At 39.7% G+C, this 119,333-nt stretch overlaps 1 protein-coding gene and 1 pseudogene across 1 annotated transcript; both read right to left on the bottom strand.

Moving 5' to 3' along the window:
- Positions 1–3,920: 3,920 nt before the first annotated feature.
- LOC139455157 (uncharacterized) lies at positions 3,921–104,856 on the bottom strand (annotated as a pseudogene).
- A 6,457-nt stretch (positions 104,857–111,313) lies between these two features.
- Positions 111,314–114,587, bottom strand: LOC139456573 (uncharacterized). Its single transcript, XM_071238363.1, has 3 exons — positions 114,506–114,587; positions 112,927–114,038; positions 111,314–112,588 (listed from the first exon to the last, which is right to left on the bottom strand). Exons 1-3 carry the CDS (start codon positions 114,585–114,587, stop codon positions 111,314–111,316), a joined length of 2,469 nt encoding a protein of 822 aa, XP_071094464.1.
- Between the last annotated feature and the right edge of the window lie 4,746 nt (positions 114,588–119,333).

The following is a 119,333-nucleotide window of genomic DNA, read 5'->3' as shown; positions in this document are numbered from 1 at the left end:
TAGACTGTTTTGTTGAATCCGTCCTCATGATACATAACTTGTTTGTAAAAAGTACGGTTGTTTGAGGGTGCGAACCCCCTCCTCCCCCATATCCCCAATGCCATCTATCTTTCACTCGAGTCTCAATTGCTCACCCCGAATCCTAAATACTCATAAAACAAATTTCAGAAACATTGAGAAAAGTCCGATTTCATGTAAACCTATTCGAAAAATACCCCCCTCAATTTTTTTTATATATGCGTGTATGTAAAGGAAATGTTTGCGTCGTCCATTATTGATTTAAAAATGTTGAATCTGCGTACCAAATACGTAACACATCATGTCCCGAATATCTTCTAAATAGACCCCTGAATCCTGCTAACAGAAGGGGGATGGCAGCCTATTGTATGGTGTATTATGCGAAATGTCACTCAATAGTATGGTATAAGATGTGTTAAATCTCTCTGTGGTATGATATGATAGGTGATACTCATCGTGCAGTACATGATATATTACCCTCCATATTGTGTAATAACACGATAAACGCTGCTCAAAGTAAGGTATATGGATAGACGACACGTAATGGGTGCTAAAACTTGACACACTCTTCTCAAAGTAAGGTGTAGCAAGACAGACGACATGCAATGGGTCCTATAACTTGACTCTTCTCAAAGTAAGGTATCGCAAGATACGCGACGCTGAATTTGTGGTTTAACATGATTGCACTCCATGGTGTGGTATAACATGACGCACTCTACTCAAAGTAAGGTATAGCAAGATGCACGACACGCAATGATGCCCCAAATTTTGATTTATCATTTCAGAAAGAACTTTTCATTTCCATGACAATATGTTAACATATCAACAAGCTCAACCTCCCCGTTTACATGTGCATTATGTCCCTTTGTTTCTGTGTGGTACAATGTGTCGTAGGTGAAAGTATTTTTCATTTTTGTAATGCAACATTTCCTGTTTAACACGGAGAGTACAAAACGATAAGTGTCTGTTGTTTTTCACTTATAGGTAGGATGGGTGAGTGGGTGAGTGGGTGAGTGAGTGAGTGAGTGATTGAGCACTCAGCAATATTCCAGCTATATGTCGCGGGTCTGTAAATTGTCGAATCTGGACCAGACAACCCAGTGGCTGACATCATGAGCATCGATCAACGCAGTTGGGACACGATGACATGCATCAACCAAGTCAGTAAGTCACCTCTTACGACAAGCATAGTCGCCTTTTACCCCGGATCTTCACGTGTCGAGTGAGTGTATTACAATATTCTTTAATAGTATTTCTAAACTTATTGTAAGACTACTCACTGACTCAACGACAATGCAATCAAGGTTGTGCTATTTACAGTAATCGTTAATGTCACACAATCTATTTCAAACTTTTTCACGAGCCGAAATAACACAAAACTAAAAACCAACATTTTATATTTTATTTCACACAATTGAGAAGCAAAGATATATTGACTATAATAAAAGATGATAGTATGGATGTACATTGGTTGTTTATTTCATGTACTTTTCGTTTCAAAATGTAAATTCAACTAAGCAAATAGATGCTCATACAATACCATCAGCAAAATCCTTTCCTTTTGGCGAAATCTTTGAACAACCAAACAATGCTGGCTTGGTGTTCCATTGACAAAAGCTCAACATAGTTATGATTTCTTTGAACATTCCATGATATCATCTATCTATATCTGCAGAAGTGAAAAAAAACCACACCAAAATAATAAACTTAAGAACAAGTTGATCACTGTTGCATGTGTATATAAAATGGCACAATAAATATTTAACAGCCTATGGGTTATATACAGGAAATAAATCAAACCTTCAGTTCCACATGAGTCCGATTTGCTACCATGGAAACGCAAAACATTGTGAACTTATAAAAGTCCTGCATGGATAATTGCACTTTCAGCATTTTACCAGTGTGTATACAAAGCATCAGGGTTTACCCTTGAACTGCCTTTTAGAACAAATCCCGGTGATCACAGTGAATTGAAAAATGTCCGATTCAGAAAAGGTTTAAACGAGGATCCAAAATGCCGATGTGGCAGCCCCTGTGGAAATTCATATACTTTTTTCATTGAATGTCCTTTATTTAAATCAGATAGAAACGAATTGATGCACTCACTATTGTTAATTGTGAAAGATGCTTGTAATGTAAATATTGACCTGATGCTAGTTGGCAATGCAATTTTACCTTATTATGTGAACGAAAACATATTTAGGAATATACATACACATATAAAGTAAACAAAAAGGTTTGAGTTAGCAATTTGATTATACACACGTTTCTCTATTAATAAGCATACATGTAAATAAATGGGACAGGGCGTTCTAAGTTATGATATCTTGTGCCCAATCCTTTTTAGTGAGAATAAAATATGTTTAAAATTAAACTAAACAAATGCCGGTGAAACCGAAGCAACGAAGAAAAACCTGGAAGAGATAAATTTCAAACTATATTTAAAAAAAATGATGCACAGCAACGCCGGGTCAAAGACCTTCCAAAATAAAAACAAGCCGACATTTATTCGAGGATTCAAGCCCTGTGTGCTGTCTTGAAAAGGCAAACAAACACATCAACACCGCGTCAAAACACCGTGAAATAAACATAACTAACAAAACTTCTATAATCACACTTTAAAAATTGATGTCCAATCTATAAATCTACTGTAAACGTTAAAAGAATGCATGTCAACATTAAGAATAATACATATGATGATACTACCACACATGTTGAAATAGCGATAAATATTGTAGGGTTCAAGTTTGTATTGCTTCAATCGTCATTAAAGCGTACGTACAATATCTTCCGAAATTATCTCGCAAGAAATATCGCCATCATTATTGTAGCCATTTTGTTAATAGAAATAGTGGAATATGTGGCGCCTTAAAAATATACTTAATACTTTTCATAAAGAGTCTGAATGTATACAACACATGTCGATTTATACCAAAAGAAAACTTTGAACACATTTGCAGCGTTTGTATTTGTCCAAAATTATCATAGCCAGATACTTGTGACATCAGTTTCACATGCTGCAAGATGGACACTGTAAACTAACAATGGAATTACTTTACAAGCAGTCAACACTATGAAAAAAACCAACATGGGCTGAACATTTGTGAACTCCCAAAACTTGTGTGTTTGTTGTTTAACGCCGCACTTAGCAATATTCCTGGTATATAATCGAGTGTGGACCAGACAGACCAGTGGTTGATATTATGAGCAACAATCCACGGCGGCGGGGTACGTGACATGCCATCAACCAAGTCACCGAGCCTGACATCCCGATCCATTAAATCGCTTGTTACGACCAGCATAGGTCGCAAGAGACCAAATCTAACCTGGAACCCCATAAAAAGACAATAAGTGTTTCAACATCAAATAATGCACTCACTATTGGGCGCTAACGTACCGCTATTCACTGACAACTGAAACCATATCAGAAGTTGTGACGTTTTATATTTACTCGTTTCCTATAATGGCTACATCAATGACGAAATGATTGATCATCTTATTGATGTCCAAATTTGTTCATGAGCTTACCGGACTCAAGACAGTGATTTGCATGAATGTACAGCTATATATACAACCTTGTTTACGTGGACACCATTATGGCTTACAAAGTAGACCCAATTTAGGGATAACAATTTCTTTAATACTGTAAAGGCGACGTTTCAGTACAAATCCTTATACCGGATCTATACCGAATCGTCGCCTTTACAGTATTCAAGAAGTTGTTATTAATAAATTGTGTCTACTTTGTCATCCGTCAACTTCCATGTAATGCCTATCAAACAATTCATTATGGTTTAATTGGCATACAATGGTCACATTCATGACGAATCGTTATTTCTCTTTCTCTTATTTCTCTTGTGGATCAAGCGTTCGATTGCGTCGTGCATGTTTCTTCCTTTCGGTCATGATAATTCACAGGTTAAGTCGGTGTTAGGATAAGATCCAAAATTAATCATGACCCAGAGAGGTTTATCAAACGGGAAGGGAGTTACAGGTGTGACGAGTTTCTGTTGATGAAGGTCAAGGACATGGACTGTATGTGTTTCCTTTTCAAGAACGAATCCCAAACCCAGGCTGTAAGTTGTACCACTCTCGTTCAGTGTCAGGTTGTCATGGGACAGACATTGTCCGTTGTACCACACCTGTAGACATATTCCATTATGATCCTCGCATGTTACCAAACATGCACTCAATCCATTTATCTGTGGCTTGTTAGCATCAACAGGGCTGTCAGTCAAAGCTGCTTCGAAGATAATTTTATTGTTATCCTCTGGTGTTGTGACAGAGTATGTGACCTCCATGCCATACATGATGGTCTGTCCTGGCCTGATGACCAGAGGTGTTGATGTCAGGACAGTGCGATATGAAAGTAGTCGGCATCCTGTCCTTGGTGGAAGATGTTTTTGTTTGCCATTGGTGACAACTGGCCCCGAAACCCTCAGATCGTCACTTGCAATACTGGAGTCCCATTCCAGATCCGCACCTGGGCAGAAGACACATCGTTCGTATCAGGTGAATGCGTTACCGTGCATACAAACAAGTATGCTAAATATTATATTCGTGTGTAAATATGGTTTAACACCGTTTTAACGGTAGACCAGTCATATCACGGCGTATCAGCTTAAGGTGAGGTGAAATGGGATTTAACGTCGCGTTGAAGATTATTACACTTATATAGCGACTTGTCAGCTTAATATGGGATGAAAGTGTAATATATATATATGGTTGCTATCCGTGAATATTGAGGATAATACTATATGGATTAAAGTATAACATGTCGGTAAATCAGAAAAAAAAATAGTTTAATTAAACGAAAGTCTACCTGCCATACATATTTGGACAATTGAAGGACAACATTTAGTATCAGATAGACTGACTTCAGCAGGGTTGTAGTAATTAGTTTTGAATGTGAAGTCGGAACATACTACAAATTCCGATTACTAGAGACATATGCTTTGTAATGAAATGAGTCAGTGAGTGATTTGGGTTTTAATACGCTTTTAACAGTATTCTAGTTGTGGGAGGAAAGCCCGAATGGATGTAGGTCTCAGGGATGTTAGTAGCGTACACAAGGGACGCAACTCTGCAAAGGCGTCAGAGACGACTGCCAGCTGTTCATTTCGTTTCGCATGCGAGACACTAATCTACCCTCCAGTATACTGCGTCTGAGTTGGGTATTCATGTTAAACTGCGGCATGGTATCTCAGTGAGCTAGAACAATAAAACTGGCTGGAGTAGTACAATCAACCACACACACATACGTGCATGCATGTCGATAAATAGGTGCAATAATCTTGGCCGCGACGTTAACCTCATCTCCCATCTCACATAACCTCACCTCAGGATTTCAGCAAGGAAATGGCAGGTTTCTCTGGGGTAAGCCAACCTGGAAACCAATAGCCCTAACAATCATGGAACTGGCCGTCTCTCTGATGCACCCACGCCAACCACTCAATCTGAGGTACATTGTACGGATGTGTCCAGTCGGAGTTCTACGACAAAGCTCACTACTGAGGGGATTGCCCCTCGGGTCCTCCAAAGAGCTCAGATGAATATCCAGCAGAGACATGCTCTAATACCCAGGTATGGAGAACGGTTGGGGGCAGGCGAAACAACATCAGCCAATTCATGGTAACTCTGCCCAGGGGTTGGGTAAACATGTAAACTCACCCACCCGGGAGACCTTTGCATCAAGGTCTCTGTATTTGTCATCAGAAAAAGTTGGGCGGTCGGTGTTGCCTTGTGGTTAAAGCGTTCGCTCGTCACGTCGAAGACCCGGGTTCGATTGCCGACATGGGTACAATGTGTGAAGCCCATTTCTTGTGTCCCCCGCCGTGGTATTGCTGGAATATTGCTAAAAGCGGCATAAAATCAAACTCACTCATCAGAAAAGCCTTGTGCCTGGAGATGAACTGCTGGAGGATAATAAAATCTCTAGCATTGGGTCTGTTGTGGAGAACCTTCTTCTGTCCAGATGGAATCCAGATCCTATGATAATGGCAACACCATGTCGCTCACATACCCATGGGCACCAATAGAATGATAATACCAAAGAGGATCATCCTTGGAATGTCGAAGATGATGGTCATGCCTCTAATGCCTGTCAATGCGCTAGTGGATCTCTGGGGTACAAAGACTATTATGTATGAAGCCTTATGGATCAGTGCTCTAACAAACACAGGTGGATTATACACATCCTGTCTGCATTTCGGACAATTTTGGGGGATTTCAACCGTTGCTTGAGAAATCGTTTATCTTAATGAGGATCCAAAAGGCACAGACAAATGATTTGCAACACTTGTTTTCCGTGAAATTTCACTGCTTCAACCACTCCCAGCAATAGAATGAGGATATGCTGGATATGCTGTGTTACTGTCTCATGGGTGAAGCAGCTGACTTCTTCCCCTTGTTTCTAGTGAGTGAGTGAGTATGGTTTTACGCCGCTTTAAGCAACATTCCAGCAATATCACGGCGGGGTACGCCAGAAATGGGCTTCACACATTGTACCCAAGTCGGGAATCGAACCTGGGTCTTCGGTGTGACGAGCGAACGCTTAAACCACTAGGTTACTCGACCGTCCCTTGTTTCTAGAGAAGGATGAGTACGTCAGCTTCCATGAAACGATCCAGAAACACGAAAGGCGGTTTGGAAGATGATCTACTGCAGCTTTTCATCAGGCCTCGAATGAATCACTGGAAGAATGGTAGGAGAGGGTACAGCAAGGTGAAAATGCAGCCTTTACGGATTTGCCAGGAGACTTTATGGAGCAACAGGTTGGTGCGGAGATTCTGCCAAGGAAGTGCTAATTAAGAAGCTTCTCACTATGTCTCCAACGTAGGTCTGAGGACACTGGGACATGCTACTGATTCACAAGCAGTCTATGGCAGATCAACCATCCAAAGTGACGTGAAGCAGTTGCAGAAAGACTCTCCAAGGGACAGATAACCAATTAGCGTACAATGTTATCAAACAGATCTGGCTGGTCAACAGATGAGAAGAAGACTCAATGGACTGTATTTTGTATTATGGTTCTTTAGGGCTTTAAACTATTGAACTGTTGAAAAAAACATTGTGCGTTGTGGACAGTGATTAGTTGTCATGAATGTAGTACTATTTAATGTAAGAATCAGTGAGAAAGTTATTATATTTAGATGCTCACGTGATGTGTAAACTGCCGGAAAACCACGGATTGTGATAAAGTGTAAACATGTAGAATATTCTATGTTGTGATGACACGGTGTGGAATTTCCAGTAGCTAGTCAGGCGGGATATAAGGGGAAGAGCGTGCCTCTAGTATCTCTCACACATTTCATTACATCAAGTCCAGCTTTCGTGTGAAGATCACTCATCACCCCGGATTCCCTGCCTAGGCCATCCCAGAGGCTAGACCACTGTCGCCGATGGGTGATTATACTATTATCACTGACCTTTTGCTATCACCACAGTATTTTTGTATTTGATACTCACCACGGTCATCATTTTGTATACTGTCATTGAATATTGTACGACCACCATATTGTGTACTGTCATTGTAATTACTATGAAGTAATTTGTATTGATTTGTAAACCTAGTCAATGTTGTAAACATTTGTTGATTGCATACCATTTGTTGTTTGTTGGTTTGACACTGAGTTCATTTAAATACATATTCCTGGGTTAACACACTGTTTCAATTTGGGAATCGACAGGTAAAAATAGTGATTCATAAACACATGGTTGTGATATTGTCGGAATCGCATAACAGGTCTGCTTTTAGCAGAGGCGTCTTATGATCATGGAAATGGCGTTGTCGCTTTTATTTACAACTTCAGTGTACCATGACTTTTTGAAGACACCATTCAATGTTGTAAAATTGTGACAGGTTTTAGAAAGAAACATCTTTATACAGAATCATTTGACATTACAGTAACTATTCAAGTAACTTAAATTAGTGAGGAGAGAATTTCATTGCAGGGAACAGTTGTACTTCACTTCGTAATGCTCTCCACATCAATAAAGCAACCTGAGGGTGAACTCACATGCGAGCGATCCTTTTACTCCCAACGGCTCCTCGGTCATATATGCAGCTGTGGACACAAATGTGTTAGGGTGACATCAGTATCAATAGACATGACGTACCATTATTACCATGTGGTTCACAGTTATATGGGGATAGTTTATAACCGTCAGATGTCTGCACAGTTATGAAACAAAATGCACAAAAATATCAAAATAGAGGAAGTGTCTTTAAGAAAATACTTGAATTAAATTAAAGTACAGACTGATTACCTTGTGGCACATACTCGTATTCAATAGTCATTGCATCATTCAAGGATGTATTTCCATTTGGAGTCTCTATTGGTGAAAAGACAACTGATTTGACGAGGCCGGTCATCTTCAACAAGGGGGTAATTTTACTGAAGCAAGTTGAAGCAAAGCTGACACCAGCTCTTCTAAGTGACACCTTTGGTGACATCTCCAACATGGTGCTGAAGTTGGCAGCTGAAGACCCCATCATTTGTAGATCCTCTATCTTGTCAGCTTCACTGCGCATCTGTCGTGTGAACTCGGTAGATGATGTCACTTTTGCTAGAATATTACTGGTGGAATCCAGTTCCTCTATTGTAGGCTTCAGAATCTTGCTGGATCTCTCTTCAACATCTGACAACAGAATGCCTCTCCTCTGCTGTATTTCATTAATCAATTTGTCAAAGGCTTTGTTTATGTCAACCACGGCAGCCTGTTTTGACACCTGTATGTTTGAATGTCTTTCCTTGAGACCTTGTTTTATTTCCTCAAGTCTCTCTGCCTTCTCCCTCAGCTTGACTAAGGTATCGTCAATGGACTTTGCCTTTTCTTCGTGTGCTTCATCCACGGACACGACGTTGTGTCCCTTCCCTTCTTTGTGTTCTACTACAGTGCAGGACACACAGACGATCTTTTCACAAGTGTAGCAGTAGAACTGTAGGGGTTGGTGATGTTCTGCACACTTATGGAGACGATTGAAACTTTTACCTGGTTGTTCTTTCATTTCCTTAAAACTGACAGTTTGGTGATCTAGCATTGACTGAACTCTTTTGTGAGCATTTAGACATTCTTGGCACAGGAAGATGCCACAGTCATCACATCTGGACATGGCAGGGTTACCATCAGGACAATCTGTACATGGCAGATGGAGACCTTTCACAATCTTCAGATGATCCAGGATTCTTAGGATGATAAGCTCTTTGGGCAAAGACTTCACACCACGCGGCAGGTTATGTTGGTGTCGACACATTGGACATGATAACGTTGGGAGTCCTTGGCTGTACGCCTCTAGACATGTCTCACATATTGACTGTACACAGCAGGGCATACGACGAGGTGTCCGTCTGGCCTCATCAAAGTGTTCTGTACATATTGGGCACTCGGTGAGGAGGTCCTTGATGGCGGACGCTGATACATAGTCCGACATGGTTATCTGGAAATAAATTTGTAACATCTGAAGCATTTTCGGATTCCTTGTGTAATCGTCTTTGTGTCTCGACACAATTGGTACAAAGTCGTATGAGACACATCCATACTTGCATTGTATGTACACCACTCAAAACTGCAAGTAGCATTAAATTATGAGCTCGTTGTTTAATGGATTTTAAATGTTGCTTATTACCACAACTCTCCCAATGCATAATAGACTATAATATGCTATTGATTTAGGATTTATTTTCATATTATAAAATATAAGCTAGCTACACGATAAATCGCAAAGAACACTTGGAATGAAGCGTGGTTTATTTAACGATAAAATATTGTTATACCATGACGTCATTTCTGGAGATTCAAACATGCGCTCTTAATGAGGTCCTAAATTCGACGACGATATTTATTAATGGGAAGTGTTTTGTGAGTTGTTCCCAATAGATGTAGCAGATAACGCAATGGCCGAACGATCGCATCAAAACTTGGGAGAGATATGACAATCGGTATTTGGAGAAAAGGTACAGATAAAAGACGTGAAAATTGTGAAAATATCCCCTGTTAATAAAATAGACTTGTCCGACATTGCCGATTTCGGAGTGTATTCAGGGAGTCATCATTATTTACATAAGGGTAAACCAATTGAGCGCATGTACATTGTATTAAGATCCTTAAAGAGACTGTGCAAAAATGTTTGTATCTCATGTAAGAAATTAACGACTCTTGGTAATTGTTTATCGCACAGTAAAACACTGTGTCCCTTGTGGTTTATTCTCCCTGCAGTGTTTTCAAACAGAGAGAGAGCAACTCGCTCTTTTGATATGGCGAATTGAGTCATTGTCTGTTGATTAACGCCACCCACAAAGTCGGTTTAAAATGATGTAATGCACATCATCATATGTTCGTTTTATTGGTTTATTTTATAGAAACCTAGCTCATTATATGTAACGATTTCCTTTTTAACCTTAAGTAACCTTGACCTCTGATCAACGTCAAACGAAGCCTATTTAACAAGACCCTTGTCCATGAAATCATGTATGTCCAGGAGTATCCTGGTATATATAGAGGTTATCACGCGAGTGTGTTTGGGGATGGTAAATATCCTGCATTAGGAATAAACATTGTATTTAGCGAGCCTTAGCGAGCTATATACATAGTGTTCATTCCTAATGTAGGATATTTACCATCCCCAAACACACAAGCGTGATAACCTCTTTATCATATAATGTCATTCTTTAATTCTGTGCTTCAAAATCGCTTTCCCTCTCTTACAAACATTACCGAAACTTTGCGAGTTTTCCTGGAATGCGCGCATTAATATTTATTTAGTCACAGGGTAAGAGACGCGTCAGTCGGACAGTGACAGTAGCCAATATAGTTCCAACTGAAATCTCTTTCTTATACAGTGGCGAAGCAACATATACGCAAAACAACAATTGTTTTTCATAACGTGAAGAAGTGTAGTCAGATGTTCGCACAACGAGAAAACGAAACAAGGTAACAATTCAAACATATTTCGGCCAAATCCAACTATTTTAATTTGTGGAGGAGGTTTCAAGCCGCAGAGGTCTACAAGCACAGATTTGGCTACTGATCCCGCTTGGCTAGGCCTCGTGCCCTCGCAAAATTGTTTCCAAATTATATCTCTAAAGTTGCCGAAACGTATAAAATGCCTTAGCTACGTCACAGTTAGACACTGATTATCAGTATATTAGACTGTTCTTTTGATAATGACAGCAATTATCCCTGTAGTTTATCCAGATTCCCGATGGTTAATTCTGACTCGTTTGCCGAATGATGAGGGCGACGCCATGTTTGTTTATAAACAGTGAAAGTAGTCCCTACTTGACCTTTGATATTTGCATCTCTATCCGCATATGACCCCAACGGATATCGTTTTTATCCGTTTGCTTTATCCTGCCGAGAAACCTACCCATTATATGATAAAATGTTCTTCTGGTCATAAACTTCTGTCATGGGGACCTTGACTTAACAGTCGGCCAGTCATATGCCATAAAGATCACTGAAGTGCACACATTTAGATTGAAGTATTTAACTGATTAAAGTACCTACATTCTGACATCTGCAATAGCCATAGTCATTCCAAATCATGACTGGGCTATACTCATTATTAAACCAATCTACTTGTTAATAATATTAATATAAGTCATTCCAAGTTAGGATGGAGCCCTTTTCATTATCAAATTGCATGGTGAGTGTACTATTAGCCTGTTTGTCTGCACCGGGACTCCATGCAACCGAGGACGATTCACTACATGTAGCTACATGCATTGCGGAGAGCAGTCAGATGTAACGGCATAGACATAGACATATACAGTTATTGAAAGTAGGTCACTCTGCACTGGCTACAATATCAAACATTTTCAAGGATCAATAAATGTCGGATCGAAAGAAATGTGTGGTCCCAACATGCCTTTGTGGCCCGTTTGCTTTCTGATGGCAAGTTAAGGGCTCAGGACAAGGAAGTAGTTATTCCCTTGTCGATATAGTCATGGGGCAGGTAGCAGGCCTGTGACGTGTCTATTTTCGTTTTTATACAGATGTATATCACATTTGAATTCATGTTGTAGTGAATATAATTTTCACAGCTCTTTTATTAAGTATCGTATAAATGTACACTAAAACCAGTTTGTTCCGTTTTACCTCCGTTTGTTTAATTATTATTTGGAAGAAGTTGTTGTAAGGAATAGAGTAACAATTTATTGTACAAAGGCACCTGTGGGACAGACTACAATTTGTATCTACAATAAAATGGCAATACATATGATATAAACTAGCATGCACACATATTTACACCATTCGTTCAAACGTATGTCCAAAATGAATAGTTAGCTGGCAGTGGTGAAGAAAATGATTCTTTGTTTTGTGAAAATTAAATACCATAACATCACACATTTTGTGTCAAAAGTTAAAAAGAATATAGTAGTTGATGGCGCTCAGTAAACAAATACTTTGTTGGCAACAGTCAGGAAAATGATATATTCTTCTAAAAACAACTCCTCCCACAAATACAGAGCAAATGGAAGCACCCCTAGGATGGTTACTCACAATAGAGTCAGATCGAGGAATGCGACACGGAAAAGGAAAAAAAACCCACAAAGCTTACAAGGCTTGCTGCATGGCTAACTGCGTGACCCAAACTGTCGATCTACAGTCGTCACACTTCTGTCTTTAGACATGTTGACGTATGATGGACTATTCAATTAGCTCGTCATATCATGTCAATATGCTCTAATATCCACATAATCACCTCAAATATTCTGCTGTATGGTTGGACTTCCTGGATCAATAATACTGTTGTGTAACCCGCTAGGCCACCTGTGTATAAATTCTGTTTGGCAGCCACATATCTCACCTGTAGTGTACCTATACAGTGTTATTACCTGATGTACATACGTGTCGGTGTACCGGACATTAGATGAGGTCAGTGAAATTACTTACCTGTCGATGTTTGGCAAAAACCACAGTTTTCACACCCAGCCCAGGAACTGTACTGACAAAGACACCTGTTGACGCTATTATAGGCATGCGCAGCATCTATTTTCGATTTGAACTGACCTACACTAGTTTGTACTTTGGCCTTGGTAATGGTATCCTTGAAGGGACGAGCAAGACCCAACTAACACACTCAGACAATCGACGCTTAACCCACAGTCGTAGCCACGTAAGGGGGTATGCATGCTCATTTGTAACTGTGAATGGGTTCAATACCTGTACTCTTTCATCTATAATTATAGAACACGCTCGGTTAAAGTATTTTGAAATTAAGTACTAGCCATTAATGAAAGTACGACAATGCCACACCGATCACGCTAAGGATACAGGTTTGATTCTCAGGCTGGGTTCGCTGCAGGTCGTGACTACGTACTACTTTTTGACTGTCTGACATCAACGTGTCACTGTATTAGCTGTATCAGTGATTTCATGAAGTTTAAAAGCGGAGCGTCGTAAGAGGCGACTATGCTTGTCGTATGAGGCGACTAACGGGATCGGATGGTAAGTCTCGCTGACTTGGTTGATGCATGCATCGTATCTTGCCATTAGTTAATAGATACCCTGAACAAGCAGTGCAACTACAGTAAACTACGGTTATAACGAACTTAGATAGCCACTAAATTTAGTTCGTAATAACCGTAGTTCGTCAAGGCACATATACAGCATATATACAGCAAATGGACAGGGTGAAAAACTGTTCATTTTATCCGTCATTTCGTTATAAGTGTGTTCGTTATAAACGTAGTTTACTGTATATCAATCCTCATTAATTACTGTTGTTTTAATATATGACTTTACCCCTGTCAGTGACCTTGGCCATAGAAGCCTATAACTCTTCCTATATTAAACACCAAAACTCATATCAGCCTCGTCATAAAAGTAACACCTGTTATTCCCTTGCCACGAAGGGGATATTGGACGGGTACTGTCCGTCCTTCCTTCCGTCACCTTTTGTTCCCGGGGCACACCCACGGGGCATAATAATGCTAACCATTGGTCTTTTTGGTATTTAGGGGAAATTTATTGAAATTTGGTTTCCATGACGAGATGGTCAAAAGGTTGAATAGTATTTAATGGAGCATAACGCAAAGACCGTTCACTATTTCTTGATCAGGTTTTTCACTGATATCAATCTACACATGAACTGGTGCCTTCAGCTATATAGCAATTTAATGTTTTCTCCAATTTCCATGACAACACATTGGACTTATGCATTAAAATGGGTAGGGTTCGTTACGGAGGCGTACCTTATTATTTATTGGATCGTGGATGTATTGGTGCCATTTGCAAGACAGCAATTTTGGAATATATCATTTCTGGTTTCCATGAAAGTAAAGCTACAAAGTAATCAAGGATTCATTCAGTTCATATGTGACTATACAACCGTTTGTAGTTCCAAACTTATCAATTAAGTGGTCAATGGGTCCATTTTTGCTTTATATTTTTTATATTTTCTTTCACATATCTGTAATGTATGATCTGTAATGTTGCAAATGTTGTATGACAATCAAGTGAGCTACAGTGCCTCGCCGCGACGGCGATTCCAATTAAGGAAAGAACAATTTGATGTGGCTTTTCGGGATAGCAAATAGGTCTAGTTGATTGCATTTCAATCTCATTAAAATCATATCTTAGTTCTTGCTATCGCTAAACAAAGATCTTAGGACATCCCATTACGGGTCATGTCAGAACGCCCATTCATCCGAAAAATCAGAGCGTCGCTTACCAGATCATGAAACATTCGTCCCCACTCGCCCCTTTCCGTTACCTGCAAGAAGACTTGTCCCCCTATCGATTAATGTTATGTGCGAAAATACGACAAACCAATCAGAATGCGCGTATGATTTCAAGTTCTTCATCAAAGAATCCCTCGGAATTTTTATTTTAATTTTATATATGTCCTGCATCAAAAAATATACCCAAGGCACAGTTATAATTCCGCACGTCTCGATGTGCTTTAAATTGCATCTGAAATATATATAATATATGGGGAAATATGTGTGAACCATTACCAAACGAGTTGACAATTGTTTTAGGTATGCCCGTTTGCGCTAAGACGGAACCAGGTCGCAAAAATGGCCATGAGAGAGGCACGAGTCACTATTCGGCTTGTCCCGGAATAACACGAGTTGGTCATGAATGATCATGAAAGTGACAGTCGCAATGTGTTTTCTGATCATGCAACCTGGAAAACGTTAACACAGGTTATTCCGAATGACAGTTACAGCCCGCACGACTGATTCTGTCAAAATTATTATCTATCTCTCGCTTCTGTGGGATAAACATTTGAACAGAGGAGGCATTGCACAGTACGTGGGAAACACTGCCATACAATCTCAACCATATATTAGACATTCCGGAATGTTCGTTTGTTCAGTTTTCAAAATTTTAATCGAGAACTGTGTCAACATATTATTCAAGCGTAGTCTGAAAGGAAAGTCGCCAAGTTGAAACGAGTGCCGTTAAGATAGAGAAAGCTGCTTTCTAATTGGCTGATGTCGACTTCTTGTTTGTCACTTCAGTGATCGGTCAAAGTTCACGAAAGGTCGTTCTGACGTGACCCGTAATTGGATGTCCTCAGATCTTTGTTTAGCGGCAGCGAGAACCCAGATCTGATTTTAATGAGACTGATTGCATATGTTAATAGGCGTTTGTCGTATTTCAACCCTTCGGGAAAAAAACCCCATTGGGTATTTCAAAGTGACAAATATAATTGTAGAACGTCTTTGTCTGTTTTCTTCCCTGCAGAAGATAAGCCCGCAGACTTATCTCCCTTTTCGACTGAACATCACGTGACTTTGTTCCCGAGGGTGGCGCCACGATCTTCAACAGTTCAGAACAGGACAAAATGGGGCGATGAGCTGCATACATTGTCCGATGTGTAATGTACAGGATTAGGAATATTGAAACTGAATGTGCAAAAACAAAGACAATTTGAATCACGGCGGTGTCAGTGTCAGATCTCTTCGCATCTGTTGAACAGTTTGATAGAATGTATTTATCCAATTCAGTGAATCAGTTTTGACAGTTTTAGACTGTTTTGTTGAATCCGTCCTCATGATACATTACTTGTTTGTAAAGAGTATTGCTGTATGAGGGTGCCAACCCCCTCCTCCCCTGAATCGCGAATAACATCTATTTGTTCAGTCTGAGTCTCCTTTGCTCAGCCCCGATCCTGAATCCTACTAAAACAAATCTCAAAAACATTGAAAAAAGTCTGATTTTATGTAAATTTACTCGAATTTTGTTTATATATACATGTATGTAAAGAAAATGTTTGCGTCGTCCATTATTGATTTGAAAATGTTGAATACCATATACGATTTAACATGTCCCGCGAACTATACTGCTGAGTCCCGAATACCCTCTAAGTAGACCCCTGAATCCTGCCAACAGATGGGGGATGGCAGCCTCTTGTGGGGTACTAGTATATTATGCGAAATGACAATAGTATGGCATTATTTGATATGTTTCAATGCCTCTGCGACGCTGAATTTGTGGTTTAACATGATATATTACACTCCATAGTGTGGTATAACATGAACAAATTTGAAGAAGTTAGAGCAAGATCCATGACACTCAATTGTGGTTGAACATGATATATTACACTCCATAGCGTGGTATAACATGAGGCACTCTACTCAAAATAAGGTATAGCAAGATACACGACACTTAATTTGTGGTTTAACATGATATATTACACTCCCTAGTGTGGTATAACATGAATCACTTTACTCAAAGTAAGGTATAGCAAGATAGACGACACGTAATGAGTGCCATAACTTGACACACTCTACTCAAAGTAAGGTATAGATAGATACGCGACCCTCAATGATGCTCCAAATTTTGATTTATCGTTTCAGAAAGAACTTTTCATTTCCATGACAATATGTTAACATATCAACAAGCTCAACCTCCCCGTTTACATGTGCATTATGTCCCTTTGTTTCTGTGTGGTACAATGAGTCGTAGGTGAATGTATTTTTCATTTTTGTAATGGAACATTTCCAGTGCCCTAGTCTGCCTGCATAAACACGGAGAGTACATAACGACAAGTGTCTGTCTGTTGTTTTTCACTTACAGGTAGGGTGAGTGAGTGAGTGAGCACTCGGCAATATTCCATCTATATGTTGCGGGTTTGTAAATAATCGAATCTTAACAGACAATCCAGTGACTTACATCATGAGCATTGATCCATGCATCAACCAAGTCAGCGAGCCTGACCACCTGATCCCGTTAGTCGCCTCTTACGGCAAGCAAGGGTTGTTGAAGACCCTCACGGGTCGAGTGAGTGAGAGAGTGAGTGTGTGTATTACAATATTCTGTAATAGTATTTCTAAACTTATTGTAAGACTTGTCACTGACTCAACGACAATGCAATCAAGGTTGTGCTATTTACAGTAATCATTAATGTCCCACAAACTATTTCAAACTTTCCACGAGCCGAAATAACACAAAACTAAGAGCAAACATTTTATATTTTATTTCACACAATTGATAAGCATATATATATTGATTATAATATAAGATGATAGTATGGATGTACATTGTTTTTGTTTTTTCATGTACTTCTCTTTTCAAAATATAAAATCAACTAAGAAAAAAGATGCTCATACAATACCATCAACAAAACCCTTTCCTTTTGGCGAAATCTTTGAACAACCAATCTATGCTGGCTAGGTGTTTCATTGACAAAAGCTAAAAAATAGTTATGATTTCTTTCAAAATTCTATGGTATCCAAAATACCCACCAAAATAATAAACTTAAGAACAAGTTGATCACTTGTTGAATGTGTATACAAAATGGCACAATAAATATTTAACACCCTATGGGTTATATACTGGAAATGAATCCAACCTTAAATTCCACATGAGTGAGTGGGTGAGTTGGGTTTAACGCCGCTTTTAACAGTATTCCAGTTATATCACGGCGAGTCAGCTTAATGTGGGAGGAAAGCCTGAAGTGATGCAGGTCTCAGACGTTTACCACTTCGGTGAAACCCACGAGCACGGGTATGGTGCTGACAAACCTAGAAATATAATCGGGGCGAACCGGGATTCGAACCCACAATCATAGGTTTCTGGCGTGCCCAAGGGACGCACCTCTGCACAGCGAATCGCTGGGCCACTCCCAATTCCCCACGAGTCCGACTTGCTGCATTGGAAACACAAAGAATATAAACTTATAAAAGTCCTGCATGGAAAATTGCACTTTCAGCATTTTACTAGTGTGTATACAAAGCTTCAGTGTTTACTCAGAACATGCCTTTTAGAACAAATGTCGGTGATGACAGTGAATTAAAAAATGACTTATTTAGAAATAGGTTCAAACGAGGATAGAAAATGCCGATGTGGCAGCCCCTATGAAAATTCATATACTTTTTTCATTGAATTTCCTTTATTTAAATCAGATAGAAACGAATTGATGCACTCACTATTGTTAATTGTGAAAGATACTTGTGATGTAAATATTGACCTGATGCTAGTTGGCAATACAAGTTTACCCAATCATGTGAACGAAAACATTTTTAGGAATGTACAGACATATATATAGAAAACAAAAAGGTTTGAGTGGGCAATGTGAATATACATACGTTTCTCTATCTCTTTTCTTTCCTTTCTGTCATTTAATTTATTAATTTTAAATAAGCATCAATGTCAATCTATGGGAGAGGGCGTTCTAAGTGGTGATAACTTGTGCCAAATCCTTATCATGAGTAAAACATATGTTTAAACTTAAACTAAACAAATGCCAGTGAAACCGAAGCAACGAAAAAACCCCAGAAGAGAGGCATTTGAAGCTATATTTAAATAAAAAATGATGCAAAGCAACGCCGAGTCAACGAACTTCCAAAATAAAGAAGAGCCGACATTTTTTCGAGGATTATAGACCGGTATGCTGTCAGGTGAGTTTGTATTTCTTCAATCTTCAGAAATTATCTGCAAGAAATATCGCCCTCATTATTGTAGCAATTTGTCTTTTAGAAATGGTGGAATTCATGGCGCCTTAAAATATACTTCATACTTTTCATAGAGAGTTCAAACGTATATAACACATGCCAATTTAAACCAAAAGAAAACAATACACTTTGAATACATTGGCAGCGCTTGTATTTGTCCAAAACTATCATAGTCAGAAACTTGTGACAGAATAACACCTACAGTAAACTACGGTTAAAACGAAGTCAAAGGGATGACTAATTCAAGTTTGTTATTACCGTAGTTCGGTATAAGCACATATACAGGTTATATACAACAAAAGGCTGGGACTAAAAAAAAAGTTCGTTATATCGGTATTTTTGTTATAAGCGTGTTTGTTACAAACGTAGTTTACTGGATATAAATTACGTCGCTATTGAAACGGAAATTCACAGTATTAAAATTGATGTCCAATATATAAATGAACTCCAAACGTTAAAACAATACATGTCAACATTAAGAAATAACATGTAGAAATATATATAAAATGTTGTACATTTCAGGTAAGTTTGTATATCTTCAATCGCTATTAAAGCGTACGTACAATATCTTCAGAAATTATCTCGCAAGAAATATCACCCTCATTGATGTAGCGTAATGTTTTTAGAAATGGTGGAATTCATGGCGCCTTTAAAATATACTTCATACCTTTCATAAAGAGTCTGAATGTATACAACACATGCCAATTTAAACCAAAAGAAAACAATACACTTTGAAAACATTGTATTTGTCTCAAAGTCTAAAAATATCACCGCCAAATACGCGTATTAGAAAAACACTAACTTAAATTACGTCGCTAATGATACGAAGCATTACCAAACAACTACAAAACACGTGACACTAACCATGTACGACTACACAACGCATGCTGTACACTGTGCTGGCCTCATTCATAGAGAATATACAAAGCGATATCAGTTTCACATGCTGCAAGATGAATACTGTGAAACCAACAATGGAATTACTTCACAAGCAGTCAACGCTATGAAAAAACATGGGTGGAATATTTGTGAACTCCCAAAACTCTGCAATATTCCTGCTTCATAATCGAGTGTGGGCCAGACAGACCAGTGGTTGATATTATGAGCAACAATCCACGGCGGCGGGGTGCGTTGACATGCCATCAACCAAGTCACTGAGCCTGACAACCCGATCCATTAAGTCGCTTCTTACGACCAGCATAGGTTGCTAGTGATCAAATCTAACCCCGAATCCAATGAAAGGCAACAAGTGTTTAAACATATCAAATATGAACACACTAATGGGCGCTAACGTACCGCTATTCACTGACAACTGAAACCATGTCAGAAGTTGTGACGTTTCATATTTACTCGTCTCCTGGGCCTATAATGGCCACATCAATGATGAAATGATTGATCATTTTCTTGTTGTCCAAGTTTGTGCATGAACTTACCGGACTCAAGACAGTGATTTGCATGAATGTACAGATATATATATACAACCTTGTTTACGTGGACACCATTATGGCTTACAAAGTAGACACAATTTATGGATAACACTTTCTTTAATACTGTAAAGGCGACGTTTCGGTATACATCCTTCTACCGTTGTCAAGCAAGGATCTATACCGAAACGTCGCCTTTACCGTATTAAAGAAGTTGATATCAATACATTGTGTCTACCTTGTCATTCGTCAACTTCTAAGTAATGCCTATCAAACAATTCAATATGGTGTAATTGGCATACAATGGTCACATTAATGACGAAGTGTTATTTCTCTGTCTGCATCATCTGCATCGTCAGTATTACAGTTACTCGTGGATCAAGCATTCGATTTTGTCATGCATGTTTCTTCCTTTCTGTGATGATAATTCACAGGTTAAGTGGGTGTCAGGATAAGGTGCTTAATGAATCATGACCCAGAGAGGTTTATCAAACGGGAAGGGAGTAACAGATGAGACGAGTTTCTGTTGACAAAGATCCAGGACATGGACTGTATGTGTTTCCTCTTCAAGAACGAATCCCAAATCCAGGCTGTAAGTTGTACGACTCTCGTTCAGTGTAAGGTTGTCATCAGTCAGACTTTGGCCGTTGTAGCAAACCTTTAGACATATTCCATTATGATCCTCACATGTTACCAAATATGCACACAATCCAGTTGTCTGCAGCTTGTAAGCATCAACAGGGCTGTCAGTCAATGCTGCTTCGAATATAACTTTATTGTTATCCCTTGGTGTTGTGACTGAGTATGTGACCTCCATGCCGTACATGATGGTCTGTCCTGTCGTGATGACCAGAGGTGTATATGTCAGGACTCTATGATATGAAAGAAGTCGGCATCCTGTCCTTGGTGGAAGATGTTCTTGTTTGCCATTGGTGACAACAGGCCCCGAAACAGTCAGATCTTCACTTGCAATACTGGAGTCCCATTCCAGATCCGCACCTGGGGAGAAGACACATCGTTCGTATCAGGTGAATGCGTTTCCGTGTATACAAACAACTATACTAAATGTTATATTCGTGTGTGAATTGGGTTTAAAACCGTTTTAACGGTTGACCAGTCATATCACGGCGTTTCAGCTTAATGTGGGATGAAAGTGTAATATATATATATTGCTTTGGTTTCCGTGAATATTGATATTGGTTAAAGTATAACGTGTCGGTAAATCAGAAATAAATATTAGTTTAATAAAACGAAAGTCTACCTGCCATATTTAGACAATTGAAGGACAACATTTAGTATCAGACAGACTGACTTCAGCAGGGGTGTAGTAATTAGTTTTGAATGTGAAGTCGGAACATACTACAAATTCCGATTACTAGAATCATGCTTTGTAATGAAATGAGTCAGTGTGTGATTTATGTATTTATTTGCTTTTAACAGTATTTAGTTGTCGGAGGAAAGCCCGAAGGGATGTAGGTCTCAGGGATGTATGTAGCGTACACAAGGGACGCAACTCTGCAAAGGCGTCTTAGACGACTGGCAGCTGTTCATTTCGTTTCGCATGCGAGACACTAATCTACCCTTTCCAGATATACTGGTTTCAACAACATGTTTTATCATATGGAAATTGTATATTTCTAAGTGCGATTTCTAAGAAAATATTCTACCGACATAAAATAAGGGAACTGATGAAATGAAGGTGTAATGACGATACATGTCATGTATATCAATCTCTGTTGTGCCCATGTCGGGCGACCTATACACGATACCCCGCCATTCTGCTACCACAAGAGCTACCCCAAGCTGGGCTGCATCATACCAAAATACGTAAAAAGATGGTACTTGTTGTTATCCTGCCTGGCGCTCGGTATTATGGGGCTTAAACAAGGAGCGGTCAGCTCGGATCCAGTATACTGCATCTGGGTTGGGTATTCATGTTAAACTGCGGCATGGTATCTCAGTGGGCTAGAACAATAAAACTGGCCGGAGTAGTACAATCAACCACACACACACACACGTGCATGCATGTCGATAAATGGAAGTTTTTCCTGGGGTAAGCCAACCTGGAAACCAGTAGCCCTAACAATCCTCGAACTGGCCGTCCCTCTGATGCACCCATGCCAACCACTCAATCTGAGGTACATGTACGGAAGTGTCCAGTCGGAGTTCTTGGACAAAGCCCACTACTGAAGGAGTTCTTCCCCTTGTTGCCAGAGAAGGATGAGGACATCAGCTTTCATGAAACGGTAAAAAAAACACGAAAGGCGGTTTGGAAGATGATCTACTGCAGTTTTTCATCAGGTCTCGGATGAGTCATTGGAAGAATGGTTGGAGCGGGTACAGCAAGGAGAAATTGCAGCCTTTACGGATTTGCCAGAAGAGCAACAGATTGGTGCGGAGATTCTGCCAAGGAAGTGCTAATTAAGAAGCTTCCCACTATATCTCCAACGTAGGTCCGAAGACACTGGGACATGCTATTGATTCATAAGCAGTCTATGGTAGATCAACCATCCAAAGGGACGTGAAGCAGTTGCAGAATGACTCTCCAAGGGACAGATAACAAATTAACATATACAATGTTATCAAACAGTTCTGGCTGGTCAACAGAAGAGAAGAAGACTCAATGGACTGTATTTTGTATTAAAGTCCTTTGGGGCTTCAGACTATTGAACTGTTGTAAAAACCTCACAGTTTTAAGTAAAACATTGTGCATTGTGGACAGTGATTAGTTATCTTGAAAGTAGTGCTATTTAATGTAAGCAGTTGTGGGAAAGGTATTATATTTTGATGCAAGTGTGAGGTGTATTGAGGTGTAACAGAAACATGTAGAATATTCTGTGTTGTGATGGCACTGTGTGGAGATTTCTAGTAGCTGGTCAGACCGTATATAAGGGGAAAGAGACGTGCGTCTTGTATCTCTCACACATTTTTTCACACAACTACACATAAATATACCGCAGGTATCGAGGTACTAGTATCTGTCCAAATGTGGGTTTATTTGTTTCCCTACCAGTGAATCCGTTTGCATTCCAGTTATCATTCTCAACTCACTGGAGCTAGAAGGTTTTACATTCACCTCACATATCGGGTACCCATTCCCTGCTGGGTGAACAGAGGCACATTTGAACTGAGTCACTTGCCCAGGGTGACACCACACGTGTTTACACTTGTGTTTCGGGTGGATGTACGTATTCGTGTTTCCACCATCTGGTCATCTACCATCGGACGAGTGGGTTCTTTTGAGTGCAAAGGGTGAGTGTACTGTATACACTATGGGTAGTGACAACACTATAAAGACCTGTAAACATTGTTGGTCCCAAGGCTGAATATCAACCTGGCCAATAGCAGGATACGATCTCAGCACCTGGCGCTTGCTAGCATGGCGCTTTTGACCACTTACCCACTCCGCCCCACATTTCATTACATCAAGTCCAGCTTTCGTGTGAAGATCACTCATCACCCCAGATTCCATGTCTAGGCCATCTCAGAAGCTTGACCACTGTCGCCGGTGGGTGAATATAGTTATATCACTGACTTTTGCTATCACCACTGTAATTTTTGTATTTGATACTGATCACTGTTATCATTTTATATACTGTCACTGAATATTGTACGACCACCATATTGTGTACTACCATTGTAATTACAGTAATTTGTATTGATTTGTAAACCTAGTGAATTTTGTCATACATTTGTTTATTGTTTAGCATTTGTTGTTTGTTTGTTGGTTTGACACTGAGTTCTTTTTCATACATATTTCTGGGTTAACACACTGTTTCAATTTGGGAATCGACACGTAAAGATAGTGACTCATAAACACATGGTTGTGATATTGTCGGAATCGCGTAAGACACCTGCTTTTAGCAGAGGTTTCATATGAAGATGGAAATGGCCTAATCGCTTTTATTTACAACTTCAGTGTACCATCACTTTTTGAAGACACCATTCAATCTTGTAAAATTGGGACAGATTTTAGAAAGAAACATCTTTATACAGAATCATTTGACATTACAGTAATTATTCAAGTAACTTAAATTAGTGAGGAGAGAACTTCATTGTAGTGAACAGCTGTACTGCACTTCGTGATGCTCATCACATCATTAAAGCAGCCTGAGGGTTAACTCACATGCGAGCGATCCTTTTACTCCCAACGGCTGCCCGGTCATATATGCAGCTGTGGACACAAATGTGTTAAGATGACCTCAGAATCAATAGACATGACGTACCAATATTACCATGTGGGTGTTTTCACAGTAATTTTGGGATAGTTAATAACTGTCAGTCTGCACAGTTACAAAACAAAAAAGCACAAAATATCAAAATACAGGAAGAATCTTTAAGAGAATACTTGAATTAAATTAAAGAAAAGACTGATTACCTTGTGGAACTTGCTCGTGTTCAATAGTCATTGCATCATTCAGGTCATCATCTCCTCTTGGATTCTCAATCGGTGAAAAGACAACTGATTTGACGAGACCGGCCATCTTCAACAAGGGGGTAATTTTACTGAAGCAAGTTGACGCAAAGCTGACACCAGCTCTTCCAAGTGACGCCTTTGGCGACATCTACAACATGGCACTCAAGGTGGCAGCTGAAGACCCCATCATTTGTAGATCCTCTATCTTGTCAGCTTCACTCCGCATCTGTCGTGTGTACTCGGTGGATGATGTCACTTTTGCCAGAATAGTACTGGTGGAATCCAGGTCCTCCTGTGTCAGCTTCATAATCGTGCTGGATCTCTCTTCAACATCTGACAACAGAATGGCTCTCCTCTGCTGTATTTTATCAATCAATTCGTCAAAGTCTTTGTTGATGTCAACCAAGGCAGACCGTTTTGACACCTGTATGTTAGAATTCCTTTTCTGCAGAGCTTGTTTAATTTTTGCAAGTTTCTCTGTCTTCTTCCTTAGCCTTACTAAGGTATCATTAATGGACTCTGCCTTCTCTTGGTGTGCTTCATCTACGGACACAACGTTGTGTCCCTTCCCTTCTTTGTGCTCTACTACAGTGCAGGACACACAGACGATCTTCTCACAAGTGTAGCAGTAGAACTGTAGAGGTTGGTGATGTTGTGCACACTTATGGAGACGATTGAAACTTTTACCTGGTTGTTCTTTCATTTCCTTAAAACTGACAAGTTGGTGATCTCTCATCGACTGAACTCTTTTGTGGGCATTAAGACATTCTTCACACAGGAAGACGCCGCCACAGTCATCACATCTGGACATGGCAGGGTTACCATCAGGACAATCTGTACATGGCAGATAGAGCCCTTTCACAATCTTCAGATGATCCAGGATTCTTAGGATGACAGGCTCTTTGGGCAGAGACTTCACACCACCCGTCAGGTTATGTTGGTGTCGACACATTGGACATGATAAAGTTGGGAGTCCTTGGCTGTGCGTCTCTAGACATGTCTCACATATTGACTGTACACAGCAGGGTATACGACGAGGTATCCGTCTGACCTCATCAAAGTGTTCTGTACATGTTGGGCACTTGGTGAGGAGGTCCTTGATGGCGGACGCCGATACATAGTCCGACATGGTTATCTGGAAAATTATTTAAAACATCTGAAGCATTTTTCGGATTCCTTGTGTAATCGTCTTTTGTGTCTCGACACAATTGGCACAAAGTCGTTTGAGACACATCCATACTTGCATTGTGTGTACATCACTCAAAACTGCAAGGAGCAATAAAATATTAGCTCGTTGTTTTATTGATTTTAAATTTTGGTATTGCTTATTACAACGACTCTCCCAATGCACATAATAGAATATAATATGCTATTGATTGAGGATTTAATTTCATATTATAAAGTATAAAATAGCTACACGATAAATCGCAAAGAACAATTGGAATGAAGCGTGGTTTATTTCACGATAAAACATTGTTCTACCATGACGTCATTTCTGGAGATTCAAACATGCGCTCACATCTTAATGAGGTCTTTAATTCGACGACAATATTTATTAGAGGGAAGTGTCTTGTGAGTTGTTCCCAATAGATGTAGGAGATAACGCAATGGCCGAACGATCGCATCAAAACGTTGGTGAGATATGGCAATCGGTAATTGGAGAAAAGGTATAGATAAAAGACGTGAAAATTGTGAAAATACCCCTGTTAATAAAATAGACTTGTCCGACATTGCCGATTTCGGAGTGTATTCAGGGATTCATCATTATTTACATAAGGGTAAACCAATTGAGTGCATGTACATTGTATTAAGATCCTTAAAGAGGCTGTGCAAAATGTTGATATCTCATGTAAGAAATAAACGACTCTTGGTCGATGTTTATCGCACAGGAAAACACTGTGTCCCTAGTGGTTTATTCTCCCTGCAGTGTTTTCAAACAGAGAGGGAGCAACTCGCTCTTTTGATATGACGAATTGAGGCATTGTCTGTTGATTAACGCCGCACACAAAGGCGGTTTTAAATGATGTAATGCACATAATCATATGTTCTTTTTATTGGTATATTTCATAGAAACCTAGCTCATTTTATATAACGATTGCCTTTTTAAACTTCAGTCAAACAAGGCCTATTTAACAAGACCCTTGTCCATGAAATCATGTATGTCCAGGAGTATCCTGGCATAAAATGTTCTTCTGGTCATAAACTTCTGTCATGGGGACCTTGACTTAACAGTCGGCCAGTCATATGCCATAAAGTTAACTTAAACGCACACAAAAAAATTATGTCAGATATGCAAATTCTACAGGTAAGCATGTATTACAATGACGTGCACACATTTAGATAGAAGTATTTAACTGATTAAAGTACCTACGTTCTGACATCTGCAATTGTCATAGTCATCCCAAATCCTGACGGGGCTATACTCATTATTAAACCACTCTACTTGTAAATAATATTAATACAAGTCATTTCAAGTTAGGATGGAGCCCTATTCATGATCAAATTACATGGTGAGTGTACTATTCCAAGTTTGTCCACATGACGTTTTATAGTTCACATTCTTCCTACAACCAGAGAAAATGTAATTCTGAGCGTGTTGCCGCCCAAAACATGAATACTTCACACTAAGGTTTAACCATACCTGAGAAGCACTACAACCAGAAGCCCTAAAATATATATATACACAGGACGACCTTGCGGTTACCGATTCACTACACCCATTACTCACGCAGACAGGGAGCCTTACACCCGTAGATACCGGAGAGATAGGATTCAATCCCTGTCAGCTTGCCCAACCCGAGAGCTAAGAAAATCTCTTGCTTGAAACACAGTAAGCCTGTTTGCCTGCACCGGGACTCCATGCAACCGAGGACAATTCACTTCATGTAGCTACATGCATTGCGGAGAGCAGTCAGGTGTAACGGCATAGACATAGACATATGCAGTTATTGAAAGTAGGTCACTCTGCACAGGCAACATTATCAGACATGTTCAAGGATCAGTGTATAACACTGACCACTCCTATTGGATATAATTTCAAAAAAGATCAACAAATAAGATGAGGTATTTCATTCAGTAGTAAATGTTTGTGTTTGAGTTCATGGTCGTAGCTTTAAATTGTAATTGAGTTTGAAAGGATTGTTATAGAATGGATTCAATGTGAATTTTCTGATTATTGAAATCACTTTCTTCACTTGATTTTTCTAACAGACAAGCAGTTCTCAGTAACTGGCCCTATCTGTGTTTTAGGCATACCAATATCAAAATCGCAATATTATGTCTCTGACATGAATGCAGAAGTAGTCATTATAGTCACGGAGTGGGTATTTTCGTTTTGATACAATATGCGTATGATATTTGAAGCATCTTAAAATAATTTGAATTCATATTGTAGAAGCGATCATTTACACTTGTCTATGCACAGTCGAATCCCGTTGTGTCGAACCCACAGTCCTGGCCCGGCGAACTCGTGATATATTTATCACTATTTTAATCAGAATGTGTCGAATTTTCCGTAGTCTCGAATCAATGTGTAGTCCAAACATGTCGTTTGCTTTCTGATGGCAAGTTAAGGGCTCAGGACTAGGAAGTAGTTATTCCCTTGTCGTTATAGTCATGGGGCAGGTAGCAGGCCTGTGACGTGTCTATTTTCGTTTTTATACAGATGTATATCACATTTGAATTCATGTTGTAGTGAATATGATTTTCACAGTTCTTTGTATGAAGTTTCGTATAAATGTAAACAGGACTTGTAAACCAGTTTGTTCCGTTTTACCTCCGTTTGTTTAATTGTTGTAAGGAATAGAGTAAGAATTTATCTTACAAAAGCACCAACGTGGGACAGACTACAATTTGTATCTACAATAAAATGGCAATACATATGATATATCCTCAGTTTAGTCGGCTGTATGACTCGTAACGGAAGCTGGGAGTGTTTGACTATACACGTCCCCATGGTTTCACTTATACCGGAGATTCACGAACACCTGTTTCCGTAGTCTGGGTCATTCGTCACCACTCGTCCCTTTCCGTAACCTGAAGATCGCTATTCGGCCTGTCCCGGAATAACACGACTTGGTCACGAATGTAGCCATGTATCCATAACATTGATTGTGACTCTCCGAATCACTTAATTATCATTAGTTAAAAGAAACGAATCCCTTTTGTACATTTTCTGTGAAGGCACCCTGAACAAGCAGTGTAACTACAGTAAACTACGGTTATAACGAACCTAAAAAGGCCACTAAATTTAGTTCGTATTAACCGTAGTTCTTTAAGGGCACATATACAGCATATATACAGCAAATGGACAGGGTAAAAAACAGTTCGTTATATCCGTCAGTTCGTTATAAGTGTGTTCCTTATAAACGTAGTTTACTGTATATCAATCCTCATTAATTACTGTTGTTTTAATGTACGACTTAACCCCTGTCAGTGACCTTGGCTATATAAGCCTTGGTCCAGGTTGAGTTTGGAGATACAGAAAGACACAAATGAATTCTCCACGCATAGTCTTGCTAGGTACAGAAAAACATTAGGGGGGTCGAGCTATTGACGCGGACCCTTTTCACGGTGATGAAGTCAACTCTTCCTATATTAAACACCCAAACCCATATCAGCCTCGTCATAAAAGTAACACCTGTTATTCCCTTGCCACGAAGTGGGAAGGGGATATTGGACGGGTACTGTCCGTCCTTCCTTCCGTCACCCTTTGTTCCCGGGGCACACCTACGGGGCATAATAATGCTAACCATTGGTCTTAGGTATTTAGGGGAAATTTATTGAAATTTGGTTTCCATGACGAGATGGTCAAAAGGTTGAATAGTATTTAATGGAGCATAACGCAAAGACCGTTCACTATTTCTTGATCAGGTTTTTCACTGATATCAATCTACACATGAATTGGTGTCTTTAGCTATATAGCGATTTAATGTTTTCTCCGATTTCAATGACAACACATTGGACTTATGCATTAAAATGGATAGGGTTCGCTACTGAAGCGTACCTGATTATTTATTGGATCATGGATGTATTGTGCCATTAGCAAGACAGCAAGTTTAGAAATTTGTACTATTTCTGGTTTCCCTGAAAGTGAATTAGCTGCAAAGTAATCAAGGGTTCATTCAGATCATGAATGACTCTAGAACCGTTTGTAATATTTTCTTTCACATATCTGTAATGTTGCAAATGTGGTATGACAATCAAGTGAGCTACAGTGCCTCGCAGCGACGGCGATTCAAACAAAGGAAAGAACAATTTGGCCTTTCAGGATAGCACATAGGTCTAGTTGATTGCATTTGTTAATAGGCGTTTGTTGTATTTCAACCCTTCGGGAAAAAAGACATTAGGTATTGCAAAGTGACAAATCAAGTTGTAGAACGTCTTTGTCTGTTTTCTTCCCTCAAAGAAGATGAGCCCGCAGACTTATCTCCCTTTTCGACTGAACATCACGTGACTTTGTTCCCGAGGTTGGCACCACGATCTTCTACGGTTCAGAACAGGACAACATGGGGCAATGAGCAGCTTCACCGTGTGCAGCATACATTGTCCGATGTGTGATGTACAGGATTAGGAATATTGAAACTGAATGTGCAAAACCAAAGACAATTTGAATCACAGCAAAGTCATTGTCGGATCTCTTCGCATCTGTTGAACAGTTTGATAGAATGTATTTATTCAATTCAGTGAATCAGTTTTGAAATTTTTAGACTGTTTTGTTGAATCCGTCCTCATGATACATTACTTGTTTGTAAAAAGTACGGTTGTTTGAGGGTGCCAACCCCCTCCTCCCATGAATCCCCAATGCCATCTATTTTTTCACTCTGAGTCTCAATTTCTTACCCCGAATCCTAAATACTCATAAAACAAATTTCAGAAACATTGAGAAAAGTCCGATTTCATGTAAACCTATTCGAAAAATACCCCCCTCAATTTTTTTTATATATACGTGTATGTAAAGGAAATGTTTGCGTCGTCCATTATTGATTTAAAAATGTTGAATATGCGTACCAAATACGTAACACATCATGTCCCTAATATCTTCTAAATAGACCCCTGAATCCTGCTAACAGAAGGGGGATGGCAGCCTATTGTATGGTGTATTATGCGAAATGTCACTCAATAGTATGGTATAAGATGTGTTAAATCTCTCTGTGGTATGATATGATAGGTGATACTCATCGTGCAGTACATGATATATTACCCTCCATATTGTGTAATAACACGATAAACGCTGCTCAAAGTAAGGTATATGGATAGACGACACGTAATGGGTGCTAAAACTTGACACACTCTTCTCAAAGTAAGGTGTAGCACGACAGACGACACGCAATGGGTCCTATAACTTGACTCTTCTCAAAGTAAGGTATCGCAAGATACGCGACGCTGAATTTGTGGTTTAACATGATTGCACTCCATGGTGTGGTATAACATGACGCACTCTACTGAAAGTAAGGTATGGCAAGATGCACGACACGCAATGATGCCCCAAATTTTGATTTATCATTTCAGAAAGAACTTTTCATTTCCATGACAATATGTTAACATATCAATAAGCTCAACCTCCCCGTTTACATGTGCATTATGTCCCTTTGTTTCTGTGTGGTACAATGTGTCGTAGGTGAAAGTATTTTTCATTTTTGTAATGCAACATTTCCTGTTTAACACGGAGAGTTCAAAACGATAAGTGTCTGTTGTTTTTCACTTATAGGTAGGATGGGTGAGTGTGTGAGTGAGTGAGTGAGCACTCGAGTGAGTGAGTGATTGATCACTCAGCAATATTCCAGCTATATGTCGCGGGTCTGTAAATTGTCGAATCTGGACCAGACAACCCAGTGACTGACATCATGAGCATCGATCAACGCAGTAATCGTTAATGTCACACAATCTATTTCAAACTTTTTCACGAGCCGAAATAACACAAAACTAAAAACCAACATTTTATATTTTATTTCACACAATTGAGAAGCAAAGATATATTGACTATAATAAAAGATGATAGTATGGATGTACATTGGTTGTTTATTTCATGTACTTTTCTTTTCAAAATATAAATTCAACCAAGCAAATAGATGCTCATACAATACCATCAGCAAAATCCTTTCCTTTTGGCGAAATCTTTGAACAACCAAACAATGCTGGCTAGGTGTTCCATTGACAAAAGCTCAACATAGTTATGATTTCTTTGAACATTCCATGATATCATCTATCTATATCTGCAGAAGTGAAAAAAACCCACACCAAAATAATAAACTTAAGAACAAGTTGATTACTGTTGAATGTGTATATAAAATGGCACAATAAATATTTAACAGCCTATGGGATATATACCGGAAATAAATCAAACCTTCAGTTCCACATGAGTCCGATTTGCAACCATGGAAACGCAAAACATTGTGAACTTATAAAAGTCCTGCATGGAAAATTGCACTTTCAGCATTTTACCAGTGTGTATACAAAGCATCAGGGTTTACCCTGGAACTGCCTTTTAGAACAAATCCCGGTGATCACAGTAAATTGAAAATGTCTTATTCAGAAAAGGTTTAAACGAGGATCCAAAATGCTGATGTGGCAGCCCCTGTGGAAATTCATATACTTTTTGTCATTGAATGTCCTTTATTTAAATCTGATAGAAACGAATTGATGCACTCACTATTGTTAAATGTGAAAGATGCTTGTGATGTAAATATTGACCTGATGCTTGTTGGCAATGCAATTTTACCTTATTATGTGAACGAAAACATATTTAGGAATGTACATACACATATAAAGTAAACAAAAAGGTTTGAGTTAGCAATTTGATTATACACACGTTTCTCTATAAATAAGCATACATGTAAATCGATGGGACAGGGCGTTCTAAGTTATGATATCTTGTGACCAATCCTTTTCATGAGAATAAAATATGTTTAAAATTAAACTAAACCAATGCCGGTGAAACGGAAGCAATGAAGAAAAACCTGGAAGAGGGGAATTTAAAACTATTTTTAAAAAAAATGATGCACAGCAACGCCGGGTCAAAGACCTTCCAAAATAAAAACCAGCCGACATTTCTTCGAGGATTCAAGCCCTGTGTGCTGTCTTGAAAAGGCAAACAAACACATCAACACCGCGTCAAAACACCGTGAAATAAACATAACTAACAAAACTTCTATAATCACACTATTCAAATTGATGTCCAATCTATAAATCTACTGTAAACGTTAAAAGAATGCATGTCAACATTAAGAATAATACATATGATGATACTACCACACATGTTGAAATAGCGATAAATATTGTAGGGTTCAAGTTTGTATTGCTTCAATCGTCATTAAAGCGTACGTACAATATCTTCAGAAATTATCTCGCAAGAAATATCGCCCTCATTATTGTAGCCATTTTTTAAATAGAAATGGTTGAATATGTGGCGCCTTAAAAATATACTTAATACTTTTCATAAAGAGTCTGAATGTATACAACACATGTCGATTTATACCAAAAGAAAACTTTGAACACATTTGCAGCCTTTGTATTTGTCCAAAATTATCATAGCCAGATACTTGTGACATCAGTTTCACATGCTGCAAGATGGACACTGTAAACTAACAATGGAATTACTTTACAAGCAGTCAACACTATGAAAAAAAACAACATGGGTTGAACATTTGTGAACTCCCAAAACTTGTGTGTTTGTTGTTTAACGCCGCACTTAGCAATATTCTTGGTATATAATCGAGTGTGGACCAGACAGCCCAGTGGTTGATATTATGAGCAACATTCCACGACGGCGGGGTACGTGACATGCCATCAACCAAGTCACCGAGCCTGACAACCCGATCCATTAAATCGCTTCTTACGACCAGCATAGGTCGCAAGAGGCCAAATCTAACCTGGAACCCCATAAAAAGACAATAAGTGTTTCAACATCAAATAATGCACTCACTAATGGGCGCTAACGTACCGCTATTCACTGACAACTGAAACCATATCAGAAGTTGTGACGTTTCATATTTACTCGTTTCCTATAATGGCTACATCAATGACGAAATGATTGATCATCTTATTGATGTCCAAATTTGTTCATGAGCTTACCGGACTCAAGACAGTGATTTGCATGAATGTACTGCTATATATACAACCTTGTTACGTGGACACCATTATGGCTTACAAAGTAGACCCAATTTAGGGATAACAATTTCTTTAATACTGTAAAGGCGACGTTTCAGTATAGATCCTTATACCGGATCTATACCGAATCGTCGCCTTTACAGTATTCAAGAAGTTGTTATTAATAAATTGTGTCTACTTTGTCATCCGTCAACTTCCAAGTAATGCCTATCAAACAATTCATTATGGTTTAATTGGCATACAATGGTCACATTCATGACGAATCGTTATTTCTCTTTCTCTTATTTCTCTTGTGGATCAAGCGTTCGATTGCGTCGTGCATGTTTCTTCCTTTCGGTGATGATAATTCACAGGTTAACTGGGTGTTAGGATAAGATCCAAAATTAATCATGACCCAGAGAGGTTTATCAAACGGGAAGGGAGTTACAGATGTGACGAGTTTCTGTTGATGAAGGTCAAGGACATGAACTGTATGTGTTTCCTTTTCAAGAACGAATCCCAAACCCAGGCTGTAAGTTGTACCACTCTCGTTCAGTGTCAGGTTGTCATGGGACAGACATTGTCCGTTGTACCACACCTGTAGACATATTCCATTATGATCCTCGCATGTTACCAAATACACACACAATCCAGTTGTCTGCAGCTTGTTAGAATCAACAGGGCTCTCAGTCAAAGCTGCTTTGAAGATAACTCTATTGTTATCCCTTGGTGCTATGACAGAGTATGTGACCTCCAGGCAAAACATGATGGTCTGTCCTGGCCTGATGACCAGAGGTGTTGATGTCAGGACTCTGTGAGCTGAAAGTAGTCGGCATCCTGTCCTTGGTGGAAGGTGTTCTTGTTTGCCATTGGAGACAACTGGCCCAGAAACCGTCAGATCGTCACTTGCAATACTGGAGTCCCATTCCAGATCCGCACCTAGGCAGAAGACACATCGTTCGCATCAGGTGAATGCAGGTATATACAAACACCTATACTAAATGTCATATTCGTGTGTGAATTGGGTTTTAACGGTAGACCAGTCATATCACGGCGTGTCAGCTTAAGGTGAGGTGAAATGGGGTTTAACGTCGAGTCGAAGATTATAGCACTTATCTAGCGACTTGTCAGCTTAATCTGGGATGAAAGTGTAATATAAATATTGCTATGGTTTCCGTGAATATTAAGGATAATACTATATGGATTAAAGTATAACATGTCGGTAAATCAGAAAAAAAAATAGTTTAATTAAACGAAAGTCTACCTGTCATATTTGGACAATTGAAGGACAACATTTAGTATGAGATAGACTGACTTCAGCAGGGGTGTAGTAATTAGTTTTGAATGTTAAGTCGGAACATACTACAAATTCCGATTACTAGAAACATATACTTTGTAATGAAATGAGTCAGTGAGTGATTTGGGTTTTAATACGCTTTTAACAGTATTCTAGTTGTGGGAGGAAAGCAGAGACATGCTCTAATACCCAGGTATGGAGAACGGTTGAGGGCAGGCCAAACAACATCAGCCAATTCATGGTAACTCTGCCCAGGGGTTTGGTAAACATGTAAACTCATCCACCCAGGAGACCTTTGCACCAAGGTCTCTGTATTTGTCATCAGAAAAAGTTGGGCGGTCGGGTTGCCTTGTGGTTAAAGCGTTCGCTCGTCACGTCGAAGACCCGGGTTCGATTGCCGACATGGGTACAATGTGTGAAGCCCATTTCTTGTGTCCCCCGCCGTGGTATTGCTGGAATATTGCTAAAAGCGGCGTAAAATCAAACTCACTCATCAGAAAAGCCTTGTGCCTGGAGATGAACTGCTGGAGGATAATAAAATCTCTAGCATTGGGTCTGTTGTGTAGAACCTTCGTCTGTCTAGATGGAATCCAGATCCCATGATAATGGCAACACCATGTCGCTCACATACCCATGGGCACCAATAGAATGATAATACCAAAGAGGATCATCCTTGGAATGTCGAAGATGATGGTCATGCCTCTAATGCCTGTCAATGCGCTAGTGGGTCTCTGGGGTACAAAGACTATTATGGACGAAGCCTTATGGATCAGTGCTCTAACAAACACAGGTGGATTATACACATCCTGTCTGCATTTCGGACAATTTTGGGGGATTTCAACCGTTGCTTGAGAAATCGTTTATCTTAATGAGGATCCAAAAGGCACAGACGAATGATTTGCAACACTTGTTTTCATTGAAATTTCACTGCTTCAACCACTCCCAGCAATAGAATGAGGATATGCTGGATATGCTGTGTTACTGTCTCATGGGTGAAGCAGCTGACTTCTTCCCCTTGTTTCTAGTGAGTGAGTGAGTATGGTTTTACGCCGCTTTAAGCAACATTCCAGCAATATCACGGCGGGGTACACCAGAAATGGGCTTCACACATTGTACCCAAGTCGGGAATCGAACCCGGGTCTTCGGTGTGACGAGCGAACGCTTAAACCACCAAGTTACCCGACCGTCCCTTGTTTCTAGAGAAGGATGAGTACGTCAGCTTCCATGAAACGATCCAGAAACACGAAAGGCGGTTTGGAAGATGATCTACTGCAGCTTTTCATCAGGCCTCGGATGAATCACTGGAAGAATGGTAGGAGAGGGTACAGCAAGGTGAAAATGCAGCCTTTACGGATTTGCCAGGAGACTTTATGGAGCAACAGGTTGGTGCGGAGATTCTGCCAAGGAAGTGCTAATTAAGAAGCTTCTCACTATGTCTCCAACGTAGGTCTGAGGACACTGGGATACGCTATTGATTCACAAGCAGTCTATGGCAGATCAACCATCCAAAGGGACGTGAAGCAGTTGCAGAAAGACTCTCCAAGGGACAGATAACCAATTAGCGTACAATGTTATCAAACAGATCTGGTTGGTCAACAGATGAGAAGAAGACTCAATGGACTGTATTTTGTATTATGGTTCTTTAGGGCTTTAAACTATTGAACTGTTGAAAAAAACTCACAATAAAACATTGTGCGTTGTGGACAGTGATTAGTTGTCATGAATGTAGTACTATTTAATGTAAGCATCAGTGAGAAAGTTATGATATTTAGATGCTCACGTGATGTGTAAACTGCCGGAAAACCACGGATTGTGATAAAGTGTAAACATGTAGAATATTCTATGTTGTGATGACACGGTGTGGAATTTCTAGTAGCTAGTCAGGCGGGATATAAGGGGAAGAGCATGCCTCTAGTATCTCTCACACATTTCATTACATCAAGTCCAGCTTTCGTGTGAAGATCACTCATCACCCCGGATTCCCTGCCTAGGCCATTCCAGAAGCTAGACCACTGTCGCCGATGGGTGATTATACTATTATCACTGACCTTTGCTATCACCACTGTATTTTTGTATTTGATACTCACCACGGTCATCATTTTATATACTGTCATTGAATATTGTACGACCACCATATTGTGTACTGTCATTGTAATTACTATGAAGTAATTTGTATTGATTTGTAAACCTAGTCAATGTTGTAATACATTTGTTGATTGCATACCATTTGTTGTTTGTTGGTTTGACACTGAGTTCATTTAAATACATATTCCTGGGTTAACACACTGTTTCAATTTGGGAATCGACAGGTAAAAATAGTGATTCATAAACACATGGTTGTGATATTTTCGGAATCGCATAACAGCTCTGCTTTAAGCAGAGGCGTCTTATGATCATGGAAATGGCCTAATCGCTTTTATTTACAACTTCAGTGTACCATCACTTTTTGAAGACACCATTAAATCTTGTAAAACTGTGACAGGTTTTAGAAAGAAACATCTTTATACAGAATCATTTGACATTACAGTAACTATTCAAGTAACTTAAATTAGTGAGGAGAGAATTTCATTGCAGGGAACAGTTGTACTTCACTTCGTAATGCTCTCCACATCAATAAAGCAACCTGAGGGTGAACTCACATGCGAGCGATCCTTTTACTCCCAACGGCTCCTCGGTCATATATGCAGCTGTGGAGACAAATGTGTTAGGGTGACATCAGTATCAATAGACATAACGTACCATTATTACCATGTGGTTCACAGTTATATGGGGATAGTTTATAACCGTCACATGTCTGCACAGTTATGAAACAAAATGCACAAAAATATCAAAATAGAGGAAGTGTCTTTAAGAAAATACTTGAATTAAATTAAAGTACAGACTGATTACCTTGTGGCACATACTCGTATTCAATAGTCATTGCATCATTCAAGGATGTATTTCCATTTGGAGTCTCTATTGGTGAAAAGACAACTGATTTGACGAGGCCGGTCATCTTCAACAAGGGGGTAATTTTACTGAAGCAAGTTGAAGCAAAGCTGACACCAGCTCTTCCAAGTGACGCCTTTAGCGACATCTCCAACATGGCGCTCAAGGTGGTAACTGAAGACCCCATCATTTGTAGATCCTCTATCTTGTCAGCTTCACTGCGCATCTGTCGTGTGAACTCGGTAGATGATGTCACTTTTGCTAGAATATTACTGGTGGAATCCAGTTCCTCTATTGTAGGCTTCAGAATCTTGCTGGATCTCTCTTCAACATCTGACAACAGAATACTTCTCCTCTGCTGTATTTCATCAATCAATTCGTCAAAGGCTTTGTTGATGTCAACCACGGCAGCCTGTTTTGACACCTGTATGTTTGAATGTCTTTCCTTGAGACCTTGTTTTATTTCCTCAAGTCTCTCTGCCTTCTCCCTCAGCTTGACTAATATATCGTCAATGGACTTTGCCTTTTCTTCGTGTGCTTCATCCACGGACACGACGTTGTGTCCCTTCCCTTCTTTGTGTTCTACTACAGTGCAGGACACACAGACGATCTTGTCACAAGTGTAGCAGTAGAACTGTAGAGGTTGGTGATGTTGTGCACACTTATGAAGACGATTGAAACTTTAACCTGGTTGTTCTTTCATTTCCTTAAAACTGACAGTTTGGTGATCTCGCATTGACTGAACTCTTTTGTGAGCATTTAGACATTCTTGGCACAGGAAGACGCCACAGTCATCACATCTGGACATGGCAGGGTTACCATCAGGACAATCTGTACATGGCAGATGGAGCCCTTTCACAATCTTCAGATGATCCAGGATTCTTAGGATGATAGGCTCTTTGGGCAGAGACTTCACAGAGACTTATGTTGGTGTCGACACATGGGACATGGTAACGTTGGGAGTCCTTTGCTGTGCGTCTCTAGACATGTCTCACATATTGACTGTACACAGCAGGGCATGTGACCAGGTGTCCGTCTGACCTCATCAAAGTGTTCTGTACATATTGGGCACTCGGTGAGGAGGTCCTTGATGGCGGACGCTGATACATAGTCCGACATGGTTATCTGGAAATAAATTTTAAAAATCTGAAGCATTTTCGGATTCCTTGTGTAATCGTCTTTGTGTCTCGACACAGTTGGTACAAAGCCGTATGAGACACATCCATACTTGCATTGTATATACATCACTCAAAACTGCAAGTAGCATTAAATAATGACCTCGTTGTTTTATTGATTTTAAATGTTGCTTATTACCACAACTCTCCCAATGCATAATAGAATATAATATGCTATTGATTTAGGATTTATTTTCATATTATAACATATAAGCTAGCTACAGGATAAATCGCAAAGAACAGTTGGAATAAAGCGTGGTTTTTTTCACGATAAAACATTGTTCTACCATGATGTCATTTCTGGAGATTCAAACATGCGCTCGCATCTTAATGAGGTCCTAAATTCGACGACGATATTTATTAGAGGGAAGTGTTTTGTGAGTTGTTCCCAATAGATGTAGCAGATAACGCAATGGCCGAACGATCGCATCAAAACGTTGGAGAGATATGACAATCGATATTTTGAGAAAAGACGTGAAAATTGAAAAAATATCCCCCGTTAATAAAATAGACTTGTCCGACATTGCCGATTTCGGAGTGTATTCAGTGAGTCATCATTATTTACATAAGGGTAAACCAATTGAGCGCATGTACATTATATTAAGATCCTAAAAGAGGCTGTGCAAAATGTTGATATCTCATGTAAGAAATAAACGACTCGTGGTCGATGTTTATCGCACAGTAAAACAGTGTGTCCCTAGTCGTTTATTCTCCCTGCAGTGTTTTCAAACAGAGAGGGAGCAACTCGCTCTTTTGATATGACGAATTGAGGCATTGTCTGTTGATTAACACTTCACACAAAGGCGGTTTTAAATGATGTAATGTACATCATAATATGTTCTTTTTATTGGTTTATTTTATAGAAACCTAGCTCATTGTATGTAACGATTGCCTTTTTAAACTTCAGTAACCTTGACCTCTCATCAACGTCAAACAAAGCCTATTTAACAAGACCCTTGTCCATGAAATCATGTATGCCCAGAAGTATCCTGGCATAAAATGTTCTTCTGGTCATAAACTTCTGTCATTGGGACCTTGACTTAAGAGTCAGCCAGTCATATGCCATAAAGATCACTTAAACGCACAAAAAATGTATGTCAGGTATGCAAATTCTACAGGTTAGCATGTATTATAATGAAGTGCACACATTTACATTAAAGTATTCAACTTTTTAAAGTACCTACGTTCTGACATCTGCAATTGTCATAGTCATCCCAAATCCTGACGGGGCTATACTCATTATTAAACCACTCGACTTGTAAATAACATTAATACAAGTCATTTCAAGTTAGGATGGAACCCTATTCATGATCAAATTACATGATGAGTGTACTATTCTAAGTTTGTCCACATGACGTTTTATAGTTCACATTCTTCCTACATCCAGAGGAAATGTAATTCTGAGCGTCTGCCGCCCAATACATGGCTACTTCACACTAAGGTTTAAACATCCCTGAGAAGCACTACAACCAGAAGCCGACCTAGAGGTTACCGATTCACTACGCCCATTACTCCCTCATCCAGCCTTACACCCGCAGATACCGGAGAGATAGAATTCCATCAAGGTCAGCTTGTCCAACCCGAGCGCTAAGAAAGGCTCTTGCTTGAAACACAGTAAGCCTGTTTGCCTGCACCGGGACTCCATGCAACCGAGGACAATTCACTACATGTAGCTACATGCATTGCGGAGAGCAGTCAGGTGTAACGGCATAGACATAGACATATGCAGTTATTGAAAGTAGGTCACTCTGCACAGGCAACATTATCAGACATGTTCAAGGATCAATGTTTAACATTTACCACTCCTATTGGATATAATTTCAAAAAAGATCAACAAATAAGATGAGGTATTTCATTCAGTAGTAAATGTTTGTTTTTGAGTGCATGGTCGTAGCTTTAAATTGTAATTGAGTTTGAAAGGACTGTTATAGAATGGATTCAATGTGAATTTACTAATTATTGAAATCACTTTCTTCACTTGATTTTTCTAATGGACAAGCAGTTCTCAGTAACTGGCGCTATCTGTGTTTTAGGCATATCAATATCAAAATCGCAATAATGTGTCTCTGACATGAATGCAGAAGTAGTCATTATAGTCACGGAGTGGGTATTTTCGTTTGATACAATATGCGTATGATATTTGAAGCATCTTAAAATAATTTGAATTCATTTTGTAGTAACGATCATTTACACTTTGTGTTGAATGCCCGGTTGTGTCGAACCCACAGTTCTGTCCCAGCGAACTCGTGATATATTATACTATTTTAATCAGAATGTGTCGAATTTTCCGTAGTCTCGAAATAAATGTGAAGTCCAAACATGCCGTTTGCTTTCTGATGGCAAGTTAAGGGCTCAGGACTAGGAAGTAGATATTCCCTTGTCGTTATAGTCATGGGGCAGGTAGCAGGCCTGCGACGTGTCTATTTTCGTTTTTATACAGATGTATGTCACATTTGAATTCATGTTGTAGTAAATATAATTTTCACAGTTCTTTTATTAAGTATCGTAAAAATGTGCACTAAAACCAGATGGTTCCGTTTTACCTCTGTTTGTTTAATTATTGTTTGGAAGAAGTTGTTGTAAGGAATAGAGTAACAATTTATTGTACAATAAAATAAAATGGCAATACATATGATATGCACACAGATTTACATCATACGTTCAAACGTATGTCCAAAATATATTGATAGCTGGCATTGGTGAAGAAAATGAATACTTTGTTTTGTGAAAATTAAATACCATAAAATCACACATTTTGTGTCAAAAGTGAAAAAGAATAGAGTAGTTGATGGCGCTCAGTAAACAAATAATTTGTTGGCAACAGTCAGGAAAATTATTTATTCTTCTAAAAACAACCCCTCCCACAAATACAGAGCAAATGGAAGCTCCCCTAGGATGGTTACTCCCAACAGAGTCGGATCGAGGATTGCGAAACGGAAAAGGGAAAAAATACAAGGCTTACAAGGCTTGCTGCATGGCTAACTGCGTGACCCAAATACTACCTGATCGACATGAACTTCAACCAAGCTTTGCATTAAATACAAACTGTCGATCTACAGTCGTCACACTTCTGTCTTTAGACATGTTGACGTATGATGGACTATTCAATTAGCTCGTCATATCATGTCAATATGCTCTAATATCCACATAATCAACTCAAATATTCTGCTGTATGGTTGGACTTCCTGGATCAACAATACTGTTGTGTTACCCGCTAGGCCACCTGTGTATAAATTCTGTTTGGCAGCCACATATCTCACATGTACCTATACAGTGTTATTACTTCATGTACATACGTGTCGGTGTACCGGACATTAGATGAGGTCAGTTAAATTACTTACCTGTCGATGTTTGGCAGAAAACCACAGTTTTCACACCTAGCCCAGGAACTGTACTTACAAAGACACCTGTTGACGCTGTTATAGGCATGCGCAGTATCTATTTTCGATTTGAATTGACTTACACTACTTTGTACAAAACTAACAAAACGCCCTTACAAAAAAACAAATAAAAAATGTCAAAATGTACCAAAGCATGAGATGGCGACATTATGACCATTTGAACTACTGAATTGTTTGACAGGCATTGACTGAGAAATTGACGGATGACAAAGTAGACACACTTTATGGATAACAACTTCTTTAATACTGTAAAAGGTGACGTAAAGATCCTTATACCGTTGTCAAGCAAGACTCACTCAGACAATCGATGAGCTTTAACCCACAGTCAAAGCTACCTTAGGGGGTATGTGTGCTTATTTGTAACTGTGAATGAGATTATCCCTGTACTCATTCATCTATAATTATAGATCACGCTTAGTTAAAGTATTTTGAAAATAAGTACTAGTCATTAATGAAAGTACAAAAATGCCACACCGGTCACCCTAAGGATACAGGCTCGAATCTCAGGCTGGGTTCGCTGCGAAGTCGTGACTACGTACTACATTTTGACTGTCTGACATCAACGTGTCACTGTATTAGCTGCATGATTGATTTCATGAAGTTTAAAAGCGGTGCGTCGTAAGAGGCGACTATGCTTGTCGTATGAGGCGACTAACGGGATGATGTCAATCACTTGATTGCCTAGTCCAGACTCGATTATTTACAGACCGCCGTCATATAGCTGGAATATTGCTGAGTGCGGAGTTAAACAAAAAAGAAATGGAAATTAAATAATATAGCGTGGGTATACACGCTGTGAAGCCTGTGCATACTGTCCGGAAGGAAAACTGATTGAATAGACCGCAGTCATAACTATTCCAGCTACATCACGAGTATGTCAGTAGATCATCTAATCTGGACCAGTCAGACCAGTGATTGGCAGCACGAGCAACTGTCGGGACACGATAACTCACAATCTGCCCAGTCAAACATCACAACCTTCCAATCCTCAGTTTAGTCGGCTGTATGACTCGTAACGGAAGCTGGGAGTGTTTGACTATATACGTTCCCATGGTTTCACATATACCGGAGATTCACGAACACCTGTTTCCGTAGTCTGGGTCATTCGTCCCCACTCGTCCCTTTTCGTAACCTGAAGATCGCTATTCGGCTTGTCCCGGAATAACACGACTTGGTCACGAATGTAGTCTGGGTCTGTCATACTGGATACCATTCGGGACAAATTCTGTTGAGAACGTCCACATATCTACTCCTTGAAATACGTTGAACACCACCCATTCTGTAGTATCACGTGCACGTAATAACGTGGCGACCGATTCAGGACGACATCCTTGGTCTGAATGAACATGACATTACATTGCCATGTATCCATAACATTGATTATGACTCTCCGAATCACTTAATTGCCATTAGTTAAAAGAAACGAATCCCTTTTGTACATTTTCTGTGAAGACACTCTGAACAAGCAGTGTAACTACAGTAAACTACGGTTATAACGAACCTAAAAAGGCCACTCAATTTAGTTCATAATAACCGTAGTTCGTTAAAGGCACATCTACAGCATATAGACAGCAAATGGACAGGGTAAAAAACCAGTTCGTTATATCCGTCAGTTCGTTATAAGTGTGTTCGTTATAAACGTAGTTTACTGTTTATCAGTCCTCATTAATTACTGTTGTTTAAATATATGACTTAACCCCTGTCAGTGACCTTGGCTATATAAGCCTTGGTCCAGGTTGAGTTTGGAGATACAGAAAGACACAAAGGATTTTCCCACGCTTAGTCTAGCTAGCTACAGAAAAACATTAGGAGGGTCGAGCTATGGACGCAGATTAGTTTCACGGTGATGAAGTCAACTCTTCCCATATTAAACACCCAAACCCATATCAGCCTCGTCATAAAAGTAACACCTGTTATTCCCTTGCCACGAAGGGGATATTGGACGGGTACTGTCCGTCCTTCCTTCACCTTTTGTTCCCGGGGCACACCCACGGGGCATAATAATGCTAACCATTGGTCTTTTTGGTATTTAGGGGAAATTTATTGAAATTTGGTTTCCATGACGAGATGGTCAAAAGGTTGAATAGTATTTAATGGAGCATAACGCAAAGACCGTTCACTATTTCTTGATCATGTTTTTCACTGAACTGGTGTCTTTTGCTATATAGCGATTTAATGTTTTCTCCAATTTCCATGACAACACATTGGACTTATGCATTAAAAAGGATAGAGTTCGTTACGGAGGCGTACCTTATTATTTATTGGATCATGGATGCATTGGTGCCATTTGAAAGACAGCAATTTTGGAAATTTATATTATTTCTGGTTTCCATGAAAGCAAATTAGCTACAAAGTAATCAAGGGTTCATTTCCAGATCATGAATAACTCTGGAACCGTTTGCAATTCCACACTTATCAATTAAGTGGTCAACAGGTCTATTTTTGCTTTATATTTTTTATATTTTCTTTCACATATCTAAATCGCAAATAGTATGATCTGTAATGTTGCAAATGTTTTATGACAATCAAGTGAGCTACAGTGCCTCGCCGCGACGGCGATTCCAACAAAGGAAAGAACAATTTGATTTGGCCTTTCAGGATAGCATATAGGTCTAGTTGATTGCATTTGTTAAAAGGCGTTTGTCGTATTTCAACCCTTCGGTAAAAAAAGACACTGAGTATTGCAAAGTGACAAATCAAATTGTAGAACAGCTTTGTCTGTTTTCTTCCCCACAGAAGATACACCCGCAGAGCATGACACCGACTCAGACTCTGACGGAGGACTAATCTCCCTTTTCGACTGAACATCACGTGACTTTGTTCCCGAGGGTGGCACCACGATCTTCTACGGTTCAGAACAGGACAACATGGGGCGATGAGCAGCTTTATCGTGTGCAGCATACATTGTCCGATGTGTGATGTACAGGATTAGGAATATTGAAACTGAATGTGCAAAACCAAAGACAATTTGAATCACAGCTAAATCATTGTCGAATCTCTTCGCATCTGTTCAACAGTTTGATAGAATGTATTTATTCAATTCAGTAAATCCGTTTTGACAGTTCTAGACTGTTTTGTTGAATCCGTCCTCATGATACATTACTTGTTTGTAAAGAGTACCGTTGTTTGAGGGTGCCAACCCCCTCCTCCCCTGAATCACAAATACCATCTTTTTGTTCACTCTGAGTTTCCTTTGCTCACCCCGAATCCTTTGTTCTTGAAATTTGTATTTTGCCTGTTTCTATGTCTTGTGAGTGAGTTGGGTTTAACGCCGCTTTTAACAGAATTGCAGTTATATCGCGGCGTTTCAGCTTAATGTGGGAGGAAAGCCCGAAGTGATGCAGGTCTCAGATCACTTTGGCGAAACCCACGAGCACGGGTATTGTGCTGGCTTACCTAGAAACATAATCGGGCGAACCGGGATTCGAACTCACAATCATAGGTTTCTGGCGTGCCCCAGGGACGCAACTCTACACAGCGAATAGCGGTCCCTGAGACGACTGGGCCACCTGTGCCCCCTGTTTCTATGACTGGACTGGTGGTATATAGAATGTAGCATAACGCAAAGACGGTTCAAAATTTCTTGATCATGTTTTGCACCAATATCAGTCTCGACATGAATTGGCGCCTTTAGCTGTTAAGACATTTGTTTTTCCCGATTTCCATGACAACTAACTGGACATGGCTGTTAAAAAAGGGAAGGCTTGTTGTTTCGAGAGCATAACTCAAAATCGTTTAGTATTTACTGGTTCATGGGTGTACAAGTGCCATTTGTCATACGCGAATTTCGGATTAAAACAAATAAAAAAAAACATTGAAAAAAGTCTGATTTTATGTAAACTTACTCGAATTTTGTTTATATATACATGTATGTAAAGGAAATGTTTGCGTCGTCCATTATTGATTTTAAAATGTTGAATGCTATATACGATTTAACATGTCCCGCGTACTATACTGCTGAGTCCCGAATACCCTCTAAGTAGACCCCTGAATCCTGCTACCAGAAGGGGGATGTCAGCCTCTTGTGGGGTACTAGCATATTATGCGAAATGACAATAGTATGGCAGTATTTAATATGTTTCAATGCCTCTGCGACGCTGAATTTGTGGTTTAACATGATATATTACACTCCATAGCGTGGTATAATATGAATCACTCTACTCAAAGTAAGGTACAGCAAGATCCACGACACTCAATTTGTGGTTTAGCATGATATATTACACTCCATAGTGTGGTATAACATGAATCACTTTGAAGTAGTTACAGCAAGATCCATGGCACCCAAATTGTGGTTTAACATGATATATTACACTCCATAGTATGGTATAACATGAAGCACTCTACTCAAAGTAAGTTGTAGCAAGATACGCGACGCTGAATTTGTGCTTTAAAATGATATATTGCACTCCATGGTGTGGCATAACATGACACACTCTACTCAAAGTAAGGTATAGCAAGATCCACGACCCTCAATGATGCTCCAAATTTGGGTTTATCGTTTCAGAAAGAACTTTTCATTTCCATGACAATATGTTAACATATCAACAAGCTCAACCTCCCCGTTTACATGTGCATTATGTCCCTTTGTTTCTGTGTGGTACAATGTGTCGTAGGTGAATGTATTTTTCATTTTTGTAATGGAACATTTCCAGGGCCCTAGTCTGCCTGCATAAACATGGAGAGTACAAAACGACAAGTGTCTGTCTGTTGTTTTTCACTTACAGGTAGAGTGAGTGAGTGAGTGAGTGAGTGAGTGAGTGAGTGAGCAATACTGCATCTATATGTTGCGGGTCTGTAAATTATCGAATCTGGACAGACAATCCAGTGACTGACATCATGAGCATTGATCCATGCAGTTGGGACACTATGACATGCATCAACCAAGTCAGCGAGCCTGACCACCTGATCCCGTTAGTCGCCTGTTACGGCAAGCATGGGTTGTTGAAGACCCTCACGGGTCGAGTGAGTGAGAGAGTGAGTGTGTGTATTACAATATTCTGTAATAGTATTTCTAAACTTATTGTAAGACTACTCACTGACTCAACGACAATGCAATCAAGGTTGTGCTGTTTACAGTAATCATTAATGTCACACAAACTATTTCAAACTTTCCACGAGACGAAATAACACAAAACTAAAAGCAAACATTTTATGTTTTATTTCACACAATTGATAAGCATAGATATATGTACTATAATAAAAGATGATAGTATGGATGTACATGTTTTTTTTTCATGTACTTCTCTTTTCAAAATATGAAATCAACTAAGAAAATAGATGCTCATACAATACCATCAAAAAAACCCTTTCCTTTTGGCGAAATCTTTGAACAACCAATCTATGCTGGCTAGGTATTTCATTGACAAAAGCTAAAAATACTTATTTTTTCTTTCAACATTCCATGATATCCAAAATACCCACCAAAATAATAAACTTAACAACAAGTTGATCACTTGTTGAATGTGTATACAAAATGGCACAATAAATATTTAACAGCCTATGGTTATATACTTGATATGAATCCAACCTTAAATTCCACATGAGTGAGTGAGTGAGTTGGGTTTAACGCCGCTTTTAACAGTATTCCAGTTATATTACGGCGAGTCAGCTTAATGTGTGAGGAAAGCCTGAAGTGATGCAGGTCTCAGACGTTTACCACTTCGGTGAAACCCACGAGCACGGGTATGGTGCTGACAAACCTAGAAATATAATCGGGGCGAACCGGGATTCGAACCAACAATCATAGGTTTCTGGCGTGCCCAAGGGACGCAACTCTAAACAGCGAATCGCTGGGCCACCCCCAATTCCCCATGAGTCCGACTTGCTGCATTGGAAACACAAAGAATATAAACTCATAAAAGTCCTGCATGGAAAATTGCACTTTCGGCATTTTACTAGTGTGTATACAAAGCTTCAGTGTTTACTCAGAAAATGCCTTTTAGAACAAATGCCGGTGATGACAGTGAATTAAAAAATGACTTATTTAGAAATAGGTTCAAACGAGGATAGAAAATGTGGCAGCCCCTATGAAAATTCATATACTTTTTTCATTGAATTTCCTTTATTTAAATCAGATAGAAACGAATTGATGCACTCACTATTGTTAATTGTGAAAGATACTTGTGATGTAAATATTGACCTGATGCTAGTTGGCAATACAAGTTTACCCAATCATGTGAACGAAAACATTTTTAGGAATGTACAGACATATATATAGAAAACAAAAAGGTTTGAGTGAGCAATGTGAATATACATACGTTTCTCTATCTCTTTTCTTTCCTTTCTGTCATTTAATTTATTAATTGTAAATAAGCATCAATGTCAATCTATGGGAGAGGGCGTTCTAAGTGGTGATAACTTGTGCCCAATCCTTATCATGAGTAAAACATATGTTTAAACTTAAACTAAACAAATGCCGGTGAAACCGAAGCAAGAACAAAAAACCTGGAAGAGAGGCATTTGAAGCTATATATAAATAAAAAATGATGCAAAGCAACGCCGGGTCAACGAACTTCCAAAATAAAGAAGAGCCGACATTTTTTCGAGGATTATAGACCGGTTTGCTGTCAGGTGAGTTTGTATTTCTTCAATCTTCAGAAAGTATCTGTCAAGAAATATCGGCCTCATTATTGTAGCAATTTGTTTTTTAGAAATGGTGGAATTCATGGCGCCTTAAAATATACTTCATACTTTTCATAGAGAGTTCAAACGTTTACATTACATGCCAATTTAAAACAAAAGAAAACAATACACTTTGAATACATTGCCAGCGCTTGTATTTGTCCAAAACTATCTTAGTCAGAAACTTGTGACAGATTAACACCTACAGTAAACTACGGTTATAACGAACTCAAAGGTACGACTAATTCAAGTTCGTTATAACCGTAGTTCGGTATAAGCACATATACAGATTATATACAACAAAAGGCTGGGACTAAAAAAAAAGTTCGTTATATCGGTATTTTCGTTATAAGCGTGTTTGTTATAAACGTAGTTTACTGGATATAAATTACGTCGCTACTGAAACGGAAATTTACAGTATTAAAATTGATGTCCAATATATAAATGAACTCCAAACGTTAAAACAATACATGTCAACATTAAGAAAAAACATGTAGAAATATATATAAAATGTTGTACATTTCAGGTAAGTTTGTATATCTTCAATCGCTATTAAAGCGTACGTACAATATCTTCAGAAATTATCTCGCAAGAAATATCGCCCTCATTGATGAGCGAAATGTTTTTAGAAATGGTGGAATTCATGGCGCCTTTAAAATATACTTCATACCTTTCATAAAGAGTCTGAATGTATACAACACATGCCAGTTTTAACCAAAAGAAAACAATACACTTTGAAACATTGTATTCGTCCCAAAGTCTAAAATTGTCATCACCAAATACGCGTGATAGAATAACACCTATTTATATTACGTCGCTAATGATACGGAAAGCATTACCAAACAACTACAGATCATGTGACACTAACCATGTATGAATACACAATGCATGCTGTACACTGTGCTGGCCTCATTCATATAGAATATACATATGAAAATAAACACTATGAAAGAACCCATTGGTGGAACATTTGTTAACTCCCAAAACTCTGCAATATTCCTGCTGCATAATCGAGTGTGGACCAGACAGCCCAGTGGTTGATGTTATGAGCAACATTCCACGGCGGCGGGGTACGTGACATGCCATCAACCAAGTCACCGAGCCTGACAACCCGACCCATTAAGTCGCTTCTTACGACCAGCATAGGTTGCTAGGGATCACATCTAACCCCGAATCCAATGAAAGGACAATAAGTGTTTAAACATATCAAATAATGAACACACTAATGTGCGCCAACGTACCGCCATTCACTGACAACTGAAACCATGTCAGAAGTTGTTACGTTTCATATTTACTCGTTTCCTGGGCCTATAAAGGCCACGTCAATGATGAAATGAATTGATGAATGATTGATCATGTTATTGGTTTTCAAGTTTGTGCATGAGCTTACCGGACTCAAGACAGTGATTTGCATGAATGTACTGCTATATATACAACATTGTTTACGTGGACACCATTATGGCTTACAAAGTAGACACAATTTATGGATAACTCTTTCTTTAATACTGTAAAGGCGACGTTTCGGTATAGATCCTTATACCGTTGTCAAGCAAGGATCTATACCGAAACGTCGCCTTTACAGTATCAAAGAAGTTGTTATTAATAAATTGTGTCTACTTTGTCATCCGTCAACTTCTAAGTAATGCCTATCCAACGATTCATAATGGCTTTATTGGCATACAATGGTCAAATTAAAGGCGAAGTGTTATTTCCCTGTCTGCATCATCTGCTTGGCATCGTCAATCCGCTCGTTTTCCAGTTACTCGTGGATCAAGCGTTCGATTGTGTCATGCATGTTTCTTCCTTTCTGTGAAGATAATTTACAGGTTAAGTGGGTGTTAGGATAACATCCACAATACGCCATGACCCAGAGAGGTTTATCAAACGGGAAGGGAGTTACAGATGTGACAAGTTTCTGTTTACTAAGGTCCAGGACATGGGCTGTATGTGTTTCCTCTTCAAGAACGAATTCCAAATCCAGGCTGTAAGTTGTACCACTCTCGTTCAGTGTCAGGTTGTCATCAGTCAGACGTTGTCCCTTGCAGTACACCTGTAGACATATTCCATTATGAGCTGCGCATGTTACCAAATATGCACACAATCCAGTTGTCTGCTGCTTGTTAGCATCAACAGGGCTCTCAGTCAAAGCTGCTTCGAAGATAACTCTATTGTTATCAACTGGTGTCATGACAGAGTATGTGACCTCCATGCCATACATGATGGTCTGTCCTGGCCTGATGACCAGAGGTGTTGATGTCAGGACTCTGCGAGCTGAAAGTAGTCGGCACTCTGTCCTTGGTGGAAGATGTTCTTGTTTGCCATTGGTGACAACTGGCCCCGAAACCGTCAGATCTTCACTTGCAATACTGGAGTCCCATTCCAGATCCACATCTGGGGAGAAGACACATCGTTCGTATCAGGTGAATGTGTTACTGTGTATACAAACAACTATACTAAATGTTATATTCGTGTGTGAATTGGGTTTAACCCCGTTTTAACGGTTGACCAGTCATATCAAGGCGTGTCAGCTTAATGTTGGATGAAAGTGTAATATATACATATTGCTTTGGTTTCCGTGAATATTAAGGAAAATACTATATGGGTTAAAGTATAATATGTCTGTAAATCAGAAATAAATATTAGTTTAATAAAACGAAAGTCTACCTGCCATATTTGGACAATTGAAGGACAACATTTAGTATTAGATAGACTGACTTCAGCAGGGGTGTAGTAATTAGTTTTGAATGTGAAGTTGGAACACACTACAAATTCCGATTACTAGACACATATGCTTTGTCATGTAATGAGTCAATGAGTGAGCCAATTCATGGTAACTCTGCCCAGGCGTTTGGTAAACATGAAAACTCATCCACACAGGAGATTTTTGCATCAAGTCTCTGTATTTTTAATCGGAAAAAGTGGGGTGGCCTAGTGGTTAAGGCGTTCGCTCATCACGCCGAAGACCCGGGTTCGATTCCCAACATGGGTACAATGTGTGAAGCCCATCAATTCTTGTGTCCCCCGCCGTGGTATTGCTGGAATATTGCTAAAAGCGGCGTAACATCAAACTCACCAATCAGAAAAGCCTTGTGTCTGGAGATGAACTGCTGGAGGATAATAAAATCTCTAGCATTGGGTCTGTTGTGGAGAACCTTCTTTTGTCCAGATGGAATCCAGATCCTATGATAATGGTAACACCATGTCGCTCACATACCCATTGGCACCAATAGAATAATAATACCAAAGAGGATCATCCTTAGATGTCGAAGGTGATGGTCATGCCTCTAATGCCTGTCAGTGCGCTAGTGGGTCTCTGGGGTGCAAAGACTATTATGGACGTAGCCTTATGGATCAGTTCACTAGTATACACAAACAAAATGGCTGCATTTCTGACAATTTGGGTGGATTGCGTGAGCAAATCGTATATTTTAATGAGGATTTAAAAGGAACAGACGAATGATTTGCAACACTTGTTTTCCGTGAAATTTCACTGCTTCAACCACTCCCAGCAATAGAAGGAGGATATGCTGGATATGCTGTGTTACTGTCTCCTGGGTGAAAAAGTTCTTCCCGTTGTTGCCAGAGAAGGATGAGGACATCAGCTTTTATGAAACGGTAAAAAAACACGAAAGGCGTTTTGGAACATGATCTACTGCAGTTTTTCAACAAGCCTCGGATGAGTCATTGGAAGAATGGTTGGAGCGGGTACAGCAAGGACAAATTGCAGCCTTTACGGATTTGCCAGATGAGCAACAGATTGGTGCGGAGATTCTGCCAAGGAAGTGCTAATTAAGAAGCTTCCCACTATGTCTCCAACGTAGGTCCGAGGACACTGGGACACGCTATTGATTCATAAGCAGTCTATGGTAGATCAACCATCCAAAGGGACGTGAAGCAGTTGCAGAAAGACTCTCCAAGGGACAGATAACCAATTAACATATACAATGTTATCAAACAGATCTGGTTGGTCAACAGAAGAGAAGAAGACTCAATGGACTGTATTTTGTATTAAAGTCCTTTGGGGCTTCAGACTATTGAACTGTTGTAAAAACCTCACAGTTTTAAGTAAAACATTGTGCATTGTGGACAGTGATTAGTTGTCAGGAATGTAGTGCTATTTAATGTAAGCGGTAAGTTTGAGGTGTAAACTGCCGGAATAACGTGGATTGTGATAGAGTGTAACAGAAACATGTAGAATATTCTATGTTGTGATGGCACTGTGTGGAAATTTCTAGTAGCTGGTCAGACCGTATAAAAGGGGAAGAGCGTGCGTCTTGTATCTCTCACATATTTTTTTTAAACTACACATTAATATTACGCAGGTATCGAGGTACTAGTATCTGTCCAAATGCGGGTTTATCTGTTTCCGGACCTGTGGATCCGTTTGCATTCCAGTTATCATTCTCAACTCACAGGGGAGTATACAACCCAAGCTGCTCGGAGGCGCTAGAAGGTTTTACATTCACCTCACATTTAAACTGAGTCACTTGCCTAGGGTGACACCACACGTGTTTACACTTGTGTTTCGGGTGGATGTACATATTCATGTTTCCACCATCAAGTCCAACTTTCGTGTGAAGATCATTCATCATCCCAGATTCCATGTCAGGGCCATCTCAGAAGCTTGACCACTGTCGCCCATGGGTGAATTTAGTATTATCACTGACTTTTGCTATAACCACTGTAATTTTGTATTTGATACTGATCATTGTCATCATTTTATATACTGTCACTGAATATTGTACGACCACTATGTTGTGTACTACCATTGTAATTACAGTAATTTGTATTGATTTGTAAACCTAGTGAATATTGTAATACATTTGTTTATTGTATACCATGTGTTGGTTGTTTGTTGGTTTGACACTGAGTTCTTTTAAATACATATTTCTGGGTTAACACACTGTTTCAATTTGGGAGTCGACAGGTAAAAATAGTGATTCATAAACACATGGTTGTGATATTGTCGGAATCGCATAGCAGATCTTCTTTTAGCAGAGGTTTCTTATCATTATGGAAATGGCGTTGTCGCTTTTATTTACAACTTCAGTGTACCATGACTTTTTGAAGACACCTTTCAATGTTGTAAAAATGTGACAGGTTTTAGAACGAAACATCTTTATACAGAATCATTTGACATTACAGTAACTATTCAAGTAACTTAAATTAGTGATGAGAGAACTTCATAGTAGTGAACAGTTGTACTGCACTTCGTGATGCTCTTCACATGAATCAAGCAACCTGAGGGTGAACTCACATGCAAGCGATCATTTTACTCCCAACGGCTGCCCGGTCATATATGCAGCTGTGGACACAAATGTGTTAAGATGACCTCAGTATCAATAGACATAACGTACCATTATTACCATGTGGTTCACAGTTATATGGGATAGTTTATAACCGTCAGATGTCTGCACAGTTATGAAACAAAATGCACAAAAATATCAAAATAGAGGAAGTGTCTTTAAGAAAATACTTGAATTAAATTAAAGTACAGACTGATTACCTTGTGGCACATACTCGTGTTTAAAAGTGATTGCATCGTTCAGGTCATCATCTCCACTTGAATTCTCTATTGGTGAAAAGACAACTGATTTGACGAGGCCGGCCATCTTCAACAAGGCGGTAATTTTACTGAAGCAAGTTGAAGCAAAGCTGACACCAGCTCTTCTAAGTGACGCCTTTGGCGACATCTCCAACATGGCGCTCAAGGTGGCAGCTGAAGACCCCATCACTTGTAGATCCTCTATCTTGTCAGCTTCACTGCGCATCTGTCGTATGTGCTCGGTAGATGATGTCACTTTTGCCAGAATAGTACTGGTGGAATCCAGTTCCTCCTGTGTCAGCTTGAGAATCTTGCTGGATCTCTCTTCAACATCTGACAACAGAATGGCTCTCCTCTGCTGTATTTCATCAATCAATTCGTCAAAGGCTTTGTTGATGTCAACCACGGCAGCCTGTTTTGACACCTGCATGTTTGAATGTTTTTTGTGGAGACCTTGTTTTATTTCCTCAAGTCCCTCTGCCTTCTCCCTCAGCTTGACTAAGGTATCGTTAATGGACTTTGCCTTCTCTTGGTGTGCTTCATCCACGGACACGACGTTGTGTCCCTTCCCTTCTTTGTGTTGTACTACAGTGCAGGACACACAGACGATCTTCTCACAAGTGTAGCAGTAGAACTGAAGAGGTTGGTGATGTTGTGCACACTTATGGAGACGATTGAAACTTTTACCTGGTTGTTCTTTCATTTCCTTAAAACTGACAGTTTGGTGATCTCGCATAGACTGAACTCTTTTGTGAGCATTTAGACATTCTTGGCACAGGAAGACGCCACAGTCATCACATCTTGACATGGCAGGGTTACCATCAGGACAATCTGTACATGGCAGATGGAGACCTTTCATAATCTTCAGATGATCCAGGATTCTTAGGATGATAGGCTCTTTGGGCAGAGACTTCACACCACCCGGCAGGTAATGCTGGTGTCGACACATGGGACATGAAAAAGCTGGGAGTCCTTTGCTGTGCTTCTCTAGACATGTCTCACATATTGACTGTACACAGCAGGGCATACGACGAGGTGTCCGTCTGGCCTCATCAAAGTGTTCTGTACATATTGGGCACTCGGTGAGGAGGTCCTTGATGGCGGACGCTGATACGTAGTCCGACATGGTTATCTGGAAATAAATTTAAAACATCTGAAGCATTTTCGGATTCCTTGTGTAATCGTCTTTGTGTCTCGACACAATTGTTACAAAGTCGTATGAGACACATCCATACTTGCATTGTATGTACACCACTTAAAACTGCAAGTAGCATTAAATTATGAGCTCGTTGTTTCATTGATTTTAAATGTTTCTTATTACAACAACTCTCCCAATGCATAATAGACTATAATATGCTATTGATTTAGGATTTATTTTCATATTATAAAATATAAGCTAGCTACACGATAAATCGCAAAGAACAATTGGAATGAAGCGTGGTTTATTTCACGATAAAACATTGTTCTACCATGACGTTATTTCTGGTGATTCAAACAGGCGCTCGCATCTTGATGAGGTCCTAACTTCGACGACGATATTTATTAGAGGGAAGGGTCTTGTGAGTTGTTCCCAATAGATGTAGGAGATAACGCAATGGCCGAACGATCGCATCAAAACGTGGGAGAGATATGACAATCGGTAATTGGAGAAAAGGTACAGATAAAAGACGTGAAAATTGTGAAAATACCCCTGTTAATAAAAAAGACTTGTCCGACATTGCCGATTTCGGAGTGTATTCAGGGAGTCATAATTATTTACATAAGGGTAAACCAATTGAGCGCATGTACATTGTATTAAGATATTTAAAGAGGCTGTGTAAAATGTTGGTATCTCATGTAAGAAATAAACGACTCGTGGTCGTTGTTTATCGCACAGTAAAACACTGTGTCCCTAGTGGTTTATTCTCCCTGCAGTGTTTTCAAACAGAGAGGGAGCAACTCGCTCTTTTGATATGACGAATTGAGTCATTGTCTGTTGATTAACGCCGCACATAAAGGCGGTTTTAAATGATGTAATGCACATAAGTATATGATCTTTTTATTGGTATATTTTATGGAAACCTAGCTTATTATAGGTAACGGTGGCCTTTTTAAACTTCAGAAACCTTGACCTCTAATAACGTCAAACAAAGCCTTTTTAACAAGGCCCTTGTCCACGAAATGATTTATGTACAGGAATATCCTGGCAAATAATGTTATTCTGGTCATAAACTGGTTTTATGCTTCTGTCATGGGGACTGCTGGCCAGTCATATGCCATAAAGATCACTTTAACACACAAAAATGCTATGTCAGGTATGCAAATTCTACAGTTAAGCATGTATTACTATGAAGTGCACACATTAAGATTTAAATATTGAACTGATTAAAGTACCTACGTTCTGACATCTGCAATTGTCATAGTCATTCCAAATCCTGACGGGGCTATACTCATTATTAAACCACTCTACTTGTAAATAATATTAATACAAGTCATTCCAAGTTAGGATGAAGCCCTATTCATTATCAAATTACATGGCGAGTGTACTATTCTAAGTTTGTCCACATGAAGTTTTATAGTTCACATTCTTCCTACGTTCTGTGTAGCATCCAGAGAAAATGTAATTCTGAGCGTATACATGAATACTTCACACTAAGGTAAAAACATTCCTGAGAAGCACTACAACCAGAAGCCCTAAACAATTATATACACAGGACGACCTTGTGGTTATCTATTCACAACACCCATTACTCCCTCATCATTGTGGAAAGCAGTCAGATGTAACGGCATAGACATAGACATATGCAGTTATTGAAAGTAGGTCACTCTGCACAGACAACATTATCAGACATGTTCAAGGATCAATGTATAACATTTACCACTCCTATTGGATATAATTTCAAAAAAGATCAACAAAAGATGAGGTATTTCATTCAGTAGTAAATGTTTGTTTTTGAGTGCATGGTCGTAGCTTTAAATTGTAATTGAGTTTGAAAGGACTGTTATAGAATGGATTCAATGTGAATTTACTAATTATTGAAATCACTTCCTTCACTTGATATTTCCAACAGACATGCAGTTCTCAGTAACTGGCCCTATCTGTGTTTTAGGCATATCAAAATAAAAATCGCAATAATATGCCTCTGAGATGAATGAGGAAGTAGTCATTATAGTCACGGGATGGGAATTTTCGTTTTGATACAATATGCGTATGATATTTGAAGCATCTAAAAATAATTTGAATTCATATTGTAGTAGCGATCATTTACACTTGTCTATGCAAAGTCGAATTCCGGTGTGTCGTGCTCGGAACTCGTGATATATCTATCACTATTTTAATCAGAATATGTGGTATTTTCCGTAGTCTCGAAATAAATGTGTAATCCCAACATGCCTATGTGGCCCGTTTGCTTTCTGATGGCAAGTGCATGATATAAACTAGCATGCACACAGATTTACATCATACGTTCAAACGTATGCCCAAAATGAATTGATAGCTGGCAGTGGTGAAAAAAATGAATACTTTGTTTTGTGAAAAATAAGTACCATAATGTCACCCATTTTGTGTCAGAAGTGAAAAAGAATAGATTAGTTGATGGCGCTCAGTAAACAAATAATTTGTTGGCCACAGTCAGGAAAATAATATATTCTTCTAAAAACAACCCCTCCCACAAATACAGAGCAAATGGAAGCTCCCCTAGGATGGTTACTCACAACAGAGTCGGATCGAGGATTGCGAAACGGAAAAGGGAAAAAATACAAGGCTTACAAGGCTTACTGCGTGACCCAAATACTTACTGATCAACATAAACTTCAACCAAGCTTTGCATTAAATACAAACTGTCGATCTACAGTCGTCACAATTCTGTCTTTAGACATGTTGACGTATGATGGACTATTCAATTAGCTCATCATATCATGTCAATATGCTCTAATATCCACATAATCACCTCAAATATCCTGCTGTATGGTTGGACTTCCTGGATCAACAATACTGTTGTGTACCCGTTAGGCCACCTGTGTATAAATTCTGTTTGGCAGCCACATGTCTTACCTGTAGTGTACCTATACAGTGTTATTACCTGATATACATACGTGTCGGTGTACCGGACATTGGATGAGGTCAGTGAAATTACTTACCTGTCGATGTTTGGCAAAAATCACAGTTTTCACACCCAGTCCAGGAACTGTACTGACAAAGACAACTGTTGACGCTATTATAGGCATGCGCAGTATCTATTTTCGATTTGAATTGACCTACACTACTTTGTACTTTGGCCTTGGTAATGGTATCCTTGAAGGGACAAGCAAGACCCAACTAACTCATTCAGACAATCGACGAGGTTTAACCCACAGTCGTGGCTACCTTAGGGGGAGAATGCTCATTTGTAACTGTGAATGGGTTCAATACCTGTACTCATTCATCTATAATTATAGATCACGCTTAGTTAAAGTATTTTGAAAATAAGTACTAGTCATTAATGGAAGTACGAAAATGTCACACCGGTCACGCTAAGGATACAGGTTCGATTCCGAGGCTGGGTTCGCTGCAGGTCGTGGCTCAGTTGCGTGGATCGATGCTCATGATGTCAATCATTTGATTGCCTAGTCCAGTCTCGATTATTTACAGACCGCCGTAATATAGCTGGACTATTGCTGAGTGCGGATGGAAATGGAAATTAAATAATATAGCGTCAGTATAAAGGTTGTTAAACAAGAGACAAATAGAAATTAAATAATATAGCGTGGGTATACACGCTGTGAAGCCTGTGCATACTGTCCGGAAGGAAAACTGATTGAATAGACCGCAGTCATAACTATTCCAGCTACATCACGAGTATGTCAGTAGATCATCTAATCTGGACCAGTTAGACCAGTGATTGGCAGCACGAGCAACGGTCGGGACACGATAACTCACAATCTGCCCAGTCAAACATCACAACCTTCCGATCCTCAGTTTAGTCGGCTGTATGACTCGTAACGGATGCTGGGAGTGTTTGACTATATACGTCCGCATGGTTTCACATGTACCGGAGATTCACGAACACCTGTTTCCGTAGTCTGGGTCATTCGTCACCACTCGTCCCTTTCCGTAACCTGAAGATCGCTATTCGGCTTGTCCCGGAATAACACGACTTGGCCATGAATGCAGTCTGGGTTTGTCATACCGGAAACCATTCGGGACAAATTCTGTTGAGAATGTCCACATATCTACTCCTTGAAATACGTAGTCACCACCCATTCTGTAGCATCACGTGCACGTAACGTGGCGACCGATTAAGGACGACAACCTTGGTCTGAATGAACATGACATTACATTACCATGTATCCATAACATTGATTATGACTCTCTAAATCACTTGACAGCCTCCGTGGTCTAGTGGTAAAGTGTCAGCCCGGAGAGCGGAAGGTTCGGGGTTCGATCCCCGGCCGCGTCATACCAAAAGACGTTAAAAGATGGTACTTGTTGTTACCCTGTCTGGCGCCCGGCATGAATGCGCTAAGACAAGGACTGGTTGGCTCGGAGTCAGTATACTGTGTCTGAGTGGGGTATTCATGTTAATCTGTGGCATGGTATCTCAGTGGGCTAGCACTATAAATCGGCATCGGTCCGGACTAGTACAAGCAGCCACACACACACACACACGTACATGCACGACGCTATATCAGTGCAATAATCTTGGACGCGACGTTAAACCCCATTTCATCTCACCTCACCTCTGAATCAGTTAATTGCAATTAGTTCAAATATACGAATCCCTTTTGTACATTTTCTGTGAAGACACCCTGAACAAGCAGTGCAACTACAGTAAACTACGGTTATAACGAACTTAAATAGCCACTAAATTTAGTTCGTAATAACCGTAGTTCGTTAAAGGCACATCTACAGCATATATACAGCAAATGGACAGGGCCAAAACAGTTCGTTATATCCGTCAGTTTGTCATCAGTGTGTTCGTTATAAACGTAGTTTACTGTCTATCAATCCTCAATAATTACTTAATTTTTTTGAAAGGCATAACTTTGAAGTTGACGGATGACAATTTTATGGATAATAGCTTCTTTAATACTGTAAAAAGCGACGTTTCGGTATAGACCCTTATACCGTTGTCAAGCGAGACTGAATGGGGGACATAGTACAGAAAATATATAGTAGGTGGAGGATTAACAGTAGAGGATTAACAGTTACAACAATTGCATGCATGAGTGGGATAACATGAGTAAGTGATGACAACAGAAGGATAATATTGTCACAACACGACGGACAGGATTTTAGACGTTGTCCCAGTTGACGTTGTGATTAGGACAGTTGCTGATATGGTCCGAGATGGCGGAGTTACTGTCTGATTTGATGGTTGAGGTTCTGTGCTCTTTGATTCCAACAGACTGAGGCACAATTAATTTTGTTCAAGAAACATCGGGGACAATTTCCCAGCCCCAAGATACACGACACCAAAAGTGTGGTATAACATGACACACACAGTTCAACGTAGGTTATAGACAGATATCTCAGTGTGTGTATTACAATATGCATTTACAAGTATTTCTAAACATGAGGACAGTGCAATCAAATTCAAGCCGGTGTACTATTGTACGTTTACAGAAATCATAAATACCAAACAATCCATTTGAAACTGGCTAAAGCTTTCCACGCAAAACTAAAAACCATACTTTCATATTTTTTATTACACACAATTGGAAAGCAAAGATATCTTGGCTACAATAAAAGATGATAATATGGATGCACATTGGTAGTTTATTTCACGTCGCTATATAAGTGCAATAATCTTGGACGAGACGTTAAACCCCATTTCACCTCATCTCACCTGGTAGTTATTTCATGTACTTTTCTTTTCAAAATATAATTTCACCCTTTCCTTTTGTCCAAATATGTGAACAACCAAGCTAAGCTATGCCTTTCTCTCTCACAAACTATCCATATAGTTATGATTCATTTAAACACTCCATGATATCATCTTTGTACAGACATAGAAGTGAAAAAAAACTAAAAATAACTAAAAAACGTAAGGACAAGTTAACCCCTTGCTTAATGTGTATACAAAATGGCAGAACACATATTACACAGGTGATGAGTTATGCTCCTGAAATAAATCCAACCTTCACTTCAAAGTCAGTCCGACTTGCTGCCTTGGAAAGGCAATACATACAAACTTATACAAGTCCTGAATCGAAATATGCACTTGCAGGAAAAGGACCACTGGTGCAAAACAACGCCTGGCTGGAAAACACGCCGGGTCAATGACCTTTCGAAATAATGACGAGAACGACATTTATTCGAGGATTCAAGTCCTGTATGCTGTCGTGTGATCGGCATTATTACATTGCACTTTTTACAAGAATCCACGTTGCCTTTTTGGGAATGACGTGTATTTCATCTAATGACTATCGAAAATGAGTTTTAAACTGATCATCCTCAAGAAATATTACTCTCAAAGTCCTCGAGCAAGTCCAGGTTTATGTGAGTGCTGCGGGTGTTGCGTGCGCCGGATTATGCTTTAAGAATGATTGGACGTATGTGGAATGATTAGGTTTGATGGATTCTTTTCCCTCCATGTTCTTCGACTGACCCGTATATTTTCATTTTCTAACAGTCTCGACTGGAAGAAAAGAAAAGAAATGAGAAAATCGGATCAGTGGATCTTTAAACCAAATACTTAAAGCCGCCAAACGCCTTACCTTGACATGAGATCAAATATGATTACCTGTTCTCAGAAACTGTTACACATAAATACACAGCGTGGCGGGCCAGTACTAATGTTTGATGATATATTCAATGTTGTGTCTTTTCAATAACAAAATGGACCGGCTCCTTGCTTTAGTGGTAGAGTGCTCACCCAGAGAGCGGAAGGTCCGGGGTTCGATCCCCGGCCACGTCATGCCAAAGGACGTTTAAAACATGGACTATAGGCCACCAGTAACCAAAGCTGGGCACCTCGCTGGGGATCATGCACAATATCCAAGCAGGATTTACGTCATCAATTTAGCTATTGGTGCTTGTGCACAATACTAGCAAATATTGAACAATGCCCAGCAATGTGTTTGGTGATAGTTACATCGATTATGACAGGAATTACGAGTCACACAGGGGGACAATCATTTTAGGCTACTTTAACCTGCTGGATAGAGAGCCTTCTATGATCTGTGTTGATAAAAACCATCACACCAAATTTAAAAACATTCTTTCAAGTAACTAAAGTGAGTGAGTGAGTGAGTATGGTTTGACACCGCTTTTAGCAATATTGCAGCAATATCACGGCGGGGGACACCAGAAATGGGCTTCATACATTGAACCCGGGTCTTCGACGTGACGAGCGAACGCTTTAAACACTAAGCTCTCCGACCGCCCCTCCAGTAACTAAAGATGAGGTGCACGAGAAGAGAGATCTTTCAGATTCACTGCTCAGTAATGTAAATCCCCGGCGATTACAAGTCCAGTACTAACAGCAGTGAGACTAGCTATAACAGCTAGACGACACTGACAGCTTACAGTTACAGCTCCAACCCATTGATCATGGTAATTAATTGTTTAGCGTCTATTTGCTGTGTATGGTACATAAATCTAGATAACACATACTTACCACGGCACTTTATATTGCAAAGAAGTGATAGTGGTGTGTGTGTGTGTGTGTGTGTGTGTGTGTGTGTGTGTGTGTGTGTGTGTGTGTGTGTGTGTGTGTGTGTGTGTGTGTGTGTGTGTGTGTGTGTGTGTGTGAGGGAGAGGGGGCGAGAGGGAGAGAGGGAGAGAGACACTGACAGAGACAGATACCGATAGACACAGACACCGATAGACATACACACACACACACACACAGACACACACACAGACACACACACACAGACAGATAGAGAGACAGAGGGACACAAAGAGAGGGGAGGGAGAGAGACACTGACAGAGACAGATACCGGTAGACACACGCACTGACACACATACGCACACAGACAGATAGAGTGACAGAGGGACACAAAGAGAGAGAGGGGGGGGGGGGGGAGAGACACTAACAGAGACAGATACCGATAGACACACACACTGACACACACATACACACAGAGAGAGAGAGAGAGAGATAGATAGAGAGAGAGAGACAGAGAGGCACTGACAGAGACAGATACCGATAGACACACACACTGACACACATACAGATAGATAGAGAGAGACAGAGAGGCACTGACAGAGACAGATACCGATAGACACACACACTGACACACATACAGATAGATAGAGAGAGACAGAGAGGCACTGACAGAGACAGATACCGATAGACACACACACTGACACACATACAGATAGATAGAGAGAGACAGAGAGGCACTGACAGAGACAGATACCGATAGACACACACACTGACACGAACACACACACATACACACATACAGATAGATAGAGAGTGACAGAGGGATAGAGAGAGAGACACTGACAGAGACAGTTACCGATAGACACACACACTGACACACATACAGATAGATAGGGAGAAAGACAGAGAGAAACTGACAGAGACAGATACCGATAGACACACACACTGACACACACACTGACACACACACACATACACATGCAGATGGAGAGACAGAGGGACACAGAGACAGAGAGACACTGACAGAGACTGATACCGATAGACACACACACACATACACACATACAGATGCAGAGACAGAGGGACACAGGGAGACAGAGAGAGATATAGACACACACACTGACAACACCGACACCGACACAGACACACACACATACACACATACAGATAGAGAGACAGAGGGACACAGGGAGACAGAGAGAGATATAGACACACACACTGACACACATACAGATAGATAGATAGAGAGACAGACAGAGATACACTGACAGACAGATATCGATACACACACACACACTCACAAACACACACATACAGATAGATAAATAGAGAGAGAGAGAGACAGAGATAGAAACACTGACAGAGACAGATACCAATAGACAAACACACTGACACACAGACACACAGACACACACACACACACGCACGCACGCACGCACGCACGCACGCACGCACACACACACGCACACGCACACGCACACACATAGATCGGAGTGGTAACTCCACTGGAAGTTGGAAATGATTAAAAAGAATTAATGAAAAAAAAAAACAACAAAAAACTCCAACTGGACAAGTCTCCATGAGCAACGACCCACGACGGCGGGGTAAAATGAGGCGCATCAAGCCAAGTCACCGAGCCTGGCCTCTCGATCCATTTGGTCACCTCTTACGACCATATACAGGACAAAATATCATCCATTCCAAAAAATCCAAAACTTGGAAATATCACCATTCCAATTGGAAATATGACCATTCCAAAATTTGGCAAGGTCATATTTCCAAGCTTGGTTTTGTTTGGATTTGTTTGGATTTGTTTGGAAATGTTTGGAAATATTTGGAAATATTTGGATACAACATGTCATAATCATATCTGTTAAACCTTTTACAAATTTTGACCTTATGTGAGATTAGTAATGACATGAAAGTAAATAATTAAGAGTATTTTGGCACTATTTACCTCGAAAAGACCAAATCATGAGCAAATTTAACTAAAAGAATTTCTGTCATTAAAAGTGGCTACTCTTTATATTTAATTTCTTATCTCCCTTGAATATAATCATATGAAATTGACTATGAACTTTGAACAATTAAACAAATATTTTGTTTTCCCATACAGAATTACGGTTGTCGTAGAACAAAGACCGTTTCGAGAATATAGAGGGCTTCATTATCATAATTTAAACTAATATACATATGTTCATAATAGTAAATGCTGACAAAATGAATAAACATATCTTGAACAGAGTAGACTGTTCATGCGGACAATTATATGCTACGTCTATTGCCAATGAAGTTTATCACCCCATGTTATAGCATTTGTTTCATATAAAAGATAGAAGCCAAATAAATGGGACAATTAGTTGTTATGAATTAGCTTTACCTCTGTGACATATCACGCAACTAAATGTGAATATGTTTATCAAATAATCAATTACAGTAATTAAGCTAGTGTCCTTATTTATACACAATTTAATTACGTATTGGGGTACAATGTATAATACACATATACACGGAATGATTTCTTATTTTGTCAATTTAAACATAACACAAATCATACAAATCAAAATGTGAAAGTAGTGACTAACTTCATGATCAAGGGTATAAATACTCAATTGTATCTATTAATCCTAATAGTATAACAATAAACCCTGTGTATATACTGAGCATATTTAGATACATCCGGATCTAAGACCGCAGCCATATAATCAATCAAGGAAAGTATATTAGATTGAATTACAAATGCGCTATCACACAATTTTCCGTTATCCACGTAAGCCTAAACCTGGGAGAAATAAAGTTCTGTTCTGTTCTGAAGACGCCGTCATGCACAGGACCAAGGAGCGTCCATTCCAATTTGGAAACTTTCCAAAGCTTGGAAGGATCGATCTTTCCCGAAAATCCAAAATTGGATTGGCAACATTTCCAAACATATTTCCAACACAGGAAATGTTTGGAATGACTTGGAATGGTTTGTAATTGTTTGGAAATATGGTTAGAAGGAACAAGTTAAAATATGTTTTATTAGTAATTTGAACAATAAAAAGACTATGAATTATTTATTGAGTTTAAACTATATATAATAAATATAAAATTTATCTCAAACATTCACTGCTTGTCTGTCTAGCGAGGGGCTTTTCCCTAAGGTCGCATTCTGCCTAAGGTGAGAGAGAGACCCGCACTTGACTCGACAAGACACTAATAGGTCTCAAGATTAAGTACTAGTATTCGGCTGGATGGCAGCTGCCATTTAATTACAAAACAGACAGTCGTCTAGACGGCTCACATGTAAGTGCGCCGACATGTGCCTAAGATCATAAAATGGACAATCTTTGGAAACATCTAACCCATATGGCAACAACACTCTCCCACAAGCAAGCACAACAACAAAACACAAACACTAAGAAATCATCAGCTACACCCATCTCGCAAACACCTTCACAATCCTCCACATCACATGCCTCCCCCATGGAAACTCAATCAGCTAAACCTAATCTAACCGATGACGATGATTTTTCCACTACTGAGGAAACAATAGACACTACTCCAACTAAAACAAACCAAACTCCCCAACCAGCCAACACCCAAAACCTAAATAACCTCACCTTACTCCTAGCATACATGCATAGTCAAAACTCACCAAAAGCTAGCATGGAATCCTTTCACAAAGTAGCTTTCAATCTAAAATTAACCGATCTTCCCTTCTTCCTCTTTAACCTCCATCTAAAAGAACTCACCGAATAAAAAAACAAACTAAAAACTAAATCACCAATCACCCGAACCCAATAATGGAAGGACTAAATATTTTTCAGTGGAACGCCAACGGACTCACCTCCCATGGCCATGAACTAAAAACTAATTTTATATTAAATAAAGGCCCTCACATTGCTTGTATACAGGAAACCAAATTCTCAAAAAAATCCAAATTCACACTACCTAACTACAACTCAGTTAGAACTGACAGAGCTAAACCGAAAACAAGAAGAGCCACAGGAGGACTAATCATATTTATCAGGGAAGATATAAATTACGAAGAAATAAATATAGACACGCCAAACCTAGAAGCCAACGGCATTAAAATCACATTAAATAACCGAAACATAAACATCATAAATATTTACCACTGGGCGGAACAAAAAGTCCAACCTGAGGATCTAAACAAACTACTCCAAATAAGCGATAAATCTACTATATTCCTAGGAGACTTTAACGCTCACCATCCTACATGGAGCATAGATGATAAAATAGATAATCATGGCAAATTAATCTCCGAATGGATAGAAACAAACGACCTAGTACTCCTTAATAGCAACCAACCCACGAGGTACGATAAGATAAACCAAAAAATGTCGGCTATCGACCTAACCATATGCACCGCAGATCTAGCTCAAAGTACTCAATGGGAAGTGCACGACGTCCCGCTAGGTAGTGACCACTTCCCCATAAACATAACCATAGGAAATACAAACATACCAATCCAAACAGAAAACCAAGAACCAAAATTCCATTACACTAAAGGCACTACTCAAACTATACAATCTCATCTACCTAAACGGACAGGTTCCTACTCCCTGGAAACAGGCCCTAGTCATACCAATCACTAAACCTAATAAACCAGCTAATCAAGCTAACTTATATAGACCAATATCCCTAACTTCAAACTTATGTAAAGTAATGGAATCAATGGCTAAAAATAGATTACCACATTACTTAACCCAAAATAACATCATAAACCCAGATCAAAGCGGTTTCACTCCTGGCCGCTCAACCCTAGATAGCCTCGCCCGACTAGAACAAGATATTAAGACAGGACAACTAAATAAACAATATACCACAGGCATCTTCTTAGACTTCTCTAAAGCTTTCGACATGGTATGGCACGATGGGCTAATACAAAAACTTTAAAAAAATAGGACTCAAAGGTCAGATAATAAACTACATCCAGGACTTCCTAAACAATCGTAAAACAACCGTGGGTATAGACCAAACTCTATCGGACCAATGTCCCCTAGAAAATGGCACTCCACAGGGCAGTATCCTCAGCCCACCCTCTTCAATATAATGATAAACGATCTATTCGAGGGCAAATCCCCTAAAGTAAACACATCAAAATTCGCGGATGATGGAGCCATCTGGATCCGCACTAAAAGCATGAAAATGGTCCAAAATTTACTCCAAAAATCTCTTAATAAAATACAACAATGGGCTGACAAATGGGGCTTCTCCCTTAACTCAGAAAAAACAACAGGAATAGTATTCAAACATAAAAACATGAAACCCGCCTCCCCAATCCTCCAGCTAAACAATCGAACAATCAAATTTCAAAAACAAACCAAATTCTTAGGACTTATTTTCGATGAACATCTCACCTGCTCACATCCAAAACCTAACAACTAAATGCAGTAAAGACCTAAACACCCTAAGATGCCTAACTGGTTCTAACTGGGGAGCCTCCAAAGATACCCTCCTCTCTCTCTACATATCACTAATTAGATTAAAACTAGACTACGGCTGCACCATATACAACACCCCAAACAACTCTCTATCTAAAAAACTTGACTCAATACAATATCAGGCTCTCAAACTAATTACACGCACCCAACATGGCACCTCCTACACCTCACTTCAGGCCTTAACAGGAGAAATGCCACTAAGTCTACGCGGGGAACAGCTAAGCTTAAATTTCTGGGCCGCGTCCCAATCAAACCCTCTCATCCAAAACTTAATAAACCAAAACATCAGCCCCAAAAACCAATCTCTAGCTCGTAAACACCCCTTACTTACCCAAATATCCCAAAGAATAACAAACTACCTAAATGAACACCAACTTAAAATCTGAAACAAAACTGCAAACAATCAAATATCTTCACCCCTAAACTTAAAATACCCAAAATAGACACAACACTAGCTAGCCAAATAAATAAACAAACCGACCCAAACATAGCTAAAACTACCACACTAGCATACATACACGAAAATTGGCCAAATTGGTGTCACATTTACACGGACGGATCCTCAGATCCGACCTCCAACCACACAGGTTTCGGAGTCCATACCACACAACCAACTAAAACCACACAATCCTTCCGACTCCCAAACAGCCAATCAATATTCACGGCAGAACTAATGGGCATGGTCTCAGCCCTCCATAATCAAGAATCCAAAAACCACAAAAAAAATCCTAATACTTACCGACTCCCTAAGTGGACTGCAAGCCCTCCAAAACAAAAATACCAAAAACCGACCTAAATTAATAAACCAAATACTTAAAAGCTCCAACGACCTAACTAAGGCAGGCAAACAAATAACCTTCTTGTGGATACCCGCCCACGTAGGAATATACGGTAATGAAAACGCCGATGAAACAGCTTAACTATCCCTCAAAATCCCAAAAATAAGCTTAAACTTACCCATCTCAAAATCAGAAATTAAAAGTGTAAACAAGCAAAAAATCACACAAAAAATGGCATAACCTATATCTAAACTCAAAAAAGTGCTCAGCAAACCACTAACCAAACCAAAAATTCTCAATCCATCAAAAAAAATCGACCGAGTAATCACTAAACTCCAAACAGGACACACCAACCTAAATAACCACCTAAAAGAATTTTAAAAACACACTACAGGTAACTGCCCACACTGCAAACAACCAGAAACCCCAAAACACGCACTCATCCACTGCACACACTACCTAACACATCGAACCGCATTAGAAACCATCCTCAGTCTAAACAAGGCTCTCACTCTAGAAGCAATACTAAACCCACAAAATAAACCTAGAAAACTTCAAGGCCTTAGGGGTATTCTTAATCAAAACGGAACTAATAAAACGCATCTAAAAACACAATAACCTACCAAATCAAAATCAAATGAACAAACAAACATCCACCATACCCAGCTCCCTTAGTTTTCCTCCCCAACCCCATCGGCATCTATTCCAAATCTCAAAATTCCAAAATTCGATATAAGCAGCCCCTAAACCCTCCTCTTGGGTTGTACAGACCACTTTCGCTCCTTTCGGAAACACATTAAATGGCCTGGCCGGGCCCGTGTGCGAAATACGCATCAGTCGGAAAGCGCACGTTAAATCTCCAAAGTAAGTAAGTAAGTAAGAAACATCTAATTTATTGTTGTCTCACGCCAGAGCTGTGATTAATTCTGTTCATTGAACAATTGGAATTCAGGAAGTTATCAATAATTTTTTTACTTAACATAAGATAAGTTGTTTACAACATAATATTATGATGTCAGCACGTACTACAGTCAAAACCATATATTTTAAAATCAATTTAATGACAGACTATGCTTTACAAGTCCCGATTATCAAATCAATGAGGTATCAGTTTCACCACATGTGCACAGACCGCCTATACTTATATATATATATATTTTTCATAACTATTCTCCAGTTAAAGTCCTATCCTCTTATACAAAAATCTGTGTGAGTGATCATCATTAACGAAACTGAAGAATCAGATGCATACATTTATTGCCATGCTTCATTCATCACGAAGTAGATTTACATACATTTGTGAATAGCACTTAAACTGTGATAATGAATTTTACCATTGTCCATATTAACATAATAATATATACATATATACAAAACAGGAAATGCATTTAATAAATAATTACCATAATATGGATTTCCGAATATATAAACGACTTCAACGTTGATATTTCAGACAATTTCAAAAACAAAGTCTCCTGTCTTTTAACGTTCAGGGGAAAAGGGTTTGCTTTCACAATTGAACATTTGTTTTCAACAAAGGACAATCAAATCAAGCCAAAAACACAAAATATATATATATATGATTAGTGACCGTCATTATACAGCGAGGGGGGGAATTCGTCTGCTCTAACCGCCTTCACAAAAACATTCCAGCCCTTAATTACCGAGGCAGCTGTGACTTAGTAGCATTACAGCATATAAGATGTGTAATCTGTGGAGTAACTAAAGTAATATTACGGCTGAAATCTTACTTGCATGGTTGTTTTAATAGAAAACTTTAATAGAAAACGGTTTAAAAACACAATTGTTCTTATATAACGTTTTTAGGTGTGGTTTATAAATACTAGAGAAGATTTTTTATACATATAAAACTGATCGAAAATACAGCTGAACAATAGAATTTAAAAATAGGAGTTGTGAATAGTGACAAAATTAAATTACATCACTCTGTCAATAGTTATTGATTGATTCCATCAAACAACTGTCAAACCATTAATTGCCATGTACGTACATGTACACAGGAAGTCGGCGCTGTCTGAGGCTCCAGGTAAATAAACAGAGAGAAAGAGAGAATATGTTTATTTAAGTGTCACGTGCACATTATATGATAAAATACAAAATGTATATGGCCTATGAGACACTATAATCTAAAATATCACAGAACAACAATAAGTTAAGAAAGCACAAATGACAAACAGTCCCTACATTCAATATATAATTAAAACATGAATTATACCAAAACCTGCATGAGAACAATCATACAGGTCTATCAACAACATAGATTCTCGCACAGACATGCATTCCGCCGAACGCATACACACATGTACATACACACACGCATACACACACATACATACACGCATACACACATATCATACACCTAGACCCACAGACCATACATACACACATACCTACATACACACATACACACACACACACACAAACACACACACACACACACACACACACACACACACACACACACACCTACACCTACACACAGCCACACACACAGACACAGACAGACACAGACAGACAGACAGACAGGCACACACACACACACACACACACACACACACACACACACACACACACACACACACACACTTACTTGCAAACATTACAGAAATTACGTTAACTACGTAAATCATAAAAGAGCATTCCTTCTTCTGACCATGAGATGAATCTTAGAAGCAAGTAGGAGTTGGCAATTAGGATTTTGCATTAAAAACACATATTTTTCTGTTGAGTTTTTATGCATAAATTCATCGTCTACATTCAGGGCATACTTGAAGACATCGTACATTATATCTGAGTACAGTGGGCAGGTGATGGTGAAATGGGCTTCATCCTCGATCTCTAGGGGGCAGAGAGGGCAGATTCTGTCATGAAGTGGAATAGGCGGCTTAGAATATCTGCCTGTCTCTACACACAGAGACTGCAGGCTCTCAGTCGTATGAAGGACATGCGGTGGTGTCTAGACATTGTATTGGTTACATAAGCTTCTGGGTACAGATCTTTCTTAAACATGCGATAAGTCCTAAGTTTATTTCCGTTTGTTAAATTTCCTTTATCGTCCCATATGTCAGTAAACCACTTCTGTTCATCCTGAATGTTCAGCTGCTTGCGAATAAGTAGTACAGTGGATTTAAAAGTAACTGCGGTTAAGTATTGCTCAAGTCCCAAGGCTTTACTCAGCTTCTGCACTCGGTGTTCCCAGGATCTCCTCCGGTTGAGTGACCACTTATGTATCTTGTGTGGTAGTCTGGATTCGTGCATAAGTCCCACTCTCATCCACAATCTGAAGACCTCAAGACGTTGTTTGGTTACACAAGAGGTCCAACCCATATCTCCTCTCGTAGCGATGTTCGAAGTTTTACGACTGGCTCCAAGGAAGAAGCGACACGCTCTGTTTTGGATTGTGTTAAGGCATTTGTGTTCATCAAGTCCCCAAATACCTGCCCCATACGTTAGAATAGGCTGGATCAAAGAATTATAGAGGGCAGTAAATACTTCAAAGGCCATTCCACCTGCATCACAAAACTTGGTGAAAAGTGCACTCAGAGCTCTGCCTGCTGATTTTGCCAACTGGTTGACCGCTGTCTTGAAGTCCAAATGTTCATGGAACCAGAGGCCGAGGTATTTGTAGGACTGCGTGTACTTCAATGTAATATCACCACATTTAAACGTTACTTTGGAGCATTCTCGCTTGCCTGGTCTGAAGTGAACGATTTGAGACTTCTCACCATTAAGCTCCAATCTCCACTTAAAACACCATTCATGAACTTTGTCGAGCATCATTTGTAAATATTCTTCTGTCGGTGCAAGTAACACTATGTCGTCTGCATAGAGAAGAATACTTATATTTTCATCCTTGACATCAACACCACAGATCAAGTTCTTAATACTGCGAGCAAGGTCATCAATATAAATGGCAAAAAGGGTTGGTGAGAGAAGGCATCCTTGCTTAACACCATTGGGTACTTTAAACCATGGAGTTAAAGAGTCATTTACCCGCACAGCACAATTGACCCCTTCGTATAGAGATTGAATTGCTTTCAACATTGGTCCTCCGATACCTGACATTTTCAATTTATACCATAAGCAGTCTCTGTTTACGTTGTCAAACGCTTCTTTCATGTCGATGAAACAGGCGAAAGTAGATTGGTCAGAGCATCTCCTGTTGTTGAGAATCTCATACAGGCTGTATATATGGTCCATGCAGCTACGTTGTTTCCTGAAGCCATTTTGCTCCTCAGCTAATAAGTGATGATCTTCGATGAAGGCTGATAATCTGTGGTTTAAAATGTCACAATATACCTTGCACGGGACTGAAATCAAGCAAATACCTCTGTATGTTAGTGGTTGCCGAACATCAGTGGTGCCGGGTTTAACGATAGGGTTGATAATTCCAGATTTCCAAGACTCAGGAACACATCCGCTCTCGAAACAGTATTCGATCAACCTATGGAGAATGTCAATACAAACATCGTTCTTAATTGCTTCAGCTGGTATAGAGTCAATGCCTGCAGCTTTTTTGAGTTTACAACGGAAAACAGCAGCCTTGACTTCCTCCCGAGTGATCTCACGGTTGATGGCTGTTATGTCATCACGGACCGTTGTGACGTCATCCGTCGTCAAAGCGTTACGTACAAACGACAGGTGTGTATCATCAAAGGACATTGTGTTGGTATTGTCGTGGTAGAGCACTTCGTAGTCATCTCTCCATCTTTTCATGACGAGTTCAGGGTCGGTTATTACGGTACCATCATCGTTCGCAACTTCCATGGGAATACGGACTTTGCGATCGTTTCCAATTCCAATTTTACCAAAGGATTTCCAAAATACTGAGGAATTACAATGCTGTAGTTGCTCCAGTAAAACACTCTGTTCTTTTAGCTGGTATGATTTTTTAACCTTTTTAACATGTCAAAGTGGGTTCTCTGACTACAGTATAATCTACGTAGGTTTCGTTTCTGTCCCCGGTTGTTAGCTCGTCGCCACTGGCGTTCCAATTGACACACTTTATTCCACTGGAGTTGTAACTCCCGGTTCCAATACGGTTTACCGGTGCGTTTGTGTCGTGTAGTAGCATTAGGTGATTTCGAGTTCGTGGAGCAGAAAACATCAAGACTCTTGGTAATAAGAGACACAAATTCATCGTATGCTGAGTTGATATCTCTCTGTGTAGACAGACTATCTTCTGTTTATTCTCTCTCTCTCTCTCTGTATCCTTAGCGTGACCGGTGTGCATTGTCGTACTTTCATTAATGGCTTCTTATTTTCAAAATACTTCAACTAAGTGGGATCTATAATTATAGATGAATGAGTACAGGGATAATCTCATTCACAGTTACAAATAAGCATACATACCCCCTAAGGTAGCTTTGACTGTGGGTTAAAGCTCGTCGATTGTCTGAGTGAGTCTTGCTTGACAACGGTATAAGGATCTATACGTCACCTTTTACAGTATTAAAGAAGTTTTTATCCATAAAGTGTGTCTACTTTGTCATCCGTCAATTTCTCAGTCAATGCCTATCAAACAATTCAGTAGTTCAAATGGTCATAATGTCGCATTCTCATGCTTTGGTACATTTTGACATTTTTGGTTTGTTTTTTGTAAGGGCGTTTTGTTAGTTTTGTATAAAGTAGTGTAGGTCAATTCAAATCGAAAATAGAAACTGCGCATTTCCTGTGATAGCGTGAACAGGTGTCTTTGTCAGTGCAGTTTCTGAGCTAGGTGTGAAAACTGTGACTTTTGCCAAACATCGACAGGTAAGTTATTTCACTGACCTCATCCAATGTCCGGTACACCGACACGTATGTACATCAGGTAATAACACTGTATAGGTACACTACAGGTGAGACATGTGGCTGCCAAACAGAATTTATACACAGGTGGCCTCGCGGGTGACACAACAGTATTGTTGATCCAGGAAGTTCAACCATACAGCAGAATATTTGAGGTGATTATGTGGATATTAGAGCATATTGACATAATATGACGAGCTAATTGAATAGTCCATCATACGTCAACATGTCTAAAGACAGAAGGGTGACGACTGTAGATCGACAGTTTGAATTTAATGCAAAGCTTGGTTGAAGTTCATGTCGATCAGTAAGTATTTGGGTCACGTAGTTAGCCACGCAGTAAGCCTTGTAAGCCTTGTGTTTTTTCTCTTTTCCGTTTCGCAATCCTCGATCCGACTCTATTGTGAGTAACCATCCTAGGGGAGCTTCCATTTGCTCTGTATTTGTGGGAGGGGTTGTTTTTAGAAGAATAAATAATTTTCCTGACTGTGGCCAACAAATTATTTGTTTACTGAGCGCCATCAACTACTCTATTCTTTTTCACTTTTGACACAAAATGTGTGATTTTATGGTATTTAATTTTCACAAAACAAAGTATTCATTTTCTTCACCAATGCCAGCTATCAATATATTTTGGACATACGTTTGAACGTATGATGTAAATCTGTGTGCATGCAAGTTTATATCATATGTATTGCCATTTTATTTTATTGTACAATAAATTGTTACTCTATTCCTTACAACAACTTCTTCCAAACAACAATTAAACAAACAGAGGTAAAACGGAACAAACTGGTTTTAGTGCACATTTTTACGATACTTAATAAAAGAACTGTGAAAATTATATTTACTACAACATGAATTTAAATGTGACATACATGTGTATAAAAACGAAAATAGACACGTCACAGGCCTGCTACGTGCCCGATGACTATAACGACAAGGGAATATCTACTTCCTTGTCCTGAGCCCTTAACTTGCCATCAGAAAGCAAACGACATGTTTGGAAGACTAAGGAAAATTCGACACATTCTGATTAAAATAGTATAATATATCACGAGTTCGCTGGGACAGAACTGTGTGTTCGACACAACCGGGCATTCAACACATCCGAGCTCGACACAGCGGGATTCGATTGTGCATAGACAAGTGTAAATGATCGTTAGTACAATATGAATTCAAATTATTTTAAGATGCTTCAAATATCATACACATATTGTATCAAAACGAAAATACCCACCCCGTGACTATAATGACTACTTCTGCATTCATGTCAGAGACACATTATTGCGATTTTGATATTGACATGCCTAAAACACAGATAGCGCCAGTTACTGAGAACTGCTTGTCCGTTAGAAAAATCAAGTGAAGAAAGTGATTTCAATAATTAGTAAATTCACATTGAATCCATTCTATAACAGGCCTTTCAAACTCAATTACAATTTAAAGCTACGACCATGCACTCAAAAACAAACATTTACTACTGAATGAAATACCTGATCTTTAATTGATCTTTTTTGAAATTATATCCAATAGGAGTGGTAAATGTTATACATTGATCCTTGAACATGTCTGATAATGTTGCCTGTGCAGAGCGACCTACTTTCAATACCTGCATATGTCGATGTCTATGCCGTTACACCTGAATGCTTTCCGCAATGCATCTAGCTACATGTAGTGAATTGTCCTCGGTTGCATGGAGTCCCGGTGCAGGTAAACAGGCTCACTGTGTTTCAAGCAAGAGCCTTTCTTAGCTCTCGGATTGGGCAAGCTGACCTTGATGGAATTCTATCTCTCCGGTATCTGCGGGTGTAAGGCTGGATGAGGGAGTAATGGGCGTAGTGAATCGGTAACCTCTAGGTCGGCTTCTGGTTGTAAGTGCTTCTCAGGTATGTTTAAACCTTAGTGTGAAGTATTCATGAATTGGGCGGCAGACGCTCAGAATTACATTTTCTCTGGTTGTAGGAAGAATGTGAACTATAAAACGTCATGTGGATAAACTTGGAATAGTACACTCATCATGTAATTTGATCATGAATAGGGCTCCATCCTAACTTGAAATGACTTGTATTAATATTATTTACAAGTAGAGTGGTTTAATAATGAGTATAGCCCCGTCAGGATTTGGGATGACTATGACAATTGCAGATGTCAGAACGTAGGTACTTTAATCAGTTGAATACTTCAATGTAAATGTGTGCACTTCATAGTAATACATGCTAACCTGTAGAATTTGCATACCTGACATAAATTTTGTGTGCGTTTAAGTGATCTTTATGGCATATGACTGGCTGACTCTTAAGTCAAGGTCCCCATGACAGAAGTTTATGACCAGAAGAACATTTTATACCAGGATACTTCTGGGCATACATGATTTCATGGACAAGGGTCTTGTTAAATAGGCTTTGTTTGACGTTGATGAGAGGTCAAGGTTACTGAAGTTTAAAAAGGCAATCGTTACATACAATGAGCTAGGTTTCTATAAAATAAACCAATAAAAAAAACATATTATGATGTACATTACATCATTTAAAACCGCCTTTGTGTGCAGTGTTAATCAACAGACAATGCCTCAATTCGTCATATCAAAAGAGCGAGTTTCTCCCACTCTGTTTGAAAACACTGCAGGGAGAATAAACGACTAGGGACACACTGTTTTACAGTGCGATAAACATCGACCACGAGTCGTTTATTTCATACATGAGATATCAACATTTTGCACAGCCTCTTTAAGGATCTTAATATAATGTACATGCGCTCAATTGGTTTACCCTTATGTAAATAATGATGACTCCCTGAATACACTCCGAAATCGGCAATGTCGGACAAGTCTATTTTATTAACGGGGGATATTTTTTCAATTTTCACGTCTTTTCTCAAAATATCGATTGTCATATCTCTCCAACGTTTTGATGCGATCGTTCGGACATTGCGTTATCTGCTACATCTATTGGGAACACCTCACAAAACACTTCCCTCTAATAAATATCGTCGTCGAATTTACGACCTCATTAAGATGCGAACGCATGTTTGAATCTCCAGAAATGACATCATGTTAGAACAATGTTTTATCGTGAAAAAACACACGCTTTATTCCAACTGTTCTTTGCGATTTATCCTGTAGCTAGCTTATATGTTATAATATGAAAATAAATCCTAAATCAATAGCATATTATATTCTATTATGCATTGGGAGAGTTGTGGTAATAAGCAACATTTAAAATCAATAAAACAACGAGGTCATTATTTAATGTTCCTTGCAGTTTTGAGTGATGTATATACAATGCAAGTATGGATGTGTCTCATACGACTTTGTACCAACTGTGTCGAGACTCAAAGACGATTACACGAGGAATCCGAAAATGCTTCAGATTTTTAAAATTTATTTCCAGATAACCATGTCGGACTATGTATCAGCGTCCGCCATCAAGGACCTCCTCACCGAGTGCCCAATATGTACAGAACACTTTGATGAGGTCAGACGGACACCTCGTCGCATGCCCTGCTGTGTACAGTCAATATGTGAGACATGTCTAGAGACGCACAGCAAAGGACTCCCAACGTTATCATGTCCCATGTGTCGACATCAACATAACCTGCCGGGTGGTGTGAAGTCTCTGCCCAAAGAGCCTATCATCCTAAGAATCCTGGATCATCTGAAGATTGTGAAAGGGCTCCATCTGCCATGTACAGATTGTCCTGATGGTAACCCTGCCATGTCCAGATGTGATGACTGTGGCGTCTTCCTGTGCCAAGAATGTCTAAATGCTCACAAAAGAGTTCAGTCAATGCGAGATCACCAAACTGTCAGTTTTAAGGAAATGAAAGAACAACCAGGTAAAAGTTTCAATCGTCTTCATAAGTGTGCACAACATCACCAAGCCCTACAGTTCTACTGCTACACTTGTGACAAGATCGTCTGTGTGTCCTGCACTGTAGTAGAACACAAAGAAGGGAAGGGGCACAACGTCGTGTCCGTGGATGAAGCACACGAAGAAAAGGCAAAGTCCATTGACGATATATTAGTCAAGCTGAGGGAGAAGGCAGAGAGACTTGAGGAAATAAAACAAGGTCTCAAGGAAAGACATTCAAACATACAGGTGTCAAAACGGTCTGCCGTGGGTGACATCAACAAAGCCTTTGACGAATTGATTAATGAAATACAGCAGAGGAGAGCCATTCTGTTGTCAGATGTTGAAGAGAGATCCAGCAAGATTCTGAAGCCTACAATAGAGGAACTGGATTCCACCAGTAATATTCTAGCAAAAGTGACATCATCTACCGAGTTCACACGACAGATGCGCAGTGAAGCTGACAAGATAGAGGATCTACAAATGATGGGGTCTTCAGCTGCCACCTTGAGCGCCATGTTGGAGATGTCACCAAATGCGTCACTTAGAAGAGCTGGTGTCAGCTTTGCTTCAACTTGCTTCAGTAAAATTACCCCCTTTTTGAAGATGACCGGCCTCGTCAAATCAGTTGTCTTTTCACCAATAGAGACTCCAAATGGAAATACATCCTTGAATGATGCAATGACTATTGAACACGAGTATGTGCCACAAGGTAATCAGTCTGTACTTTAATTTAATTCAAGTATTTTCTTAAAGACACTTCCTCTATTTTGATATTTTTGTGCATTTTGTTTCATAACTGTGCAGACATGTGACGGTTATAAACTATCCCCATATAACTGTGAACCACATGGTAATAATGGTACGTCATGTCTATTGATACTGATGTCACCCTAACACATTTGTCTCCACAGCTGCATATATGACCGAGGAGCCGTTGGGAGTAAAAGGATCGCTCGCATGTGAGTTCACCCTCAGGTTGCTTTATTGATGTGGAGAGCATTACGAAGTGAAGTACAACTGTTCCCTGCAATGAAATTCTCTCCTCACTAATTTAAGTTACTTGAATAGTTACTGTAATGTCAAATGATTCTGTATAAAGATGTTTCTTTCTAAAACCTGTCACAATTTTACAACATTGAATGGTGTCTTCAAAAAGTGATGGTACACTGAAGTTGTAAATAAAAGCGATTAGGCCATTTCCATGATCATAAGACGCCTCTGCTAAAAGCAGACCTGTTATGCAATTCCGACAATATCACAACCATGTGTTTATGAATCACTATTTTTACGTGTCGATTCCCAAATTGAAACAGTGTGTTAACCCAGAAATATGTATTTAAATGAACTCAGTGTCAAACCAACAAACAACAAGTGGTATGCAATCAACAAATGTATTACAACATTGACTAGGTTTACAAATCAATACAAATTCTTTCATAGCAATTACAATGACAGTACACAATATGGTGGTCGTACAATATTCAATGACAGTATATAAAATGATGACCGTGGTGAGTATCAAATACAAAAATACAGTGGTGATAGCAAAGGTCAGTGATAATAGTATAATCACCCATCGGCGACAGTGGTCTAGCTTCTGGGATGGCCTAGGCAGGGAATCCAGGGTGATGAGTGATCTTCACACGAAAGCTGGACTTGATGTAATGAAATGTGTGAGAGATAATAGAGGCACGCTCTTCCCCTTATATCCCGTCTGACTAGCTACTGGAAATTCCACACCGTGTCATCACAACATAGAATATTCTACATGTTTACACTTTATCACAATCCACGGTTTTCCGGTAGTTTACACATCACATGAGCATCTAAATATAATAACTTTCTCACTGATGCTTACATTAAATAGTACTACATTCATGACAACTAATCACTGTCCACAACGCACAATGTTTTATTGTGAGTTTTTTTCAACAGTTCAATAGTTTAAAGCCCTAAAGAACCTTAATACAAAATACAGTCCATTGAGTCTTCTTCTCATCTGTTGACCAGCCAGATCTGTTATCTGTCCCTTGGAGAGTCTTTCTGCAACTGCTTCTCATCCCTTTGGATGGTTGATCTGCCATAGACTGCTTGTGAATCAATAGCATGTCCCAGTGTCCTCAGACCTACGTTGGAGACATAGTGAGAAGCTTCTTAATTAGCACTTCCTTGGCAGAATCTCTGCACCAACCCGTTGCTCCATAAAGTCTCCTGGCAAATCCGTAAAGGCTGCATTTTCTCCTTGCTGTACCCTCTCCTACCATTCTTCCAGTGATTCATCCGAGGCCTGATGAAAAGCTGCAGTAGATCATCTTCCAAACCGCCTTTCGTGTTTCTGGATCGTTTCATGGAAGCTGACGTACTCATCCTTCTCTAGAAACAAGGGACGGTCGGGTAACCTGGTGGTTTAAGCGTTCGCTCGTCACACCAAAGACCCGGGTTCGATTCCCGACTTGGGTACAATGTGTGAAGCCCATTTCTGGTGTACCCCGCCGTGATATTTCTGGAATGTTGCTTAAAGCGGCGTAAAACCATACTCACTCACTCACTAGAAACAAGGGGAAGAAGTCAGCTGCTTCACCCATGAGACACTAACCCAGCATATCCAGCATATCCTCATTCTATTGCTGGGAGTGGTTGAAGAAGTGAAATTTCACGGAAAACAAGTGTTGCAAATCATTCGTCTGTGCCTTTTGGATCCTCATTAAGATAAACGATTTCTCAAGCAACGGTTGAAATCCCCCAAAATTGTCCGAAATGCAGACAGGATGTGTATAATCCACCTGTGTTTGTTAGAGCACTGATCCATAAGGCTACATCCATGATAGTCTTTGTACCCCAGAGATCCACTAGCGCATTGACAGGCATTAGAGGCATGACCATCATCTTCGACATTCCAAGGATAATCCTCTTTGGTATTATCATTCTATTGGTGCCCATGGGTATGTGAGCGACATGGTGTTGCCATTATCATAGGATCTGGATTCCATCTTGACAGAAGAAGGTTCTCCACAACAGACCCAATGCTAGAGATTTTATTATCCTCGAGCAGTTCCTCTCCAGACACGAGGCTGTGAACCTTTTCTGATGAGTTAGTTTCATTTTATGCCGCTTTTCGCAATATTCTGCCAATACCACGGTGGGGGACACAAGAAATGGGCTTCACACATTGTACCCATGTCGGAAATCGAACCCGGGTCTTCGGCGTGACGAGCGAACGCTTTAACCACTAGGCTACACGACCACCCCACTTTTTCTGATGACAAATACAGAGACCTTGATGCAAAGGTCTCCTGGGTGGATGAGTTTACATGTTTACCAAACCCCTGGGCAGAGTTACCATGAATTGGCTGATGTTGTTTGGCCTGCCCCCAACCGTTCTATATACCTGGGTATTAGAGCATGTCTCTGCTGGATATTCATCTGAGCTCTTTGGAGGACCCGAGGGGCAATCCCCTCAGTAGTGAGCTTTGTCCTAGAACTCCGACTGGACACATCCGTACAATGTAACTGAGATTGAGTGGTTGGCGTGGGTGCATCAGAGAGACGGTCAGTTCCATGATTGTTAGGGCTACTGGTTTCCAGGTTGGCTTACCCCAGAGAAACCTGCCATTTCCTTGCTGAAATCCTGAGTTGAGGTTATGTGAGATGGGAGATGAGGTTAACGTCGCGGCCAAGATTATTGCACCTATTTATCGACATGCATGCACGTATGTGTGTGTGGTTGATTGTACTACTCCAGCCAGTTTTATTGTTCTAGCTCACTGAGATACCATGCCGCAGTTTAACATGAATACCCAACTCAGACGCAGTATACTGGAGGGTAGATTAGTGTCTCGCATGCGAAACGAAATGAACAGCTGGCAGTCGTCTCTGACGCCTTTGCAGAGTTGCGTCTCTTGTGTACGCTACTAACATCCCTGAGACCTACATCCATTCGGGCTTTCCTCCCACAACTAGAATACTGTTAAAAGCGTAATAAAACCCAAATCACTCACTGACTCATTTCATTACAAAGTATATGTTTCTAGTAATCGGAATTTGTAGTATGTTCCGACTTCACATTCAAAACTTATTACTACACCCCTGCTGAAGTCAGTCGATCTGATACTAAATGTTGTCCTTCAATTGTCCAAATATGGCAGGTAGACTTTCGTTTAATTAAACTATTTTTTTTCTTCTGATTTACCGACATGTTATACTTTAATCCATATAGTATTATCCTTAATATTCACGGAAACCATAGCAATATTTATATTATACTTTCATCCCAGATTAAGCTGACAAGTCGCTAGATAAGTGCTATAATCTTCGACGCGACGTTAAACCCCATTGCACCTCACTTTAAGCTGACACGCCGTGATATGACTGGTCTACCGTTAAAACCCAATTCACACACGAATATGACATTTAGTATAGTTGTTTGTATATACGGAAACGCATTCACCTGATACGAACGATGTGTCTTCTGCCTAGGTGCGGATCTGGAATGGGACTCCAGTATTGCAAGTGACGGTCTGACGGTTTCTGGGCAAGTTGTCTCCAATGGCAAACAAGAACACCTTCCACCAAGGACAGGATGCCGACTACTTTCAGCTCACAGAGTCCTGACATCAACACCTCTGGTCATCAGGCCAGGACAGACCATCATGTTTTGCCTGGAGGTCACATACTCTGTCATAGCACCAAGGGATAACAATAGAGTTATCTTCAAAGCAGCTTTGACTGACAGCCCTGTTGATTCTAACAAGCTGCAGACAACTGGATTGTGTGTGTATTTGGTAAGATGCGAGGATCATAATGGAATATGTCTACAGGTGTGGTACAACGGACAATGTCTGTCCCATGACAACCTGACACTAAACGAGAGTGGTACAACTTACAGCCTGGGTTTGGGATTTGTTCTTGAAAAGGAAACACATACAGTCCATGTCCTTGACCTTCATCAACAGAAACTCGTCACACCTGTAACTCCCTTCCCGTTTGATAAACCTCTCTGGGTCATGATTAATTTTGGATCTTATCCTAACACCCAGTTAACCTGTGAATTATCATCACAGAAAGGAAGAAACATGCGTGACGCAATCGAACGCTTGATCCACAAGAGAAATAAGAGAAAGAGAAATAACGATTCGTCATGAATGTGACCATTGTATGCCAATTAAACCATAATGAATTGTTTGATAGGCATTACATGGAAGTTGACGGATGACAAAGTAGACACAATTTATTAATAACAACTTCTTGAATACTGTAAAGGCGACGATTTGGTATAGATCCGGTATAAGGATCTATACTGAAACGTCGCCTTTACAGTATTAAAGAAATTGTTATCCCTAAATTGGGTCTACTTTGTAAGCCATAATGGTGTCCACGTAAACAAGGTTGTATGTATAGCAGTACATTCATGCAAATCACTGTCTTGAGTCCGGTAAGCTCATGAACAAACTTGGACATCAATAAGATGATCAATCATTTCGTCATTGATGTAGACATTATAGGAAACGAGTAAATATGAAACGTCATAACTTCTGACATGCTTTCAGTTGTCAGTGAATAGCGGTACGTTAGCGCCCATTAGTGAGTGCATTATTTGATGTTGAAACACTTATTTTCTTTTTATGGGGTTCCAGGTTAGATTTGGTCTCTTGCGACCTATGCTGGTCGTAAGAAGCGATTTAATGGATCGGGTTGTCAGGCTCGGTGACTTGGTTGATGGCATGTCACGTACCCCGCCACCGTGGATTGTTGCTCAAAATATCAACCACTGGGCTGACTGGTCCACACTCGATTATATACCAGGAATATTGCTAAGTGCGGCGTTAAACAACAAACACACAAGTTTTGGGAGTTCACAAATGTTCAACCCATGTTGGTTTTTTTCATAGTGTTGACTGCTTGTAAAGTAATTCCATTGTTAGTTTACAATGTCCATCTTGCAGCATGTGAAACTGATGTCACAAGTATCTGGCTATGATAATTTTGGACAAATACAAACGCTGCAAATGTGTTCAAAGTTTTCTTTTGGTATAAATCGACATGTGTTGTATACATTCAGACTCTTTATGAAAAGTATTAAGTATATTTTTAAGGCGCTACATGTAAAAATGGCTACAATGACGAGGGCGATATTTCTTGCGAGATAATTTCTGAAGATATTGTACGTACGCTTCAATGACAATTGAAGCAATACAAACTTGAACCGTACAACATTTATCGCTATTTCTACATGTGTGGTAGTATCATCATATGTATTATTCTTTTTGTTGACATACATTCTTTTAACGTTTACAGTAGATTTATAGATTGGACATCAATTTTTATAGTGTGATTATAGAAGTTTCGTCAGTTACGTTTATTTCACGATGTTTTGACGCGGTGTTGATGTGTTTGTTTGCCTTTTCAAGACAGCACACAGGGCTTGAATCCTCGAATAAATGTCGGCTTATTTTTATTTTGGAAGGTCTTTGACCCGGCGTTGCTGTGCATCATTTTTTTTATAGATAGTTTCAATTGCCTCTCTTCCAGGTATTTCTTCGTTGCTTCGGTTTCACCGGCATTTGTTTCGTTTAATTTTAAACAAATTTTATTCTCAATTAAAGGATTGGGCACAAGATATCATAACTTAGAACGCCCTGTCCCATAGACTTACATTTATGCTTATTTACAATTAATAAATTAAATGACAGAAAGGAAAGAAAAGAAATAGAGAAACGTTTGTACATTCGCTTTGCTTACTCAAACCTTTTTGTTTACTTTATATCTGTATGTACATTCCTAAATATATTTTCGTTCACATGATAAAGTAAAATTGTATTGCCAACTAGACAAATTCCATAGTGTGGTATAACTTGACACAGTCAGCGTCGCGTATCTTGCTATACCTTACTTTGAGAAGACTGTGTCAAGTTATACCACACTATGGAGTGTAATGTATCATGTTAAACCACAAATTCAGCGTCGCGTATCTTTCTATACCTTACTTTGAGAAGACTGTGTCAAGTTATACCACACTATGGAGTGTAATGTATCATGTTAAACCACAAATTCAGCGTCGCGTATCTTTCTATACCTTACTTTGAGAAGACTGTGTCAAGTTATACCACACTATGGAGTGTAATGTATCATGTTAAACCACAAATTCAGCGTCGCGTATCTTTCTATACCTTACTTTGAGAAGACTGTGTCAAGTTATACCACACTATGGAGTGTAATGTATCATGTTAAACCACAAATTCAGCGTCGCGTATCTTTCTATACCTTACTTTGAGAAGACTGTGTCAAGTTATACCACACTATGGAGTGTAATGTATCATGTTAAACCACAAATTCAGCGTCGCGTATCTTTCTATACCTTACTTTGAGAAGACTGTGTCAAGTTATACCACACTATGGAGTGTAATGTATCATGTTAAACCACAAATTCAGCGTCGCGTATCTTTCTATACCTTACTTTGAGAAGACTGTGTCAAGTTATACCACACTATGGAGTGTAATGTATCATGTTAAACCACAAATTCAGCGTCGCGTATCTTGCTATACCTTACTTTGAGAAGACTGTGTCAAGTTATACCACACTATGGAGTGTAATGTATCATGTTAAACCACAAATTCAGCGTCGCGTATCTTGCTATACCTTACTTTGAGAAGACTGTGTCAAGTTATACCACACTATGGAGTGTAATGTATCATGTTAAACCACAAATTCAGCGTCGCGTATCTTTCTATACCTTACTTTGAGAAGACTGTGTCAAGTTATACCACACTATGGAGTGTAATGTATCATGTTAAACCACAAATTCAGCGTCGCGTATCTTTCTATACCTTACTTTGAGAAGACTGTGTCAAGTTATACCACACTATGGAGTGTAATGTATCATGTTAAACCACAAATTCAGCGTCGCGTATCTTTCTATACCTTACTTTGAGAAGACTGTGTCAAGTTATACCACACTATGGAGTGTAATGTATCATGTTAAACCACAAATTCAGCGTCGCGTATCTTTCTATACCTTACTTTGAGAAGACTGTGTCAAGTTATACCACACTATGGAGTGTAATGTATCATGTTAAACCACAAATTCAGCGTCGCGTATCTTTCTATACCTTACTTTGAGAAGACTGTGTCAAGTTATACCACACTATGGAGTGTAATGTATCATGTTAAACCACAAATTCAGCGTCGCGTATCTTTCTATACCTTACTTTGAGAAGACTGTGTCAAGTTATACCACACTATGGAGTGTAATGTATCATGTTAAACCACAAATTCAGCGTCGCGTATCTTGCTATACCTTACTTTGAGAAGACTGTGTCAAGTTATACCACACTATGGAGTGTAATGTATCATGTTAAACCACAAATTCAGCGTCGCGTATCTTGCTATACCTTACTTTGAGAAGACTGTGTCAAGTTATACCACACTATGGAGTGTAATGTATCATGTTAAACCACAAATTCAGCGTCGCGTATCTTTCTATACCTTACTTTGAGAAGACTGTGTCAAGTTATACCACACTATGGAGTGTAATGTATCATGTTAAACCACAAATTCAGCGTCGCGTATCTTTCTATACCTTACTTTGAGAAGACTGTGTCAAGTTATACCACACTATGGAGTGTAATGTATCATGTTAAACCACAAATTCAGCGTCGCGTATCTTTCTATACCTTACTTTGAGAAGACTGTGTCAAGTTATACCACACTATGGAGTGTAATGTATCATGTTAAACCACAAATTCAGCGTCGCGTATCTTTCTATACCTTACTTTGAGAAGACTGTGTCAAGTTATACCACACTATGGAGTGTAATGTATCATGTTAAACCACAAATTCAGCGTCGCGTATCTTTCTATACCTTACTTTGAGAAGACTGTGTCAAGTTATACCACACTATGGAGTGTAATGTATCATGTTAAACCACAAATTCAGCGTCGCGTATCTTTCTATACCTTACTTTGAGAAGACTGTGTCAAGTTATACCACACTATGGAGTGTAATGTATCATGTTAAACCACAAATTCAGCGTCGCGTATCTTTCTATACCTTACTTTGAGAAGACTGTGTCAAGTTATACCACACTATGGAGTGTAATGTATCATGTTAAACCACAAATTCAGCGTCGCGTATCTTTCTATACCTTACTTTGAGAAGACTGTGTCAAGTTATACCACACTATGGAGTGTAATGTATCATGTTAAACCACAAATTCAGCGTCGCGTATCTTTCTATACCTTACTTTGAGAAGACTGTGTCAAGTTATACCACACTATGGAGTGTAATGTATCATGTTAAACCACAAATTCAGCGTCGCGTATCTTTCTATACCTTACTTTGAGAAGACTGTGTCAAGTTATACCACACTATGGAGTGTAATGTATCATGTTAAACCACAAATTCAGCGTCGCGTATCTTGCTATACCTTACTTTGAGAAGACTGTGTCAAGTTATACCACACTATGGAGTGTAATGTATCATGTTAAACCACAAATTCAGCGTCGCGTATCTTTCTATACCTTACTTTGAGAAGACTGTGTCAAGTTATACCACACTATGGAGTGTAATGTATCATGTTAAACCACAAATTCAGCGTCGCGTATCTTTCTATACCTTACTTTGAGAAGACTGTGTCAAGTTATACCACACTATGGAGTGTAATGTATCATGTTAAACCACAAATTCAGCGTCGCGTATCTTTCTATACCTTACTTTGAGAAGACTGTGTCAAGTTATACCACACTATGGAGTGTAATGTATCATGTTAAACCACAAATTCAGCGTCGCGTATCTTTCTATACCTTACTTTGAGAAGACTGTGTCAAGTTATACCACACTATGGAGTGTAATGTATCATGTTAAACCACAAATTCAGCGTCGCGTATCTTTCTATACCTTACTTTGAGAAGACTGTGTCAAGTTATACCACACTATGGAGTGTAATGTATCATGTTAAACCACAAATTCAGTGTCGCGTATCTTTCTATACCTTACTTTGAGAAGACTGTGTCAAGTTATACCACACTATGGAGTGTAATGTATCATGTTAAACCACAAATTCAGCGTCGCGTATCTTTCTATACCTTACTTTGAGAAGACTGTGTCAAGTTATACCACACTATGGAGTGTAATGTATCATGTTAAACCACAAATTCAGCGTCGCGTATCTTTCTATACCTTACTTTGAGAAGACTGTGTCAAGTTATACCACACTATGGAGTGTAATGTATCATGTTAAACCACAAATTCAGCGTCGCGTATCTTTCTATACCTTACTTTGAGAAGACTGTGTCAAGTTATACCACACTATGGAGTGTAATGTATCATGTTAAACCACAAATTCAGCGTCGCGTATCTTTCTATACCTTACTTTGAGAAGACTGTGTCAAGTTATACCACACTATGGAGTGTAATGTATCATGTTAAACCACAAATTCAGCGTCGCGTATCTTTCTATACCTTACTTTGAGAAGACTGTGTCAAGTTATACCACACTATGGAGTGTAATGTATCATGTTAAACCACAAATTCAGCGTCGCGTATCTTTCTATACCTTACTTTGAGAAGACTGTGTCAAGTTATACCACACTATGGAGTGTAATGTATCATGTTAAACCACAAATTCAGCGTCGCGTATCTTTCTATACCTTACTTTGAGAAGACTGTGTCAAGTTATACCACACTATGGAGTGTAATGTATCATGTTAAACCACAAATTCAGCGTCGCGTATCTTTCTATACCTTACTTTGAGAAGACTGTGTCAAGTTATACCACACTATGGAGTGTAATGTATCATGTTAAACCACAAATTCAGCGTCGCGTATCTTTCTATACCTTACTTTGAGAAGACTGTGTCAAGTTATACCACACTATGGAGTGTAATGTATCATGTTAAACCACAAATTCAGCGTCGCGTATCTTTCTATACCTTACTTTGAGAAGACTGTGTCAAGTTATACCACACTATGGAGTGTAATGTATCATGTTAAACCACAAATTCAGCGTCGCGTATCTTTCTATACCTTACTTTGAGAAGACTGTGTCAAGTTATACCACACTATGAAGTGTAATGTATCATGTTAAACCACAAATTCAGCGTCGCGTATCTTTCTATACCTTACTTTGAGAAGACTGTGTCAAGTTATACCACACTATGGAGTGTAATGTATCATGTTAAACCACAAATTCAGCGTCGCGTATCTTTCTATACCTTACTTTGAGAAGACTGTGTCAAGTTATACCACACTATGGAGTGTAATGTATCATGTTAAACCACAAATTCAGCGTCGCGTATCTTTCTATACCTTACTTTGAGAAGACTGTGTCAAGTTATACCACACTATCGAGTGTAATGTATCATGTTAAACCACAAATTCAGCGTCGCGTATCTTTCTATACCTTACTTTGAGAAGACTGTGTCAAGTTATACCACACTATGGAGTGTAATGTATCATGTTAAACCACAAATTCAGCGTCGCGTATCTTTCTATACCTTACTTTGAGAAGACTGTGTCAAGTTATACCACACTATGGAGTGTAATGTATCATGTTAAACCACAAATTCAGCGTCGCGTATCTTGCTATACCTTACTTTGAGAAGACTGTGTCAAGTTATACCACACTATGGAGTGTAATGTATCATGTTAAACCACAAATTCAGCGTCGCGTATCTTTCTATACCTTACTTTGAGAAGACTGTGTCAAGTTATACCACACTATGGAGTGTAATGTATCATGTTAAACCACAAATTCAGCGTCGCGTATCTTTCTATACCTTACTTTGAGAAGACTGTGTCAAGTTATACCACACTATGGAGTGTAATGTATCATGTTAAACCACAAATTCAGCGTCGCGTATCTTTCTATACCTTACTTTGAGAAGACTGTGTCAAGTTATACCACACTATGGAGTGTAATGTATCATGTTAAACCACAAATTCAGCGTCGCGTATCTTTCTATACCTTACTTTGAGAAGACTGTGTCAAGTTATACCACACTATGGAGTGTAATGTATCATGTTAAACCACAAATTCAGCGTCGCGTATCTTTCTATACCTTACTTTGAGAAGACTGTGTCAAGTTATACCACACTATGGAGTGTAATGTATCATGTTAAACCACAAATTCAGCGTCGCGTATCTTTCTATACCTTACTTTGAGAAGACTGTGTCAAGTTATACCACACTATGGAGTGTAATGTATCATGTTAAACCACAAATTCAGCGTCGCGTATCTTTCCATACCTTACTTTGAGAAGACTGTGTCAAGTTATACCACACTATGGAGTGTAATGTATCATGTTAAACCACAAATTCAGCGTCGCGTATCTTTCTATACCTTACTTTGAGAAGACTGTGTCAAGTTATACCACACTATGGAGTGTAATGTATCATGTTAAACCACAAATTCAGCGTCGCGTATCTTTCTATACCTTACTTTGAGAAGACTGTGTCAAGTTATACCACACTATGGAGTGTAATGTATCATGTTAAACCACAAATTCAGCGTCGCGTATCTTTCTATACCTTACTTTGAGAAGACTGTGTCAAGTTATACCACACTATGGAGTGTAATGTATCATGTTAAACCACAAATTCAGCGTCGCGTATCTTTCTATACCTTACTTTGAGAAGACTGTGTCAAGTTATACCACACTATGGAGTGTAATGTATCATGTTAAACCACAAATTCAGCGTCGCGTATCTTTCTATACCTTACTTTGAGAAGACTGTGTCAAGTTATACCACACTATGGAGTGTAATGTATCATGTTAAACCACAAATTCAGCGTCGCGTATCTTTCTATACCTTACTTTGAGAAGACTGTGTCAAGTTATACCACACTATGGAGTGTAATGTATCATGTTAAACCACAAATTCAGCGTCGCGTATCTTTCTATACCTTACTTTGAGAAGACTGTGTCAAGTTATACCACACTATGGAGTGTAATGTATCATGTTAAACCACAAATTCAGCGTCGCGTATCTTTCTATACCTTACTTTGAGAAGACTGTGTCAAGTTATACCACACTATGGAGTGTAATGTATCATGTTAAACCACAAATTCAGCGTCGCGTATCTTGCTACACCTTACTTTGAGAAGACTGTGTCAAGTTATACCACACTATGGAGTGTAATGTATCATGTTAAACCACAAATTCAGCGTCGCGTATCTTGCTACACCTTACTTTGAGAAGAATGTGTCAATTTATAGTACCCATTGCGTGTCGTCTTTCTTGCTGTACCTTACTTTGAGCAGCGTTTATCGTGTTATTCCACAATATGGAGGGTAATATATCATGTACTACACGATGGGTATCACCTATCATATCATACCACAGAGAGATTTAACACATCAAGTTATACCATACTATTGAGTGACATTTCGCATAATACACCATACAAGAGGCTGCCATCCCCCTTCTGGTAGCAGGATTCAGGGGTCTATTTTGAGGGTATCCGGGACTCAGCAGTCCGGGCATGTTACGCATTTGGTACGCAGATTCAACATTTTTAGATCAATAATGGACGACGCAAACATTTCCTTTACATACACGTATATATAAATAAAATTCAGGGGGTATTTTTCGAGTAGGTTTACATGAAATCGGACTTTTCTCAATGTTTTTGAAATTTGTTTTATGAGTATTTAGGATTCGAGGTGAGCAATTGAGACTCGAGTGAAAAATACATGGTTTTGGGGATATAGTTTGCACTCTCAAACAAACGTACTTTTTACAAACAAGTTTTGTATCATGAGAACGGATTCAACAAAACAGTCTAAAACTGTCAAAACAGATTCACTGAATTGAATAAACACATTCTATCAAACTGTTCAACAGATGCGAAGAGAGTCCTGTTCTGAACCGTAGAAGATCGTGGTGCCACCCTCGGGAACAAAGTCACGTGATGTTCAGTCGAAAAGGGAGGTAAGTCCTCCGTCAGAGTCTGAGTCGGTGTCATGCTCTGCGGGCGTATCTTCTGTGGGGAAGAAAACAGACAAAGCTGTTCTACAATTTGATTTGTCACTTTGCAATACCCAATGTCTTTTTTAACCGAAGGGTTGAAATACGACAAACGCCTATTAACAAATGCAATCAACTAGACCTATATGCTACCCTGAAAGGCCACATCAAATTGTTCTTTCCTTTGTTGGAATCGCCGTCGCAGCGAGGCACTGTAGCTCACTTGATTGTCATAAAACATTTGCAACATTACAGATCATACTATTTGCGATTTAGATATGTGAAAGAAAATATAAAAAATATAAAGCAAAAATAGTGTCCATAGTGTGGTATAACATGAAGTACTCTACTCAAAGTAAGGTAATGCAAGATACGCGACACTGAATTTGTGGTTTAACATGATATATTACACTCCATAGTGTGGTATTACATGAAGTACTCTACTCAAAGTAAGGTAATGCAAGATACGCGACAATGAATTTGTGGTTTAACATGATATATTACACTCCATAGTGTGGTATAACATGAAGTACTCTACTCAAAGTAAGGTAATGCAAGATACGCGACACTGAATTTGTGGTTTAACATGATATATTACACTCCATAGTGTGGTATTACATGAAGTACTCTACTCAAAGTAAGGTAATGCAAGATACGCGACACTGAATTTGTGGTTTAACATGATATATTACACTCCATAGTGTGGTATAACTTGACACAGTCTTCTCAAAGTAAGGTATAGAAAGATACGCGACGCTGAATTTGTGGTTTAACATGATACATTACACTCCATAGTGTGGTATTACATGAAGTACTCTACTCAAAGTAAGGTAATGCAAGATACGCGACAATGAATTTGTGGTTTAACATGATATATTACACTCCATAGTGTGGTATAACTTGACACAGTCTTCTCAAAGTAAGGTATAGAAAGATACGCGACGCTGAATTTGTGGTTTAACATGATACATTACACTCCATAGTGTGGTATTACATGAAGTACTCTACTCAAAGTAAGGTAATGCAAGATACGCGACACTGAATTTGTGGTTTAACATGATATATTACACTCCATAGTGTGGTATTACATGAAGTACTCTACTCAAAGTAAGGTAATGCAAGATACGCGACACTGAATTTGTGGTTTAACATGATATATTACACTCCATAGTGTGGTATTACATGAAGTACTCTACTCAAAGTAAGGTAATGCAAGATACGCAACACTGAATTTGTGGTTTAACATGATATATTACACTCCATAGTGTGGTATTACATGAAGTACTCTACTCAAAGTAAGGTAGTGCAAGATACGCGACAATGAATTTGTGGTTTAACATGATATATTACACTCCATAGTGTGGTATTACATGAAGTACTCTACTCAAAGTAAGGTAATGCAAGATATGCGACACTGAATTTGTGGTTTAACATGATATATTACACTCCATAGTGTGGTATTACATGAAGTACTCTACTCAAAGTAAGGTAATGCAAGATACGCGACAATGAATTTGTGGTTTAACATGATATATTGCACTCCATAGTGTGGTATTACATGAAGTACTCTACTCAAAGTAAGGTAATGCAAGATACGCGACAATGAATTTGTGGTTTAACATGATATATTACACTCCATAGAGTGGTATTACATGAAGTACTCTACTCAAAGTAAGGTAATGCAAGATATGCGACACTGAATTTGTGGTTTAACATGATATATTACACTCCATAGTGTGGTATTACATGAAGTACTCTACTCAAAGTAAGGTAATGCAAGATACGCGACACTGAATTTGTGGTTTAACATGATATATTACACTCCATAGTGTGGTATTACATGAAGTACTCTACTCAAAGTAAGGTAATGCAAGATACGCGACACTGAATTTGTGGTTTAACATGATATATTACACTCCATAGTGTGGTATTACATGAAGTACTCTACTCAAAGTAAGGTAATGCAAGATACGCGACAATGAATTTGTGGTTTAACATGATATATTACACTCCATAGTGTGGTATTACATGAAGTACTCTACTCAAAGTAAGGTAATGCAAGATATGCGACACTGAATTTGTGGTTTAACATGATATATTACACTCCATAGTGTGGTATTACATGAAGTACTCTACTCAAAGTAAGGTAATGCAAGATACGCGACAATGAATTTGTGGTTTAACATGATATATTACACTCCATAGTGTGGTATTACATGAAGTACTCTACTCAAAGTAAGGTAATGCAAGATACGCGACACTGAATTTGTGGTTTAACATGATATATTACACTCCATAGAGTGGTATTACATGAAGTACTCTACTCAAAGTAAGGTAATGCAAGATACGCGACACTGAATTTGTGGTTTAACATGATATATTACACTCCATAGTGTGGTATTACATGAAGTACTCTACTCAAAGTAAGGTAATGCAAGATACGCAACACTGAATTTGTGGTTTAACATGATATATTACACTCCATAGTGTGGTATAACATGAAATACTCTACTCAAAGTAAGGTAATGCAAGATACACGACACTCAATTTGTGGTTTAACATGATATATCACACTCCATAGTGTGGTATAACATGAAACACTCTACTCAAAGTAAGGTACAGCAAGATCCACGACACTCAATGATGCTCCAGATTTCGGTTTATCGTTTCAGAAAGAACTTTTCATTTCCATGACAATATGTTAACATATCAACAAGCTCAACCTCCCCGTTTACATGTGCATGATGTCCCTTTGTTTCTGTGTGGTACAATGTGTCGTAGGTGAATGCATTTTTCATTTTTGTAATGGAACATTTCCAGGGCCCTAGTCTGCCTGAGTGAGTGAGTGAGTGAGTGAGTGAGTGAGTGAGTGAGTGAGTGAGTGAGTGAGCACTCAGCAATATTCCATCTATATGTTACGGGTCTGTAAATAATCGAATCTACACAAACAATCCAGTGACTGATATCATGAGCATTGATCCACGCAGTTGAGACACGATGACATGCATCAACCAAGTCAGCGAGACTGACCACCTGATCTCTTACGGCAAGCATGGGTTGCTGAAGACCTATTCTAACCAGAGTCGTCACGGGTCGGGTGAGTGAGTGTGTGAGTGTATAACAATATTCTTTTATAGTATTTTTAAACTTATTGTAAGACTACTCACTGACTCAACGACAATGCAATGAAGGTTGTGTTATTTACAGTAATCATTAATGTCACACAATCTATTTCAAATTTTCCACGAGCCGAAATAACACAAAACTAAAAACCAACATTTTATATTTTATTTCACACAATTGAGAAGCATAGATATATGGACTATAATAAAAGATGATAGTATGGATGTACATTGGTTGTTTATTCATGTACTTTTCTTTTCAAAATATAAATTCGCCCCGATTATGTTTCTAGGTTTGTCAGTACCATACCCGTGCTTGTGGGTTTCACCAAAGTGATACAATTCTGAGACCTGCATCACTTCGGGCTTTCCTCTCTCATTAAGCTGACATGCCGTGAAACACTGTTAAAAGCAGCGTTAAGCCCAACTCACTCACTTACTCAAAATATAAATTCAACTAAGAAAATAAATGCTCATACAATACCATCAAGAAAATCCTTTCCTTTTGGCGAAATCTTTGAACAACCAAACTATGCTGGCTAGATGTTTCATTGACAAAAGCTCAAAATAGTTATGATTTTTTTTAACATTCCATGATATCATCCATCTACATCAGCAGGAGTGAAAAAAACCAAAATGATAAACCTCAGATCAATCTGATCACTCGTTGTGTGTATACAAAATGGCAAATAAATATTTAACAACCTGTGGGGTATATACCGGAAATGAATCCAACCTTAAATTCCACGTGAGTCCGATTTGCTGCCATGGAAACGCAAAAGATATTAGCTTATAAAAGTCCTGCATGGAAAATTGCACTTTCAGCACTTTACTAGTGTGTACACAAAGCTTCAGTGTTTACTCAGAAACTGCCTTTTAGAACAAATGCCGGTGATGACAGTGATTTAAATAATGTCTTATTCGGAAAAGGTTTAAACGAGGATCCAAAATGTCGATGTGGCAGCCCCTGTAAAAATTCATATAATTTTTTCATTGAATGTCCTTTATTTAAATCAGCGAATTGATGCACTAACTATTGTTAATTGTGAAAGATACTTGTGATGTAAATATTGACCTGATGCTAGTTGGCAATGCAATTTTACCTTATCATGTGAACGAAAACATATTTAGGAATGTACATACATATAAATAGTAAACAAAAAGGTTTGATTGAGCAATGTGGATGTACATACGGTTGTCTATTTCTTTTCTTTCCTTTCTGTCATTTAATTTATTAACTGTAAATAAGCACATCAATGTCAATCTATGGGAGAGGGCGTTCTACGTGGTGACAACTTGTGACCAAACCTTTTCATGAGTAAAACATATGTTTAAACTTAAACTAAACAAATGCCATTGAAATCGAAGCAACGAAAAAAACCTGGAAGAGAGGCATTTGAAGCTATATTTAAATAAAACATGATGCAAAGCAATGCCGGGTCAACGAACTCCCAAAAATAAAGAAGAGCCGACATTGTTTCGAGGATTATAGACCGGTATGCTGCCAGGTAAGTTTGAATTTCTTCAATCTTCAGAAATTATCTGCAAGAAATATCGCCCTCAATATTGTAGCGATTTGATCTTTAGAAAATGGTGGCATTCATGGCGCCTTAAAATATACTTCATACTTTTCATAGAAAGTTCAAACGTATACAACACATGCCAATTTAAACCAAAAGAAAACAATACACTTTGAACACATTAACAGCGCTTGTATTTGTCAAAAAATATCATAGTCAGAAACTTCTGACAGAATAACACCTACAGTATACTACGGTTATAACGAACTCAAAGGTACGACTAATTCAAGTTCGTTATAACCGTAGTTCGGTATTAGCACATATACAGATTATATATAGCAAATGGCTGGAACTAAAAAATAAGTTCGTTATATCGGTATTTTCGTTATAAGCGTGTGTTCGTTATAAATGTAGTTTACTGTATATAAATTACGTCGCTACTGAAACGGAAAGCATTACCATACAACTACAAAACATGTGACACTAACCATTTCAGAATACACAATGCCTGCTGTACACTGTGCTGGCCTCATTCATATAGAATATACATAACGATATCAGTTTCACATGCTGCAAGATGGACACTGTAAAACTAACAATGGAATTACTTCACAAGCAGTCAACACTATGAAAAAACATTGGTGGAACATTTGTGAACTCCCAAAACTCTGCAATATTCCTGCTACAGAGTCGAGCGTGGACCAGACAGACAGGGGTTGATATTATGAGCAACAATCCACGGTGGCGGGTACCTGACATGCCATCAACCAAGTCACCGAGCCTGACAACCCGATCAATTAAGTCGCTTCTTACGACTAACATAGGTTGCTAGGGATCAAATCTAACCCCGAATTCAACGAAAGGACAATAAGTGTTTAACCATATCAAATAATGAACACACTAATGGGCGCTAACGTACCGCCATTCACTGACAACTGAAACCATGTCAGAAGTTGTGACGTTTCATATTTACTCATCTCCTGGACCTATTATGGCCACATCAATGATGAAATGATTGATCATTTTCTTGTTGTCCAAGTTTGTGCATGAGCTTACCGGACTCAAGACAGTGATTTCCATGAATGTACTGCTATATATACAACCTTGTTTACGTGGACACCATTATGGCTTACAAAGTAGACACAATTTATGGATGACACTTTCTTTAATACTGTAAAGGCGTCGTTTCGGTATAGATCCTTGTACCGTTGTCAAGCAAGGATCTATACCGAAACGTGGCCTTTACAGTATTAAAGAAGTTGTTATTCATAAATTGTGTCTACTTTGTCGTCCGTCAACTTATAAGTAATGCCTATCTAACATTTCATTATGGCCCTTATTGGCATACAATGGTAACATTAATGACGAAGTGTTATTTCTCTGTCTGCATCATCTTCTTGGCATCGTCAATCCGCTCTTTTTCCAGTTACTCGTGGATCAAGCGTTCGATTTCGTCATGCATGTTTCTTCCTTTCGGTGATGATAATTCACAGGTTAAGTGGGTGTTAGGGTAAGATCCAAAATGAATCATGACCCAGAGAGGTTTATCAAACGGGAAGGGAGTTACAGATGTGACGAGTTTCTGTTGACTAAGGTCCAGGACATGGACTGTATGTGTTTCATCTTCAAGAACGAATCCCAAATCCAGGCTGTAAGTTGTACCACTCTCGTTCAGCGTAAGGTTGTCATCAGTCAGACGTTGTCCCTTGCAGTACACCTTTAGACATATTCCATTATGATTCTCGCATGTTACAAACAATACACTCAATCCAGTTGTCTGCCGCTTGTTAGTATCAACAGGACTGCCAGTCAAAGCTGCTTCGAAGATAATGCCATTGTTATCCTCTGGTGTCATGACAGAGTATGTGACCTCCATGCCGTACATGATGGTCTGTCCTGGCCTGATGACCAGAGGTGCTGATGTCAGGACTCTGCGATATGAAAGTGGTCGGCATCATGTCCTTGGTGGACGATGTTTTTGTTTGCGATTGGTGACAACTGGCCCAGAAACAGTCAGATCTTCACTTGCAACACTGGAGTTTCATTCCAGATCCGCATCTGGGGAGAAGACACATCGTCCGTATTAGGTGAATGCGTTACCGTGTATACAAACAACTAAACTAAATGTTATGTTCGTGTGTGAATTGGGTTTAACTCCGTTTTAACGGTAGACCAGTCATATCACGGCATGTCAGCTTAATGTGGTATTGAAGTGTAATATATATATATTGCTATGGTTTTTGTGAAGGATAAAACTATATGGGTTAAAGTATAACATGTCGGTAAATCAGAAAAAATATTAGTTTAATAAAACGAAAGTCTACCTGCCATATTTGGACAACATTTAGTATCAAATATACTGACTTCAGCAGTGGTGTAGTAATTAGAATTGAATGTGAAGTCGGAATATACGACAAATTCCGATTACTAGAAACATATGCTTTGTAATGTAATAAGTCATTGAGTAATTTGGGTTTTATTACGCTTTTAACAGTATTCTAGTTGTGGGAGGAAAGCCCGAAGGGATGTAGGTAGCGTACACAAGGGACGCAACTCTGCAAAGGCGTCTTAGACGACTGCCTGCTGTTCATATGGAAATTGTACATTCCTAAGTGCGATTTCTAAGGAAATATTCTACCGACATAAAATAAGGGAACTGATGAAATGATAATGAAGGTGTAATGACGATAAATGTCATGTATATCAATCTCTTTTGTGCCCATGTCGGGCGACCTATAGACGATACCCCGCCATTCTGCTACCACAAGAGCTACCCCTAGCTGGGCTGCATCATACCAAAATACGTTAAAAGATGGTACTTGTTCTTATCCTGCCTGGAGCTGTGCATTATTGGGCTAATACAAGGAGCGGTCAGCTCGGATCCAGTATACTGCATCTGATTTGGGTGTTCATGTTAAACTGCGGCATGGTATCTCAGTTGGCTAGAACAATAAAACCGTCCGGAGTATTACAATCAGCCACACACACGCACGCACGCACGCACGCAAGCACGCACGCACGGACGCATGCACGCACGCACACGCAAACGCACACACGCACGCGCGCACACACACACACGTCCATGCATGTCGATAAATAGGTGCAATAATCTTGGACGCGACGTTAAACCCCATCTCACATAACCTCACCTCAGGATTTCAGCAAGAAAATGGCAGTTTTCTCTGGGTGTAAGCCAACCTGGAAACCAGTAGCCCTAAAAATCCTGGACCTGGCCGTCTCTCTGATGCACCCACACCAACCACTCAATCTAAGTTACATTGTACGGATGTGTCCAGTTGGAGTTCTAGGACAATGGTCACTTCTGAGGGGATTGCCCCTCGGGTCCTCCAAAGAGCTCAGATGAATATCCAGCAGAGACATGCTCTAATACCCAGGTATATAGAACGGTTGGGGGCAGGCCAAACAACATCAGCCAATTCATGGTAACTCTGCCCAGGGGGTTGGTAAACATGTAAACCCATCCATCCAGGAGACCTTTGCATCAAGGTCTCTGTATTTGTCATCAGAAAAAGTGGTTAAAGCGTTCGATTCCGACATGGGTACAGTGTGTGAAGCCCATTTCTTGTGTCCCCCACCGTGGTATTGGTGGAATATTGCTAAAAGAGGCATAAAATCAAACGCACTCATCAGAAAAGGGTCACAGCCTCGTGTCTGGAGATGAACTGCTGGAGGATAATAAAATCTCTAGCATTGGGTCTGTTGTGGAGATCCTTCTTCTGTCCAGATGGAATCCAGATCCTATGATAATGGCAACACCATGTCGCTCACATACCCATGGGCACCAATAGAATGATAATACCAAAGAGGATTATCCTTGGAATGTCGAAGATGATGGTCATGCCTCTAATGCCTGTCAATGCGCTAGTGGGTCTCTTGGGTACAAAGACTATTATGGACGAAGCCTTATGGATCAGTGCTCTATCAAACACAGGTGTATTATACACATCCTGTCTGCATTTCGGACAATTTTGGGGGATTTCAACCGTTGCGTGAGCAAATTGTATATCTTAATGAGGATCCAAAAGGCACAGACGAATGATTTGCAACACTTGTTTTCCGTGAAATTTCCCTGCTTCAACCACTCCCAGCAATAGAATGAGGATATGCTGGATATGCTGTGTTACTGTCTCATGGGTGAAGCAGCTGACTTCTTCCCCTTGTTTTTAGAGAAGGATGAGTATATCAGCTTCCATGGAAATATCAAGAAACGCGAAAGGCGGTTTGGAAGATGATCTACTGCAGTTTTTCATCAGGCCTCGGATGAATCACTGGAAGAATGGTTGGAGAGGGTACGGCAAGGAGAAATTGCAGCCTTTACGGACTTGCTAGGAGACTTTATGGAGCAACGGGTTGGTGCGGAGATTCTGCCAAGGAAGTGCTAATTAAGAAGGTTCCCGCTATGTCTTCAACGTAGGTCTGAGGACACTGGGACACGCTATTGATTCACAAGCAATTTATGGCAGATCAACCATCCATAGGGACGTGAAGCAGTTGCAGAAAGACTCTCCAAGGGACAGATAACCAATTAACATACAATGTTATCAAACAGATCTGGTTGGTCAACAGATGAGAAGAAGACTCAATGGACTGTATTTTGTATTAAGGTTCTTTAGGGCTTCAGACTATTGAACTGTTGAAAAAACTAACAATTGTGGTAAAAGATTGTGCGTTGTGGACACTGATTAGTTGTCAGGAATGTAGTGCTATTAGATATAAGCAGTGGTGCGAAAGTTATTATATTTAGATGCTAGTGTGATGTGTAAACTATCGGCATACCGTGGATTGTGATAAAGTGTAATAGAAATATGTAGAATATTCTATGTTGTGATGACACTGTGTGGAAATTTCCAGTAGCTAGTCAGACGGGATATAAGGGGAAGAGCGTGCCTCTAGTACCGCTCATACATTTCATTACATCAAGTCCAGCTTTCGTGTGAAGATCACTCATCACCCTGGATTCCCTGCCTCAGCCATCCCAGAAGCTTGACCACTGTCACCGTTGAGTGAAGATAGTATTATCACCGACTTTTGCTTTCACCACTGTAGTTTTGTATTTGATACTTACTACTGTCATCATTTTATATATATACTGTCATTGAATATTGTACGACCACCATATTGTGTACTGTCATTGTAATAACTATGAAGTAATTTGTATTGATTTGTAAACCTACTCAATGTTGTAATACATTTGTTGATTGTATACCATTTGTTGGTTGTTTGTTGGTTTGACACTGAGTTGAGTTCGTTTAAATACATATTTCTGGGTTAACACACTGTTTCAATTTGGAAATCGACAGGCAAAAATAGTGATTCATAAACACATGGTTGTGATATTGTCGGAATCGCGCATAACAAATCTGCTTTTAGCAGAGGTTTCTTATGATCATGGAAATGGCGTTGTCGCTTTTATTTACAACTTCAGTGTACCATGACGTTTTGAAGACACCATTCAATGTTGTAAAATTGTGACAGGTTTTAGAAAGAAACACCTTTATACAGATTGATTTGACATTACAGTAACTATTCAAGTAACTTAAATTAGTGAGGAGAGAACTTCATTGCAGGTAACAGTTGTACTGCATTTCGTAATGCTCTCAACATCAACAAAGCAACCTGAGGGTGAACTCACATGCGAGCGATCCTTTTACTCCCAACAGCTGCCCGGTGATATATGCAGCTGTGGACACAAATGTGTTAGGGTGACATCAGTATCAATAGACATGATGTATCAATATTAATCAATATAAGATAATAAGAACAGACTGATTACCTTGTGGCACTTGCTCGTGTTCAATAGTGATTGCATCATTCAAGGTTTTATTTCCATTTGGATTCTCTATCTGTGAAAAGGCAACTGATTTGACGAGACCGGCCATCTTCAACAAGGGGGTAATTTTACTGAAGCAAGTTGAAGCAAAGCTGACACCAGCTCTTACAAGTGACGCCTTTGGTGACATCTCCAACATGGCGCTCAAGGTGGCAGCTGAAGACCCCATCATTTGTAGATCCTCTATCTTGTCAGCTTTACTCCGCATCTGTCGTGTGTATTCGGTAGATGATGTCACTTTTGCCAGAATATTGCTGGTGGAATCCAGTTTCTCCTGTATCAGCTTCAGAGTCGTGCTGGATCTCTCTTCAACATTTGACAACAGAATGGCTCTCCTCTGCTGTATTTCATCAATCATTTCGTCAAAGGCTTTGTTGATGTCAACCACAGCAGCCTGTTTTGACACCTGTATGTTTGTATGTCTTTTCTGGAGACCTTGTTTTACTTTCTCAAGTCCCTTTGCCTTCTGTCCTAGCTTGACTAAGATATCATTAATGGACTTTGCCTTCTCTTGGTGTGCTTCATCCACGGATACAACAGTGTGTCCCTTCCCTTCTTTGTGCTCTACTACAGTGCAGGACACACAGACGATCTTGTCACAAGTGTAGCAGTAGAACTGTAGGGGTTGGTGATGTTGTGCACACTTATGGAGACGATTGAAACTTTTACCTGGTTGTTCTTTCATTTCCTTAAAACTGACAGTTTGGTGATCTCGCATCGACTGAACTCTTTTGTGGGCATTTAGACATTCTTGGCACAGGAAGACGCCACAGTCATCACATCTGGACATGGCAGGGTTACCATCAGGACAATCTGTACATGGCAGATGGAGACCTTTCACAATCTTCAGATGATCCAGGATTCTTAGGATGATAGGCTCTTTGGGCAGAGACTTCACACCACCCGGCAGGTTATGTTGGTGTCGACACATGGGACATGATAACGTTGGGAGTCCTTTGCTGTGCGTCTCTAGACAAGCCTGACATATTGACTGTACACAGCAGGGCATACGACGAGGTATCCGTCTGGCCTCATCAAAGTGTTCAGTACATATTGGGCACTCGGTGAGGAGGTCCTTGATGGCGGACGCCGATACGTAGTCCGACATGGTTATCTGGGAATAAATTTGTTACATCTGAAGCATTTTCGGATTTTTTGTGAAATCGTCTTTTGCGTCTCGACACAACTAGTTTAAAGTCATATCAGACAACTTGCATTGAATGCACACCACTCAAAACAGCAGGAAGCCATAAAATTATGAGCTTATTGTTGTATTGATTTTTATTGCTCATTACCACGACTTTCCCCATGCATAATTCAATATACAATGTAAACAATGAAACTATGTGCAGGGTGACTATAATGTCTTTCTTAGCTGCTATTTGTGTTAGCTAACCATTTTTTGATAACTAATAGTTTCCCGTTACGTTAGATTTTACTAACCTAATGCATTGCCCTCGTTTGTAAAATATCACTATATAATTTAAAAAAAGAGAAAGGGGGCAACTAGCTCTATTTGTATAACGAATGTAAATGGAGCAATTGCCAAAAAATATATATATTCAGACAAAACAAAATGTTTGATAAATCAACCATATTGAAGGAATCTACACTACGAAGTTTGTTTGCTGTCTGTTGTTTAACGCCGGTTATATATGAAGTAAAGTACATAATTATATGTTTATTTTATTGGTATATTTTGTGGAAACTTAGCTCATTATATGCAACGATTGCCTTTTAAAACATCAGTGACCTTGACCTCTCAACAACGTCGCACAAAGCATATTTAACAAGACCCTTGTCCATGAAATCATGTATATCCAGGTGAGGTGAGGTGAAATTGGGTTCAACGTCGAGTCCAAGATTATTGCACTTATATAGCGACGTGTGTGTGTGTGTGTGTGTGTGTGTGTGTGACTGCTTGTACTGGTCCGGGCTGATGCCGATTTATAGTGCTAGCTCACTGAGATACCATGTCGCAGTTTAACATGAATAACCCACTCAGGCACAGTATACTGACTCCAGTCCTTGTTTCAGCCCCTTTATGTAGAGCGCCAGACAGGGTAACAACAAGTACCATCTTTGAACGTCTTGTGGTATGACGCGGTCGGGGATCGAACCCCGTACCTTCCGCTCTCCGAGCGGACGCTCTACCTCTAGACCACGGAGACGGTCTATGTATGTCGAGGAGTATCCGTGCATTTAATGTTCTTCTGGTCATAAACTGTTTGTAAGCTTCTGTCATGGTGACCTTGACTATGAAGTGCACACATTTAGATTGAAATATTCAACTGATTAAACTACCTACTTTCTGACATCTGCAATAGTCATTCCAAATCTTGACGGAGCGTTACACATTATCAAATTCCTGTACTAATTGGATGTAATATTTGTACAGGTCAAGTTAAGATGGAGCCCTATTCATTATCAAATTACATAGTGAGTGTACTATTCCAAGTTTGTCCACAAGAAGTATCCATTTAAAGATTGTATAGTTCAAATTCTTCATACGTTCTGTGTAGGATCATGAGAAAGTGTAGTTCTGAGCATCTGCCGCCAAATACATGAATACTTCTCAAGAAGGTAAAACAAACCGCTGAGAAGCACTAAAATTAGAAGCCCAAAGCAATTATATACACTGGACGACCAAGCGGTCACCAAATGACTGTACCCAGGACGTCCTCAGACAGTGTACCTAACACCCGTAGATACCCGTGAGATAACACTGGTTGTCAGATCGATCAGAGCAAAGAAAGGCTCTTGCTTGAAACACAGTAAGCCCGTTAGCCTGCACCGCTATTGACACTGTCAGTCAATAGTACTAACCTAGGTACATGCAGTGGAGAAAGCACGTAACGGCACATATAACCTACACATATGCATGTATTGATAGTAGGTCACTCTGATATTTGAAACATATTAAAACAATTTGAATCCATATTGTAGTAACGAGCATTTACATTTCTGTGTACTGTCGAATCCTGTTGCCTCGAGCTCGGATGTGTCGACTCCCCAGTGGTGTTGAACTCACAGTTCCTTCCCGGCGAACTCGAAGTATATTTATCGCTATTTTAACCCGAATGTGTCGAATTCTCGGTTAGGGCTGGGGTTGCTGTTGGGGGGAAGGAGATGAGGGAATAATATTTTTTATACAAAAAGCATCCAGGTGGGGAGAATACAATGTCTATTTACAACAAAATGGGGGCGGTCGGATAGCCTTGTGGTTAAAGCGTTCGCTCGTCAAGCCGAAGACCCGGGTTCGATTCCCGACATGTTAAGCCATTTTCTGGTGTCCCCCCGCCGTGATATTGCTGGAATATAGCTGAAACGGCGTAAAACCATACTCATTCACTACAATACTATGGTAACAAAGTTTATATTAAGTGGATTATACACACACACACACACACACACACACACACACACACACACACACACACATATATGCATCGATGTTTGTCAAAAGCAGTTTATATACCAGTATATATTTCACTAGGGGCTAAACCGAATAGGTATTTGTCTTTTAATCTGCTCTTGTATTAAACGTGTCATGTCTAATTTTGCTCTGATTTAGGTGTGACCTGAATCTGGACTGAAGGCCAGCATCTTTGTATCCGAATACACCGTCTTGTTTTCTGAATTTATTACATTGAAAATATATTTGCTTCAGAAGAATAAAATGAATAGTTTGTTCAGACGTATGCCCAAAATGAAGAGTTTGCTGCGGCGAAAAAAATTTAGTTTGTTTTGTGAAATATACCTTAACATCAAACATGTGTTAATAGCGAAAATGAATAGATTAGTTGATGGTGCTCAGTAAACAAATAGTTTGTTGGATACAGCTGAGTAAAAGATATATTCTTCTAAATAACCCCTCCCACAAATGCAGAGTAAGTGCATGCTCATCTAGGATGGCTACTCACAACAGAGTCGGATCGAGAACTGCGAAACGGAAAGGTTTGCTCGGTCACACAAAATCCCCACAAGGCAACTCTTTCAGTAAGATTTATTACGTGACCCAAATATTATCATCAAGACATGACCTACAACCAAGCTATGCATTAAATACAAACTGTCGCCCTCAATCGTCACACTTCCATCTTTAGACATGTTGGGGTGTGATGGACTATTCAGTTAGGCAGTATGCCCAGATATCTACATAATCAAATATCCTCCTGTAGCCACTGTTGGTAGGTGGGACTTCCTCGTGTGGATCAACAATACTGTTGTGTAACTGCTAGGCAACCTGTGTATACATTTCGTTTGGCAACCGAATATGACAACCATATATCTTACCTGTAGTGTACCTATACAGTGTTATTACCTGATGTACATACGTGTCGGTGTACCGGGCATTAGATGAGGTCAGTGAAAATACTTACCTGTCTATGTTTGGCAAAAATCACAGTTGTCACACCCAGTCCAGGAACTGCACTTACATAGAAACCTGTTGACGCTATTGTAGTCATGCGCAGTATCTATTTTCGATTTGAACTGACCTGCACTACTTTGCACAAAACTAATGGCCTAGGTGATAGTATCCTAGAAGGGACATTGCTGCCCTTACAAAAACAAAAATGTCAAAATTTACCAAAGCACGACAATGCGACATAATGACCACATGATGACATTTCACGGCGGTTCAATCCTGTTTATAACACTCACACAAACAGTCACGCACTTACAGTAATGGGTGTGTCATGAAGACATTTCACGGCGGTTTAATCCTGTTTATAACACTCACACAAACAGTCACGCACTTACAGTAATGGGTGTGTCACGAAGACATTTCACGGCGGTTCTATCCTGTTTATACCACTAACACAAACAGTCACGCACTTACAGTAATGGGTGTGTGACAAAGACATTTCACGGCGGTTCAATCATGTTTATAACACTCACACAAACAGTCACGCACTTACAGTAATGGGTGTGTGACAAAGACATTTCACGGCGGTTTAATCCTGTTTATAACACTCACACAAACAGTCACGCACTTACAGTAATGGGTGTGTCACGAAGACATTTCACGGCGGTTCTATCCTGTTTATACCACTAACACAAACAGTCACGCACTTACAGTAATGGGTGTGTGACAAAGACATTTCACGGCGGTTTAATCCTGTTTATAACACTCACACAAACAGTTATACACTTACAGTAATGGGTGCGTGACAAAGACATTTCACGGCGGTTCAATCCTGTTTATAACACTCACACAAACAGTCACGCACTTACAGTAATGGGTGTGTGATAAAGACATTTCACGGCGGTTCTATCCTGTTTATACCACTCACACAAACAGTTACGCACTTACAGTGATGGGTGTGTGACAAAGACATTTCAGGGCGGTTCAATCCTGTTTATAACACTCACACAAACAGTCACGCACTTACAGTAATGGGTGTGTCACGAAGACATTACACGGCGGTTCACCCCTGTATATAACACTCACACAAACAGTCACGCACTTACGGTAATGGGTGTGTGACAAAGACATTTCACGGCGGTTCTATCCTGTTTATACCACTAACACAAACAGTCACGCACTTACGGTAATGGGTGTGTGACAAAGACATTTCACGGCGGTTCAATCCTGTTTATACCACTAACACAAACAGTCACGCACTTACAGTAATGGGTGTGTCACAAAGACATTTCACGGCGGTTTAATCCTGTATATAACACTCACACAAACAGTCACGCACTTACAGTAATGGGTGTGTCACGAAGACATTACACGGCGGTTCACCCCTGTATATAACACTCACACAAACAGTCACGCACTTACAGTAATGGGTGTGTGACAAAGACATTTCACGGCGGTTCAATCCTGTTTATACCACTAACACAAACAGTCACGCACTTACAGTAATGGGTGTGTCAGAAAGACATTTCACGGCGGTTCAATCCTGTTTATACCACTAACACAAACAGTCACGCACTTACAGTAATGGGTGTGTCACGAAGACATTACACGGCGGTTCACCCCTGTATATACCACTAACACAAACAGTCACGCACTTACAGTAATGGGTGTGTCAGAAAGACATTTCACGGCGGTTCAATCCTGTTTATAACACTCACACAAACAGTCACGCACTTACAGTAATGGGTGTGTGACAAAGACATTTCACGGCGGTTCAATCCTGTTTATACCACTAACACAAACAGTCACGCACTTACAGTAATGGGTGTGTGACAAAGACATTTCACGGCGGTTCTATCCTGTTTATAACACTCACACAAACAGTTACGCACTTACAGTAATGGGTGTGTCAGAAAGACATTTCACGACGATATATGCTAATCAATCATCAGATGTGACCCGACACCTTCTGGTGATTAATCATTTAATGTCCTCTTCCATTAAACAAGTGGTGTGTTGTCGATGACAATGTCAGTTATATCAATCATGTTTTAACATCCATTTGTCGCTTCGGTATTTGAGGCCAGGTTTTGTCGCGCCAGTATTTGAGGCCAGGTTTTGTCGCTTCAGTATTTGAGGCCAGGTTTTGTCGCTTCAGTATTTGAGGCCAGGTTTTGTCGCGTCAGTATTTGAGGCCAGGCTTTGTCGCGCCAGTATTTGAGGCCAGGTTTATTTCTTTTATCTAACCGAAAATATCAAAATCGCCCCCGTGGTCTAGTTGATAGAGCGTCCGCCCGGAGAGTGGAAGGTCGGTGGTTATGTTAAAAGATGGTACTTGTTGTTACCCTGCCTGGAGATCGACGTTAGGGTACAACACAATGACTGTGTACTGTATCTTAGTGGGTTATCAATGTTTTCTCAGTGGACTAGCACTACAAAACCGGCATTAGTCCTCACACACACACACACACACACACACACACACACACACACACACATATATATATATATATACATACAAGTGCAAATAATCTTGAACGCCACTTTAAACCTAATTTCACCTCACCACCTTCTTGCAAAATATCAAACTGTCCAAGATCAGAAATATTGTTGCATACTTTTATTACAATATCAGATCATAATAATCAAGATGAAACTAATGTCGTGGTAATGTAGGTATATACAGTTCTATACCAGTTTCAATGGATTTCGATGTAACGTTCAACGACACAGAGGTTAGTGTAACCTTGATCAAAGTTACACAATGAGTTCACAAACGACAGCACTTTTCCTGAATTATCACATATAAATTGACTTAAGGGCGACAGCACTCCAGGGACAGCCTTGTTCCGTAAGTATTATATATTGTTATACCTCTTAAAGAATCTTGCACCACGTGACGAAACAATACATTTCAATGTAGATCCCGAAATCACGTGACTGACACTGCGGCCACGCTCGGTCCGGTCAGACCACCTCAGGGGTCAGGTCCTCGGGTCCTTGTTTTAGCATATTGACCACATCAAGAGTAATATTTTTATAATGTTAAACGTCTCTTGTAAACAGGGTCAGAGGACTCGCGAAACCCTGAGTATCTTGCGAGTATCTTGCGAGTATTTTGCTAGTATCTTGAGCCACTCGTCATATGTTGTGACTTTCTACCATGGTAGTGTGTGTCTCTCTCTCAAAGTGTTGCTCACTGAGGAGCCCTATGGGGTCTGAAGTTCCTGAGCTGACCAGTCACATCACCACCTGACCACACCCAACTGTCTGGCTGATTTGTGAACACTAGGAGATCTTGCGATGTACTTGGCATCACCGGGTTCATCAACGGCACTGTCCCGGAGTTTGGACCGCCAGGTCCCCGTGGCAGCCTTGAATCTCCAGGACGACCAGCAGCGGGTCCTAAAGGATCAGTAGCGAGTTGATCTCTGCCCACTACGTTTTCTATTGAAGGTCCTCCTGTTTCAACGAAAGCTTGTGGGGTTGGTCTGGGGAGGATGTGTCGAGTTGGTGCACGACCCCGCCAAGGCTGGCCGAGACCCGGTGTAGACTGGCTGAAACTGGGTCCAGGTTGTCCCGAAACTGGCCCAGGCAGGATAGGACCAGGTCCGTCGAGACGAGGGTCGACCAAAGCAGGATCAACAAATCCGGGGCCGTTAGCAGGATTAATGATAGGGTCTCCGAGACCATTAGAAGGGTCAACGAAAGGAGACCCGTGAGATATGGTTGTGTCAATTAAGGGCGTCCCGTGAGAATGATTTGGATCAACGAAAGGAGTCCCGTGAGATATGGTTGTGTCAATTAATGGCGTCCCGTGGGAATGATTTGGATCAACGAAAGGAGTCCCGTGAGATATGGTTGTGTCAACTAAGGGCGTCCCGTGAGAATGATTTGGATCAACGAAAGGCGTCCCGTGAGATATGGTTGTGTCAACTAAGGGCGTCCCGTGAGAATGATTTGGATCAACGAAAGGCGTCCCGTGAGATAAAGTTGCGTCAACTAAGGGCGTCCCGTGAGATATGGTTGGATCAACTAAGGGCGTCCCGTGAGATATGGTTGGATCAACTAAGGGCGTCCCGTGAGATATGGTTGGATCAACGAAGGGCGTTCCGTGAGATATGGATGGATCAACGAAAGGCGTCTCGTGAGATATGGCTGGATCAACGAAAGGCGTCCCGTGAGATATGGCTGAATCAACGAAAGGCGTCCCGTGAGATATGGCTGGATCAACGAAAGGCGTCCCGTGAGATATAGTTGCGTCAACTAAGGGCGTCCCGTGTGAATGAGATGGGCCAGCGAGTGGAGATCCATGAGAATGTGTTGGGTCCACCAATGGCGTTCCGTGATGACTACTGGGGCCCACAACCGGCTTTCCACCAGGGTAGGAGAGGTCAGGCCCCATTTCTCCAGTGGGGACCACAAGGCCACCAAGGGGCTTTCCGTGTGGATAGGAAGAGTCTGTGATAATCTGTAACAATAATCCATAATTGCTTTATAATGCTCATATATTTATGAAGTCGTGTGTTGAGAACATTTGAGTACAAATTAACCTCCCAGGTGCCTTTTAATTTACAGATTAAAATGAAAATTTTGATCAGTATTAAATAGTTTAAAATTACGATATGAAAACGTTTTTTAAAGTGAGGCTAGTCCTATGGCATACTGGTCACACATTGTGGCCACCCGATCGTTATTTTTGTCGACTCTTTTGGTAGAACAGTATTGACTATCGGCTACTTATTCTGCCCTAGAATACTCAGTGGCATAAATCTTGCAATATAAATGAGAGGCATTTAACAAGTTTACCTGTGTTCCTTGATCAACGCTTTGTGGAACATTTGAAGGATGTCCTGGGTATCCTGTCTGGCCAGAGGACACAGTGTTCCTGTTCCTGTAGAGCTCCTGTCCTGTTGCCAGGCCTTGCTTGTAAATGTCCTTGCCGTCGAGGAGGCCTGCTTTCTTTGCTGGGATCACCGGGGCACCAGGTCCTCCACCTGTAGAAGACTGGTAAAGGTTCTGTAACGAGGAGAAGGACGTCAGGTCGCCGGCAGGTGGCGCTCCGGCTGCGAGACCTCCATCAATTCTCTGGTCATGCGCAGACGACATCTCAATTGGGCTGTTGAGAGGTCTTTCTTGACCTCCAGATAAACTAGCCCGGTAGAGGTTTTGAATCGAAGAGAATGATGACAGCTCAGGTGCAGATGGGTCACGGGGTCCAACAGGTTGTGAAGGGAAAGCAGGATCAGATATCTGGAATGATTGGCTCGGCAGCTGGGATGAGGGTAATGATTGACCAGGTATTCTTGATGACGTCATCCCGCCATTATGCAGTGGCTCTGAAGTATGTATCACGTGAGTTGGTTGACCCGACAGGTGTGATGTGGGTAAGGATTGACCAGGCCGAATACCGCCTTGATATGTGCCTGTAGAATGTTGACCATGCTGGACTGTTATTGGCATTCCGCCATTATGCAGTGGCTCTGAAGTATGTATCACGTGAGTTGGTTGACCCGACAGGTGAGATGTGGGTAAGGATTGACCAGGCCGAATACCGCCTTGATATGTGCCTGTAGAATGTTGACCATGCTGGACTGTTATTGGCATCACGCCATTATGCAGTGGCTCTGAAGTATGTATCACGTGTGTTTTCTGGGGTTGACCCGACAGGCGTGATGAGGGCAAGGATTGCCTAGACCCTATTCCGCCTTGATATGTGCCTGTAGAATGTTGACCATGCTGGACTGTTATGGGCTGGTTGTATCCGCTTCCGGATGACGTCATCCCACCATTATGCAGCGGTTCTGAAGTATGTATCACATGGGTTGTCTGCCCTCGGCTGGTCCCATGTCCAGCATTAGCATGGCCCGAGATCTGGGTTCCACGTTGCCAAGGATATCCACCTGTAGCTCGTGTGTTTCCTGTAGAATTGAATTCAGTAATATTAATTAAGACAAAGCGCTTCAGCCTCAAGTTGGGCACTGAAATATATTTAAAAAAACCCATTGTATTGCAAAAGAGAAAAGCAGAACTTGACCATGAAGTCTTTTCCCCCAAATATATTACAGTTTGTTTGCAGATTAAATCAATCAGGAAGTAAGGGTAGATTACTTAAATAATCATTCAATTCGTGTTTATTTGCTGTTTTACGCCTCAAAATTCTTGCTGGATGACAGCGGCCTGTAAATAAATGAGTATGGGCCCGGCAAACCAGTGACTGAAAGAATGAACAAGGTCTAACGCTGCTGGGGGACGATTCGCGATCAGCCAAAACACAGACCCTGAACACTCGATACTATTACGATGTCTCACAGGACAGGCATGGGGTATAATCTAACCAGGGTTTCATTTGTGCGATCGATTCCGAAAATAAAACGAATATACTCACGGTTCAGAGGAACGGCTATATATCTGGCCGACGAGAAGTCCAATATTGCGCCAAACACTAGGCAAAATAATATGTTTTTCATATTCCTACACAGCTCTCTGAAAAATAAATGGTCAAACATTTAATAGTGTGTAAGTGAGTGAGTTGGGCTTAACGCCGTTTTAACAGTATTCCAGTTATATCATGGCGTGTTATAATTAGCTTAATTTGAGAGGAAAGCCCGAAGTGATGCAGACGTTTAATACTTCGGTGAAACCCACGAGCACGGGTATGGTGCTGACAAACCTGTAAAACATAATCGGAGCGAATCGGAATTCGAACACAATCATAGGTTTCTTGCGTGGCCAATCGAGGTAACTCTGCACAGAGAATTGCAGCACTTTAGACGACTGGGCCACCCGTGCCCCTTAACACTTAATTCCATGATGTATACATTTGTGTTCCGATGTCTGTTTGTTTGTCTCGAAATTGAACGATCACCCCTACTATATATCAAAACATTCCTATGTCTCTCCTTGTCAGAACGTCCATGTTGTTGAACAGTCAGCCCCTTCATATATGTTGTGCTGAATGATCGCTACTGTGTGATATTTGTATGTTTGTGTGCTGTTTAACACCGCACGCAGCAATATTCCAGCTATATGACGGTGGTCTGTAAATAATCAAATCTGGACCAGATAATCCAGTGATTGATACAGAGAGCTATGATCCACGCCGTCGGGGTATGGTAACACGGTTACATAGTTACATTGTTACACAGTATGAAACAACTGAGCCTGACCACACGATCAACTGTGTCGCCTCTTACGACCAGCATAGGTTACTGTACACCTATTCTCACCCAAGGCTACTATGTAATAGGCACAACTATACAAGCACGCAATAAAGCAAAATTCAATAAAACCATACTTAAAGAAGCGTCAATTTCTCAAAGTTTAAAATTTCTGAAAAATTCATCCACCACAAAACAATTATTTAAAATGTCACCACAGGTATACTTAAACAAGCGTTTATTGTAAAGTAAAATAATTTGATTAATACATACCACAATCAAATTATTTAACATGCAAGTAATAGGTAAATATGATTTTTCTAACGTTGGAATTCATTGTCTTTCCTCACCTTGAATTGCCTGTCTGATACAACACCAACAAGACCGGTCCAAGTTGTCACTGCTTCGGAACACACCACATGTACATATATAGCCTCGGATCCACAAAGGTGACGCATGCACTCTGAAGATTGATTGGCTAATTCGTCTATTGTCTTCACCGTGACGTCACGCATGCGCAAATGCCGTAGAAGGTTCGTGTGATCCATGACAAATGATGTGTGTCAATCATTGAGACTTTATGAGAGGGTTGTCACTCGCATGGGAAGATGAGGACAACGTTTCACATCGGTGATTATTTGTCATGATTATCACCGTCATCAAGGTGTCCTCAATGGCCTTGTCATTCTTCAAAAGCTATTTTCTTTGGCATTAAATAAGTTCAATGAAAGGAAGATGTTATTTCTTATGTTACGATACAAGCGTGGATGTAGTCGTACTAAATGCACTAGATATGAGAGATATAGACCATTCGTCACCACTCGCCTCTTTCCGTAACCTGCAAGAAGACTCGTCCCCCTATCGATGAATGTTATGTGCGAAAATAACCAACCAGAATGCGCGTATGATTTCAAGTTCTTCGTCAAAGAATCCCTTAGAAATAATTTTTGAATTTACATATGTCTTGCATCTAAAAATATACCCAAAGCACAGTTAAATGTGTTCAATCATACTGTATCATTCCGCATGTCCAGATGTGCTTTAAATTGCATCTGAAATATATACATTATATGGGGAAAATATATGTGAACAATAAAGCCACGAGTTGACAAGTATTTCAGGTATGCCCGTTTGCACAAAGACGGAACCCGGCCGCAGAAATGGCCATGAGAGGGACACGAGTCGCTATTCGTCTTGTCCCGGAATAACAGGAGTAGGTCACGAATGAGATATAGACCACAGGTTGGTGTCTAGTATCTACACATGTCTATGGCTCTAGGGAAGTGCATGGTAAGCGTCAGGATATAAATACTTTGAGAAGATGGTTGAAACATTCTACGCTCTGGTTTGCGGCAAACATTCTCTGTTCTGAGAAAGAGAATTTATGGATGTCATCTTCTTTATCATGAGTGAGTGAGTTTGATTTTTAGCAATATTCCCGCAATATCACGGCGGGGGACACCAGAAATGGGCTTCACACATTGTACCCACGTCGGGAATCGAACCCAGGTCTTCGGCGTGACGAGCGAACGCTTTAACCACAAGGCTACCCGACCATCCCTTATTATGAGGAACACAACGTTTCGGAGTATATACTTACTCCTTCATCATTCTCATCCATAAATTCTCTTCCTTATGTGTATCACTTCAAAAACTTGATTCTCAGTTCTGGTTTGCGTCAAAACAGAAAAATAGAAATTTTTTTTACTTTTTGCACTTTTATACATGAAGTTAGCAAAGATCAAAGCACTTTCTAACCCAAGATAAAGGATACACGGTTAATTGGTTAATTAACAAAGCTTAACTTATAACACGAAAGCCTGTTTTCGGATCTTTTCCGTGTCTTGTCATATGATATGAGTAAATATTTCACCTGTCGGGTGATCAGGTAACTTGTGACTTTATTGATGGCGTGTCTTCTGGCCCCGACGGCGTGGGTCGTTGCTCATGATATCAATCACTGTTTGACATGATAATGAATCTTCTGTTTACAGACCACCGTCAAACAAACCAAAATATGATGGAAAAATGTTACCAAAGAACATATTAAAACACTGCAGGGCCAAAGAAAGTAAACACTTGAAAAATGCATTTGAGCAAACAATTACAAAGGTTATCAAAACATTACTAGGCTAAAAATAGTCGCTGAAACACTGCAGACTTAAGGTCCAATATACAACTATGATACCTGTATCAAATACATCACCATCGAATAACCATTTCTTCTTTGTTTCATTTTAAATCACAATCAAGCATGGTGATATACTTTCTAATGAATTTACTTCAGAATAAACATTTATGCATCGATGGACATTAAAAGGTCATTGGCACCAGTGAATGAATGAGTTTAGCTTCACGCCACTTTTAGCATTAATTTTGTCGATCTTCAAACATTTGTCGATTTTACACCTATGAGTTAGTGAGTGATTAAAGCTTTACCCCGCATCGGTATTCTTGCTGCTATTGTCGGCAATAAAGGGTCGACAGTAATTCATCAGTGCAAACAGTTCAATTACCAGTCAGGTAAATATTTACTGTCGTATTCCACAAGTTACAGACGTAAACAGGAGAGCCTGAGATCCCTGTTCATTCAACGTCACTGTTTCGTTACGTCACACTTGTACTAGTCACGTGACTATCGCTCGTGCTGTACTGTATGTATGTCGAGAGAGAACAAAGAAGCGGAAATCTTCAAGGTTGAAGTTGATGTTATATTTAGGACCAATGAAAACCTAGGTCACGGTGTTTGATTGATCATGAGCTTCTCGAGGAAGTATTTCTTGTGGAAAGACAAAACAAGTTAGGGGACGTATCATTAACGACCCTACATTTTAAGACGTTACCATATAGCGTTTGTTTATAAATAAGTTACACCAAAGGGAAACTCAAAGGGAAGCTGTTTAACAACAATTCTATTTCTTTAAAAAAATCTTAATTCCTTTAATCTCATTTTTAAAAATACTACATACTACATACCAATTAACCACGTCAATGATTTTAAAACATTGATGGAAAAGTTGCAGCATAAAGTCTTTCTATGAAATGTGAATAAAATGGACATGTTCCTAAAAAATGAGAGTTTATGAATCGAGGGTCCGCAAACCAAACAAGTAATTAAAAAAGAAGTTGGTGGAATATATACAATCTCTAGTGGATTGCCCACCATTATTTGGTGTATTGTACATCCATTGAATTATGAATATCTTATACACATATATTATACATTGTATTATGATACATATTGATGGCACTTGGGTGATACAATTAACGGAAGATCCTGCGATGTGTAAATCTTTCTATTAAAACTCTCACTGTATTAATTGCTTAAATTGACAAGAAGATGTATAATAGCAATGGTTGAATGTCGTTATTCACTGACAAATTATATCAGTATTTCCATTGGTTGATTAAGGGTCACATTAGCTTCTTTAAAACACGGTCTTGCCCTGAGACCCACCCTGCCCATTCGTGACCACCTCGTGTTATTCCGGGACAAGCCGAATTGCGACTCGTACCCCTCTCGTGGCCATTTTTGCGACTGGGTTCCGTTTAAGCGCAAACGGGCATAGCTAAGAGAATTGTCAACTCGTTGCGTAATTATTCACGCATATTTCCGCCATATATCATATGTATTTCAGATGTTATTTAAAACACATCGGGACATACATTATCATACAGTATGATTGAACTGTATCTTGAGTACATTTTATATGCAAGACATATGTAAAATCAAAATATATTCCTGGGGGCTTCATTGTCCAAAGTACTTCAAGTCACTTCTGATTGGTTTGTCGTATCTTCACACATGACATTCATCGATAGGTTACGGAAAGGGGCGAGTGGTGACGAATGCCACCCTGCCGTGCAGCGATCAAAAGTGATATTGCCCTCCGTGATTAAGCCAATGGACTCACAGGAAAGAAATATTTTCAACCAATCAGCGAGAGCGTAACGCATGACTTGTTGTAGTGATTTCCTGTGACTTCCTGTGACAACGCATTCAACTTTTGTTGAATTTGAAATATTCTTGTTTTTATTTTATGTTACAAAACATTA

The sequence above is a fragment of the Haliotis cracherodii genome, unplaced genomic scaffold (genome assembly GCF_022045235.1).
Source record: "Haliotis cracherodii isolate W230 unplaced genomic scaffold, xgHalCrac1.p SCAF_11, whole genome shotgun sequence".
NCBI classification, from domain to species: Eukaryota; Metazoa; Mollusca; class Gastropoda; order Lepetellida; family Haliotidae; genus Haliotis; species Haliotis cracherodii.
The sequence above is the reverse complement of the archived record's forward strand: the minus strand, read 5'-3'. Positions and strand labels throughout refer to the sequence as shown.

What these genes read in the sequence shown, in the direction of transcription:
- LOC139456573 (XM_071238363.1), bottom strand. Translation starts at nt 114,587, where the DNA reads ATGAAAAACATATTATTTTGCCTAGTGTTTGGCGCAATATTGGACTTC. An exon ending in TATAGCCGTTCCTCTGAACC is followed by an intron (nt 114,039 to 114,505) that starts GTGAGTATATTC and finishes TCAATTCTACAG; the next exon opens with GAAACACACGAGCTACAGGT. An exon ending in GCGTTGATCAAGGAACACAG is followed by an intron (nt 112,589 to 112,926) that starts GTAAACTTGTTA and finishes TTATTGTTACAG; the next exon opens with ATTATCACAGACTCTTCCTA.